General features: G+C 35.2%; 8 protein-coding genes and 1 long non-coding RNA gene across 15 annotated transcripts; 6 read left to right on the top strand and 3 right to left on the bottom strand.

Moving 5' to 3' along the window:
• Positions 1–2,323: 2,323 nt before the first annotated feature.
• On the top strand, positions 2,324–7,358 carry LOC128206000 (uncharacterized). Its single transcript, XM_052908119.1, has 6 exons — positions 2,324–2,381; positions 2,668–2,726; positions 3,953–4,090; positions 4,452–4,511; positions 5,998–6,124; positions 6,901–7,358. Exons 1-6 carry the CDS (start codon positions 2,360–2,362, stop codon positions 6,996–6,998), a joined length of 504 nt encoding a protein of 167 aa, XP_052764079.1. The 5' UTR covers positions 2,324–2,359; the 3' UTR covers positions 6,999–7,358.
• Positions 7,359–11,516: 4,158 nt separating this feature from the next.
• LOC128206001 (uncharacterized) lies at positions 11,517–14,023 on the top strand. Its single transcript, XR_008256370.1, has 4 exons — positions 11,517–11,620; positions 11,975–12,034; positions 13,030–13,156; positions 13,572–14,023. It is a non-coding gene; the product is annotated as an uncharacterized LOC128206001 (long non-coding RNA).
• Positions 14,024–16,681: 2,658 nt separating this feature from the next.
• LOC128204719 (putative nuclease HARBI1) lies at positions 16,682–18,076 on the top strand. Its single transcript, XM_052906123.1, has 2 exons — positions 16,682–16,995; positions 17,086–18,076. Exons 1-2 carry the CDS (start codon positions 16,682–16,684, stop codon positions 18,074–18,076), a joined length of 1,305 nt encoding a protein of 434 aa, XP_052762083.1.
• Positions 18,077–22,034: 3,958 nt separating this feature from the next.
• On the bottom strand, positions 22,035–22,862 carry LOC128204720 (uncharacterized). The gene is made up of 2 exons (XM_052906124.1): positions 22,644–22,862; positions 22,035–22,241 (listed from the first exon to the last, which is right to left on the bottom strand). The coding sequence occupies exons 1-2, from the start codon at positions 22,860–22,862 to the stop codon at positions 22,035–22,037; spliced, it is 426 nt and encodes a 141-aa protein (XP_052762084.1).
• Positions 22,863–39,513: 16,651 nt separating this feature from the next.
• Positions 39,514–42,949, top strand: LOC128206002 (uncharacterized). The gene is made up of 6 exons (XM_052908120.1): positions 39,514–39,591; positions 39,955–40,013; positions 40,801–40,938; positions 41,187–41,246; positions 41,981–42,116; positions 42,460–42,949. The coding sequence occupies exons 2-6, from the start codon at positions 39,957–39,959 to the stop codon at positions 42,555–42,557; spliced, it is 489 nt and encodes a 162-aa protein (XP_052764080.1). The 5' UTR covers positions 39,514–39,591; positions 39,955–39,956; the 3' UTR covers positions 42,558–42,949.
• Positions 42,950–45,115: 2,166 nt separating this feature from the next.
• LOC128206437 (60S ribosomal export protein NMD3-like) lies at positions 45,116–68,077 on the bottom strand. Its single transcript, XM_052908859.1, has 15 exons — positions 67,947–68,077; positions 66,597–66,731; positions 62,484–62,577; positions 60,616–60,696; positions 59,604–59,732; positions 58,637–58,727; positions 56,284–56,362; positions 50,064–50,160; positions 49,686–49,803; positions 48,886–49,031; positions 48,555–48,670; positions 47,893–47,965; positions 47,086–47,198; positions 46,303–46,373; positions 45,116–45,930 (listed from the first exon to the last, which is right to left on the bottom strand). Exons 1-15 carry the CDS (start codon positions 67,988–67,990, stop codon positions 45,794–45,796), a joined length of 1,524 nt encoding a protein of 507 aa, XP_052764819.1. The 5' UTR covers positions 67,991–68,077; the 3' UTR covers positions 45,116–45,793.
• A 1,267-nt stretch (positions 68,078–69,344) lies between these two features.
• Positions 69,345–84,134, bottom strand: LOC128206157 (methenyltetrahydrofolate synthase domain-containing protein-like). Its single transcript, XM_052908452.1, has 12 exons — positions 84,058–84,134; positions 83,716–83,776; positions 81,738–81,844; positions 80,794–80,907; positions 78,730–78,843; positions 77,670–77,760; positions 75,422–75,534; positions 74,702–74,842; positions 73,152–73,324; positions 72,440–72,622; positions 71,805–71,957; positions 69,345–71,402 (listed from the first exon to the last, which is right to left on the bottom strand). Exons 2-12 carry the CDS (start codon positions 83,759–83,761, stop codon positions 71,093–71,095), a joined length of 1,545 nt encoding a protein of 514 aa, XP_052764412.1. The 5' UTR covers positions 83,762–83,776; positions 84,058–84,134; the 3' UTR covers positions 69,345–71,092.
• A 3,557-nt stretch (positions 84,135–87,691) lies between these two features.
• Positions 87,692–92,969, top strand: LOC128205156 (uncharacterized). 2 transcript variants are annotated; one of them, XM_052906605.1, is made up of 5 exons: positions 87,692–87,802; positions 89,395–89,470; positions 89,873–90,023; positions 91,238–91,834; positions 92,343–92,969. In XM_052906605.1, exons 1-5 carry the CDS (start codon positions 87,774–87,776, stop codon positions 92,444–92,446), a joined length of 957 nt encoding a protein of 318 aa, XP_052762565.1. In that variant the 5' UTR covers positions 87,692–87,773; the 3' UTR covers positions 92,447–92,969. The 2 variants fall into 2 exon arrangements, with proteins under 2 accessions (XP_052762565.1, XP_052762566.1); XM_052906606.1 differs by lacking the exon at positions 87,692–87,802 and adding an exon at positions 88,934–88,960.
• Positions 92,970–96,669: 3,700 nt separating this feature from the next.
• On the top strand, positions 96,670–108,648 carry LOC128204051 (copine family protein 1-like). Of its 6 annotated transcripts, none has more exons than XM_052905381.1 (8): positions 96,671–96,910; positions 97,793–98,082; positions 99,976–100,083; positions 104,587–104,687; positions 105,968–106,084; positions 106,586–106,717; positions 107,215–107,320; positions 108,001–108,648. In XM_052905381.1, the coding sequence occupies exons 3-8, from the start codon at positions 99,978–99,980 to the stop codon at positions 108,204–108,206; spliced, it is 768 nt and encodes a 255-aa protein (XP_052761341.1). In that variant the 5' UTR covers positions 96,671–96,910; positions 97,793–98,082; positions 99,976–99,977; the 3' UTR covers positions 108,207–108,648. The 6 variants fall into 6 exon arrangements, with proteins under 6 accessions (XP_052761345.1, XP_052761341.1, XP_052761342.1 ...); XM_052905382.1 differs by having other exon boundaries at positions 97,896–98,082; XM_052905383.1 differs by having other exon boundaries at positions 97,990–98,082.
• Positions 108,649–144,179: the final 35,531 nt, after the last annotated feature.

The raw sequence follows: 144,179 nt of genomic DNA on the forward strand, positions 1-144,179 counted from the left end.
AAACATAGTTTCCTGTATTATAAACAACAGCGTTTTCATTGTTCCTGGTTTTGGCATACAAATAATGGATGCATACACAATTTCAAAATAATGGATGCATACTCAATTTCGAAAGGGGTCTAAGCTCTACCCTGTTTGGGAATGAATCCCTTATGCACCAGTCAATTGTAACCACGCCCCCAGGTCAGGGAATAGTCGTGTTTTTACCTTCCAGGTGGGCCCGCAGTTCCGGGTGAATGCAGTGGTTTTTTCCTCCCGCCAAATAGAGCGGGGTCGCCATGGGCCTTACCTAGGGTGCGGGGGGATTTTACAAGCAGTTCGTCCCCGCAGGTCGAGGATTTTACCCGGGCTTGGCTGGACCAAAAGTCAAAGTCCCCGGACCTGGGGGGCCGTAGTAACAATTGATTGGTGCATCATATTAAAACAGATCCCTAGCTATTTTACTGGATTGACAGTTATCAGCCGTTAGAACCCCTGTATAATAAAAAAATATTCTCGTGTAAAATAAACGGCGTTTTTCTTGTTCCTGGTTCTGTGCATACAAATAAGGCATGCATACATTGTTTGGATTGTTTTTAAAAAAAATCATGAGATTAAGTGTCAAATCATGCAAGCAATTAAATGACAGCTGGTTGTTCATCACGAGCCAGTGAAGTTAAATACCATTCAAATAACTGTCATTACATGTAATTGTTTCGTGAGGCTTTTACCCAATTAAAAACGTTTAGGAAGTCACGAGCGTTCTTATAAAAAAGATATAATTTATGGGCATTTAAAGAAAAATCTCAAGATTTATCACATTTCTACACTTACGGTCAAGCATCATTAACACCATTTTTTAAGTAGTAGAACTGAGCCGGTCATTGAAGTCTTTTCTTTACTTAAAATAAACAAGATCAACTACTTCCTTATTCAAATGGAAAAGTTTGTTGACATGGGTTTTTATAAGCTTGTCTGTTGTTTTTTGAACGGGGGCCCCTCAGGACCAACGATCATTATTAAGTAGGCATATCAGATCCTTACTTTAAAATCGTACACGGTAAAGCGGTCAAAATAGTACGCTCTGTAAATGCTTAAATACTCGTGAAATCTTTCAACAAAATCTGAAATAATGTATTTTAATATATAATTGAACTGGTACAGATTTGCATATTCTTGATAATGCAGCTATAGAATTCAGAAAATGACAATGTATACATAAACAGACGCACAGAAATGGCAGAAAACTATGAAACTTGTTAAAACGGTAAATCGGTTAACAAGTACTACATCTATAATGGATACATCGATGCTAAACAATTCTTAAATTTCCCGAAAAATGAATGGAAATGTAAACAATATTAAATTAAGTAAAGGGAAGAGGTATTGTGATAACTTTGTTGTTGTCGGCGCCGAACCGGAACTTCGCCATAAATCAAATATAGTTTGCTAAAGAAACGTTTGAAATGTGTCCATATGAACTTTAATTCACATGTTGGCCAACAAGAGAGTGCGAACATTTCACATTTCAAGCTTTAATACGGGTCGAGTTAAGTCCCTCTACGACTGAAAAGCAGTAATCAGTCTTGACTTAGATTGCATTGGTATACGTTACATTCTGACCAAGCGCCGTCAAGATTTATTGGATCAGACACGTGGCCTCCAACAGCCATGATGTTTAACGGTCTGAAATCAGAGACTAGACTATGACTCGGAAAAGCACTTTTTGTAAATCACAAGAATCCTCTTTATTCCATTCGTTTTACAATTTTATTTTGTAAAAAACAGTAAAAAGTCGAATCGTATTAAAAAACTATATTTTATTATCAATTCATAAAGAGAAGGTATAGTTACAATGAATAGAATATTAGCAGTTTTGCAACTTGAGTTTGAGCACAGACTGTAGACTGTTCGTAATCATGGCCCTAGAATTAACTACGTTCAAATTTTGCAGCAAAAAAGCCTACAAATACAAGAAGATCGTCAAATGAGTTTCCATTCAAGATATTTAAACATGGACACATATTCATGTACTTGTAATATCGTTTTAATGCAAATAAACCTGACAATATCAATTAGTGAATGTGTCCTCAATTGTTGTATATGAAAATTTATAACTTTGCTCACTTTGGGCTAACAAACGCATTCTGATTTTATGCAATAAGATGTAATTGTTTCGACATGTTATAAGAATGAAACATAAAAATGAATGGTACTTAAAACGACGTTAATTAATCCCTCGTTAGGAAGCTCAGTTACAGTTTAAGTATTTTCTAAAAAGGTAAGAGGAAGAATGCTGTACCATTGGCTAGCCATTCAAGTGGCGTTTAAAGAAATTTGTATTTAAGTGGATGCGTTGCCGTTTACCAGTTATTTACCAATGACGAACGTTGAGATAAACGGTAAGAAAAAATATTATTTCATAATTGCTAATTATACAATATATTGTTATTCATTATGAAGCAGTCGATGCTAAACAGCGCAAATTAATGATAATTGTACTCTTTAACTTGCTTTTTGTTCACTTAGATAATATATAAAATAAATGTATTTTCTTCGTCAAATTTAGTTTAACTTTCGACTACTGGACTTGTTTCTGTAGTTTTTCAAATAGTTATTGATACAGTTATACTATTAATCGAATGCCGGTTGCCTTCATAAATATTGTCACGTTGAAATTCATTGCAGCCATGATGATGAAGTTTGCACTGATTCTGTTTGCTGTCATTGGTGCGACCATTGCAACGGTATGGACGAGCTTTTACATTTATTTTTCGACTACATTATCATTTATTGGATTAATAAGCAAATATAAATACTAGATGAAAAGCCTGTCTCGTCTTATTTTAATGCAATGTTTATTCTATCGGTTGCAACATTTCTTCTGGCTGTGATTTAATACAACATGCAGCTAATGAGATAAATGGTTTAATAGCATTTTCTTAAAAATATTTTATCAGTAAGAATGCACGAAAAACTAGATATTAGAATTTATTTTTTAAGTTTTGTCATCATACGAACGGGTGAAAAAAGTGAAAGACCGTAAATTAAGGTACCTTGAATTTTAAAAATGAATACCATTTCCTTTTTAGTTTGTCCAAAATATTATAATCGACGAGAACAATTCTTAAAAACATAGTTTTGCCATTGGCCAACAAAACAAAAAATATTAATACATTTTTGTCCCCAAACAACGGAAAAACTATTCAAAGTGTTTGTAAATATTTATATCATGCAACTTTGTTACGATCGAGAACCTAATTATGTTAAGAACTTGATACTATTTTAATAGTATTCTTCTCTATTGACTATGTCTTTTGCTCTTCACGATGATTTGTTTCATATGTTTTGCATTCTGGCTATGCATGCCATAACATTTAATGCTGAATAAATGTTATGTTATTTATTTAAAACCTTGCACACATTGTGTGTTACTAATGTATATGTAGTTTATAATAGTGTCACACTTTGAGTGCCACAAAATTATTTGTTACAGCATGAAACTCTCATTTTTACTGTCAGTGATAATTTTTCGGCTTGAGGCGGTTCATATGCCTTATGAGACTCGCACTCACAGATGTTATATTGACAACGATTTTTTAAAAACTTTGTTGAAGTTGGGATATTTCACTTACCTTTATCAACTAACAGCGAACAACAAGTAGTAGATACTCATATCAACAGAATGTTTTTAATCCAAGCCTAAAATAGTTCAATTTGCGATAGAGTTACTCAGTTTTTTGGCAAGAAAAGCATTTTAAAGTCCCATTTTTCAAAAAATATTACACAGAGCCCAAATGTGACGATTCGATGATGTTTTAAATTGAAAGAAGATAACCCTGTTTTCGAAATCTGACCCAATAAAACGTGAACGATCAAGTCTCATTTAATGTGAAATATTTATGAATTTATGCATAACCTGAAGATCTTTACTTCAAGGCGATAACTCAGAAATTTTTTTTGCTGTTTTCAGCCATTTCTCCAACTGGGTGATGACGACGTCTTGGGTGATATTGACGTGGAGATCTCGGTGAGAGGAGGGAACAAGACGTTGACGTACAAAACTCCAAACGGCAACGTCCTTGACGTCACCCATGTTTTGAAAAGCGAGGTAGACTTTTTGGTCATAATCAGCGTGATTCAACAACATAATCAAGAGCGTTTGTAGACTCTGAGGGAAATCACGTTCTGGCTGTGCCTATAATAAGTTCGTTTTCAGCTCAGGCGTTTTCGTTTACTTAGAAAATAATATAAAAGTGAACTGAATTATTGTAATCAAAATATTTGAAAATAACACACATAACTTATTATTCTCAAACATATTTATCAATTTTCGACTCTTCGACCGAAACATTCGTGTTTTTTGCACTTTGTAGGTTTGCATTTTTTAACTGCATGTCAAAGCAAATAGTTTTGGTTATGATTGCCCTAGGGTGCCGAGGATGTTTTAACTCATTCCATTCTCTTTCTAGGGTGTCATCGTCAATATTCCCGGAGAGAATGAAGTGTGCAACGTCAGACAATTTCAACAGGTAATCATTTATTGCGTTATTTTGTCATAGTTGTACAGTGTATACCACGTGATAAATTACGTCATGTATGCTACGTCGCAAGGCAACAATTTGCTTAAAATAATGACTTAAATCAAAGATCTTTTTTCTTTTACTACACCTTTTTAAATAAAACAAAGGAAGTCTTTGCCGCTTAAAGAGCCCCGCGTTTTATTACCGAAGTTTGATAAGGAAATTAGTTTTTTCAAACACTTCGACAAACCTGTTTCCAAAACAATGTTTTGACAGTGCTCCGTCAGACGGCCGTATTGTGAAAAGGTTTGTCAAAGTGTTTTAAGAAACTAAACTCTCAATCAAACGCAAAGACCGAATGCGGGGCTCCGTAAGCGGCGTAGACTGCGCTATGTTTCATTTAAAATGGCAAAGAAATAGTAAAGTTATCTTTGTTTAAATTCTTCATTCGAAGCAAAATATTGCCTTCCAACGCAGCATTTATGACGCAGTTTTTCACGTGGTATACACACACTGTTGTGAAACGAACAGAAGCGTCGTGGCGCGAACACGAACGATTGGCTGTCTGTTGTATTGCAGTTGGCAATAGTCAAATGAAAGAAGAAAATATTTACTAGCTATTCATAGAAATGATGTCAATATAATATCCTTCCAAAGGATATTGTGTGAGAATGATTGTGAAAAGCTAAAACTCACAAGCAAATTCATATCCTTTGTATTTAAGATATTGCGAAACCCACCGGGCAATATAACCTAGAATTTAAAGATGAATAGTTCGGCTATAATTAGTTATGGGCAAGTGTATCTTTTGTTTTTTCATATCCAAATATAAGATGCTTAAACATCTGACCCACAAAACCTGGTTCGTTACGTGTTTATATCATAATTATATTATAATATAATGTCTACCTCTATTCACATGTATAATGTGTTGAGCGGTAATAAAAGAAAAAGAAATAAAGTTATTAAATGGGCACAAAATAGGTTGATACAAAAATGTTTTTTTTTCTTGATGATGACGACGCGGACGACGACATTTGGTGATGACTGTACCTGGCAAATCGTTGAAATTATTGTGGTTCAATTTGTCTATTAGGCTGGCAATCATTTACAAGGAGACAGTCGTGTTTTCAGAACGTTGTATTAACATCTAAATTATTTAATTTATAGGCTCGCAGTAGAACTGAAGTGTTCTGAGCGGGAAGTCTTGACGAATAAAGAGCTTTTTATGAGGCTAATGCTGAGAATTGCCAAGGAATGACGATGCATTTAGATTGGTGTATTTGTGAAATACGTTTGTATTTGCAAATATACCTTTTCTTTACTAGACCATCAATGACGTTGAGGGGAGTTTGACCTGCACAGAACGAGTAGCGATGACCAATGAAGAGCTGTTACCGAGGCTAGCGGTGAATTGCCAAGAAATTGTGATGCATTTAGATTGGTGTACTTGTGAAATACGTTTGTATTTGTATATATACTTTTTCTTTACTAGACCATCAATGACGTGGAAGGGAGTTTGACCTGCACAGAACGAGTAGCGATGACCGATGAAGAGCTGTCACCGAAGATTGCCGAGATTTGCCGAGGAAAGGCGGTGTTTGCCGAGAAATACGCGCCATGTAGGCTTGTTCATACTAATCTTGATAAGAACTGACCATAATGGTTGTAGATGGCATATACTTAAATGGAAAAGATAGCTGCAACAGCATATTGATATTATCTATTTCCTGGGGTAATGTTATTGGTCTCAGCTATTTCTAATAGATTCATAACCTATATGATACCCTGGCCAAATTGGCTAGGGAAACTTAGTATATCTTGACTATTCGTAAGCATTTTCCGACCAATGAAATAGTCGATAACAAAAAGGAAAGAATCTCCTTTGTGAGGAGCACCGGCATATTTAACAATATCCTGCTTAAACCGATTTGTAAGTCGTGATCTCATTTGATTATTTCGAACCGAAATTACATCCGTAACTTCTCGGCCATTTCCGCACCGCATGAGGTGTGTCTCATGCGACCAATCAAGCGCCCGGATTTCACCTTTTTAATAATTATGACTACGAGATTTTTACAGCTGATTTGCCCTGGGTATCATGTAGGTTATGATACGCTGGGGTGCCGAGGATGAATAGATTGTGCAAAGAATGTTTTTTCATACATTGTACATGTAACACTCCTACGTGTCTATTAAATAATATATGTTACTTTCAAGTATTATTTAACAAGCATACTGTTCGGAGATTAGCTGCAAAAATAAATGGTTATAATGAACGTTGAGGCGTTCGAAAATCAAACGAGTTAAATTTGGACATTCATTATGACGCAATATCAAAAAAGCTTGTACGTGTATAATGATATTAGTAAACACACTTGTTGAAAATTATTTTCAGGTCAGCCCCGAATTCGTCGAGAATATGCCTGCCGGCCAACTTGCTTTCCCTGTGGTGAAGGTACATGCTGTGGAGTCGAATGTTCATGGACTTTTTAAGATAACCTGTGCTGAATTTTGGATGAGTCGGACTTACTGTCCGGTACAGCCTTGATACAGTATAAAGTGCCAAGCTTGACCATCAGGATATTTATCGCCGTCTTTTGCAGCTTTGGAATATGTTCTGTGCTAATATTGCTTAACCCGTTTAATACATTTTATTTAGGTACTTACAATTTTATATCATTATTGTAAATTACTGACAACATGACTTTAACTCCATTAATTAAACATTAGAAATGAAATCCAAATATTAAAATATTAATATGATTATCCATATGCACGTTGTGTTCGCTTCTAGCCCATATGTCTTATTCATCTATCTTATTATGCATTGCTTGAATAAAACTTAAAAAAAGAGTTTATCATTTTGAGAAGGGGTTGAACAGTCTTGGGGTTGAAAAGTCCTTCTTCTGTCTTACCAACACGCCATGGGCGTACCATATTTAGAGAAGTCGTCCCATACTCATGTATATATAATATAATTTATATCATATATAATACATTTAAGTTGCATTATGGTGATGTAGTTCTCACAGCTGATAATTGTAAACCCTGAAAAATAGCCGGGTCAGCTTGAGTATGAGGGATTCATGACCAATGTAGGTGGAAATTGTTTCCAGTCATCTTTTTTCATTTCAACGTACTTTCTACTGTTTGAGATGGAAATGGCCGATGTAAAAATAGAACAATCATTACAACTGCACAATAATATGAAGTTCATTCCTGTCCGTAATAGTTTGATCAATGACAATTTTTCATAGTTTCAGCAACGAAGTGAAGTTTCTATGTATACTCCTTGTTCCAAAAACTTAAATACTTTATACTTTTTTACTTTCCTGACAGAAACCAGTTTTGTGTCCCCTTCAAAAGGCTTATTCAATAGAGAACATTCCCTCGGTGGGGTTTAACCCCACGGCCCCTTTAGTGAGAGGCGGATACATTTGCCACTTTACCAATCTTACCCTGATTCTTTCTTTCACTGCATTGACAGTTATCAGCCGTTATAACCCTTGTATAATACAATATATTCAGAGTCTCATGTAAAACAAACAGCAACGTATTCCTTGTTCCTGGTTCCGTGCATACAAATAATTCAGGGCTCAGGCAGATGTTTTATTTGGATCGTTTAAAAATGATTCTTCAGATTAAGTGTCAAATCATGTAAGCACTAAGATGACAGCTGGTTGTTCACTACGAACCCGTGAAGTTGAATCTCGTGCAAATAACTCATTTCATGTAATTGTTTCGTGAGACTTTTTCCCAAGCAAAAGCGTTAAGGAAGTCATTCATGAGCTTCTTATACTTAATATGAGCATTTGTGCATTTAAAGAAAATCTCAAGATTTATCACACTTCTATACTTACGGTGAAGCCTCATGAACAGCATTTTTATTAAGAGAAGCAGAATAGACGCAGTTTTACTCCCAAATAAGATTTAAAACATTTTATACAATCGTTTTCATATACCAAAATGGATGAATAATTATGGAAAACAATGGTTCTTATGGAGGGCACCGAGTTTAATTTAAAACAAATGTGCAGAAAACACGGTATATCTACCTTATGAGACAATAGAAGATCACAGTAAATCTTTGAGAATTCACAAATCATTTATTTTTTTGCGTTTTCAGCTATTAAGGATGCACTCTTACTCTCAAATAAGATTAACCACAAATTAAGCTCTTTTTAAAAAAAATACCAAAAAGGGTGAATAAATGACGAAAACAATGGTTCATATGAACGTTACCTAGTTTAATTTGAAAAAAAGGTGCAGAAAACACGGTCTTTCTACCTTATGACACGATAGTAGATCACAGTAAATCTTAAGCATTCACCAATCATTTAATATTTTTTGCGTTTTCAGCTATTAAATAAACGGTTACAATCTTGTAAGCAGTAATTTATATTTTTCATAAGTGCATTATTTAGTAAGTAGTTGAGGGTGTATCACTCAAAATTGATGTTTGTAACACATGTGTATGCATTGACTTTGAATAAGAGTGTCACTTAAAGTATACAAACTCACCTACTTCCTTTTTCAAATGGAAAAGCTGTGCTTATAGACTCCTAACGAGTTTCATTTTGACAAATGAAAATATATCATCTCATACTAAGGAGGAAAATTGTTGCCAAGATAATCCATGTAGCGTTTCATGGAGCAATTTGAAATTGACGTTTTCTGAAAAGTGTTCATAATTCATATATACTTCTTCGTCTAAATATAAGACGTTATTTAAAAACATTATTTAAAAATACAATATGACGTCAGCTGTAGCACGCACGGACCAGCGCGCTGTGATCAAACACTGTTTTCGCAGCGGGATGACTCCTACAAATACTTATACTCGTAAAAAACGTTTACTTAAGAAACGTTTGAAATGTATACATATGAACTTGTTGCCCAGGAGAGTGCGAACATTTCACATTTCAAGCTTTATTACTTATCCAGTTAGGTCACTCTTCAACTGATAAGAGTTGACTTAGATTGCATCGATATACGTTACGCTCTGACCAAGTGTCCTAAAGATTAATCGGATCTGACAGTTGACCTCGAAGAGCCATGATTTCGAACGGTCTCAACTCACAGACTAGACTTTGACTCAGAAAAGCAATTTGATAAATCACAAAGAATCATCTTTATTTCATTCGTTTTACACACAAAAAAATGTAAAAAACTGTAAAAAAAATGAATCTTAATAAAATACAGCATAGTTCTCTATCAATTCATAAGGAAAAGGTATAGTTACAGTGAATAGAGTATTTGAAGTTTTGTTACTTGCGTTTGAGCTCAGACGGTAAACTGCTCGTAATCGTGGCCACAGCCTGCAAAATACAAGAAGATCGTTAAATGAGTTTCAATTTAAGATATTTAAACATGGACACATATTCATGTACTTGTAATATCGTTTTAATGCAAATACAATAATCAATTAGTAAATGTGTCTCAATTGGTGTATATAAAACATTTATATCTTTGCGCACTTTGGGCTAACAGACGCATTCTGATTTTATGCAATAACGCGTATTTGTTCCGACGTAATAAGAATGAAACATAAAAATGAATGGTACTTCATCCCTCTTTAGGAATTTCAGCTACATTTTAAGTATTTCCAAAGAAGATAAGAGGAAGCATGTGTACCATTGGCTAGTCTTTAAGTGGTGTTTGGAAGAAACGCGCTGTTAAAGAATTATCCAGCGATTTACCAGTAACGAACGTCGGACGAACGGTAAGAAAAACAATTATTATTTTGCAATTATGCAATATATTGTTATTCATTCTGGAGCAGTCGATGCTACACAGCGCGAATACATGATACTCGTACTCTTTTTAACTTGCTTTTGGTTATCACAAAATATGAAACAAATATATTAATTTCGTCAAATTCAGTTTTATGTAAAATACTATTAACCAAATGTCTGTTACCCTCATAAATATTGCCACTTTGTTATCTCTTGCAGTCATGATGATGAAGGTAGCACTGATTCTGTTTGCAGTCGTTGTTGTGGCCACTGCAACGGTATACGCGAGCTTTATCATTATTTTTCGACCGCATTGTCATTTAGTGGATTAATGGGCAGAAATAATACTGGATGACTGTCTGTTTTGTCTTAATTCAAGGCAATGCTTATTCCAACGGCTACATTATTTCTTCTGGCTGTGATTTAGTAAATCATGCAGCTAATGAGAAATATGGTTTAATAGCATTTTCTTAAAATATTCCTTCAGAAAGAATGTACGGTATTTTTTGTAGCCATATATGTATCCCCGGAAAATGCATAAATCGCTACAGGCAAAATTATATATTTATAATTTTATTTCATTTTTTTAAATCGTCAAGTTTTGGCTTCACACAAACGTGTGGAAAAGGTAAACGACCGTAAAGGTACCTTAAATTTGATCGCCAGAACCTATCACACCTTGGATGCCGCTAATGTATATGTAGTATATTTATATTGTGACACCTTAGGTTCTGCTATTTTTATAACTTTATTATTATTTTATTTACAGCATGAAACTTTGTCATTTTTACTATCAGTGATACATTTTTCGGCTTGAGGCGGTTCAAATGCCTTCAAGGGATTTTCACTTACAGAGGTTATGTTGACAGCGATTTGTTTAAAGTGGATTATTTCACTTACTTTTATCAACTAACAGCAAACAAGAAGAAACATATACTAATTTAAACAGAATGTTTTTAATCCAAACCAAAACATATTTCATTTTTTAATAGCGTTATTCACCTTTTTCGGCAAAAGAGCGTTTTTAATCCAATTTTTAAAAGTTATTACCACAGAGCCCGAATGTATCTATTTCATGATGTTTTATTTTTGAAAAAAGATATTCATCACGAAATTACCTTTTTTGATAACCCAACAAAACGTGAACATGTCTTAGTAAATGTGAAATATTTATGAATGTATGCATAACCTGAAGATCTTTACTTCAAGGCGATAACTTCGTAAAATAAATATTGTTTTCAGCCGTTCCTCCAATTGGGTGATGACGACGTCTTGGGTGACGTTGACGTGGAAATCTCGGTGAGAGGAGGGCATAAGACGTTGACGTATAAAACTCCAAACGGCAACGTCCTTGACGTCACCCACGTTCTCTAAAGCGAGGTAGATTTTTTTGGCCATAATCAGTGTGATTCAACAACATAATCAAGAGCGTTTGTAGACTCTGAGGGAAATCACGTTCTGGCTGTGCCTATAAGTTCGTTTTCAGCTCAGACTTTTTCGTTTACTCAGAAAATAATATAAAAGTGAAATAAATTATTGTAATCAAAATATTTAAAAAACAACAACATATTATTCTTAAACATATCTATCAATTTTCGACTCTTCGACCGAAACATTCGTGTTACTTTGTACATTTTATAGCAGTGTTAACTCCTTCCTCGGCACCCCGGCGTATTCATAACCTATCCGCTTGGGTGCCGAGGATGTTTTAACTCATTCCATTCATTTTCCCAGGATGTCATCGTCAACATTCCCGGACAGAATGAAGTGTGCAACGTCAGACAACTTCAACAGGTAATATTGTTCGCGTTATTATTTCATAGTTGAAGAACAAACAAAGGCGTTGTGGCGTGAACGCCAACCGTGGATCGGCTGTCTATTGTAATGCAGTGGTCAAATATTTTGTCATAGTTGAAGAACAAACGAAGACATCGTGGCGTGAACGCCAACGATTAGCTGTCTGTTGTATTACAGTAGTCAATAGTGATTGAAGGGACACAAAATAGGTTGATACAAAACATGTTGCTATTTTGTTGATGATGACGACGCGGACGACGACAATTGGTCATGACTGTACCTGGCAAATTGTTGTTTTTGTCAGTATCAAAGGTATCTGGCTCATTGTTTGTGTCTAAAATATGATAAATGTTATTTTGGGTACAGTAAGACAGTCGAGTTTTCGGAAAGTTGTGTTAACATTTAAATTATTTTATTTACAGGCTCGCAGTAGAACTGAAGCATTCTGAACGGTTAGTCTTGACCAGTGTGTGTGTGTACCACGTGGCCACCATTTTAAATGAAATGTAGCGCAGTATATGCCGTTTAAAGAGCCCCTCCTTCGTTTTATTACCGAAGTTGATAAGGTGATTAGTTTCATCAAACAATTCAACAAACCTGTTTCCAAAATAATGTTCTGACAATGCTCCGACAGACGGTCGTATTGTGAAAAGGATTGTCGAAGTTTTTTAAGAAACTTAATTCTCAATCAAACTCTGGTAAAAGACCGAAAGCGGGGCTCTGTAAGCGGCGTAGACTGTGCTATGTTTCATTTAAAATAGTGAAGAAATAGTAGTTATCTTTGTTTAAAGTCTGCATTCAAAAGCAAAATGTTGCCTTCCGATGTAGCATTTATGACGCAATTTATAACGTGGTATACACACACTGTTGACGGGTGATGAGCAGTTACAGAGGCTAGCGGAGAAATGCCAAAGAATGGCGATGCATCTAGATTGGTGTATTTATGAAATACTGTTGTATTTGCATATACTAGTATTCGTTTTCGTTACTAGACCATCAATGACGTGGAAGGGAGTTTGACCTGCACAGAACGAGTAGCGATGACCGATGAAGAGCTGTCACCGAGGCTTGCCGAGATTTGCCGAGGAAAGGCGGTGTTTGCCGAGAAATACGCGCCTTGTAAGCTTGTCCAAACTAATCTTGATAAGAACTGACCATAATGGTTGTAGATGGCATGTATTTTAATGTAAAAAATGTCTGCAATAGCATATTGATATTATCTATTTCCTGAGGTTATGTTATTGGTTTCAGCTATTTCTAATAAATTGTGCTTTGGTAAAACTGCAAAGAACGTTTTTTCATGCTTTGTACATGTAACATTCATACTTGTCTATTAAATAATATATGTTACTTTCAAATATATTTTAACAAGCACACTGTTGGGAGATCAGTTAAAAAGTAAATGGTTATAATGAACGTTGAGGATTTCGAAAATAAATCGAGTTAAATTTGGACATTTATATGACGCAATATCAAAAAGGTTTTTACATTTACAATGATGTTAGTAAACACATTTGTTGATAACATTTTTTAGGTCAGCCCCGAACAGGTCAGCCCCAAACAGGTCAGCCCCGAATACGTCGAGATTATGTCTGCGAGCCAGTTTGCCGGCTGTGTTCTTCAGGTTTATGCTGTGAAATCCGCTGTACAGGGGAGGGCCGCCTGTGTTGAAGTTTGGGAGAGTCTGACTTGCAGTAAAACCTAAATAAAGGTCCCTTTGCCTAGCATAACCATTCGGATATTTTTCGCCGTCTGTAGGTTCGGTGCTTACATTGCTAAAAGCATCTGTTACATTTTGTTTGGTAATAACTGCCTTTGTTAAATCATCATAGTGATATCAAGGCTTTAACTTTCAATTCCATTAATTAAACATAAGAAATAAAATATATTCAACCGATAACTGTATATTGACTGGAATGTGTGGCATTTATTTTAAATATGCTTATCCATATGACGTTGTTTTCGCTTCTAGCCCATATTTCGTATTCATCGTTCTTATTATGCATTCATTGAATAAAACTTAGAAAAAGAATTACTTCATTTTGAGAAGGGGTTGAACAGTCTTGGGGTTGAAAAGTCCTATTCTCGTCCTACCAACACGCCATGGGCGTACCATATTTAGAGAAGTAGTCCCATACTCATATATATTATATTGTTTAGATCATACATATAATACATGTAATCTGCAATATGGTGATGTTGTTCTCACAGCTGATAATTGTTAACCCTGAAAAATCAGGCGCATTCACAAAAACATCGTCGTCTGTGTCGGTCGGGGTAATATCAGTCACAGAAGCTCTCATTTGTCTGTCTTTACACTAAACATTCTCTGATTCACTCGCACTAGTCTCATTTTCACTTAAAACGTCAACTCTTTTAGTCAGACTAATGCTCGACTCAACGGGAACGAACGACTTTCATGAAACTCGTTTTCGCTTTCGCATGCGCCTCGTTGTCTTTCTTGGTGAGCTGTCCTCCTTGACGTCTGACATGTCCAGTGAACTCAACGAAGTTTTGCTGAGATGTATAGACGTGCTCGCATTTGGCTGCCGGACACGTTTCGGTTCCGGTAAACATGGTTCCTTCCGTGAAACACATGAGACCGCGGAAAAAAGGTTTACCGTGTGGTATTGTCCAGGAACTGCAAAACTGGAATCCGTATCCGTGCCATAGTATATGACGCGCTGGATGATCTATTCCGGTTTCAGTTAAACTACCGTATTTAGGGATATATTGGTATAGTCATCGCGCCCGTTTACATATGCGTAGATTACCCGTATTGGTCGTTTTATGGCATCTGCCATCGTGAGAATTGCCCATGTACTGGATGCCGAACCAAGTTTCGCCGGTGAAAAACATAATGATTCGTACGAGCCGGAAAGGTCCCTTTTTCCAGCCATGGAATGGTTTTTAAAGAAATCCATTTCCACAACAAGATCAATACATGTGTGGTAGCGCAGATACACACTTACGGACTCGTCTTTCAGCAGGATGGACACGGCGTTGAACAAACAGTCCCCGTCCCCGGATGTCTTGTGTGGCAAGTTTGATACCAATGAATGTAGAACACTTTATGACTTGCTTAGGAGAAATGCATAAAAGCTGGGCCGGAAAGACTTTGGATCGTTTGGTACTTAAACATTTATAACTAGGTCGAATAAGGTCAAGTTTGCTTTATTTAACTCTTTACAGTAAATACGTGGATGAATGAGGTGATATATAATATATATTGTCAAACAATTTTTTTGTCATATAACAAAAAAATCTCTTAATATGTATGCAATACACTTGTACTCCTCTATGCAGTTCACTCGTTCGCATCTATGTGATATTTGTATTATGATATTTGAAAAGTAAATTGCCAAAAGACACTATCGCTCGCTGGACAGAAGCAATTCTTATATAAGACTGGAGTGGCAATAAATTACAAAGCCAATAGTACGTGTACAGGCAACATATCAACAAGCAGTGCGAAACAAAGAGGTGTAACACTAAAGTCACTCATGGACATAGCAGGCTGGAGTTCTGCTACATTATTTGCACGGTTTTATAATAAACGGGTACAATATTTTGATCAATCAAATGCTGCAAGCTTAATGAAATAGCTTTTAAAGAATTATAATTTACAAGTAGAAAACAATGCATTATTTTGCATTGTTGTTGTCATCTCCATTGTATTGTGTCTTAAAGATTGTGTAATCTTAATAAAATCCAAATAGTGTTATTTTGTTAACCATATAACTAAACTATATTATTTCACAAATTAAATACTCTAAAAAATCTGTGTATCCCATCCAGGAGTTATACGGGAGACAAAATTAAAAGGTTAAACGACACATACCGACGAAGGAGGGAAGTTGATGTTTAACCAGGATTTTGTTGACCGTAAACTCCTGGAGGAATTACACAACCTCCCACCCTCCCACCCTTCCATGTAGGTTAGGGTCAACACAATTTAGGGAAAAGACAACTCATTTTTAAATGATTTACATTTTTTAAATTTAGATAAAATGTCTACTTAAAACCATATAACTTATGGTCATAACACAGGTATGTGAATCTTACTGCAGAAGGGAAGAAAAACAGGGAAATAAATTGACTTTCGACCTCGATTTAAACAAACGTCGTTTTTTTGTGGACTTTCGTAAAGGAAATTAATACACGTTTTGCGTTTTGTTTTCCTAAATTTGAGTTTTAAGACAAAGATAAGCTTTCTACTGTAACACAATTTAGATGTCATTAATGGCCCAGTCACATAGACCGGCCGATGTCCGGCATCGGTAGAGCTCGGTGGATTATTTTGGTGCCTTCGAGCTCTCCTCATCGGAAGCAGAGCTCGGTGACGTGAACGGACTCCGTCCGGACATCTTCAGGCGACCGACCGAACACCGGCCGGTGACCGTACGGAGTCTGTCTCAAAATGGTAGTTTTTTCTTCCGATGTGGCAGCAACTACCGGCCGGAGGTCGGCCGGACATCGGAAGGAATACGGCCGGTACCCGAGCAGGTAACAGGACACCGTGCGATCGCCGGCCGGGTTGTTAACGGGCTTTGAACAATGACCGGCCGATGCTCGTCCGATGTAACACGGACTTGGGTGCCGATCTATTCCGTTCTCCCTACCTGACATTGTCAGTTCATCACTATGGCTGCACCAAGGAGACTTCGAATGGCACTGCTCGAACACGAACTGGCTCAAGCAAGGTTCCAGTACAACCTGGTCCTGGCGGCAATACAAGAAGCCGCCGAGAGGGAGCGACAGAGGGCCCGCAGAAGAGAAAGACGCTGGTGGGTGCGAGAGTGGATCCTACGCAGACCCCTTTTCGGCCAGTACGAGACTCTCATGAAGGAACTCGAGGCCGAGCACGCTGCCGACTTCAAAGCCTTCCTCCGCATGGAGCCACAGATGTACTATGAGTTGCTTAACCGAGTTGGCCCCCGCATTACCAAGAGTACAACGTAAGTAAATCCGTATTTTGCAAACAAAATTCCCTCCAAACATTATATTCTTGCTAAGGTTTAATCATATTTCATCCTCTTCTGTTGCAGGCATCGAACCCCCTTGGACCCTGAGCTGAAGCTGGCAATCACCTTGAGGTTTTTGGCGACCGGAAGCAGATACCACGATCTTGCGTTTGCGTTTCGTGTCCCACACAACACCATCGCCCTTTTCATCCCCGAGGTGTGTCAGGCCATCTACGACGTATACGAGGATGAGATGTGGGCCACTCCCCAGACAGAAGATGAATGGCGCCCGGTGGCCGAGGGATTCGGAGACAGGTGGAACTTCCCCCACTGTTGTGGCGCGATCGATGGGAAGCACGTCGCAATCAAGAAGCCCCCCAAGAGTGGCTCACTCTACTACAACTATAAAGGCTTCTTTTCTATCGTCATGCTTGCGGTGGTAGACTCGAACTACAAGTTCATCTGGGTGGATGTGGGGTCACCAGGGTTGTGTTCCGATGCCGGCATCTTTATCCGGTCGCGGCTAGAGCCAGGTCTTCGTGAGGGAACGATCGGACTCCCCCAACCGGATTCCCTGCCTAATGACGACCGGGACACACCCTACTACATGATCGGAGACGACGCCTTCCCCCTTCGGCAATACATGTTAAAGCCCTACCCTCATCGTCACCTGGCACGGGACGAGCGGATCTTCAATTACCGGTGTTCAAGGGCACGCCGTGTGGTTGAAAATGCGTTTGGTATACTTGCCAATCGCTTCAGATGTCTTCTAACAACCCTGGGAATGAGACCGTCGACAGTTACTAAGACCGTCATGGCCTGCATGACCCTACACAACCTCATGAGGACTCGTTACCCCAACATCCAGAATGCCGATCTCGACCGGGAAGATGAGCAGGGCCAGTTCATCGCGGGTGCATGGCGAGACCAAGCCGTGCTCGAAGATGTGCAAGCAGCAGGGAACGGACCAAGATTGACCGGACCAGGCAAAGAACTGCGCGCATACCTCAAGAATTACTTTTGCAGTCCTGCCGGGAGTGTGCCATGGCAAGATGTGGCAATAAACCAACAGTAACGTCTGTATTCTGTGTAACAATATGCATGTACTGGATGCAACCATAGACAGTTCTCAGGACTTAGTACATTGTCGTATATTACAGTCCATTATTCAGTATGTTGTTTGCAAAATTAAAACTGTTATTGGGTATTCTTAAAACATTGTCTTTATATTTTATGCCACCACTTGTAGATCAGGTAGGCATTTTGTTTTTGATCTGTCTGGTTGTCTGTTTGTCACCAAACTTTAATATTGGCTATAACTTTTGAATTACTGGTCAAAGAAACTTGAAACTTGGAATGGATGTGTTTCTCATGGAACAACACATTTGGATGACTTGCGCATTTTGACACTCGTCAGAGCAAAACTAGACAATTATCGACCAATCTATGCAATAAATGTATTATTTAATTCAAGATTAACGTTGTAGCTATTGATCAGGATCAACACTAGTGTGTATTGTCTGAAAGTCCCTTTTGGTGTGACGTCGACCAAATATCAAGATAAATGTACACCAGTACGAAAATGATGAGTTGTGGGTAAATAATACAACAACATAATGTTCATCGTGATTGATTTTAATAACTGTAATTATACGAGGCATACTGTAACTGTAATTATACGAGGCATACTGTAACTGTAATTATACGAGGCACACTGTTACTATGATTGTACGAGGCAAACTGTTACTGTGATTATACGAGGCACATTGTAACTGTGATTATACGAGGCACACTGTTACTATGATTGTACGAGGCAAACTGTTACTATGATTGTACGAGGCAAACTGTTACTGTGATTATACGAGGCACATTGTAACTGTGATTATACGAGGCACACTGTTACTATGATTGTACGAGGCAAACTGTTACTGTGATTGTACGAGGCAAACTGTTACTATGATTGTACGAGGCAAACTGTTACTGTGATTGTACGAGGCAAACTGTTACTGTGATTATACGAGGCAAACTGTTACTGTGATTATACGAGGCACATTGTAACTGTGATTATACGAGGCAAACTGTTACTGTGATTATACGAGGCACATTGTAACTGTGATTATACGAGGCACACTGTTACTATGATTGTACGAGGCAAACTGTTACTGTGATTGTACGAGGCAAACTGTTACTGTGATTGTACGAGGCAAACTGTTACTATGATTATACGAGGCACATTGTTACTATGATTGTACGAGGCAAACTGTTACTGTGATTGTACGAGGCAAACTGTTACTGTGATTGTACGAGGCACACTGTTACTATGATTGTACGAGGCAAACTGTTACTGTGATTATACGAGGCAAACTGTTACTATGATTGTACGAGGCAAACTGTTACTGTGATTATACGAGGCACATTGTAACTGTGATTATACGAGGCAAACTGTTACTATGATTGTACGAGGCAAACTGTTACTGTGATTATACGAGGCACACTGTTACTATGATTGTACGAGGCAAACTGTTACTGTGATTATACGAGGCACATTGTAACTGTGATTATACGAGGCACACTGTTACTATGATTGTACGAGGCAAACTGTTACTGTAATTATACGAGGCACACTGTTACTATGATTGTACGAGGCAAACTGTTACTGTGATTATACGAGGCAAACTGTTACTATGATTGTACGAGGCAAACTGTTACTGTGATTATACGAGGCACATTGTAACTGTGATTATACGAGGCAAACTGTTACTATGATTGTACGAGGCAAACTGTTACTGTGATTATACGAGGCACACTGTTACTATGATTGTACGAGGCAAACTGTTACTGTGATTATACGAGGCACACTGTTACTATGATTGTACGAGGCAAACTGTTACTGTGATTGTACGAGGCACACTGTTACTGTGATTATACGAGGCACATTGTTACTGTGATTGTACGAGGCACACTGTTACTGTAATTATACGAGGCAAACTGTTACTGTAATTATACGAGGCAAACTGTTACTATAATTATACGAGGCACACTGTTACTGTAATTATACGAGGCACACTGTTACTGTAATTATACGAGGCACACTGTTACTGTAATTATACGAGGCACACTGTTACTATAATTATACGAGGCAAACTGTTACTGTAATTATACGAGGCACACTGTTACTGTAATTATACGAGGCACACTGTTACTGTAATTATACGAGGCATACTGTTACTGTAATTATACGAGGCACATTGTTACTGTGATTGTACGAGGCACACTGTTACTGTAATTATACGAGGCAAACTGTTACTATGATTGTACGAGGCAAACTGTTACTGTGATTATACGAGGCACACTGTTACTGTAATTATACGAGGCACACTGTTACTATGATTGTACGAGGCAAACTGTTACTATGATTGTACGAGGCAAACTGTTACTATGATTGTACGAGGCACACTGTTACTATGATTGTACGAGGCAAACTGTTACTATGATTGTACGAGGCAAACTGTTACTATGATTGTACGAGGCAAACTGTTACTGTGATTATACGAGGCACACTGTTACTGTGATTGTACGAGGCACACTGTTACTGTGATTGTACGAGGCACACTGTTACTGTGATTATACGAGGCACACTGTTACTGTGATTGTACGAGGCAAACTGTTACTGTGATTATACGAGGCAAACTGTTACTATGATTGTACGAGGCACACTGTTACTGTGATTATACGAGGCACACTGTTACTATGATTGTACGAGGCACACTGTTACTGTGATTGTACGAGGCACACTGTTACTGTGATTATACGAGGCACACTGTTACTATGATTGTACGAGGCACACTGTTACTGTGATTGTACGAGGCACACTGTTACTGTGATTATACGAGGCACACTGTTACTGTAATTATACGAGGCACACTGTTACTATGATTGTACGAGGCACACTGTTACTATGATTGTACGAGGCAAACTGTTACTATGATTGTACGAGGCACACTGTTACTGTGATTGTACGAGGCACACTGTTACTGTGATTATACGAGGCACACTGTTACTATGATTGTACGAGGCACACTGTTACTGTGATTGTACGAGGCACACTGTTACTGTGATTATACGAGGCACACTGTTACTGTGATTGTACGAGGCAAACTGTTACTGTGATTATACGAGGCAAACTGTTACTATGATTGTACGAGGCACACTGTTACTGTGATTATACGAGGCACACTGTTACTGTGATTGTACGAGGCAAACTGTTACTATGATTGTACGAGGCACACTGTTACTATGATTGTACGAGGCACACTGTTACTATGATTGTACGAGGCAAACTGTTACTATGATTGTACGAGGCACACTGTTACTATGATTGTACGAGGCACACTGTTACTATGATTGTACGAGGCACACTGTTACTATGATTGTACGAGGCAAACTGTTACTGTGATTATACGAGGCACATTGTTACTGTGATTGTACGAGGCAAACTGTTACTATGATTGTACGAGGCACACTGTTACTATGATTGTACGAGGCACACTGTTACTATGATTGTACGAGGCACACTGTTACTATGATTGTACGAGGCACACTGTTACTATGATTGTACGAGGCACATTGTTACTATGATTGTACGAGGCAAACTGTTACTGTGATTATACGAGGCACACTGTTACTATGATTGTACGAGGCAAACTGTTACTATGATTGTGCGAGGCACACTGTTACTATGATTGTACGAGGCACACTGTTACTATGATTGTACGAGGCACACTGTTACTATGATTGTACGAGGCAAACTGTTACTGTGATTATACGAGGCACATTGTTACTATATTGTTCAAAACACACTGTCAGTACATACACTACAACTTTGGGCTTCTTGGCTGAGGTGGGTCTCTGTCAGATTGTGAAGAATTTCATGCCCTGTCTTTACTCCTACTCCTGCTCCTGTTCTGAGTTGTCGTCGTCACCACCGATTGTGTTATCACGTTCAATGCTAGCCAGCACTCTGCTGGTCGCATCTAGCACTTGTGAAAGACTATGCTATATTTTGGCCTCTGTGCAGGTGACTGCATGTTGAGGCCGATGTTGCCGGGTGATGAAAGCTGCCACGCAGCTTCAGCGATGTTGGATCCTTGGCTGGCTGTCAATGGAGACTGCAAAGCCAGCAAGGCTGAGAGGTCATAGGTCGCAGAAGTAACAGGTGGTGCAGAGACTGCCCTTGGAGACTGAAACATAGCAGAGGCATAACAATTGACGGTTTTGCAAGAAAACATAAGTGTTTGTATGGCGGGTCGTAAAAGGTCGCCCGTACTTCGTCCTCAGTGCAGTTATACTGTATATAGTTTCTGGTCTTTCGGGATCATTAAATGTAATTCGGTGAATTTGAAGATTGAATACCGCTTAAGCCGGTGCTAGGGGGCGTTGACAGTGTAGTACATTTCATTGCTGTCAATGAACAGTCTCAATAAAACCGAGACTGCAATTTTCTCTCTTCTGTTGCAAGTTTTGCTTCCAAGAGATCACCATAATTTAATTAAGGTTATGACATGCATTAAATCTGAATATTGGAAATTAATTTTATTATAATATGTACTGTTTAATATCACAATGGAAAAAAATAAACATACCTGGAACTGTTCATACTGCTGATCGGGCGGCTGCTGCTGCCGAACTGGAGCCGTAGCAAAGGGGATAAACAGCTGCGACTGTTGCTGTGGTTTCAGGGATAAGGACTGAAGATACATCGGCTGGTGGTGATAAGGATCTACCATCGGGATGGGTGGCTGTACGAACTGCGATGGGGGTTTTGGAGGCTGCTGTTGGGGGTGCTGCTGAGTCCCCGGCATGAGCGGGACGTATTTCATGAAGGTGGTGAAAGTCTCCTGCTGAAACTCTTTGTACCGAGGTGCTGGTACCTGGTTGTTCGCGCTTGTCATCCACTCAGCCCAGGCGTCACGCTCGGCCCGGAACGGATCTGCAGCTGCCGTCTGGGCTACACGCACCTGTAAACATAACAATTGTAAATACAGCTTTTAAAGAATGTACCCAGATACCACAATTACGCAGAAAACTAAAAACCCAGTCGAAACTTAACCCCCCATAATTAAAACTTAAAATTAACCAGTACATTGCAAAGAAAATAAGAATGAAAATAGGGGACCTCCTTGGTACGGGCAGTGGCTTAAACCGCTGGTGTTCTAGGAACCGCCAACTCACACATCTACCCTTCAATACACAAAAACTTGCATTTTGTATTGGGATGGAAGTAGCAGAAAATGGTTTATTTTGCATTTTGTCGAGTATTTACCTTTTCCGCTGCGTCCTGAGTGGCCTTGGTACTTGACTTGAGACACGCGATCAGCGTCCTGGACATGTCGCTGACGGATGCAGCCTTGTCCTTCTTGCTGGCAGCTCCTACACCCTGCGACGTGGCCGGCTCATACTCAGACGCTGCAGCATACTCCAACTCCGACGCCGAATCCTCGTCCTCACCAGCCAGCTGAAGCATTCAAACCATCAATAGTAAAATCGCAAGTAGAAAGAAGGGTGAGCAACTCACTGGCAAAGAAAAACATTAAGACAATTCTTTGATAACTTAGAAAATCTGCTTGCAGATGCTTACCCTCCCACAGGTCGATTTCAGCGTCCGTGATACGTGATGGGCGTCCAGAAACTCAAATTTCAAAAGCTGACAAGGTCTCACCAGAAAGCTCAAACTTGTCCAGAGTCCATTCCTTCAACTTCGTGTTTTTGTAGTTCTAATGCCCAACATCGTAGTACATAGAGTGTCCCTCGTAGAAATCTGCTATCTTTTGCATCTGGTCTTGGGTGATCTCCTCTATAGGCACACCAACGGCTCGCCACGACGCAGACGCCGACGAGGACTTTGACTTGGACTTGGACTTGGACTTGGACGAGGACGTGGGCTTGGACTGCGACGACTTTGACGCCTGGGACGCCTGGGACGCCCGGGACGCCATGGACTCAGCATCGGATACCTCTGATTGCTCCCCCTCCGTACCACTGGTACCTCCTTCTTCCTCTTGTATCCTCTTTCGGGGAGATTTTCTGGTCTTCACTGCTAGCATCTTTTGCTTCTTCTGGCCCTTCCCCTTGCTGCTAGCTGGCTGCTGCCTCTTATTGCCGCAATTCTTCTCATCTCCATCACTTTCCTTGACTAATTTTGGCATCCTTTTTATAAAGTCTGTCAAGAGTGAATCGTGTGGATACAACTTGCTGAATGCTGTACACAGACAGGAGCGAACAGTATATATACTAGCAGAGATATCCGGCCGGGTTACGGTCGAGTTCCGGTCGAGTTCCGGCCGAGCATCGGCCGGTGTCCCTTACATCGGTCAGCCACCGGTACTATACTTTCCAAGGCTCTGTCCCACATCGGCCGGAGCTCGGTCGGAGCTCGGCCGGTGTCCGTTAAAAAAAACCTCGTCCTCTGGTTGTCTCAGATGCACGGGACACCGGCCGATACTCGGCCGTGCACCGGCCGACGTGTTTTCCGACGTGGTTACGATGGGGCTGCGATGAGAGAGCTCGGTGAGAGCCCGGTGAAATTTAGCTCCGAAGTTAAAATTTCACCGAGCTGCCACCGATGCGGTTTTAAGCAACAAACGCCACGGATGTCCGGCCGGTGTCCGGCCGGTGTCCGGCCGGTGTTCGGTGAAAATCGCATCGCTGGCTCATCGGAACCTCATCGGCCGGGCTATGTGACTGAGTCATAAGAAATAAATTATTTTAAAGTTTAGACTTGAATCATACATTGCACTCAAATAATAATAATGAACTAATTGAATGATATACTTGCTTTAATTGTTACGTATTACCATCACGGATGCGAAACAGTGGCTCCAGGTTTTTTAGGAGCTGTTTATAAAAAGAGCCAATTATTATACAGCGTATAAGCTCACTTTCCACGCTTTGGCTCAAGCTCCCTGGATTTTGGCTCCAGCTCAACCCAGAAAGAGTATAAACATGCGTATCCATTCGGCAACGTCCTTGACGTCATCCACGTTTTAAAAAGCGAGGTAGACGTTATTGGGGATAATCCGTGTGATTCAGCCACATAATAAAGTGAGTGATATCGGATGTTGATGTTAACGTATCATTTCAGATATAACACTGCCTAAATTTATTGTGAAAGGCAGGCATCCATTTGCAAGGAGACAGTTGTGCTTTCCACATGTTGTATTAATACATGTATTTAAACTGTTTAATTTAAAGGACTAAGAGGTTGCCCGAAGAAGAACTAAAGCAGTCTGAGCGGGTAGCGTTGAGGGATAAAGAGCTGTTACCGAGGCTTGCCAATGAATAGCTGTGCAGTTAGCTTGGTCTATTTGTAAAATACTGTAAACATATACTAGTATTAATTACTAGACCAGGGATGGCGAAGACTAAGGCGAAGAGAGATTGACCTGTACAGAACTAGTAGCGATGACCGATGGAGATCTGCCACCGAGGTTTGCCGAAAATTGCCAAGGAAAGGCGGTGTTTGCCAAAAAATATGTGCCTTTTAAGAGCAAGTTTCAACAAACTAGACCTGATAAGAACTGAACGTAACATCTGTACATGCATTTGTACATGCATGCAATTCGGTGTAAAAGTTGTCTGCAAAATTAGATTGAAAATTATTTCCACTAAGTTAAGTGTTTTGTTGAAATTGCGAATAACATTTGCTTTGTGCATTGGACACATACGTGCCTATTAAATATACTGTAGGGCTGATCACTTGAAAGTTAATGGTTATAATGAGTGTTGGGGTAAAACAAATTTGGACATTCATTATGACGCAATATCAAAGTAGCTTAAACAATGATATAAAAAATACAACTTGTTGATAATTATATTCAGCTCAATCCAGAATTCGTCGTAGATGCAGGTCAACTTGCTGGTCCTGTCTTGGAGGGACCTGCTGTGGAATCCGATGTACATCGAAGTATTAAGGGATCCTGTGCTGAAGTTTGGGAGAGTCGGACTTACTGTCCGGTCGGTACAGCCTTGATACAGTATCAAGTGTCAAGCTTGACCATCTGGATATTTATCGTCGTCTTTTGGAGCTTTGGAATATGTTCTGTGCTGATATTGCTAACCTTGTTTGTTATATTTTTGTTTAGGTTCTTACTCATAGTTTTATATCATCATAACATTATTGTAAAATACTGACAACATGACTTTAACTCCATTTATTAAACATTAGAAATGAAAAACAAATTGAAAAAAAATATTCAACCGATAACTGTGTAGTGACTTGAATGTGTGACATTTATCAAATTTGAATAATTATGTTTATCCTTGTGCAAGTTTATTTGACCTCTAGTCCATCTATCTTATTCACCTGCTTCATTATGCATTCCTTGAATAAAACATATGATTGACTTCAATTTGAGAAGGGATTGTACTGTCTTGAGGTTGAAAAGTCCTGCCTCCGTCCTTACCAACACACCATGGTCGTACCATGTATGGAGAAGTCGTCCTATACTGTATATTATAGTGTTTATATTATATATATGTAATACATATTAGCTGCAGTACACGCGGTGGTTCTTACAGCTGATAATTGTTAACCCTGAAAATAGCTGGTGTCAGTTGACTATGAATGGTCGAAAGGGTAAAGGGGCTAAGACCTTGGTTTTGGAATTATTTCCAGTCTTTATTTTAATTTGAATGTACTTTCTGCTGAATTGGATGCCAATGTCGGCTACGCACAATGATCTTTATAACTGTACACAGGGTGAGGAATCACGTGACATAAACGGGGTTCTCACATGGGTCACCACGGTTAAAAACTGAGGTAAACAAGTAGGTTCGCGACATTAATTCCGAAATAACTTTTTTGAAAAAGAAATGAAAATATTTCTTAACCTATTTTTAAGAAGAATTTTTTGCTTCTACAAGTGTGAAATATTCCAGATGTGATTGTATTTTAACGACGCAATCCTTGGGCAAAATTTGAACTTCACGGAATGTTCTAGAACTATGCAACACTATGTGCGCCGTGATGCTTTGTTTTGTAAGCATTTTCTCAGTGATAAGTAATATTTAAGAAGTCAGACATGCGTTAAAACTAGTTTTGTTCATAGCTTTCATCAAACAAATTGTTCGTGAAAAGTATTTTAGTTGTTACAATAAATATCTTATTTCGAAGAAATGTTGTTCTAAACGTGAATTTTATATATATTGTTTTTAACGTGATTTTCTTCTCAGTTAAATAAAGCTAACTATGTTTAATTGTTATGCATTAAACACTGATCATAACATGCTTATTTTATTCTATTTCATTGTTAATGCATTAACATTTCATTGTGACGACAATGTTAACAACACCAAATTATTATTCCAAATGATCTTTCTTTCATCTTTGATCGATTTGATGTTAAATTTAGGTTCCATGTATGCCGCAATGGGGAGACTTCTAAATACTCATTGTTCCCCTGTAGTTTCAACAAATGTTCACAAAATATGGATAAATTTAGTGGATGAAGTATTAAATGCAATAAAATGGAAGATAAAACACATTCCAGCCAAACCCGATCCATGTGCAGTTCCAAGTAAAAGACATTTAACAGCAAAGAAACGATTACATTCAATAAGCAAATAGCCATTGAACAAAGTTACATATTATTTTCCTTTACTCCAGTTAAATCCCCTGCTCTTTTTTTTGCACGGTGAAATCATTCGCGTATAGATGATTTGTGGATGCCATAGATATGCACGCAGTGATTCATAATATGTTAATGCAAATCGTTCTTAAAAACATGTAGATATGAGGAGAGTGCAGCATTATTTCTTGAATGCAGCGTGAAAACATTTTTTGATTCCATTTGAAGCAAAAAATGATTTATTTAGATTTTGATAATGCCATAAGATAAGGTTTCCATGTCGTACTTCTGAACATTGGTTATACCCTGATGCTGTGCTTTTTTGACAGTTTGACTTCTGCCTACACTGCTTGTTACACTTACGTTGAGAAAAGCTTATTTGATATAACTAAGGCCAGACTAGAATGAAAGGGCGGTGATGCATTTTAATACCACAGACGTTTGAGAGATAAAAGTGTTCACTTACATATTACTGAGGACAATATAATTGGTATGCAAGTAACTCCTGGTCATTACTAGTCTAGAAAGAGACGTGTTATACGGTATTCTTCCAATCCCTTTCGTCTAACTGGGTTTTTGCAAAAACCGGGGGGGGGGGAAATATATTGAAAGTGTGTTTAATGTTTGAAATGGATAATAAAGGTTTATATATTATATTAATATTAACCTTTCCAATAAAACAGAACTTGACTGACACAGACAACAATTATATCAAGCATAAACACTCGAGCTTCGAGATAGACCTCCTCATAAAGACAATCGTAACGACCCGGCCATGGCCGAAGTGTTCCGATTGTTGTAAAACTGTGAACTACAGCCTTGTTGGTGCCCTTCATGTATATATCGTTATGTTTTGACAGAATGAAATGAAGAAAAACCCATCAAACTCATGATTATTCGTTGGATATTTATTTTTTGTATACGGAACTATTATAAAATAACATTATCTGATAATACTTCTTGCTTTTATGATATTTTATAGAGGCAATATGCTTTAACCCGGAATCCCAAACGGAATAACTACCCCGACTTTTGATACAAAACAATTTGTATGTGAAGGATTTGCCATATCAAAAATCGTAAAAAAAATCCGTCAACGTACAACTATTTGGACTAGGTAATTACATGTTCTTTTTTCAGGTTTATCTTCCTTGCACGAATCACTCCATAACTGTGTATAAAGAAATCATAGGTAAACTTTATGGAACTCGTACTCGCCTGAAGGTACACGTATCTTATTGGGATATTTCAATGCTAGATACTGTAACAGCAATGTTAACATTCATTCTCGAGATATACAACTCACAAACTTTGTTAAGGATTGCAACATTTTGCCGACTAATTTTTCTACTTTATGTGAAGACTCAAATGTTACATTTGTTTCATATGATGGTCGAGTTCATTCAGTTATAGACTTTATCTGTTTGCCATTTGAAATATTTGACTGTGTTGCAAATTGTGATAATCTTGATGAGGATTGCTTAAATATTTCACGTCACAGGCCAATATATGTAAAGTTATTGTTGCTTGACCTTGTTGATGATATTGTCTCAACTAATTTTACAAGTATTAAGTGGGACAATGTTGAGGCTGCGGATCTAGCCCGGTACGGGAATTTGCTAATGAATGATACAGACCTGGTTTCATTAAAATCGGTTAGCCTAGATCGTAAAGATATCGAGAATGCATATATGACTTCATCAAAACCCGTATTTCTGAATTTTCCACAAAAAGTTTTTCAGAAAGTATGCAAAAAATGAAACCATTCTACAATGTAATTCTGAAAACCCCGAATAAAAATATGAAACTCTTAAAATCTGTGTGGTGTGCGGACGAACGGCCGCGACAGGCGTCGTAATAGAAATAGCGTTAACCAGTACTTAATAAAAAAAAATATCAGGGCTGAATCCGGAAGGCCGAGGTAAATTCGAAATATTTTTGGAGCCTTGTGAAGAGGCGGAGAAGCTCTAAGAAGAATCTTGTGGGGGCGGGGCTGAACTTCGAAGGCACCGTTATCAGGGACCCACGTTTTATTACTGGCAAATGAGCTGAACACTTCAGGACTTATACACACCGATGACAGACGTACGATTCAATGATCCATGGAAAGGGACTGTTGAATCTAATTAACATGATACACTAATGAATGTCCAAGGTGATCCCTCAGCAACAGTTTCCACGGAGTGTGTTTCTCGATCATAGTTGACGCCCCTATGGGTAAGGCTGCTGGTAACGATCGAATTCTATACGAATATTTGAAATGCGCAAACGTATTATTGTCACCGATTCTTGCAAACAAAATTATTAACGCAGATGTTAAGACAAGGCTACATACCTGCATCAATGAAACGCGGTTTTATAATACCATTGCATAAAGGAGGTAACACAAGAAAAGACAATCCAGACTATGACTGGGCCGTCACACTAATATAAACTGTCTTTTAGCTGTTTCAACACGTATTATTGAAACGCAACCGTGACAACATTTTGTGTAATATTAATAAACAACAGGGTGGTTTTCAGGATGGTCTGGGGTGTAATGTGACATCATTTATCCTCAAAGAGAGTTTTTACTTCGCACGTAAACATGGCTCCAAAGTGTACGTGGCATTTCTCGACTGCCGGAAAGCATTTAATAAGGTGTGGCACTCAAACTATTTACAGAATGCTCGCTGGACCCTACTTCGCTCCTAGCACATGCTGAAATGTATTCGTGTGTGTCAAGCTGCGTTAGATATGGCCCCTACACCTCGGACTGGTTCCCAGTATGACAGGAAATCGACAGGGCGGAAAAGGTTCTTCGATTCTCTCTCTTCTCTCTATTAACCAGCTCATTAGTCTACCAGAGAATAATGGCTACGGCATCTGTATTTTCAATAACACGCTTCGCCCCCAAACGGGGGCGATGATATTCTTCTCATCTCATACCAGCATATGGACTTCAAGCTATATTGGACATTTGCGACGGATATTCAATGCGCTGGCGATACGAATATAACGCTTACATCCTGGTTTTCAATGATAATGTAAACCATGGCGATAAACGAAGATTCAATCTTAGAAATGAAATTGTACACATCGCTTTAAAGAAATATGTTCACCTTGTATTATAGTGTTACTCTTTCCTTTTGTGTTCTGCGAATGTTGACGAGTGTGTAAAAATGCGGGGCACCTTTTTAAAATATGCAATAGCGGGTAACACCCTGGTAAACTCAACCAGTTGACATCGCTGACTATATACATCTCCATTGTTATTCCAAAACGTCTGTATGACTGTGAATCTTAGACAATGTCAACAACCGACTTATTGAAAGGTCCCATATTTTCTGTATCAAAATAATTCAAGGCCTAAACAAATCTACAAATACAGACCTCGCATTAGATGCACTCGGTTCTGTATCTACTGAAACATTGATAAACGTGATGAAGTTCCAGCTCTTTGGGCAACTGTGTCGCCTGCCAAACAAATACATGGCTCAACATGTTTTAACAACAGACTTGTCAGCTATTGCAATTTAAATAACCAGTCAGGTGGGCCTGTGCCCATAATACATAGAATCTTAAAAAAAATAAAAACTTCAGGGGATACTATGGGACTATATCCACAATGGAAATTCTCCACCGAAATGAATGTGGAAGAAAATTATTGAACTCAACGTTATATATCCACCACGTAGTCAGCAGTTTCAACGATTGTCTTACATATAATAACGTCACATACAAATAAAATGGATCCAATCAGTAACACATGTCATTAAAGAATTATATAATTCAATAGTTTTAAGATAAGTTGTACAATAACATTAAAGTTATTTAAAGTAAATGTTTGTTCGAATGCATGTTCAATCTTTTCTTGACTGTTGACATTCCTATACTGGGGGATGTACTCATTACTCCATCAATTCAATCTACCCGCCTTTAGTTAACATTTGGTGGAATATACGTGGGCCAACTCCGTCTCTTAAAGAGGGACAATGAGTATTTGGGACGCATCCCCATGTCGGCCTATCTAGAACATAAATTTAACATTTTAAAATCGACCAAATTGATGAATATAAATTTATTTCATGAAAGAAGGATCATATAGAATTATAGTTTAATGTTTATGAATTATCGTCACAATGAAGAGACTAATTCAAACTATTAAGGAAAATATAATAAGCATGTTATAAAAAAAATATCAAGCATACACATTAAATATTAATCGCTTTATTCAGGTGATAATAATTCACGTTAACCACACCATATATAAAATTCACGTTTACAACAGCATTTCTTGAAATATCGATATTCATTGAAAGAACAAACAATTCGTTAAATGAAAATAATGAACAAAAAATAACTTTTTAACGCATGTCGGACTTCTTAAATATTACTAATTACTAAGAAATGTATACAAAACAAAGAATCACGACACACACACGCGATTTTTTTTTCTTTAATTTAGATAAAATATATCATATTATATAACTTATTATATATAAGGTCACAAAAAGTATATAAGTATAGATTCAACTCAATGTGAAACTTATTAATTGATCCTAACTATGATCAGTTTTAACTTATTTGTTGCTTGTTGGAACAGTTTTGCATTTCATTTAAAACGGATATTAATACACTGAGAGAAACATTAAGGTAGTTATATCAATCATTATATCAATAATTCAAAGGAAAAAAACAGCGAAATCCTTTCAGTTTCGATATTAAATGATTTAAACAATTTAAACAAACTTTGTTTTTTTTGTTGACTTTCGTTTAAGAAATTAATACACCTGTTGTTTACATACCGTTGAGTTGTTGTTGTTGTTGTTGTTGTTGTTGTTGTTGTTGTTGTTTTAAAAAGAAACTGACTTTCCACTCTAACAAAATTCCGATATTATAAAGAAATAAATTCTATATTGTATTGATATCATTACTGTTGAAGTTGTTAAAATTTAAATTATCTCTAATATCGTTGATAAAAAGAATAAACAAGAGTGGGGAAAGTTGTTCCCCTTGATTCGACCTAGTGATATATATCAAGGAAAATCGAATATGACATGTTGTCTATATCTTTCACACACGATTGAACATTCCCGTATATAGATTTTAACATAATAAGCATTTTACTACTAAAGCCTGATTGAACTACTTTAATCTAGCTTGCAAAAATAAAAAGCGATTAACATAATTTAAGTCAGAAGAAATAGAGGATATTTGTTTATTTCAGTGTAAGATCGTATTTTATTTCACGAGTGTCATAGAAAAACATATTTTCACGAGTGGCGAAGCCACGAGTGAAAATGTAGTTTTTTTATGATCACGAGTGAAATAAAATACGATCTTACACTGAAATAAACAAATTTTCTGTTTCTTTTATGCTTATTTTCGGAGTTTTATTTGTTTTTTTTTATTTATTTCTGAATTACCCCCTTCTTTGAAAAGGGTGGGCTTTACGCCGCTACCCGTGGGGCGCCCCTCATGCATAATTATAGCTGTCAACTTTTTTACTTTCGGTTTGCTGAGAAATAGTTCTCTGCTATTCATTCTTATAGCTTAATATTCGCTCGTTTTTTATTGCAAAGCTTTATGAACAGTAAAAAATGAAGTATTATTAGTGCACAAATGTTCTTAAAAATAATGAAAACACTTTTTATTTTAACCAATTACTACGCCGCTATTTATAGAATGAAAATTTGGAAGGTCAAATGTGTTAGCAAAACAAATGTGGATACTCATTGGATTTTAACCATTCTTCTTAGTTTAAGACTGCATATACGCGTGTTTTTATAGTAAGTTAATATACAGTCATCTTACTGTCAGAGACCAGTCTGTTACGCTTTAAAATGTTTGTTTTCCAGAAGAGTAAATGCCACGCTAGTTTGTTGACACATTTTGAGATGTGGGTGGGGTAAAAAAATATTGGATCTATCTGTAAATTGTTGTGTGAATTCTCCAAGAAGCTCATTTTACGTACTACAACGGTTAACAGTTCAAAATACATTTGATCGATGCTATAAAATTTAATTTATGTTCGAACAGTTGTTTTTGTCTGTAATTTGTTTGGAATGAAAGCAAATGTTCGAACATTCAGCTTCAAAGATCAGTAAAATGTTTGATAAACGGGATAACCGGTAATAAACGGTAAGTTGTTAATTTCCAATTATATATTTATTTAAATTTATAAAATATTTCTTTATGTAACAACAAAGGATTTTAAAAGTAGTTCTGAAAATTGATATTTTCACTCCTTATTTTGCAGTGAAAATATCAAATTGATATTTTCACTGTTGTTATTTCACTGTTAAAACCCCATATTTCATTGTAAAGCATGAAAGAAAATGTTCTCTTACAGCAATATAAACTATCTTGGCTATCTTACACTCAACGTTAAACCAGCTTGATTTTTGTGGTGACTGATTTTTTCTTCGCAGTAAATGTTGTTGCGATGTAATTACTTAGAAGTATCATGATTAATATCTGATTAGTTATCTATGGAAGCATTTTAATACGTTTCGTAATTCAACAATATCTGAATAATACTATCAAATATTATATTTTTGCAATTAATTTATCATTAAGATCAGTCTGCTTATTTTCTTCTCTGATTATTTTGTCAACCTTTTCAGGCTCTCTAGCACGCGATAGTTAATCAAAACTCAATTTAAATTCAACAAGACAACAGGCATCGTGTCTGAAAAAACATTAAAATTAGCTAACACATAACAAGGACAGTATTGTCAAGTACGTCCAAATTTCCTTTTTCATTGTTTGGGGTGAAAAACTTCCTCGATTCGATGAATATAAATATTGTTTTCTAAACACGATATTTGTTTAGAAACGACCTTATGCACCCAATGAAGAGCAATTGCTTGTATACGATTACGCTTGCTTTAGATAAAAAAAAATCATGTCTGTATTAAAATATCTCGTGAAAACAATGTAAGTTCATACTAGGCTTACCGATTCACTCTATGCACTTTATTTTTTTAAAAAGATAGGATCGCCAGGTATATGGAGATAAATCAGTACATTTAAGTAAATGCTTACTGATTAATCGTTATTTTAGTGTGCCATAAATCTACAAGATTTGGGATGAACCTGGGTTTTAAAAATATACAGAATGAACCTAAGTTATCATTTGCTTAATGTGCCGATTTATCCCTATGACTGGCGAACTGCACTCGGAAAAAATAATAACAATACCTTTCATTGACTAAAAAAGGTATCAGATCATATTTGCACAAAAGAAAACGGTTTAAAATGTTAGTTTATGAGAATAAAGTGCATTGAGTGAGTCGGTCTTGATCCATACTCGAAATTGACCCGCTTAAGACAATCATTTTAATAGGTAGAATACATTAACTTTCAAGTGCTTACTTTTAAGTGTTTTGTTTTATTTGAATGTGATATAGGTTTCGAGATCGGAAAGTTTGCAGAAAACAAAAGCCTGCATATATGTTAAAAATTTAATTTCAATTAAAAAAAATAAACAAGGACCCATACATGTATGCTTGTTATTCCGTGTTAATGCCACTATTTATAACGAAATTAATCAGTTTATCCTTACTTTACATAAAAGTGTAATAAATTCATATATATTTATCACTTTGTGCATTAATTGTGTGCAAGTATGTTCATTCTGTTTTGTTCTTTTTGCGACATTTCATAAATCAATAAAACGTATTTTTTTTATTTATTTCATTTAAGAAATAGTGTTTATGGTACTTCAAACGATGGTTATTACTACCTGGTTATATTTTAAGGTTGTTTTTTCTAAGATAGTTAGAGGAAGCATGTTGTACCATTGGCTAGCGATTCAGCCATTCAAATGCCGGTTGGAAGTGCTGGATGTGTATTTAAGGAGATGCTTTGCCGTTTGAATAATGAACCAGCTATCAACCAGTGACGAACATTGAGAAAAAAAGTAGGAACTAACAATTTATTTATAATTCTGATGGAAAATGCATTTTACGCTTTCTTTCTTTTCCAAACAATGTCATTTCACTTGACTCATTAATGTTTATATATTGACTTAATGTGATGTTATATTATATTGCTAATAATTTGCATGGTCGAATTATGAATATGGACGAAGTACTGTGTAGGAGTCTAAAGTAACTACTTATGTTGCAGAACTAATAAATGATTTTCGTACTCTATTTTATTCGAGTTAAACATTCACAGAACTTATATTTTGTGCTTGGCTTTACCAGCGTTTTTTATTCTAAAACTAAATATATTTACTTGGTTAAGTTCAGTTTAATTTCATACACTTATACTTTTAATCGCATGCCGTTAACCTCATACATATTGCCATTTCGGAATCCTTTGCAGCCATGATGATGAAGATCGCTCTGGTTCTGTTTACTGTCGTTGTTGCGGCCACTGCAACACTATGAACTTTTTTGTAGCTTTTTTATTTATTTTTCGTGTACATTGTAATGAAATTGAGTATTGAACAATGGAAATATTATACTCCATGACCGATTGTCGCGTCGCATTTGAATGCAAAGCTAATTCTAACAACATGAGCAAAGCGGTAAGACCACTTACTGTGACTTAGTAAAACCTGCCGTTAATGAGAGCGTAAGGGAATAACTTGTAAATACAACACTTACATTTAATGCATCTTCATCTGAATATTTAACATCAGCATGCGATAAAAAATACTTAAATTCTATTTTCATTGGACAAAACGATGATTTTAAGACGTCAGTTTTAGGTCGTCTTAATTGCAATAGAAATTATATCATTAGGATCCAACACTTCAGATCGAGTAATAGATACGGTTAATTACATAAAGAGGTCTGCGGTAAATTTCTAATTGATATAAAACATTACACAATAAAACATGAACGAGTCTCTTTAAATCTGACATATTTACGATTCAAGGCGATAACTCAGGAAAATAAATATTGTTTTCAGCCGTTCCTCCAATTAGGTGATGACGACGTCTTGGGTGATGTTGACGTCGAAATCTCCGTGAGAGGAGGGCAGAAGACTTTGACGTACACAACTCCAAACGGCAACGTCATTGACGTCACCCACATTTTATACGTTCTGCCTATGCCTATAATAAGTTCGTTTTCAGCTCAGACTTTTTGTATACTTATTAAATAATATAAAAGTGGAGTGAAATGAATCATCGTAAATAAAATAATACAAAAAAGAAAAAAAAAACTTTTGCAACATATTAACCAAAGTTCTACACTTCGATCGATAAATTCGTGTTTTTTGGCACTAGGAACGAAAACATTATTAAATCATTCCATTGTTTTTCCAGGGCATAATCGTTAATATTCCCGGAAAACAGGATGTGTGCAACGTCAAACAACTTCAACAGGTAATTTATTGTTGTGCTATTTTACCATAGTTGAAGTACAAACAAGAGCGCCGCAGAGCCAACGCGAACAGTACTCAACATTTACAAGTCAGAGGCAAATTAGGCGACTTTGCACACCGATGGCACCACGGTTATGACAATATCATGACGCTTTTTTCTTCATAAAGAGATTCGTTTATATGATTCTTTCGTAATTTGATGGCTGTTATTTTACAAGAATCGTTTTAAATCGCTTGAATTTGCCTCAAAGTATGGTCCGACACTGATAATTTCAGTATAGTATTAATCTATATATACTGTAAGGCATCCAGCGCCACCCCACTCCAAAATATTGTCCCAATAAACAAAGTTCAATATGGTATTCCCCTTATGTTGCCCACATGTTTTCGGGTTGTCTCCACACTAACAACGCGTTTAAAGCCTATATTTTTCTGTTCTGACGGGAGAAGCGCACGTTTTAAGTTGAGCCCCAAACGTTGCACCGCTCTTACGGCAATTCTGGATCAAATCTGATTAGTGCTCATATTTAAAAGAAAGTCATTATTTAATCATGACTTTAACATAACATTTCAGACGAAACACTGAGTTAAATGTTTGTGGTTCAATTTGTCTATTTGGCTGGCGGGCATTTATTAGGAGACAGTCGTGTTTCCTTAATAAACTGTATTATTATTTTAAAGATTTTGTTTGAAGGACAAAGAGGGTGCCGCTCAAGAACGAATTATTCTGAGCTACCCCGCGTTGACAGATAAAGAGTTGTTACCGAAGCTTGAAAAGAGGCTTAAAAAGATTGGCTGAGGAATAGCGGTGTTTATTGATTGGTGTTTCTGCGAAATACTTTTTTCATGTATACAATTTCGTTTCTAGACCATCAATGGCGTCGAAGAGAGTTTGACCTGTTTTAATTTCCATGCACAATCATAATTTCTTAATGATGTTATCAGATTTTTTTATATTCGTTTAATTGAAATTGTATAACAAGACGGCAGATCCCATTGTTTCGTTTATTTTCGTACAACCTAAGGCTTAACCCCACCATTAAGCATAAATTCCACCTTTAACGGAAAAATCGAACACGGCAATGGAGAGTACAAGACTCTGGTGTAGTAGAAGTGTCATTCTTTGTTTTCGCGTATGCTGCAATGGTTAGTTATGTAGCAGTCGACAATGCTTTTATTATCAAGATCATACCCATTTGAAAAACGAACATGGTCTCAACCGATGTACCATTCTCTACTCTAGCGATGATTGACACGTATGTGATTTGTCTAGGGTCATTGCGACCAGCTATAACCAGCTTTCGACTTATACTACCTTAACACGGCCGATAGAAGTATGCTTTATGAATGAGGTATTGTGAGTGGTTTGACCATGTCAAGGTGGTCACTGTAGAAAACTCATCACTGTCGAAAGTCTTTTCATGGTTTTATTTCCCTTAAAAATAAACAAACGGTTACTATGAAAGGTGTAGTTGTCATGGAAACTGTTGTATTTGTGATTTTGGCAGCAGTCCAAGCAGTTGAAATATTGAGTATAACATTGCAATACTTTAATGAAGACAACCGAACACATCTTATTCAACCCAAAATAAAAGATTTTTTTTTGCAATTAATTTATCATTGAGATCAGTCTGCTTATTTTCTTCCCAGATTATTTTGTCAACCTTTTCAGGATCTCTAGCATCCGATTGTTTATTGAAAGTCATTTTAAATTCAATAAGAAAACAGGCATGGTGTCTAACACTGAAAATACATTAAAAGCACCTGACACGTAACAAGGACAGTAATTCAGGTGCGTCCAGGTTTCCTATTTCATTGTTTGGGGTGAAAAACTTCCTCGATTCGATGAATATAAACATTGTTTTTTTTTATGTTAAAACGATATTTTTAGAAACGACCTTGTGCACCGAATGAAGAGCAATGGCTTGTTTACAATGATGCTTGTTTTAGATAAAAATCATGTCTGTGTCAAAATATCTCGTGAAAACAATGCACGTTCTTACTAAGCTTACCGACTCACTCAATGCCTTTTATTCTTCAAAACTACGATTTTATACCGTTTTCTTTCGTGCAAACCTCATCCGATACCTTGTTTTGGTCAATGAAAGGTATTGTTATTGTTTTCCGAGTGCAAATCGCCAGTTATAGAGAGAAATCGGCACATTAAGTAAATGCTTACTTGTTTATTATGTACATTTTTGTAAAATTAATTTCAATGAAAAGCAAAACAAGAACATGTATAGTTTTAATTCCGTTTAAATGCTAATGTGTATAACACAATTAATTGGTATATCTCTCATTCACATAAAAGTGTATATAAAAGTGTATATAAAAATATTTATTACTTTGCGCATAAATTTAGTGCTAATAGGTGCATTCTGATGTTTGCAAATTCCGACATTTCATATTTCAATGACACGGAAAAAAATATAATATCAATTTCTAAAATGTACTAATTATAAATGGTATTTCAAACGATGATAATAACTACCTGGTTTCATTTTATGTTTTTCAATGATAGTGAAGAGAAAGCATGCTGTACCATTGGCTGGCCATTCAGCCATTCAAGTGCCGGTCTGCAAATGTATTTAAGAAGATGCTTTGCTGTTTTTATAATGCATTGACGAATTTTGGGGAAAAGGTAAGAACTAACAATTATTTTATTATTTTAATTTAAAATGCATTTTATTTTTTCTTTCTTTTCCAAAAATAATGTTAAATCACTTGACACATGAATGTTTATATATTGATTTAATTTGATGATACATTGCATTGTTAATAATTATGTTTTTATGTATAGTGACGAAGTACTATGTACGAGTCTACAATAAACACTTATGTTGCAGCACTAGGTAATGATGTTCGTTCTCTTTTTTGTTCGAGTTGTACATCCACAGAGCTTATGTTATGTACTTGCCTTTACCAGCGTTTGTTTAACTTGATACAAATATACTATGAATGTCTGTAACCTTCATAAATATTGCCACGTTGAAATTCATTGCAGCAATGATGATGAAGGTAGCACTGATTCTGTCTGCTGTCGTTGTTGCGGCCACTGCAACGGTATGAACGAGCTTTTTTCAATCATTCTTCGTGTTTTTTTTCCTCTTCGTGTATATTTTTATTAAATGGATTACTGCGCAATGGAAATAAATGCTTGATGACAGATTGTCGCGTCTCATTTGTATGCAAAGCTATTTCTAACGACAAGCGCAGGCGGTGAGTTTATTGACTGTGACCTAGTTAAACGTGCAGTTAATGGCAGAGTAAGATAATAATTTGTTAAAAAATATCGTTGAATACATATTTATCTCGATATTTACTAATCGGGTTTATCGGCATGCGATAGTTAACCACTTATATTTTATTTTCAAAAGAAAAAACTATGATTTTAAAACTTCATCTTTATGGTCGATTTTCTCGAAATCTGGGTTACCTCATTTGGACCCAAAATCTGAGATCGCGTCAAAAATACGGTTTATGGTATAAAGAGATCTTTGCTAAAAACACCAAAATTTATATATATAAACAAAAGACATGCGCTACAAGCAAAAGGTCAATCCAAGCCCTAATTTATCCAATTTTCAATAGCGTTACTAATCTATAAGGGCAAAATAAAGCATTTCCGGTCCCATTTTTATATATCTATTGATATATAGAGCACCAATCTGACCATTCGATGATGTCTTATTATTTAAAACAATATTTTCTTCACATTTCACACCGAAATACCTTTATACGATATCTGACCCAATAAAACGTGAAAGAGTCAACATATTTATTACTGAATGTATCAGCTGTACATCTTAACTTCAAGGCGATAACTCAGGAAAATAAATAATGTTTTCAGCCGTTCCTCCAACTGGGTGATGACGATACCTTGGGTGACGTCGACGTCGAAATCTCCGTCAGAGGAGGGCAAAAGACGTTAACGTACAGAACTCCAACCGGCAACGTTCTTGACGTCACCCACGTTTTAAAAAGCGACGTAGACAAATCCACGTGATTCAGCGTGTTTTCAACTCTGATGGCGATAACGGTCTTTCTGTCCATATGATAAATTGGTTTTCATCTCAGACTTTTTCGTTTACTCATAAAATAGTATAAAAGTAGAGTGATCTATCGTATTCAAAATATTAAAAAAAAGAAATTCTAAAACAGAAATATCCGTTTTCGACACTTCGACCGACTAAGTCGTGTTTTTGGCACAATACAACTCATTCCATTCATTTTCAGGGTGTCATCGTCAATATTCCCGGAGATCAGGAAGTGTGCAACGTCAGACCACTTCAGAAGGTGATATATTGTTGTGCTATTTTATCATAATTGAAATAAAACAAGAGCGCCGGGAAGCGAACGCCAACTGTTGCGATCGTCTGTTCTTTAAGTACTTAGTACTTGCATTGTCCCTTACAACATATATGCCAAGTTTCATTTGAATTTCTACTGCTTTGGAGTTTGGTAAAAGGTTCAATTTTTGCACACCGATGAAGACGCGGACGACGCCACTTGGTTATCATAAAACCTTGACATTGTTCTCGAAAAATAAAGGAGCTTGCATAAGTCTTTCATGGTTATTTTACATCAAACATGTTCCTTTCAAATCACTGGACCTTGACTAAGAGTATGGTGCGACTCATACCATTGTAAGCCTATTGAAGTGTGTGTGTGTGGGGGGGGGGGGGGGGGGGGTTCAAAGGGTTCTGTCGAAAATCGTTGTTTTTGTCAGTATTGGATCATGACTTTAACATATCATTTCAGATGAAAAACTGCCTAAAATTCTTGGGTCAGGAAGGCGGCCATTTGTAAGGAGACACTTGTGTTTTCTGCAAGTTATATTAACATTTAAACTGTTCATTTTAAACAGAGGATGCCCGAAAAAGAAATGAAGCGTTCTGAGGGGCAGGCAACGTTGACGGATAAAGAGCTGTTACCGAGGCTTGCGGAGAACTGCCAAGGACTAGCGATGCATTTAGATGGGTTTATTTGTGAAATACTTTATGCATACATATATTCGATTTCGTTACTAGACCAGCGATGACGAAGACGAAGACGAAGATAGATCGACCTGCAAAGAACGAGAACCGATGACCGATGAAGATGTGCCACCGAGGATTGCCGAGATTTGCCGAGGAAAGGCGGTGTTTGCCGAGAAATACTCGCCTTGTAAGAGCAAGTTTATACAAACTAGTCTTGATAAGAACTGACCGTAACGGTTGTACATGGCATGTATTTACTTGTAAAAGATGTCTGCAACAATAGATTGATATTTATTTCTAATAAGGTGTGTGTTGTGTTGGAATTGCGAATAGCATTTGTTTAGTGCATTGGACACATAATACCCATACGTGCGTATAACATATACCGTAGGGCTGATCACATGAAAGTAAATGGTTACAATGAGTGTTGGGGTAAAAACAAGTCAAATTTGGACATTCACTATGACGCAATATCAAATTAGCTTAATCTATGATGTGAAAAAATATAACTTGTTGATAATTATATTCAGGTAAGTCCAGAGCTCGTCGAGGCTTTAGCTGCAGGCCAACTTGCCGCAGCTGTAATGGAGGCATATGCTGTGGAGTCGAATGTACATGGACTTTCTAAGGGATCATGTGCTCAAGTTTTGGAGAGTCTGACTTACTGTCCGGTTCAGCCTTGATAAAAGATCCAATACCAAGCTATTGTTCGCTGTCTTTTACAGCTTTGGAGTCCGTTCTGTGCTAATACTGCTACAAACGTCTGTTATATTTTGTTAAGGTACTCATAGTTCTACATCATCATAAACAGTCTTGTAAGTTTCTGACATCATCACTTTAACTTTCAACTCCATTAATTTCAGGTTAGAAACGAAATCCAATAACTGTGTAGTGACTGGAATGTGTGACATTTATTAATTTGGAATATGTTTATCCGTATGCACGTTTATTTGGCTACTAGTCCATCTTTCTTATTCATCTATCTCATTATGCATTGCTTGAATAAAACTTAGTTGAAAAGATTGACTTAATTTTGAGAAGGGGTTGAAAAGTCCTTCTCCTGTCCTACCAACACGCCATGGTCGTATTCCATATTTGGAGGAGTCGTACCATACTCATGTATATTATATCGTTTACATAGTTAGGTTTTAGAACTGAAAGACAATAGCACTGGTTTCGACATGTTGTCGGTAAGTATGGCCATAATCTAAAACAAGCAGGACAGGAATATGTGTTATGCACATAGCTTCAATGCGTAGTTAATTGTGCATAAGACAATGGTTGATATTAAACGACGAAATAGTAGAGGGGACATCAACAGTCTGACCTTAGAATCAAAGTGATCAACACCAGCGCCTATGCTTCATGCCGTTCATAATTTTATGCCATTAAAGCTTTCCATGCACAAGCGTACACATACAAGTTTGCTATAATACAGATGGTAACACGATGTCTTTATACTTATGTAGTCAAACAGTTTGAAAATCTACTTCCCCTAAACCGCATAGCCCAGGGGCCGTATTCAATAAGCATCTTAGTGAATATTTTCAACTTAGTGAGAATTTCGTAATTTTTGACAACGATTATTTTAAATACCCGCTACTTTTCATCAGATTTATTCATATGCATATATTGTTTAGACCATTTTCTTGCTTATTTTCATATTTTTGGTGTACAAACATTGTTCGTTTTCTTAAAATTCAAATTAGAAAAATGATCCTCCGTGTAATAGCGCATGCATGTTCACGCATTTTACTGAAAGCCACTCAAAATATGCAAAACTGTACACATCACAAGTTCGCAACTGGAACAATGTATGAAAATCCAGCAGTGTTAGAGAATTATAAGATAAACTGCTTTTCAAGTCCAAAATTTGTGGAGTGTAAATAATGAACAAATTTTACCAAAACAAAACTTGAGCTCAACTTGGTCCTGTTATAAGGGACTTAACGGCCGTCACTTCTTGAAACTTCTCAAGCTAAACTGGTTTTAGTAGCTTATTTCAATTAGCCAAAATACGTAGATATCCTTATCATAATTCCTATCCAGAGTCTTGTAACGTCTTATGCAGTAATTATTACGCAAATTACAGAAAAAAAATAGTGAGCTTCACTTCATAAACACAAACACAAGTAATGAGAAACTTATTCTGAAATTAGTGACTTTCATAAATTGTGGGCGTAAAATACGAACTAATTTGTTACCTTAATGATGTGTTGTTCTTGTTTTGTTGTTATTTTTTGTATTATGTTTGTTTCATAAAAATAAGACGTAAAACTATGCCATATGCTTATAAATTATCATTGATACTAGTATAATATTTGCTTTGATAATATGTTTCGATCCATGTTCTCCTTTAAATAGTAATTAGTATATATTTGATATGTTTGTAATGTATTCTTAATGTAATACTAAATGATACATTGACTATTGTTTATATGTATGATCATGTTGATGGATGATGAACTGTATGTTTAAATCCAAATAAACTATTCTGTTCTGTTCTTAATCCTATTGCAAGGCACTCAAAATTGGGGCCAGGTCAACACATGTATAATGTTTAAAACAGACATTGAAAAAGATGTAGTTAACACCGTTTTGACTTTTGGTGGGGACGTTTTGACCGTAGGACGTTTTAACCTGGGGACGTTTTGACCTGCAACCGTTAACACCAACACTTTGACCAACGTTAACGACACTAAGTCGATCACAATATCTTGACATTCAGCATTAACGACACCAAGTCGATCACAATATCTTGACATTCAGCATTAACGACACCAAGTCGATCACAATATCTTGACATTCAGCGCTAACGACACCAAGTCGATCACAATATCTTGACATTCAGCATTAACGACACCAAGTCGATCACAATATCTTGACATTCAGCGTTAATGACACCAAGTCTATCACAATATCTTGACATTCAGCGTTAAGGACACCTAGTCAATATATACAATATCTTGACATTCTGCTTTAACGACACCAAGTCGATAACAATATCTTGACATTCAGCGTTAATGACACCAAGTCAATCACAATATCTTGACATTCTGCGTTAACGACACCAAGTCGATCACAATTTCTTGACATTCAGTGTTAACAACACCAGTGACACCAAGTCGATGACAATATCTTGACATTCTTTTCAAATCCCGAGAACTAAATAAGAACAAATAAAAGTTCAAGTATTAGGAGTTTATTTACAGATGGTTCTTTTCCAAAACAAATCAATAATAACAAGATTCAAAAGTGCACAAAATTTCTATGAAGTTGATTTTTATAATCATAACAAATACATTTTCAGAAAAAAATAAATCACTTAAATATGCAACAATATGTTCAAATACCGAGATACAGTAAAGGTATGTTATTATATTCATTAGTATTTCTACTCAGAGAAGTTCTGTAACCACATCGATCCCTATTTCTTCCACACAGAGTACAGAAACATTTTCTCTCTATTTATTCATTTAATACAACAAATTGGCTAATGCAATGAACTTCAGTAACATAGCCGAGGCGACTCCTCCGGTGTTGCAACATCCTCTGATGTGAAGGTTTTGTTTGAATTTTTTTTTCATATTTAAGTTAAATTTTTTATGTTTAATGCATTTTTCTCAAACCGTTAGTAACGCTTTTAGCCATAAACATTAATTTTCGAATGGAAATATGAAAATCTGCAATCTGATCTTTTGTCAACTGTCTTATATCACTGGTTTGCAATTATTTACGAAAAAATTGACTCAATCCAAGACAAAAAATTGAAGTTGTCAAAACGGTAAATCTGTGAGAGTGCAGCTTTAAAGGCAAAAAATACATGTTTATACAAGGGTCATCAAAAAATGTTCAAAGCAAGTTCTAGTCGATCATGGCGGCCCCCTCCTCACCAGTCGCGTCATCTCCAATATGAAGGTCATCAAGCATCTCTTGGAGGCTGATCTGGGGAACCCCCTCATCATCCGTGTCATCTGTGTCAACTGGGACCTTGTCACTGTCTATAAATAGTAACAACGGAAAAATTGATTATTTGTACGAGTTGAAAATGTAGAAATTGATAATTGACATGATTCCTGAAAAGGGGTAGTGGTATAGGTTTGTAAATCAATCCATATTAAACTTCTTAAGCAGAATTTAGTTACATAATGAGTATGTTTTTTTAATTCAGTTTAATAATTATAAAAACATGAAAATAGATCTCAGCTGGTTTCGGAAATTAACAATAAAACCTTGGACCTGAGATAAGCTAAAACATGTAGATTTTCCAAACCATGCTGATTATCACAATATTTTTTATATCTTTACTTCTTAAGTACCAAACACAGTAGCATTGAATGAGGGGTTTCAGGACATTGAATTCCAGTACCAACCTTTATAGATGTTGACATGCTGTCGGATGGTCGGATCTTCCTCCAAGTCTTCCAGGAAGTCAGTGTAGTCACTGAAACATAGAAGGATGTATTAGTTTAAAAATTATTCATTTTACAACCATTGTGAATAAAGTTATTAGACGACTATATTAATCACCCTCATTGGCACGATGCTGCGCAAGAGTGTGGTCTTGTGTTGAAGGGACAAAAATTGGCAGAATGAAGCCCTGATATAGTTAATGATAGCAGTTAGTGGTGGATTTGTGGTCTATTTGTAAGACAATGAACTGTCCACCCAGGTGATGAAGGTATGATTCTCCACGGGGATCCTGTGTGCCAGTGCTGTACACTGGGGTATGTTAAAGGCCTAGTTTAAGGAATGTTTGGCATGACAATCCCCTGCTGTGCATCTCTTGTATATGCACTGGTGTCACAGTAGGGTCCAATTTCCTGTGTATTTGTTTATTGGCTCAGGGCAATTCAGAGTCCATTTCTATTATAAAACCTCCAAAACGGCACAGCAGGATACTCAGATCGGAGATCTGATAAGATGGCAGCAGGCAATTAGATCAGATCAATACACAGAAGTTGTGTACTATGGGGGGGCTTATTAGTCATGCCTCACTGATTCCATTCAGTTCAATGGCCAATTAATTTTACAGGATCAAAAGACTCAGATTCAACTCCTTAATTAAACTTAGGTTAGAACTAAGATGGTTATTAAATACATCACCAGGGTCGACCCCATATCATATTAGATTAGAGCTAAACATTGTAACTCACTTCATGGCAGTGTCAGTTTCTATCTGGTGAAGTTCGTCGTTCAGATGTTTCAGCTTCCAGCGACGGTGGCGATCACGCTTCTTCTTATCGCCAAAGACCTTCTTTACAATCACCTGCGAAAATATAAAGATGGCAATACAGTCTAGAAATCGCATTAAATTGTTGGTCTGTTAGCTTTACACCGCTGATATATTATAATTAAAACATAAGTTGTTAAACTGGATTTAAGATATAAAACGCACATTTCAAAACAAATCGTTGCTCATCTTAAAGAGTTGTGTTTCGTGGCACTTTTGAACTAAATCAATTTTTTCAAACCTTTTTAAAATAAGAATGGAGGCCTTATCAGGAAATGAGGGGATTCCCTTTCGGGGTTCTTGTGACAATTAAATGCTTGATCAGGAAACAAAGAGCCCAACAAGGGTAAGAGTAGTCTGGTGGTCTAGGTGTCCACCCCACACCTAAGATGTTACGGGTTCAATCCCCATCAGGGGTTATTTCTCATACCCTCTCAAAGAGCACCAGTACTGATTTCTACCATGGAAATGGACTCAAGAGTGATTCATATCAGCTTAAAGCTGTCTTCCAAATCGGGTGAAATTAAATCTGTTCAAACTTAAACGCCCATTTTACATAAACTTTAGGAAATTGATCCTGTACATAAGAATACATGTACCAAAGTTTAATGGTGTACTTGTATGCAAGCAGGATAGAGTAAAAATGATCATAAACATTTGTTATTAAAACCTTTCATTTCGAATTTTATCAAACAAAGTTTTATTAATAAAGAAAGCAAAGAAATCTTACAACATCCGGTAGATTTTCAGCCTTTAGTTTTTCAATGTGATCGTTGTTGAGGTTAGCATTACCCATGTCAAACCTGTAACATGGAATATGTTAAACTGTTACATGACATATGTAAAACCTGCAACATGGAATTTGCCTTATCTGCAATCTAGAACATATGACAAACCTGTAACATGGAATATGTCATATCTTAAACATGGAACATGTAAAACCTACTACATTGATTATGTCAAATTTATAGCATGGAACATATCAAACCTGTTACATGGAATGACTCAAACCTGTAATCTGTAACATGGAATGAATCAAACCTGTAACATGGAATATGTCATATCTTAAACATGGAACATGTAAAACCTACTACATTGATTATGCCAAACCTATAACATGGAACATATCAAACCTGTAACATGGAATGAATCAAACCTGTAACATTAAAAGATTAACATACTAAACAACGATAAAACATGTGTACTACAATCCCTTTACAGATAGCCATTTTTTCAGTCAATTGTTTAACATATTAGTTATCAGCAAGAAGTAACATTTTCACTAAAATTGTACATGAGGTCACCAAGCAACAAAATTTAACATCATAGCCAATGGCATGAGAAAAGTGTTTGTATATCAGGTATTTCAAATAAAACAAACAAAACACCTACCCCAGCACTGTGTCGCCTACATTCAGCAGGTGCCCGATGTGGGTCTTACAGAAGAACTGCTGGTCGTTCACTCCTAGGTCGCTCATGCGCGACACCCACAGGTCGGCTAGCACGTGCTGAAAATAAAGAAGGAATGAATTACATTTTCAATGTACTTAGTGGATGAAATATATACATAAATTAATCATGCTATGTGCTTTGATTGCTAAAAAACAACAACCAGAAAATATGTGTGTGCAAGTGACATAGAAAACATGCATAGACCATGCCTAATGCAGAAAATGGCAATTTTAGTTCCAACATGATTAAGTTTCTCAAATATAGCACCTACCTTTTGGGAGACCTGGCCCCTGATCACAGGTTTATCCCGATCATTCACATACTGAACGTCCATTACCATGTATTCAATCAGCTGACGAGGCGAACACAGACTCACGAACGGTGAACGCCAGTACACCGGACCACTCACCTCAGCAACTGCGAAATAAAAGAAATATGACTACTATATTTTACTCAGAACATTCATAATTTCATGAGTTTGGTAATATTTAGAAAAAAAAATCCCCTTAATATGTAATTTCGTATTTGTTTGATGATACTTCAAACTGCCATATTTTCATAACAGGATGGATACCAAAATATGGAAGAAAATATGAAACTAACAAATCTCCATCTTTCCAAATTACCAGTTTTCCCACTATTAAACAAATTCCCAAACAACAGCTTTCAAGTTAAAGCATTGCATTCATGATGGCAGAAGGGTGCCGTTGTTGGTCTCCATGAGGGCAGAAGCCAAGGGTGCTACCAAAAATGATAAATTTGAAAACATTAAAGTATACAGGAATCCCTTTTAGTCTGAGTTCAATATGGCAAAACTTAAGTTTATTGTACATTTCCTCCTAGCAAAGCATTAATGTGAAATTTGCTGAAATATATTATCATTTGAGTGTTGTACTATTATTTAAATATATTTTTTTGTAAAAGAAATGGAATTAATTTTTTTTTTGTTTTTTTTTTTTGTTCCTTCATAAAAAGCAGTTCTGAGTCTGAGTCTTAGACTTTAAACTGTTTGTAATCATAGCCCCAGATACCTTAAGCCAAGATTATAGGCCTTGAAATAGCTTGACCTACCTTGGAGTGTGTTTGGGTCAATCAGATGGACAGTCTGAGTGACCTTGAAGCAGACACATATCGGGTTGATATTGCCCAGTGATGAAGCTAGCTTCTTTGGGAGACATACTATGTTGTCCTGTAAAAAAATTCATGGCAAACTCATCAAAATAAATGATTCAACAAAATTATCATCTTCCTTATGAAGGTTAACATCAACTATCTAGAAGTGTTTTACATATCCATACCTTGCATAAGTTTTGCATATCCATATTTTGCCCAAGTTTTACATATCATTACCTTGCATCAGTTTTGCATATCCTTACATTACATGAGTACAACAGTTACGGAGAATGAGTGTAAATATTTAACATTAACTAGTGTTTTATATATCCATACCTTGCATATAGGTACAATCGTAACAGAGAAGGTGTGTTTATAGTTGAAGGTATTGTTGCGGACATCATGGGATATCAACTCCTGAGCACACACGTGTCTGGAAAATGATAAAATAGGAAGCAAATGAAAAATCAATCTTATAAATGCTGCTAGATAATCGAGTAACATAAGCTCTGAAGAACAAAAGATAAATTAAACAACCTTATTTCATTTGTGTTTAATTAAAAAAAATAATAGGCAAGTTAGTGTTAGAAATTTGAACACGTTATTTTCAAGATTTTTGGAAAAACTAACACCAGTTCTAGATAGATATTGACGAACCTCTGAGGGTAAGTATCAAAGCAGAAACCAATTAAAACTGAATCAAACCAGCGATCCAGAATCCAGTATGCTTACCACTCGGCCGTCACCCCGATTAATTGGTTTAATGTCATGATGGTACACGAGAGTTGGAGAATAACATTTATAAATCATCATACAACACTCAATAACATTAACATACCCTAGAAAAATGTCCTAAGAATATTTGTGCAGTCTGTTGAATGGGACTTGTGAAAAGATATAAATAACATCTGAGTACAACAACTGGGGTCAAATTTGTTCAATATATTTATTAATGCCCATACATATTTTACCAAGTTTTATTCAGACTGGATGAGATCTAGTTAGAGAGCAGACAAGGTGCATTTAGTCAAAATTATGTCCATAAACAATGTCATCAAATCTGGAAACGCTGTCACCAAGTTTCATCCTCAGTTGTAATACATACCGGTACTCCAAATGATACTATGCACAAGATGTTAGCCTACTACTATTGACTTATTAGTGGCATAACTCTGGGGTTTCCACAGCTATTGATTTCAACAGTCAAGTTCCACTGAGACATTAGGCCAACAAACATAGTCATCAAGTTTTATTATGATTAGATAAAAAAAATTTATTTAAGTAAGTGTCTGCAAGCATACTATTTTTTAATGTAAAAGGGGCATTTACTGTGGTTCTGTGACATAAATCATGATCACATACATTGTCACCAAGTTTCAACAGTAGTGAATAATAAATACTTCCATCATTGTCGGCACAAGGCTTCTGACGCTGCCGCAGCCAAAAGTAATTATCCCTTTTCAGGTCACACACACACAAAAAAACATGTGAATAAGCAATGCAATTTATCTTAAGATACTATTCTTTTCATGCTGGTTCATTAAACATCAAAAATTATTTTAATATCAGTTCCTTTTCTCCTTAAGAATACTTGAAATGGCTGAAATATCAATCTGTGTCAGTATAAATATCTATTGCAATAATATTAAAAATCATAACAGTAAATATTGCAACCTGATCTCTGAATGTGATAAAAAACAACAACGATTTCTGAATTTAATTATCCCCAAAACTTACCTTACACAAATCATTAGGATGTTGAATGAATAATGACAGGTAAAAAGACTTTCATTGTGTCACTTCTGATTGGGATATTTTTTCCAGATTGGGAAATATATCATATACTTAGCTAGGGGAATGGGTCCAATAGTCAGAACTGTGTTAACTATAGAAAAAGGCCTGAACATTGTTCTCTTTTTTTTTATAACATTTTTTTACCAAGATGTTAATGTCTATCAATATAAGAATTATGCTTGTAATAAACATGTTTTGTTAGATCTTTTTCTTCAATTTTATCAAAACTTTAACATGACAGAACAGACTTTAAACCATCTAATTTTCAGATAAAGCAATTAAATGAAAGGCAGCATTTCATATGTCACTGGTTGTATAAATCCTAAAATGAACAACTGAAATCCAAATAAATTTAAAAATAAAAAATTATAAAAATGCCAGGATGCGTCAGAGGTGTTCACAGGATTTGAACCTGCAGAAAATCCAATTGGCTTGCGATAACGAAGTAACCTCATGACTACGCTGACACTGGTATTACAGGCTTTATAATATTGGCTTTATACTAAACCACTAGAATATAGATCAGATAGATCAATATCAAATTCCAGTGGACATGCCATATCCCCCGGCGGGGGGAAAAATCCCCCTGAATTTCGATCCATCCCCGGGAGATAAAATTTCGATCCATCCCCGGGAGATAAAAATCCCCCGGAATTATAATTTTTTTTTTTTTTTTTTTTTTTTTTTTTTTAGAAATTTTACATCAGGCAATAATGACAAAGTAAGTGAAACCACAGTATGTGACTGAATGTAAAGAAACAACTCCACAAGGGTAAAATGCCAAAAGGAAACTTTTACAACAAATGATCAATTAATTTGTAGTAATTATCAAAGGCAAAGAAATATTACTATTTTGGAAGGAAGAAATTAATAATATTTATTCTATTCTCTTATTGTCTGAAAGTCATCAAGCTGATAGAATTAAGCACAGTTTTTTAAAAGACTTTGGAGGAAGGTAAATTTAATTTAATTTTCTCGAAAACATATTTTTCCAATGACATATTTTGTTCTGCAAGTACATTACAGTATGACATGACAGTGTAGCATAAGAATATGATAAATCATGACATAAAATAATTCTGCTAAAAAAATCCCCCTGAATACAACCAAAATCCCCCTGAATTTTCAGCCTTTTGAACAAATCCCCCTGAATGGTCTCCAGAAAATATGGCATGTATGAATTCCACTGGCTATATTTAGAGTTTAGCATTAGGTTACATACTATTAAAAAGTATTTCCAATAGATTTAATGTGCTTATATATACAATGAAGAGGGGAAGTGTGCATGATACAAAATTTGTTTGACGATAACATGCTGCTTACCTCAAATATTTGACACATCAATGAAATAACAATGCACAGGACAGAGACATTTTTGCTGCAACCAAAAGTAATCCCAATATGTCCCCTTTTCCAGTCACACAAAAGCCAAAAGTGTGAATAAGCAGGGAACGGACATTACAGACCATTATGGGCCAGACATAACGGATGATATTTCGGGACATTTAGGACCATCTTGAGAAACATAAAGGACCACAATACAATGTTATTAATGTCCATATTTCGAATAAGCAATGTTCTTTATCTTCAGGTACTATTATTTTCATGCTGGTTTATTGTCAGTGATCATTTTTTTTGTTTACATTATGTTCATGTCTATCAATGTAAGATTCATGCTTGTAATATTAAAACAAGTTTTGTAAGATCTCAAAGAAAACTCCTATATCTTTTCAATAACTTTTTCTTGCATTGACAACACTTTAGCTTGATAAAACAGACTTTAAACCTTTTTATTTCAGTTACAAATCAGACAAGCAGTCATTTATATGCCAGCAGTTGTATATGAATCCCAAAATGCAAAACAACTGAAGACAAAATACATTTTTTTTTTAAAAATGCCAGATTGCGTCAGAGGTGTTCACAGGATTTGAACCTGCAGTAAAACCGGCTAGGTGTTTGATAACGAAGTAACCTCACGACTACGCTGACACTGGTAATACAGGCTTTATAATATTGGCTTTATACTACCCACTACAGTATAAATATTAAAAGATCAATATCCAATTCCACTGTCTATATTTAGAGTTTAACAATAGGTTACATACTACTAAATAGTGTTTCCAAAAGATTTAACGTGTTTATATTTACATAAGTGGGGAAAAAGAAAAGTTTGCATGAAACAAAATTTGTTTGACAATAACATGCTGTTAACCTCAATTATTTAACACATCAATGAAATAAAGATACACAGGACAGAGATATAAGGAGAAAAACTGCCTGTTCCTTACAAATTGGAAAATAATTCTTTTCAGGGAAAATACAAAATTATGGCAAAAATAGTGAATAAACCTGTAAAAGCAAATAAACATGTCTGAGATTTTTTATGCATACTTTAACACTTAACTGTATTAGAGCTGATCTCATCAAGATCTTGTTTGTTCTCAAAGAATACATGTTTTTGTTGATCATGAAAATGAATTATACTGAATTGGGAAAATATTATGATTAATTGGGGAAAAACCCATTAGAAGGCAGTAAATTGCACCAAGAAAAGGAAGGAGTACAACAAATCATTTGACAAATTTCAGAATCAAGTAGATAAGACATCTTTAAAAAATGGTTGTGGAGTTATTATGAAATATAAATGTTTTTGAATGCACAGTCTGACCATTAAGTTTCATCAATATTGAATAATAAATACTTCTATAATTGTCTGAACAAGGAATTTGATGCTGCCGCAACCAAAAGTAATCCCCATATGTCCCTGTTTCCAGCCACACAAAACTAAAGATGTGAATAAGCAATGTTCTTTATTTTCAGGCACTATTCTTTTCATGTTGGTTTATTTTCAGTGTTCATTTTTTGTTTACATATGAGCCGCATCGCGCGATTTTGGGCATTCGGAAATATATATTTGCTTTTACAATGTTTTAAGGTATTTGAATGAAATTATATTTCAGGAAGATATTCTGATAATTTCATGATGATATTACTTAAATTTGCGTAAGATACGTGCTTACAAGTAAGACCATGTATTGCACATTTTGAATACTAAATTTTACGTTATTCAAATGATGTCGTTACGAAAGCACATTATTCAAATGACGTGCAAAATTAACGTATCAATATCACATTTAGTTTATAATTTAAATTATTTTCTTATCATAGAATCTTCAATGACCATATATGATAAAAATAATGAATCAGTTTTGTATTTTTAATACATTTGGCAGTTTTAAACACAGACTATTAATGCAGGCAAAATATGTCGGGACGAAATCCATGGTTGCTATGGAAATATGAGTAAACCAATGGTCATAAATTGTGGAGAAAATGACACACCAATGACAAACCTTCAAAAGAAAGAAGTTTGGAAGAAATTTATTAACAAAAAAAATTCATTATTTTTGGCATTTTTTATTAATGATTATTTCATTTGTAATATTTATGTCCGAAGGCCCAAAATCGCGCGATGCGGCTCATATGTTAATGTATATCAATGTAAGATTCATGCTTGTAATATTAAAACATAAACCGGTAGATCTCAAGGAAAACTTCTATAACTTTTCAATAACTTTTTCTCATATTGACAAAACATTGAAATGATAAAACAGACTTTAAACGTTTTTATTTACAGTTACAGTTTTTAAAAAAATGCCAGTTTGCGTCAGAGGTGTTCACAGGATTTGAACCTGCAGAAAATCCAGCAGGGAGAAGCTAGGTATTTGATAACGAAGTAACCTCACGACTAGGCTGACACTGGTAATACAGGCTTTAAAATATTGACTTTATACTAACCAGCTAGGCAGTACAATCCGGATATAAATAGATTGATCAATATCCACTACCACAGTCTATATTTAGAGTTTAGGTTACACACAACTCAACAGTATTTCTCATGTATCTAGTGTATTTATTATCTACTAACTAGTGTTTCTTATACATTATGTACAGAATAAAGACAATTGTGCTGAACATGAAATTAGTTTGATGAAAACATGCTGTTTATTCGAAACACATTGATGGAACTATATTACATGTACAAACTGGGAAAATGATGTTTATTATTGATTCTACATGTAGGTACAAAGGAGTATACTAGTATCAAATCATGTCTGGAGACATTATGATCTGGTATATTTTTGAATGCACATTTTGATTGTACCAGTATAAAACTGGTTGTGTTCAGGGTAATTTTTTCAGCCATTTCTACTATACAGCGCACACCACCATTTATTTTAAGAGAGTTTATAAGGGTTTTCTTTACTTAAAGGAAATAAAAAGGGATCTTATGTGATTTAAAAGTTTCCTCTCCCCCCAGAAAATGCTGAATAGGATGGAAAGGGGCATCACATGACCCATATTGGTCTGCCATAAAAAGCAAGTAAAAGAATGATTATATATATCACTCATTTACAGAGGGGAAGACACGGTTATGATAAACAGCCCCAAAATGTATTCCTTTTACACCAAAACTTTGTTTTTTTCATGCATACTAGTGAGTAAAGCCATGTAGTTGCATGTTACAATTTAAAACTCTTCAACTTTTAGAAGAAGATTCATGATATAATACAGTGGTTTTGTTACTAAATTTTGAAAAGAAAACACACCATTATTTCGGCACCAATGAAACTGCATTATTAGTTAATCATGGTTACGAAATCTTCCTAGAGTAATGCCGAGCGGTAATCAAAGGAAGCCGAGTATAAAAGTGTACCGGTACTTGGGTTATCAAACAATAGAAATCCTGGGAATCACTCACTTGCACGGCACAACGGAAGACAGGAACTCCACCATCTTCTTGGCACTGTCTTTCTTCTGGTAGAAAAAGTCCAGTCCATCTGTAAAGAAGAAATAAATGTTATAGACTTGTAACACAGATTGATTAAATACAAAGTCTGGAATCACCAAACCATCATTTCTTCAGACTTTGTTCCTGCTGGCACACAAATTCTTATTGGTCTTAAAAAAATGGGCTGTCTGAATGTTTATCTTGCCCTGTCTTAATTTTACATGTCAGATGCTTCAGGCAAGTGGGTTGTTTCATAGGAAAACCTTTTAAACTGATATACAATAATAATCTTTGGCCAAAGACAACACACTTATGTGGGTTTCTTTCAATTTAAGCAAAAGGCATAACTCATCAATTGTTCGACACAGAGTAAGAGGCCTTGTAATACGAGCGCATACTGACAACATCTGTACCATAACACATTTGAATATCTTGAACGCTTTTTCATGACGACGCCACAGTTATACCACTTAGTAACTAAAATTTCAATATTCACCCCTTACATGCAGGTTTTAGGTTGGCTGTTACTCTATTCCAGTGGGCCTTTTGTTTAAATCGGCTTAGGCTTCTGTACGTGTACATGGTTTTATGACCACAAGTGTATATCTACATAAAGTTTCATTCCAATGTGCCTTGGGTTCAAAGGCCTAGTTTAAAGAATGTTTGGCATGATAATCCCCTGCTGTGCATCTCCTGCTAATTGCACTTGTGTCACAGTAGGAGCCAATTTCCTGTGCATTCGTTTCTTGATTCAGGGCCATTTAGGGTCCATTTCTACAATAAAACTTCCAAAACTGCACAGCAGGATACTCAGATCGGAGATCTGATAAGAGGGATCAATGCAAGTAGATTGAGATCAATCAACAGAGCTTGTGTACTGTACACAGTTGTTGTGTTGTTGTTTTGTTTTTGTTTTTTTGTTGTTTTTTTTTTTGTTGTTTTTTTTTGGGGGGGTCACTTATAGAAGGCTTAAACTAGGCCTTTAAGATTAGCTTTTCTAGGCCCAACACCCTAATTTATACTTTGTACATGTACATGGTTTAATGACCACAAGTCAGGGTTTGAATTTAACTTTGAGGAGCTCTTGCAAGATTTTGCGAGTGCTTTTTGAGGCAACTGGCAAAAGGAAAAATCAACTTGCAATTTTATTATTTGCTTATGAATATTAAAAAGTATCAATCTTAAGTGACTCGACTGCTAGAACTTGTTGATGGCTTGTTGAGGGGTGAAAACTCGGCCTTTTCCGTATTTGTTCTATTTTTGAAAACTTACTAGAGCGTGACTCCCTACTGTCTTCTTTATACTGTTAGTGTAAACATGCCACTTATAGGCTGTTTACACTCGACTAAGAAGCGAGTTAGGTTCATGTTTATTCTACTTTCCTTTTTACATTTTGTGGTCTAGAAAAAGCCACTCGCAGAATTTTGCGAGCTTGAATAAAAGTCACTCGCAATTTGCAAATGTTGCCCTGACAAGTGTATCTCTACATGACATCATTCCAATGGGCCTTGTGTTTTAAGATCAGATTGTTTACGCTCAACACGCCAGATAACACAATGGTACATGCAGAGCTACAGATAACTTTTTTACTTAAAGTGTATTTTACACCCTTATGCAATCTAGTAAAGTGTATGATACACCTTTGGGTCATTCATTAAAGTGTAATGGCGATTTCCAAAGTGTACTGGTACATTTAATTGCAAATATAAATGACCCATTTTATTAAATAAACTTATAAAGCACATATATAAGAACTTACACAAAATTGAAATGTTGTTCAGCAAATTAAAAGTCCTATCTAATTTGCTGAGCAACATTTAAAGTTTGTGAAAGTTGATTTACACAGAATAGAATCGATAAAAAAACGCTCCGAAGCCGTTACGTCCCCTTACCCATTGCATGGGATAGTGATTCGATTTTTACAAACCGGTGTAACATTTAGTCAATACATCTAGCATAAAAACGGTCAAAAATACTCGGAAGAACGTTACGCCCAATTTATTTTATTTAATCGTACCGGTATGAACAGCTGTTTTGTTATAACGTCGTAATCGGCAATTTTTAAAGTGTATTTATGCCCATTACGACCCTTATCTGTAGCTCTGTACATGGTTTCATGACCACAAGTGTATCACTACATATTAAACCATAATTATACATTTCGCTGGCAAGATTGACATTGAATGTATTCATCCAGGCCTCATGATTAAAGACAAACTTTACAATACTTCTTGTCATTTATGATTTGTGCGCGTCAAAACCCAGGAGCTTTGGTCAATTAAAAGCCCTGTTGGCAAATTTATATCACTTCAAATATACCTACCACTGGCAGGCTTGATGTTGACTGTATTCCAGTGAGCCTTGTGCTTCAATATCAGCTGCTCCAGGTAGAAAAATGTCTTCTTGTGCTCTGTCTGAATTCATCACAAAAGAGTCTAGTATAAAAATCAAGGAGCATAAAATTCCAAATACTGATAACAAAATCAGTTGTCGATGGTAATCTTTTTTATCAATTTACTTTTATAATCAATCACTGGTATTAGGGTATCTGAAGTTGTAAACTGTGACATTCAGTACCCTGTGACATACAGTACCCTGTGACATTCAGTACACCATGACATACAGTTCACTATGACATGTCAGGCCTTTTTCTATAGTACCCACAGGTCCAGCTCTTAAACCCATTCCCGCAAAATATGATATACTTCCCAATCATCAGAATAAATTCCAATCAAAAGTAAAAAAACATACAAACAAAAAACAACTCTTTATTCTTTTTTATAAAAGTCTTTTAACTTGTACTGGTTCATTCAACATCCCAATGCATTATGTGATGTTGAGTTTTGGGGATAATTGAATTCAGGAATCATTAATTTTCATCACATTCAGAGATCAGTATGAAATAGTATTCATGATTAAAATTTAATCAATTGCACTAGATATTTATTTACACATCAAGGATTGGTATTTCAGCTGTTTCAGGTCTTTGGAAAGGGAAAAATAAATTATATTTTATAATTTCCTCTTTAGCAGGAAACTGTAAAATTTCCCAATTTCTGCATATTTTATGACGCAAATTTTCCCAAAATGTCTATCAAGTCTTTTTCCCAAAATGGGCAGAAAAGGCCCTGCATTCAGTAAACTGTGACATAAATACTGCATGATAAAAACATAATTTGAACCTACTAACTAAATGTGTCAAGATAAATACAAAATATTTTCAGATAAATATATGTTGAGATAAAAAAAAATATATTGAGATAAATACAAAGCATGTCGTGACAAAGCACCTTCTGTCTGATCTGTACACACGCCCTCCAGTAATCCTTGGCCTCCACCCTGTGACAGTCAGTGCACTGCTGGTTGTTTACCGTATACTCCACGATAAACACTTGCTGCATCACTGCACCATTCAGAACCTGAAACATGTGATCAACCAGAGTTATGGGCCTTGATATGCATGTGTGTCACTAGTTAAATGGGAATTTAGTATTATGAGTATATCTTTTAAGGATTTAAATTTCACTCCATGGCTATATCAGCCACATCGTGCTATTTTGGGCCTTCGGACATATATTTGCTATTATAATGTTTTAAGGTATTTGAATTAAATGATATTTCAGGAAGAAATTGTGAAAATTCCTTGATGATATCACTTAAACTGCGTAAGATACATGTTTACAAGTGAGACCATGTATTTCGACTAAATTTAACATCATTCATATGACTTTGGTACGAAAGCACATTATTCAAATGACGTGCAAAATTAAAGTATCAATATTTCAACTAGCTTATAATTTAAATTATTTTCTTAACTCAGAATCTTTAAGTAATTAAATTATTTTTTACATAAATTTGTATAAAATAATTAATCATTTTTGTATTTTATTACTTTTGGCCGTTTTAAACACAGACTATTAATGCAGTCTATGGAAACAAAAAACCAATGGTCATAAATCGTCGAAAAAATGATACACACCAAAGAGAGTTTGGAAGAAATTGATATACATAGAAAAAATCTTTAGTTTTCGCATTTTTTTTATTAGTGATTATTTCATTTGTAATAATTATGTCTGAAGGCCTAAAATGGGGCGATGGGGCTCATATTATGATCTTGAATGCACTAGGTGAAATGGCAATTCCCATGAAGCCGCTAGCGCTTCTTCTGTTAATTGCCAGTTTGATCTATGGTATTCAAGATCGCATAAATGCCACCAAAATGAATTTCAATCCATATAGTTATATTTCTCATTTATTTTAGAAAATAATTTTTTTGATATATAGGATATTAAGGAGCCTTACCTCTTTTTGTACTGTGAGTTTGACTTTTATTCTCATACTGTGAGGCTCTGTCCACACAAATCCTGCATCCACCAGCCGTACCTACAAGCGAACAATACATGATTGTTTTGATGATTTCACCACAAATTATACAATTAAAAGAACTAACCAGGTGGTCTCTCACAAGTGCTTGTAATAATAAAATTTCAACAAGCCTTCCTTTATAGTATCCAAAAATTTAAGCACGCCCGGAAAACATTTTACCAGTGCAGTGCTTGCAGGCTTGTGCAATATTCGACCACTGCTGCCATGTTAAACACAAGCCATCATCTACTACAGTGAAGTTTTCAGATCATAATCAAATAAATATACAGTATTTCCCTGCTTACAAGACGAGGAAATTGGGTCCTCATTTAACCTGAAAGTAGGGGGCTCATCTTAAAAGCGAGGCTATAAAAAATCCACAGGCTGGACCATTATATTGAAGATATATCAAGAAGTCTTGGTTATAACAATACTTCATTTTTGTTTGCAAAGACAAGCATTCATTATAATTTTCATAAGAAGATTACATTTTCTCCCAACTCAGATAAGTAGATACCAAAATTTAACCATGCTAGAAATTCTAATCTTGCCCACTGGCAAAGATAAAACAAGTACCCGTGTGGAACTCCTTTTTAATGGTTTTCACATCGTAATTACCTCCCAGAACTATTTCAAGTCCGATTTGACTATTAACATATAATCTGAATCACTGGGCGCATATCTATGACAACCACAAATTATCACATAACCATACGCATTTATTTTCACTATGCACAAAAGAGTTCCAGCAAAAAATACATTTCTACCTAATTTTGTTTAACTGAGTTGGTAGAAAAAGCATCCACCATAGTCGCTCATGTAAGATAGGTTAATCCCAACCCTCGCACAGGGTGTTTTGCCTCGTTTCCGCAAAACACTTTACGCTCTGGTCAGGATGAACCTATCTTACTCTCTTGGCCATGGAAGGGACTTATAATTTTATATGATGTTAAGCTATGTGAACAAAGCCTTGTAACCCTATATTACTTTGATATCCCTTGAAAAGGTTTTATGAGTCAAGATTGAAACAGAACAAATTATATCAAAAAAATATTACACACTAGATTGCTTTGCCTTGAAATATTTCAAAATGATTTTTTTTCATGCCTGATTTTAGTGGATAGAAAGAAAAAAATCATAAACTGTAATAACATTATGATATCAATAGTGTATTTTCAGTCAATTGTTTTACATACGGTAGTTATCAGCAAGCAATACCCTTTCAAATGGTAACAAAAATTACACAGAGTCATCATCCATCAAAATAGAGCATTATCGCCTAGTGTTTCTTTACCAGTTATGGGGAATTTTTTTAGCCCTTTTTGTGGAGATTTTTTTTTCGTTACTTCCGTTTGAGGGAAATTTTCTCAGGACTATTCCAGTAAAACATATAACTCCAGGGGGGAAGGCAGTTGGGTTTTTTTAGTATACGGGTGGGTGTCTTTCTTCAATAATTTTGAACACCAAAAGGGTAAATTTGCTTCTGTAGGGGGTTGGGAAAATTCATAAGTGCCTTCTCCCCGGGGGTAATATGTTTTAATGGAATAGCCCTGAGAGTACTTTTTCAAACATTTTGGGAATAAATGGAGTAAAATATCAACAAGAAGTAAATAATATAAAAAAATCAATTTTTTGAAAATTGGTATTTAAGAGGAAGGAAGTAGCAGGGTATTGACTACGGCAATGAATGGTAAAAAAGCACCATCGCCAATGGCTAGGTGAAATGAGATTGGGTATGTCATTAAGTTCTTGGCTGCCAAGCTTTTCCCTGAATTGTCTATCACATCATTATAAACAGCATTTACCTTGTTCAGTCCTTTAAGACGCTTGAGGCAGATGGAGAGCAGTTCCCGGGATTCCAGGGATGCAACAACCCAGTGCTCTGGGGGCTGAAGATACCTACACAAGACAGGAAATTTAAAAAATGCTTAATAATAATTGGAAATGTCTTTATGTTCTGAAGTTTGGAATTGACTATGAAAAATATAACATAAACAAGAGATGTTTGTCAAACATTATGCCCCCCTGAGCGTCATGTTGTCAGAATTATATGGACAATTGAATGAAATATGCATGAACCGAAATGACAGCTGGTTTGTCACTGACATTGGATGCCGTTGAGGCAGTTTTAAGATCATGACCATTCAAAGTGTGAGGAAAGAGTGTGTTATGACCATGACCTTTGACTTCAAAATCCACAAAAAATCTAAATGTCGAGTTTGAGGGCCAGGCTATGTCGAGTTATCACAAGAACAACCATTTACCATTCAAGATCACTGTGACCTTGACCCTTGGCCCAATGACCCCCAAAGCCATAGGGGTCATCTACTGGTCAGGCCCAACCTCCATGTCAAGTATGAGGGCCATGGGTCCAGGCATTGTCGAGTTATCACACGGACAACTTTTTACCATTCAAGGTCACTGTGACCTTGACCTTTGGCCCGATGACCCCCAAAATCAATAGGGGTCATCTAATGGTCAGGCCCAACCCCCATGTCAAGTATGAGGGCCATGGGTGCAGGCATTGTCAAGTTATCACTCGGACAACCTTTTACCATTCAAGGTCACTGTGACCTTGACCTTTGGCCCCCAAAACAATAGGGGTCATCTACTGGTCAGGCCCAACTTCCATATTAAGTTTGATGACCATAGGTCTAGGCATTGTTGAGTTATCACTCGGACAAGCTTTAAAATTATTTACCATTAAAGGTCACTGTGACCTTGACCTTTGACCCGATGAGCCCTTAAATCAATAGGGGTCATCTACTGGTCAGGCCCAACCTTCATGTCAAGTTTGATGACCGTACGTCCAGGAATTGTTGAGTTATCACTCGGACAAGCTTTGGTCTACCGACGGACCGACCGACCGACCGACATACCGACATGCCTGTGCAAAGCAATATACCCCTCTTCTTCGAAGGGGGGCATAATAAATAAAATCCATTTACAATGCTCCTAGAAACCTGTCATCAAAATTAAACATGTGGAAGAAAAGCCCAAATTCCATACTAGTGCTTCACTGCTTAAGGCATAAAAAATCTGCAAGTCCTGCTTTTTAAAATCCTGAATTTCAGCGGCTAATTTTGACCACTGAGAAACATGTACATGAATACAAATCTAAAATTATTTCCATACTTAACTAAATATTGGTATGAAAATAACACTTTACTTGTGTTCATTGCAACTATCATGATTTCATATACATCATAAAAATAGCCCAACATACTGCTTGACAAAAGAGAAAATTATAACTTTTTCATAGTACATCGATCTCATAGCACAACCTTGGATAAACAACGTTATTATAATTAATGACTCAAGTTAAAAACAATTGATATTTTATGTTGTTTATGTAATACAAAATCTGATACCATTTATTGATGATCGTTATCGATAATTGCCTATGTTGTGCATCCACTGAACATTATTCATTCACTGAAATAAGACTTTTGAATCTAAGCACATGAAACAAGTGCTTGGCATCAAAAATATTATTCTCTACTGGTTGAGAAGCAGTTTCCCACAGAAAGCAGTTTTTGACAAATAACTTTTTCGCGTACTTTCTTTAGATCTTCATAAAGAAGGTACTGCAATTCAACTATATGGTAACTAGGTAATCAAAAGTTGAAATTCTTACCGAGACACGTAAGTAACTTTTATTATTAGGCCAAAAAAAAAAAAATAGATGTGTTTCTGGTGGCCCGACCGACCGTATTTTTTTACCGCCGACCGTAATTTTTTTATGACCCTTCGACCCACGATATTAAAATTCGTAAATGTTAGACGGCGACGACACAAACTATTCGCCGATACTTTAGCTTAGCGTCAAAATGGCGGCGTTAACGGATGATAACAATAATATCTCATCTTTTTTGATCGCTATAGAGCTTGCGGCTTGCGAACACAAGCCGGGATCAAAACAAATCAAAAAAGTCCCAACAAATGCTACTATCCGATATATTTTTGAAGAAATCCATGGTCAAGAAAAAGGGAAAATCGACGCACAAGTTTCGGTAAGAAAAAAAACTAAAAGTATCTCAAGTCTTTGATGATTCAGTGAAACGTGAAAAGTAGTCTGCATTCTGAAGCAATGCAACTTGCAATTTGTGGGATGTTTTAGACACTCTCCTTTCATATGAACATATTATTATACATCAGCCAAGGGCATACTTAATTCAATTGGTTTGCAGTATCCCTGTGATTCCAGCAGGTGTGCAAGTTTTGATTTTACACCTCATATTTTATCTGGATGTATAAATGAGATGAAGAACCAAAATTTTCAGTCCTGTATGACGCCATATATTTATACCTACATATAGTGTTGGTTTGCTGTAACCCCCATGTAAATAAATATTAAAATAAACAATGTCTTCTAGTCAGAATATTTTAAAGTTTTTAAAGAATAAACTTGTTGTTAAAATACGTTGCTTGTTTAATATGGAGTTGATTGTCTTAGATATACCTATCACTCACAGCTCTACAATTGACTGATGTGTGTAGCTTCTTAAACACAATGGCCCAGTTGTCTGAAACATCACAGTCTGTTAAACCTAAAGTCTGTTAAATTTCAAGGTTGTATTTAATACAAGTGTTCTATGACGTAATGTCACTAAATTATACCAAAAGGAGAAAGATTATGTATAATTCTTCTCATTTAAAAGTATATTTCATAATTTTGTTTCATAAAAGAAAGTACCTTGTCTTGAAATTTAACAGACTGTTAGTTTAACAGACTGTTAAGTTTCGAACAACTGGGCCATTAACTATAGAGCAATCATAAGGGTGAAATCGTGGAATGTCTTCCTCTAAAACATGATATTTAGCGACAATGAATGTTTGATGTGTCGCTGAATACTGCTGTTTCCAACTGATTCACGAATGTCGATATCATAGAGCCATCACTCTGGTCAATAAAAAAGATAATATCACAATGATTTTCCATTTTTAATATTCAATATCAAAATAGTACATAAACACAACATACAACAAATACATGAACTGCAAACAAAATAAAATCTGTGCTTCAATATGGCAAAACATGACAAAATTGATAATTCAAACATTAACCCTGTATAGCAGTTGAAAAGATACTACTCGCTGATAGTTATGATCCGATAAAAGATTTAAAAAAAAAAAAAAAAAAAAAAAATCCCTACCTACCGACCCTCTTTTTTTGACCATGCCACCAGAAACACATCTAATTTTCTTTTGGCCTTATTTAATGTTTAATGTTTATTTTTCATTTTGTACACAAACTTGCACATAGGGGATCGGCACGCCCAGCGTATTGCGCATGGGTGTGAACCTTATTTGCATATCTATGAAAGCTACAAGGTTTACCTAAATTGACTTATAAAATACAAACGATGATCATTGTGTACATATTTGTGAACATTGGTGTCATGCTTGTTTCGCACCTGAATTCACTTAAATGTATACAAACACAAGTTTCTATCAGACATGAATCAAAATATCATTGATATTCAGTGTCTGCCTGATCTCGAGTATGAATTGACTGTCGTAAATTTTAAGGTTTAAATTCTTCGTAAATGCTGAAAAATTAAATAATATTTCTCTTATTACAGTCTTATGTTCAGTATATTAAATAAACGGATAATAAAAAACACAATAGGCACCTTAAATCTGCCCTGCATTCGATTTGTCGGAAACTGCTTCTCATCACAAGCTAATCAGAAAAGGGTAAGTACCCTCTTTGAGACCTCATTAGATACACCATATGTGACGTCACACAAGTGAAAAATATATCAACAATACAGCTTGAGCAGTTGTTATCTAAAATGTGAATAATTTTAGTAGGTATTTAATCACGTATAAATAATTCAATAAAAACGTATAAAAACTGTCGGAAACTGCTTCTCAACCAGTATAAATATAAATACATCTTTGTATATTCCTACCTTTCACACTTTCTGCAGAAGTAGAGGACTGCCTGTTTTGGAATGCCCTCTGAGATATCAACCTCTGACCTCAAACAGGCCACGCACATGTTTGATGGGTTGGGTTCGATCTGTACGCCGCATTGACAACACAGTCTGAAATAGGACATTTAATGTTACTTTCTGTCTTCATGTGTTTTCTAACTGCAAGTGGGTTAAAGCCACAGGCCACTAAACAAATAGGGCTTCAATCACAATGACTTTTTAAATACAAAGACAAAAATCAGATTTAATTCTGATCAGACTCATAGGTCTGATATTTGTCTGTGATCAGACTTTACAGAGACTGATAGAGAATAAATGAAAAATCTTTACTACACTAGAGCTTCTATGACACTTAGTTTAAAATAATAGACGTGTCATACCGGATTCTTCCAATCCCTAACATCTGAACGGGTTTGTGCAAAACAAGTGGGTGGTTGAAGAATATTGAAATTGTATTTAGTGAGTATTTTAGGGTTGAAATGGATAATAAAGGTTTATATTCATATTTTACCATGGAAGTGCAAAGCTAAAAACAAGACAAAACGAGACTTAATGCATTAAAACTCATTATTTACCTTTCCAATAAAACGAAATGTGACTGACACAGACAACAATTATGCCAAGCGGAACAACTCGACCGAATTGTAATAACTCGGCCACCTCCGACAAGCTTCGAGATAGACCTTGTAAATACAATCGTAACAACTCGGCCATGGCCGAAATGTTCCGATTGTTTAAAAATTGTGCCCTGAAGCCTTGCAGGTGCCCTTCATGTATATATTGCTAAGTTTTGACAGCGAGAAATGAAAAAAAACCACGTCAAACTCATAATTATTCGTAGGGTATGACATTTTTATGTATGGAACTGATATAAAATAACATAATCTGGGAATATTTCTTGTTTTTATGATATTTTTTAGATGTTAAATGCTTTAACCCGGAATCCTGATCGGAATAACTACCCACTTTTGATACTAAACAATTTGTACGTGAAGGATTTGCCATATCAAAAATCGTAAAAAAGTCCGTAAACGTACATTTATTTGGACAAGGGGTGCCTCCGTCGGCCTAAAAAGGCTAATATCGTGAAGTTTCAGTTTCTCTTTCAATAATTCATTAAGACAAATTTGATCTCTGACACACTTTTCAATATGACATGGACTAGTTTCTGTTATTAAATCATGAACACACTGATAAAGAAAATGTAAATAAACATTATGAAACATACCCCACCCACCAAGTTTACACCTGAATCGTAAAATTGGTACTGAAAATTGAGGAAACGGGGGCATATACCAAAAAGAGAGATATAAACAAAACTCTTACATGTAGTTTACTGCAGTCGACGGCTGTAATGGAGCCAGATCCATTTCACGTTTTATCGAAAATACAGACAGTTATCAGTTTGACAGTTGCGCAACCCACGTGTGGATTTATTTTAACGACTAGAGTCGTCGTTATCAATGTAGTCTGCTGACATCATCATCATCGCCGTCATAACAACCATCATCATCATCATCATCATCATCACGAGCAACATAAATATTATCAAAAAATCTTTTAATCATCATCATCATTATCATCATCATCATCATCATCATCATCTGGGACCAATAACAAATCCTACTCCCAGTCATCATCATCATCATCATCATCATCTTTTCATTATTAGCACCGTCATCAAATTCACCATGACCATTTTGATCACCATTATCATCTTTATCAATAACATCAACATCATTAATAACATCACAAATACTATTTTCACCATCACCACATGGTAACCATCAAATTTAGCTGTCAACATTAAAGCAGCAGCTAAACTGCTATTCTATCATCCTTATTCTATCATTGTTCATATGGTCTACCCAGCATCTACCTTATAATTATCTTCAATAACATTTACCCAATCAATAAGAATTTGAAACTGAAAGTATGAATTTCTGTACCATTGGAAGATTTTCACTGAAATGTGGAAGTATAAGTCTGAAATTTGTTCCACTATTTTTCAACTTTTATGTAAACAAAAATCAACTATCTTTCCAGCTTCACATTTTTTTATTGTAATAATTCATGCTACTTCAAGACTGATTGAAAATGTCACCATAGAAATAACATTAACAGCAGGTTTTGATATTTGGAACTTCAAATCCCTTAACTTTGCAAGTTCTACAATAAATTTAGGAAGTATTTTGTACTTCTAAAGCATCCAATTTAGCCCATTTCTAGGGAGTAATATACTTCCGAACTTCCTTTAATGTTAACCCTGCCCAACATCATAATCTTTCCGTCATCAACCTCATCACAATCATACTCGGTGTCATCATCTATCTCAGCATCATCATCAATGCTACATATGTCATCTGATTCACCATCATCTCTAGCATTGTGGTAGTTATGATCCATTCAAACACACATCACGCTGATATTCCTTTCCAGACAAACAGTTTCATAACTTAACCACGCTTCCATCTTTAAAAATCCCCACTCAACCTAAAAATTAGCAGGATGCTGGTTGTCATTCAAGCATTTCATTGAACAATGAAAAGGACCAAATGTCATCAATGAGTAATCAAATATTTTTGTAATCAAATATTGTTGTATAATTCAATGGATAATTTTGACCACCTCGTACAAGCAGGCAACCTCCGAAAAGTGCCTAGGCGGTGAGGCTTGCGTCATGTTAACACGCAGACTTGCACTGAGAAGAAATAACATGACAACTTATTCATGAAAATACTTTATTTTCTTATTTGTCAAAATACTTGTGACGGACATACGCTAATGAATAAAATGACAATGACTAGTTCTGAAAATATACATGAAACAAAAACCCACGATACATTATATAATATCATCCAGGCTGTTTCATTAAGAATTCTAGGAGCAGTCTTCATACCTAGGAGAGATTTAACACTGTTGAAAAACCTCTTCATGGTAAAAAAAAACACTCCTGGGATTCTTAATGAAATGCTCCCCATATGTAAAAGAACCAATACTAGATAAAAAAAATAAATATCCCTGGAATTCTAGAGAATCAAACCCTTATATTGTCAGAACTAGTCACACGAAAGAAATGATCTACAAAGTTGCATACGATCACACATAAATAAATTCATTCAACAAAAATCAGTAACCTTCGTAAACAGAATTGGAAATGAGCAGTAGCTTAAAATAAATGTGTTATAAATGTAACAAATTGTAAAAAGAGAAGTTATACCTAAAAACAAGAAGAAATTATTCTCTTTTTTTAATAAATACTGACAACGTTTAGGTTAAGGAATTGTTTTACAAACCTTAAAGAAATATAATTAAATGCATAAACATATAAAAAAAGTTTTAATACAGAAAACAAAAAAAAAATCACCAAAAAACGATTATGCATTTTTAAAGATATGTCATAAAATACATGCATTCTTAACAACAGAAATAGTACTTTAATAGATTAATATCAAGGACTATTATTGCATAGAATTCATATGAAAATGTAGAAACTCAACAATTTTGAAATGTTTTAAAATGTCAAAGCACACTTTTTATTGTCTATCTAGCAAACAATATAATATTGCTTTCTTTGGCAAGTTTCTTAAAAAGTCTTAAAAAATGTTGTTTTAATTTTCCTGCAGGCGGAATAATGTTAAATTATGTTAATGTTCAAACAACAACTGAGTTAAATGATACGAAAACAAAAGTCTTATGTTCAATGTTTAAGCACATTTTTGTGTCAAGTTACCTGTATAATTCAAAGTTCAAACATATTCAGTCATTCAATGCCAGTCATACTTCAGCACTTGATGAAGTATCAAACGTCTAAAACAATTTCTTAACACCTTAACTTTAAAACAAGCGGGAACTAGATCGCAAACAATTCTTAAATACTTAAAACCTTGAACAATACTAAAATAAGTGAACACATGAAATCGAATATAAATCACTGAGTTGGAACAAGAATTATCATTATATCTATATTTTTGCTGCCTTCGAATCACTTTTTTCAATTATTGCAATTTCAAACACCACTTAAGGCAGTTATTTTTCAGGCCAAAAGTATAGCCCCTGGCAATAAGCATATGCTACTAAGCACATGAAAAAAGGCTATGATACATCATATCAATGTCATTATGTTACAACAGTGCCCTACTTGGGCAAATGTGTTAAGACCTTTAACACTCTGCAGAATAAAGCTAACATGGGGAGGGGTTAATATTTTCCGCAATAATAAAACGTGAAAAAAATGACATAAACACAAGTTGTCATATACGATCAGTCACAAGTTTCAATTATCCGCTATGGTACACCCTTAAACCGTATGAATTACAATAGGCTCAATTACTATCAGTCGACTACAGCAAAAACGACGCTTATGTAACATTATACTGTAAATGAATATACAATGCCTACAGTGGCATATATGGGGCCGTCTTGACAAATCAAGCTAAACAAGCTATACGGCCAAACTGCTCATTTGCTGCTTAGTCAACATTAGCCCTCTGCTCAGTAGCTTCCCCCATATCTTCCGATTGGCGAGTGTCACGTCCCTTAGCCTCCTCGACGCGGAGTTTTTTGCCGTTGATGTTCAGGTCGCCCAACGCAGACAAAGCGGATTCCATGAGCTCGCTGTTCTCAAACTGTAGGAAAGCATGGCCGTTCCCGCCGTGCCAGATGACGCGCAGTGGATCAACCTCGCGGCCGCGCACTTCTGTCTTGAATGTGCTCACGCGCAGTGAACGAGGCAGACCACCGACAAACAGGGCTGGCTGGCGTCCACGTCTTGGCCTGAACCTACAATAACGAGAGAAAGGCAGAAACTAAAGAACTGCACACAGAAAATATCTTATTCGGGATGCTCATAAGATATATGTTTCTTAGGGCTATACTATCACAATACGCTTTATTAGCCCCGTTGTGAAGACAACTGAAAACAGATTTGCATCACCCCAAGTGCGTTTCCAGAGTAGAATCCAGAAGTGTCTGTTCTGAAAGAACATAAGAAAAGTACCACTGATGTGCATCAAACCCACAACCTCTTGGGTGATGGGTAGACACCTATACCACTCAAACCATAAATTTGACCCCAAAATTCCAAACCCTTAAGGAAGAGCCCAAAAGCACTCCATAAACATGCTCAACTGTTAGTGGGATATATAAGCTTATAAAAAGGAATTTACATTGTACAACATATACCTTCTCTGAGTTCTGCGCTGGTCACGCCCCTCCCCCTCACTCTCGGTCCTCTCACGCCTTTCTCTCCTCTCTCCGCCATCCCCACTCCCATCAGCCTCTCCCTCAGAGTCCTTGGACCTGCGCTGGTTTGGGCGACGCCTGTACCTCCTTGGCCTGAAACAAGTTTGTTATTTTTAATAGCCGCAATAATCACCACTTTGCACATATCTAAATTCAAACTGTATGTTGGTTGTATTTTCCACCCAAAATTGTTAAATTACCTTATAGCCTGAAAATAGCACCTTCTTAGGTCACCCTCTGCCCTCAGACTCTGTGCAATCCCTTTCCCAACTGTTATGTTCCATCTCCCATCCCTCCCATTTTAAACATGAGATATCACTCCCATCTACCTCTTTTGTGTCTTGTGATCAGCAATGCCCTCCAGACTGCCTTTCCCCCCATCTGCCTTGGTTCATAATCCATCTCCCTGCTGTTTTGCCCCCACCCATCCTAATTTTAACCCCAGAGATCTTCCCCTTTTACCTCCTTTATGACTTTTTAGAGCTACTATCCCCCATCACTGTTGTCCCCTCCTTCAGATTCTGCGATCCCTCTACCTTCTGATTTACCCCAACCCAGACATAACATTAGCCTACCTCCTGCGTTGCTTGCGTTCAGTGCTGCCCTCTCCAGCTCCCTTCTCCCCATCTGTGTTTTCTCCGCCCTCAGACTCTGTACGATCCCTATCCCCACTGGTGGGCCTCCCACCCCGGCCTCCTCTGCCCCTGCCGCGCCCACGTCCTCGCCCGCCAAATCCTCCGCCATACCTACGACGGTACCTAAAAATGCAATAAAATGTTTTCTTAAAAACATACAAGTAAAACTAGTATTTACTATAGATAAGGCAACAATAGTTCGTTTAGTTTCCCTCGACCATTTCACACAAAGGAACAGTTACCAAAAAGTTGTTCAAGACTCTTCATGGTCATCATTTTCATTACTAAATAAAGGGGTCAGGAAGTAAAAAAAAACAAAACAAAAACACCTACTTTCCCATCCCAAATAATGTTGGTAGTAAACAAACAAGTGACGTTAATTTCTAAATAACTTTTTTGACAAAAAAGATATGAGAATATTTCTTTGCCTATAAAAGACTGCTATTTTCTGCTTTCACACTTGTGAAATATTTTAGATTTGCTTGTATTTTATGATGCAATCCTTGGCCAAAATTGCGAATTGACAGAAATTTGTACAACTATGCAGCGCTGAGATTCCTCGCCCTTGTACCAGTATGTAAGTGACTCAATATGGTTTCCTACTACATTGTGCATAAAGGACATTAAACTACAAACAAATGGTCTAAACTACCTTCTGCGCCCTCCCTCTTGGTCACCGCCCTCCTGTTGGCGCCTTTCCTCACGCTCAGCATCTTCTTTCTCAGCTGCCTCAAGATCAAACTCTGCACCGTCCTTCAGTGTTACGTCAACACCGGCATCTTTCTCCGTCTGCCACAGCTTGCGCAGAATCGGCACACGCTTCAGCTGAAAATAAAATAATCATACCATACTTTGCCCAACTTCTGTCTAAACATTGTTGGAAAAAAAAAACCTTTGTGCAAGGGGAAGTACTTCCAAATGAAACAATTTTGTTCCTCTTTTTTGGTATAAATTTCATCATGCAAAGCATATTTATTTTACTACTTTTCATGCTTAATCGTTTCTTTTTGTCCATGATTGTTACTTTTATTCGATGCCTGATGCATTTGATGTGAGCAAGTAGTAAACTACAGTTGAACACCGCTATTCAGAACATCGTTTATCCAAAATGATCACTATTTTGAAATTATTTTTTCGGTCCCGATTTTATTCCTTCTCTGTTTAAAACTAACTTTTTAATCTTTCATCCGAAATCGCTAGTCTGAAATAAACGCTATTCTGAAGTAAAAATTACAGAACTAATATGGTATTTCATACCTATTTATCAATCCTTAACTCAAACACAATCATCTCATAGTTTTACACACCATAATGTGAAAGCACTCCATCGGCTTAAGGTGACAATGGAGCACATTTAGCGCTTGTGAAAAAATAACAATGACCATGTGTTTGTTACAAACATCAATGTCTAGGACTTCATTAACAAACTGGACAGATAAGTGACTAAGAAACACAAACGGAATCAACTGAGCGACATCACATCATTAAGTTAACCAAACAATACTGAGTAAACAAAGTGCTATTTATACATGCTTTTTATAAACTGTGCTATGTTTCGAATGCATACATGTGCTGTCATTTTGTTCTAAATGTTTAATGTCGTTTTAATAAAGTAGTATAATAACGGATTATTTGTCATTTATTTAACAATAATTCAACAAACATGTATACGAAAAATCACTCAAACCGAACATATCTTATTGGTAACATGTAACCGACACTGCAATCTTCACCACATAATAGTTCACACCTATAATTCGCGAACGCTGTCACTTTCTGAAATTTGTTAATCCGAAATATTGCTATTTCAAAATAAACTTATGGATATCTTGGATTTTGGATTTACGGTGTTCAACTGTACCATACTTTTGGTGACTCCAGCTTGAACCAGATAATGCTGGTAATCTTGCTCTGTGTACAATAACATTTCATGATCTCATTAGCTCGAACAGTGTAGGGATATCAAAACAATTTTACATGCAGCATGATAATGTCAGATTTCTTTTGTGACTTCAGCTTGGACCAGATGATGCTGAACCGGTTGCTCTGTATACAGTTACATCTGATGATTTCCATAGCAGGGGCTAAGTAGGAAACATGCTGGTCTGCTTGCTCTGTGTACAATATCATTTTATGATCTCTAGCTCCAACAGTGTAGGGATATGTAAACTATGTCATGTGCAGCATGTTAATGTCACATACCTTCAGTGGTTCCAGCTTCGACCAGATGATGCCTGACGGCTTGCTGCGTGTACGGTTACACTTGATGATCTCCTGTGGGGTGACAATGTAGTCAACGGTCAGGTCATGGTCCTCGATCAGGCTGTCAGGGATGTCCACAATCTACAGGCACAAAATAAAAATGTTTTTACACCTAGCAACCTTGTTAAGCTGTTAACAAATTATGTTTTGGCTAGTCTGCACATTCAAATGATTTGATTGGTTAATATGGATAAGCATTGGTCAATCAATAATCATTTTGGTAAACTTTAACCACACCAAAGCTTTAACCTGTTTTATACAATTAATCAGGAAAATACCTAAGTTGTTTCCCTATCTTGAGCTCAACTAATATCTACAAAAACAGTATGGCATGAATCAAAATTATTAATAACGGTAGTTTCACAGTTAGATGTAGTTTTTTGATAAACATCATTCCTCAATTTTCTGACTCAACTATATTTTATGCATAGTCTATGTCATTATCAACTTATCATTGTACTTAATTATATTTCACTTCACTATAATCATCATTTTAAAAAAATCATCCTTTAATTTTCAGTTTCAATGCCAAATATATATTATGTATTACTATCTGAAATACTGGTTAAACCAAGACTTTGGCATTTTTGTGACATTTGTACCAGAACTTTTTTTCGTCCAAGAACATATGAGCATCACTTGTTTGATCATATCACATACCTGACAGTCATTGACAGTGGTGATGACCACAGTGTCTGTGTTCACAGCTTTCATAGAGGACATCATGGCCCACTCCAGGTCAGCGAAGCCTTCTCCTTTTCCAATGCGCAGACCTGCACAGAATGGCAAATTATGCATTATACATTCATGAGATAACTGCATCTGAATTTAACTGATAGTCTCTTTCAATGATGTCAAATTAAATGTAATGTTCTTAAATGTGTATAGAATCAGAGTTACGAAAATTGTACATTTTATTTTTGACAAAAAGACAAGCCAGATAACAACAAGCTATTATTAACTTGCTTTGCAACAAACAAAAATATCAATGAAAGTAGCAAATTTTAAATTGTAAGTGTACTGAGAAAATATAACAGACGATTATAAAAAAAGAAAATTGTTGTATTTCTTCAAAAACCTTCAGTTGCATAATATACATTTTTCTACAAACGTAATAAAACATTTAAAAAAGTTGTTGAATTTAAGGAAAAGAAACTATTTTAACTTAAAAATTCCGACCCATAAATAAACTAGTTCTTTCATAACCATTCTGTAGAATGCTGACGACAGGTAACCTCATATAATTTTAGTACCATTTGAATTTCTATTACCGTAATCAATAAAATATATGAGCAAAATTCATTGAACACCAAGTTTTAACAGTTTTCATGTTTGCCCTTTATGTCAACTGAAATCAGACGTTAAATAACCTCTTTTGCAATCTTTTAAGGCCAAGAAATATTTTCACTGATACCAAAATAATATGGGGTCACCAGGCATACAAAATTAGCAGATATGTGAGTTGGATACCTTAAGGTGCTTTCAAGTTTTATAAATTCCATTAGGTTATACAGGTAGCTCCAGGGATTTCAGTAAAAGCATGAAGCAACAGTGTACTAGTGTAGTTCAAATTTCTATCATAAATCATCAGAGAAAGGTATTATCTTTTTACAGTAGGCAGAAAAACAATTTTGAGGGCTGAATATAAATTACAAGCATTTACCAGGAAAAGAAAAAGTTTTTAGCAATTTAGAATTACTCCTATTAAAACAACAAGAGATTTTTTAAGTTTGTTAAAAAAAATCCTTTTTCATTATATTATTTAGCCCTCAATATGAAGTCGAATAAAATTCATTCATTGATTATTTTGAACAACCCTAACCTGTTTTTGACACAGCAACAGAGCCAATGACAACCATGTCAACAGTGATTTTATCATATAAGCCAACTGGCTTGGAATAGTCCTTGATTCCCTGCCAAAACAATTAGAGCATAGTTATAACATATAGTCTGTTAGGCAGAGAACATTGCAAATACAGTAGGTCATCATTTGCCATACTTGTCCTTAAAGAAGTGCATGCATATTCATACCTGACATTCATCTTGTATATCTAGCCATTGTTTATATTAATATCAAGCTCTGATTGGAATCGAGCGACATTAAACCAAAGTTATGTGACGTTATAAATATCAGCTTTTCTTTTATACAAACATTTTATGCTGGTAACCTTTCTTTAACAAAAAATAGCCAATTGCAGCGCGCTTGATGGAGTTTGCTTGTTAGCCCTCCTGCATTCTTACAGCTTAATCCTTAATCATGTAGGGGGTCTTTTGTGGGTATTTGTCCGATTCAGCTACTGAAAAGTTTTTTATGCGGTAAACATACTGGTCACCATTTTGTTTTGAGCACACCTACTGACATATTGAATTTAACCCACTACCCTATCCACTGCACTATGGAGGTAACACAAAAAAACATATATTATAATTATTACAATATATTTCAGGTAATCAGGTTCATAATAAGCTTGCAGGGGGTAAATTTGGCTCTGCACATCTTTTAGAACAAGTACCGTACATGGCCTACAAGTACATGTATTTGCAATGCAAAGCATGAAGAAGAAATTATAAGCTGGAAAAAGCTGCTCTCAGCAATGCATGCAAGACTCAATTAATAAAAATAAATATACTTAACAACAAAAAAATTCATTAATTTAGTCTTGAAAGTATTTTCTTTTTTCATAGAATTTATATCCATATAGAATTTGGACAAAAAAATAATTTCAGAAGTCATTGACATAAGACTTTTGAATGAAAAAGCCTGGATTCTAACTCTTGCTGATATAAGGCAAAAAAGGCAGCTTTTTCCTGAGCAAAATGTTTTCTTCAAACAAAGCCAGGTAGAACACAAGCACAAAGCTGTAGCAAAGAAGACAACACAATGCCTGGTGTGAGCATCGTTCAATACCTGAGCGAGACACGGCCACGGAGCCGATGATGACCAGGTCAACTTTCAGCTTTTCATCCAAGCTCATGGTGCTGCTGTACTCCCGCACTCCCTGTAGGTAGTCAGTTACATTGCAGATGGGGCCAAAACATAAACAAATAGTTACCCATTTCACTGCTTTTTTTATTTAAAGATAAATGGGTCTGGGTCTTATTTTTTAGATTCAGCTGTGTCTAGAGAACAATTTCACACTTTAAAACTGTCCAAATTTAGAGTGGGTCAAAGTGATCTATAAAGAAGATTTAAGATTCTTTCTGCTGCATTTAACTTCCCAAAAGGAGATAAAAATGACAGTCACTAAAAAGATCCAGAAGCATAAAAAACAATTACGGGTAGGTTAACAATTTAGCGTAGGTCAAGGAAACTGGAAACAAATATTTTTTCTTGCCTTATACTGTATCATTATTATCTATTGTGTAATCTCATCAAATAGCACACAGCAAAGTTTCATAAGGTCAAGAGTTTCAGTCACATGTGAAACTAGTGTCACACACTAGATTGAACAATTTACTTGCAAAATAAAACAAAAACTATTGCCTAAACCGATTGATAGAGGGAAGGTTTGAAACATTTATCCAAACTACTCAAACTGTTACCATACAACAAACAAGTCTGGTGATAAAATGGTTCTTATGTCTATGCAGTTTGAAAAAATGAAATTATACTGTGCAAATATAGGAATTTTAAGAAAATGTTTACTATTTTTTTACCAGTTAAATTATTTAATGTTTATAATCTAAATTGATATTTCAAAGTACAACCATATCAAGATATGCAGGGGTTTCAATATAACTGTATTACCAGAAGGAAGTGCATATGACATATATGTGTTTCATGTATCGCAGGTCACAATTGCTTCTACATTGCCGGCGTCTATAAATTTTCCTTCTTTTTATTTCCATACAGGCATTTGCTGATAGGGATAGTTTCAAAATTAAAATCTTTTGCAAATATCTTTGCTTAAAATAAGCTGGTGAATCCGTGTGTAATTATTTCTCAAATGTTTATCACCCCACATTACCTGGGAGGTGGCGCAGATCCTCAGAATGTCCTTGGTGGCCCCAGCAGGTGGGGCAATCTTGTTGAACAGCCCGCTTCTTAGGCGTGGGGTTGGCACTAGCAATGTCTTCCCAGCCTGAATATCAACATATCAATAATGTACCACTAATTTGCTATATTCAAACTTAATAATTTGACTTCAAAATGAAGCCAGATTAAACTCTTCCTTGGACAGTTTAGCCATTTGGTCAATATTTTCTAATTGTCAGGGTTAGACACTAACATTTTTCACAAGGTAGTCCCTCGGACTACTGGATCTAAAATCCAGGAAGTCCAGCAAAAATTCTGATAGTCCAAAAAAAATTGCAAGCCTGCAATGGATTCCTTCAGTGTTTTGTTAGACTTCTCCTTAAAAACATTGTCAGTATAACCCTTTGATTGATCATGTTTCTGAACTGTCTCAATCTTAAAACTTCCACATTCTTCAAAACAATGTTTGGCCTTCAATTTTAAAACCTTAAAAAGTCTAAAAACCATGCTAAAATACCCCAGAATAAAAATCTAAAAACCATGCTAAAATACCCCATAATCTGCCACTTTCAGGAAAATGTTGCAATAAATCAATTGACACCTCGACCGAGATCGTTGCTAAGTTACGGCACAAATGACAGACATCCTACTGGTCAGCACTATTTGATAATTGATATTGGCATCCTACTATTCAGTAGTCTTTGTTATTCTATTAAAACGACATACAATAATGCTTTAAAAATATAATGAAATTAATTCCCAAAATGTTATTAATTAATTGGGAGTTGATAAGAATTGTTATTGGCCCTAACTTCAATGTATAAAATGTTATGACATTTTGGCGCGAAAATTAACGCACACAATTACACTGAATTAGACATTTATGAGCAATGAGCAGTATGATTATTTTTTAAGCTGCTCTTTTAAAAGCCATTTAAAATATTTCACAAGCCATACATAATGTTCCTTCTGTCAAAACACCGACATTTGACAATACTCTAAACGATAAATAAATAACCATGACGTATTTTCAGAAAATCTAAAAATAGTAACAACCATCAAGTTTTTGCTAACATCGTATCTATCATTGTTTCTGACTGAAAATGCAAGGGATCTAGAAATTCTACCTCATTTTAAACCCAAATCTACCTCGCTGACACTGGCAGACTTTCACGTGTCTGACGATTAAAACACACTAACAGGGCAAAATGGTTTTTCCCATTCTAAATAAAGACATTCTACAGACTGGTTTAAATATTGATCGAAAGGCTATACGAATTGCGCGCGAAACTCGCTTAACAGTCCAGGTTGTCCGGAACTGCTCGGCCATCTTCGGCAAACTTTAGAATGAGTATTTACCGGTGATACTCGGCTTTTTTAAAATTTTAACAACACGTTTAACGCAACCCTGATTGTGTACTGGTCACTTATACGTCACTCCTCACTCTTTATTTGACATTTGTTTGTTCATATTCGATACATCGACATGACTATGCTTATCTTAGACATAGGCATCTGTTTGTTGTTGGGTTATCAAATTCTGAAACTTATATTTACAAGAGAGGATTGGAAGACAGTTTGCAAAAAAACAGTGAGCTCTGTTTAACTGTTTTTGACCTTCACATGGTCTTTATCAGGCTTCACAAATCAAATACAAAACAGTTTATACTGAACTATTACATGATTTGATCAAATTCCAATCCCAATGACACTGAGGGGTATGACCCTTACAGTATAACCTTGACAGTTTGTCTGGGTCATACCCCTAAGTCTCTATGGGTATCGGAAATTGATCAGTATTCTGAACAACAGGATTAAGAGCTTAAAAGTGAGTTAATGCCAAGTCAGGTCATTTGCTTTATAAACAGAAAATATCTTGAAATGGATATATTATAAATACTTCATCAAAACTTGGTATTGGGCACAGTTAAATTATGTAAAATTATAATGTCCAGCAAAAAAACACCTAAACTTTATTGAAAGATCTAAATCCTATTTTCATTAATAATACTGAATATTGTCCTCTACAATGTTAAGAAACTATGGTAATACTCACATCGAGGGTCAAGAATCGGGCCTGTTCCTGAGGCTTGTCTGGGTTAATCTTGACCACTTGGGCCTTCTTGAATTCCTGCATGGTAGGTATTAGCTCTGCCGCTGTGGCAGCACCCTATAAAAAAAAAAGTTATAACATCATATAAATCTCACTAACCTAAATTCTCAAGACAATGATTGACTCCTCTGTGTTTAAAAATTGAATAATATATTGTGATGAACTGCAAGCCAGAACACAAAATCAGGGTAAGACATTAATGTTATTCACCAGATAGTCAGACTCCTGGATCTTAAATACAGATAGTCCAAATTTACAAACAATATATCTTATTGTATTTTTGTTTCCAGAAATTCGCAACCAAAACACTGGAAAAGGAAGAAAATAACTTTTTAACAATCCATCCTGACTCTTCAGAACAGGAATTATCCACACAAAATTTTCACCAGCTTTTTAGCAGTCATGAAAGAATAACATTATGTTTATTCTTTTAAGTCCCACTTTCACTTTCATTTCAAGTTCAAATTTTACCGCAAGTAAACAATGGCTATGTGAAAACACCAGCTATTATCGACTACTTTTGAATTTGATGGATCAAGTTTGGCACTTTGGCATAAGCGGTGTTTTGGGATTATGTTAATTTTTTATTGTGTATTGGGCAGAATTTTTGGCTACCAGACTACCATAAGTGTCAAATCCCCCAGAATGCCTTTCATGGTTGTATTGTTTTGACTAACTTTGGAAAATTCCCATTAATCATTAATAGAAAAAAAACTCTTAAAGAGATAAATGCAGTAAAAGACTGTAATAAGATTTTTTCTTTAAAGAAAACATCATCTTTCCTACATTTTTTTTTTTTTAAATTTTCGTAAGAAATTTGGGCAATGGCTTCAAAATGTACGGAAACTTAAATCACTGTTAAAACGTTGAAATATATAGTCTCAAACCTTCACGTTGGGTATCCTCCTGTTAACCGGCCTGGGAAAGTCAGCCAGGTCGTTCTCCTCGATGTACTTCCAAACCGCATTACGAATGGCAGGCTTGGTGACATCATCTGAAATAACCATTTAGATGAAATGTTTTACATGTTCTGCAGGGTTATTTTCTTGGAAATTTGGGGAAATAACATCTACCCATGGAATTGGGAGTTTTCACATTGTTTTTCACCACACCAAGAATTGTTTATAAATAATTATGTCAGTGGAATATACTAAATAAGCCACATATAAAGATTTTGGGCCATTGATGGACATTTCAGAAAGCAATGCTGAAAAATTCATGGCCGGTAATTATATAACATCCTAAGTCATTATGAATACCACCTCAGAACAATATTACTAAAATTGCTTAAGATATGTGTTTACATGTTTTTACAAGCAAAAACCATGCATTTCGCATTTTTAATGGTAAATTTTATGTCACACACACCTCCTCATAACGAAAATATAATAGTAAAATAGTGCTGTAAGTATCATTAACATATCAATTGTTCTTTGTTGCCCTAACATGGAATCTTTATGGAAAGACCAAACACTATGAATGCAGTCAAACTAAGCTGGGATGAAATATGTGGTTGCTATGGAAACACAAGTAAAGTAATTTTGATAAAATTACAAGGAAATATGCCCCAATGACAATCCTTCTGAAAAAAAGATTTGAACTAGGAAATTAAAAGACATTGAAAAAAACTCATTTTTATAGTTGATTTCTGATAAACCAAAATCGCACGATGCATCTTAAAAACTCTTAAAACAAATTAACCATTCATTTGTGGACTTTTAAAACTTCAACAATAATCCACTTCAATGTTGAACTGTTTCAAACAGTACTTCAATTGAAAGAGAAAAGTGAAGTGGGTTTTTTTAAATGTCGGATTATAGTTTTTATTCAACATTTTGAAAAAAATATGAGAGCAAAACCAAATATCAGTTATTAAAATGGCCAATATAAGACTGAATTCGCTTCGCTAAAAAACAAGTATAGGTCCTTTGGGAAAGGTGACCAGCTAGTTGCAGTTGGGTTTAAAACAATTGCCGCAGTATGCTTCAGCTTACTGAAAATGTTGATATTGAGTCTTAGTCAATTTAAGCAAGAATTCAGACTTGTTAATTCAAATTCAAGCTCATCATTTCAATGGCTATAGAATGTGTTGCTTGCTCTGACTGTTAGGAATAGCAAAACCACTCGCCCCCAAGCCTTTTCACAGGCCTAAATATTAAAATTGTATTTAGAACATTAAGACTAAGTATACCTAGGCCATATGTTTATTTGTTCAGGTGTAGCTTTCATTTTCTGGATTTGTATCTTATACAAATATTTAATCATTAACTCATGTGTGGTAAGAGCTCACTTTATTACGATGAACCGCTTTCATTCACTATAAACCACTTTGACCATAACCATTTCAAAAACCAGACTGAGAACTAAATGCATTGAAGTCATTGTTCTACACCAAATGTCACAGGGTGAGAAAAATGTGAAGCTAGACTGAGGCTCAAACCCGGGACCCCTCGCTGACAGGGCGAATGCTCTATGGGAGTAATGTGTGATTATCTTGGCAATGATTTTTGTATCAATTGGTTCTAGGCAATTCGTTCTGAACTATTGTGCTGACAAAAATGTTAACCTGAACAGACTGTCATCTAGGCAATTCCAATAGCCAAAACAACTATCCTTGGGCTAGAATGTAATAATTAAATAAGCTTAACTTTTTTTAAAGAAGTGGAAAAGCATGGTAACCAATTTAACCATTTTTACAAATGATGGGCATGTGGCTTCAATGTGCATTTTCTGACCAATTCTTCATAATGGCCGAGTCTATTAATACAAATTATGCGCCTTGACATGCAGTGTATTGATGATGAAATGACAGGCAAAGACAAGTGACTGAGGGAGCATGTGAGGTCACAATTTAATTATTTTTACCTGGTCCCATTTCTTTCACAGATTCTGCAGGCAACTTCTGTGACATGGTGGGATTTCTGTCCTGCAAGATACAAAATGTCAAAAAATGAGCTTTTATCCCAAAAACACACTTAAATTTTATTTTTTGTTGTTTTGTTTTTTTACTTTTGTTTTGGAACGCGCACGAATTCTACTTAAAAAGGCATGGAAATCGCGTGCCGACATTCTCCAATTTAGAGAAGAAAAATTACATATATTTGACGCGGGCAGGTATTTACAGACAGTACAGTTTATAAGACACGTTTCGAACATCGTTTTCCGCATGGAATAAATAGTTATAACAGAGTATTAAATGTTACAAACTAGTAAAAAGTGTGAAGAAAAATCGCAAACGCAAGGCGAGGTGTCAGTCGTGACTCTTTGTACCTCTATGGAGAAGAGTATTTATTTTATTTTTTTTGTCGTTATCATCCAGATTGCTAATTCCCGTACCGTTTCCTGTTAGTTCGAAAACTTGAGAACCTGTTCTCATTATGAATTGTTACTACTTGCTGTCACAATTTTACCGATAAAGATCAACGGCAGAGCCAGGGTTTGAAGGTAAGGGCAGTAACAAAATGACGGGCTTCCACGTCTGTTATCACGAGTTGGTAGAACGCGTACATACGTCGCCTTCCAGACAACATGAAAACAGACTTGGGGATTGCGACATACCCTCCAACAGAACCGAAAACTATGCTCTTTTTTTCAAAATTGAAAGCAATATCTGGCAAGGTTGTCCGGTTAGCGCAGTGGCTTGCGCATTCGCTTCGCACCTAGGCGACCCGGGTTCGAATCCTGGCCTGGGCCGCGGCATGTGACGGTTTGGTGAGAGGTCACCAAGCCGGACAACTGGGTTTTCTACGGGTACTCCGGTTTTCCCCACAACACAAGACCACACTCTCGCGCAACATCGTGCCAACGAGAGTGATTAATAAAAGTTGCAAAAACTTGTTTCACAATCGTTGTAAAATTAAATTAGTTTAAATTAACTAATATCTGGCAATTAAAGGAAACCATGTCGGTTGGCATTAGCCACGATGAACACTGCAATATTCGTTTCTGACAAAGGCATGGAGCCAGACGGGCGTTTATTCATAAACCACGAGAAAACAAAACGCATGGAAAACGTTTCATAAGTCTGAACAAAATCTGAAGATTGCTTGAATACGGTGACTAATAACCAACAAATAGCTAGCCAGCTATAGGCTAATCGCTAACGAAAGCACGTACGAACGTCGGTTATCACGAGAAGCATAGTAGAATACGACGGCATACACGAATGTCGGTTATATTAATTATAACGTGAAGCATAGTAGAAAACGACAGCATACATGAACGTCGGTTATCACGAGAAGCATAGTAGAAAACGACGGCATACACGAACGTCGGTTATCACGTGAAGCATCTATAGTAGAAAACGACGGCATACACGAACGTCGGTTATCACGTGAAGCATAGTAGAAAACGACGGCATACACGAATGTCGGTTATTACGTGAAGCATAGTAGAAAACGACGGCATACACGAACGTAAGTTATCACGTGAAGCATAGTTGAAAACGACGGCATACACGAATGTCTGTTATCACGAAAAGTATATTAGAAAACGACGGCACACACGAACGTCGGTTATCACAAAAAGTATAGTAGAAAACGACGGCACACACAAACGTCGGTTATCACAAGAAGCATAGAAGGAATCAACGTCGTACATGGACGTCGGATATCACAAGCCTAATAGGAAACGGCGGCATGAATACGCACGCAGGTAATTACGGCGTAGTATATATACTTAGTTGGACGCCGGTTATCACGAAAGGCAAAGTCAGTTGCAACGCCATTAATACAGACATCAGAGATTACCAGGAAGCGTTATCTACAACAACAACAACATACATTTGGTACGGACATCCGAAATCGTGAGAATCGCGTGAATTCGAGTGTAAATAATTGGAATCATTGTCTGTGACGACAGCATGTACGGCAGTCGGTTGTCATGCATGCATTCAGAACTCCTCGGCCATTTTTATCGAAAACAACCTCGGATGTATGCCGGACATTACAGCTCAGGACTTTTGTAGCCAGTGTTTAATGCTTCAGTGTTATAGTGTGCTTGACATTGTCTTGACATTGTTCCTTTTCCGGTTGCTCGTCATCACTCAATAAACTGCTCGTCTGGTATTGCATGTACATGTGTTGTTGTTTAAGTGAAGGAAAACAAAGACATTTGAATTCAAATCAATCATTTTAGAAAATTATTGATTATATTTGAATAATAATGTCTTCTATGATGACTTTTTCACTTAAAATAAAAGATACATGTAAATGATACTAAACTATTTTCAAATTCAGCAAATGATTCCTGACATTGTGATTCGAAATCTAATTGGAATGGTCTTAATCAAGAAGTAGTATTATGACAGAATTTTGCCGGTATTTTAGCAAAATTTATTTTGTTTGAACTTAATAAATGTTAAAATGTTGTGGGTTTTTTTCGTTCGGTTAACTTTTCGATGCCTTAAGACCTATTATATCATGATCTCATTTGTTTGGAAGCACTCGCCTAAGTATTGAGGTAGGTCCAAATGTCAACTGGTTATACACTACATGAGAGATGCAACCACTATCTATTTTAAAGGGAAGTTGTCGCAGTTTAAGAAGCCGTACCGTTCTGAAAAAACGCTCTGCACATACATGCAACCTTAAAGTTGCACCCTCACAGATATACCGATTTTACACCTTTTTGTCTTGGAAAGAGCGATTTTTCGCGTATATATCTGCAAACCAATGATGAAAGATTGCTGACCAGGATCGCAATTTTTCATATTTCCGTTTAAAAACTTATGTTTTATGGCTTAAACCGTTACTGACGGTTCAAAAAAATTGCATAAACATCAATTTTTGAACTTGAATATAAAAATCTGCGATCTATTTTTTTTGTCAGCAGACTTATATAATTGGTTTCCATGCATTGTCGCAAAAATGGCGCGTGTCAGGACAAAAAATAAAAAGTGGACAAAACGTTCAATCTGTGAGAGTGCAGCTTTAAAACTACATTAATAGTGTCTCCCCTTCAACTCTTTATTCTCCTAATGCTTCTTCTTCTTTAACTTGATTCAAACTTAGATAAGTGCCAATGACATCATATGATGTGCCTCTTGCAAGAATTATAAATGTGGCACTTTTTGGTAAAGTTATCTCCCCTTGTTTATTTTTTGATAATAAAACCTTTGCCAGACACTTACCCGAAGAACTGATATATAGTGATACATATATTAAGAAAAATGATGAAGTATATAACACATATCACATGGAATTGCAGTCAAATAAAGAATCTGTTTCATATCCTAGCATAAATATAAAGAAAATGAAATAAAGGTCTATCAGATCTCCGAGGTCTAGCCAGTGTGCAATACTCAAGGTTTTATTAAGAAATGAAAAAAAGAGTATTGAAATTATCATAACAATCTTTTAAGATTAAAATAACAGAAATGTTATATTTTATACATAATAACCCAGTCATATGATTGATGTTTTACAATTTCAATAAATGCATGATATTATTACAATCTGGGATCAATAATAACCCCAGTTACAATTAAGAAAACAATTAAGCTAAACATAATACGTTGTGGACATTTTTTTTATTTATTTTGTCAATCGCATTTCTTTTTATTCCAACCATTCATAAATTATGAAACACTTTTTTGTATGAGTTTGCACTAAGCATTTTTTTTACAACTTTATCACTTATCTCGAAAAATTAAACATACGAGGTACAACAGGAAAATAAGTAATGAAATGTTCTTACAAAACAGCGATCTTTTCTGATAACCATTACTTCAATAGGCAATAAAAACAGGAGATGTTCCCGGGCATTATCATTGATTCTACATCACACCATTTAACCCAAGGTAAAACTTAATTACTTCCCTTGTTTACAAATATTTCATTGCTGTTTAAACAACAGGCAAACAATAAGTGTACACTTATAATATATTACAATAAGGTATTTTGCATGCGAAATAAGAATAAAAAATGAATACAGTTAACAGTCAACTATACAGGTAAGTTATTAGCTAGTTATTATCACTGAATAATGTACGATTTCGATTGTCGGAGGAGGCCGAGTTATTACGATTGTATCGAGTTGTTCCCCTTCGCATAATTATTTTCTGTGTCACACAACTTTCGTTTTATTGGAAAGGTAAAAAACTTGTTTTAATGCATTAAATGCTTGTTTAGTGCAAAATAACATTTCACCTACATGGTAAAATATAAATATAACTCTTTATGATCAATTTCAACCATAAAATACTTCACTTAAAACAATTTCAATATTTTTAAAACACCCCTGTTTTTTGCACATTCCCGTTTAGACGTTAGGGATTGGAAGAATCCCGTATAACACGTCTATTATTTTAGACTATATTCTGTCCAGCTACCAATTCGGCCTGGATCATTTTGGCCTATCCATAATAATTAATGTGCGCGAGGGGAACTTTTTAAATATTTGAACATTCTTTATGTAGCCCCTAATTGCCCCCCTAAAAAGACAATGTCAAAAGTCTCTGTTAGCAGCTGTTTATTTGACTTAGGTTAGCCTAGTAAGTGAGTTGATATTTGTTGCATAATTACGGGAGGGTAGTCTAAAATAATAGACATGTTATACGGGATTCTTCTCATCCCTATCGTGAAGGATTTGCCATATTAAAAATCGTAAAAAAATCGTACAATTACTTGGACTTACTGGACGGGTGTTTCCGGTCATGTGACCAGTGCTAGAAAACCTGTCTAACACCCCGATGTAAGATGAGTCATGTGCAACAACGTGCCACTTCTTATTTCTTTTATTGTATGGTTTATGAAAAGTATATCATGTCATTTCAATAAAGCGCAATCAAATATATAAGTATGCAAGCTTTTTAATTAAAGTTGAAAATAGGTAATTGTAAAAACACGGTATTTCGAGGAACTATTTGATGTTTATAGTGATTTAAAATTACTGGCTTTATGACGTCAGTAAACAACTTCACGCACGCTTTTTGGTGAAATGTTTACAAGTGTTTTCTAAGTCAAATGTTCCACAAATTGATAGTTTTAGATATGCAAGAAAACAATATCAATCATGTTTTTCCAGTCCGGATCCAAATATTTGACCCTCGGGCCGCTGCTTGGCTGGTAACTCGGCAAGCCTTGTAACTGGCTTATGCGTGAGCCATCGGGTCTGATTTTTCTATCCGTATCAGAAACACATGATAGATTATATTCCGTTACAGCCCAATTTTAGTATTACATGTATGAACTGTAGTAATAGATTTCGATCATATGAATAACTTGTGATAACATATTTAATGGTGACAATATTCATAATTTATATTTTTAAGTAAGCTCTTGCTTTTCTTCCATCATATGTTCAGGCGATCATACTGACTTTTATTGTATGTTTACATTACTTTTAGTTTGTGATGGCTTTTGGTTTTTTGCATCGTTGAAGTAATGGGGCCGGTACCTTTTTGATTGGGAAAAATGCTTCATTTGTACATGTACTAAAATTGGAAGTTCAAACTTTACCTAGAAGACTGCTTATCAGTAAGTTGGCTTCTTGACAATTAGATTATACTCCTCGGAAACTCCTGTGTAATTATTACATTTTCAGCAACTCCTGGCAGGAGACATTGAATATTCAGAAGTCACTGTTGCGATGGGACATAAAGAGGTCCATGAAAAATCTGGTATGTAACATGATTATTGAATAACTTAGGCAGACAGCCTGTCATAATTGACATGGTCCTCAGTTGTAATTAGAAAGAAGGCCAAAGGCCAATTTTATATTTTTGTTTACATATTTTAAAATCTGTATCTGAATTTTAAAGCCAAAAATTGCTCTCTTTTTTCAAAGAGAGGAAGATTTTGTCGGTATAGCGGTAGGGGATGGTCTCAAAAGTGGTAGATTCTACCTACCAATGATAGAGTTCACATTTCCGTGTATGTTTAAAAAAAAAAAACGAGTCATAAAAATTAAATGTGACAAACCTTTGGGTACAAAGGCTTATAGAAAATTTAATTTTATTGCTGTTATTATCAATTTTTCATCAAACTATTCAAAGGGTTTTATCTTTATTGTTCATTTGCAGTGCACAAAGCTATCAGAGCTTGGGGAAGAATGTTTTGTTGTGACAGTGAACGCAACTAATGGATGGACGGGAAATATTGGAACAGACAGAGGGGATGAGTTTGTACAGTCAAACTCACACTTGCTGTATGATTTCCTGAGCTTCTGTCAAGGTATGTTTAGTACCAGCAGCAACCAATGGATTTACAGGACATATACAATCACCGACAGAGGAAATTGGGCTAGAACTTACCTTTTTTGCCATCTTTTAAGGCCAAAAAAGCTTGTTAGTTTGAATTATGTAAGTGTTCTACATATTCTTTCTCTACTCATATATAACTCTATTAAATTCTACTAAATTGATATGGGGTTAACCAGGCATCCAAAATTCACATTGTTGCGCCTTGAGATATCCAACGATGATTGATATCAAATGCCAGGAACAGATTCATGTCAACCATCCTAGCATACATACACTACTATGATATGGTAATCCCAAGTAGTAATTTACTTATATGGAAACAAACTGACTGGTCACTCAACACACAGCTAGTTTGAATTTGCAAGTGACACAATTCAATAAGTGACAGAGTTGCCACTGTCAGGGAAAAGTCAGGGAAATAACTTTTTTCAAGGTCAGGGAAAAGACAGGGAATTTTGAATTTGTCAGGGTAACTTCAGAAATGGGAAAAAGTCTTGAGAATCTTGGGGATCGAGGGCCATGGAAAATAGCAGAAAGAAGGAAATAAGGCTAAGATTGCAGGATGACGCTAGTTCCAAAGCTTTAAAGTTACTGATAGTATGGTCAGGGAAAATTGAGCTTTGGCGAGGGAAGGGTCAGGGAAATATGTTTTTTATAATTTGTGGGAACCCTGAGTGGCCTTAATCCAACCTTCAACTAAAACTCTTTATCTTACAATATTTCATTTTGTTGGACCGAAGTTGATATGACAGCACTTTAGAGCATGTTTATCTTCTTAAATGGTAGCTCAATGCTTGGTTCTGTTTGATATGACTGAACAGAATGTATTAGAAATTGTTTTTTCTAAACAGTCATTATTGTAAAAATTAAAGTGTTTGTTTTTTAACCGATTGAATATGAGGGCCAGTCTTCATAAAACATCTTAAAAGTGGCTTCTAAACTCTAACTAAGTCACCATCTTAAAATGTTTATTGTCATATCAAACAAAAAATATATGGTTTTTAAATTTTTTTATTTTTTTTTTCTATACAATCAATAAAAAAAAGTATTTCAGATAATTTTAAGTTAAAATATCACTTGAAAGTATGATACTTGACTTAGGAAAATGACTTGAGTAAGGAAGAGACATAAGATGTTTCATAAATACCAGCCAACCACTGTCCTGTATTTATTTTCATTATGCAGTTCACGAAGAAAACAATCCGGATTACAACTATAACACAGACTCTTCTGAAGAAGACGTTAACAAAACAAGAGCTGATAAGACAAGCTTCATGATACAGAGACCTAAATACATAAACGAAGCTATTAGTGAATCTGGTCAAGATAGAAAATGGACAAATCCTGACATTGACAATTTTCCTGAGTATGAAGATGAAAGACGACTTGTGTTCGAACGTTTTGAAAGAGCTGAAGAGGATACTGAACTTCATTGGGATACAGAAATAAGAAACACTAGTAATCCAAAAGGTAGGGTAATCAGTCAAGAAGTGTTTATCAAAGATCCAATAGGAAAAAGAGTGAAGTTAGATTTTGCTGTACCTGCAGAACTAAAAACTACAGCTGATCAGGAAGATGCTGTGAATAGTGTGTTAGATCAGAGTAAAGACCAGGTAAATGATAAAGTTGAAGGTGAAAAGAGGGCCATTAAAAAGGTGAAGAGGAGGAAGCCTGAGAGACCGCGTCGACGGAGGAGTTGGAGAAGGAGTCGAGTGAGTGACAATGACGAGGGGGCAGGGGCATCTGACACGGAGGAAGATATGGATGACGAATACGGGGAAAGTATGTTCCCTTTAACCACAGAAACTTATTAATGTTCACTGTGTGCTTTATAGTTTTGATGGTTGGTGTAGCGTGGGATTTTTTCAGACTAATTGTAATATCTGGACATCAGAGACTGTATTGTTATCAGCGTTAAGAATAAGTGGTATTGAAACCAAAAACAATATGTCAACAGTGCAAACTTAATTGCTTTCATTACATGATTAGCAGTGGTCGAAATTAACTCAGGCCGGCAAGCTCTGCACTGGTAAAATGTCATCCGGGCTTGCTCAAATTCTAAATTTTTATAGCACTGCTTGTTAAAAATTTTGATGCAGAGCAAAAGTATAAGAACTCGGGCATGTTCATCCAAAAGTCTTAATTTTGCTGACTGGATAATATTATATTCTTTGTTTCTTTGAAAAATATGACAATAACTGTGTTTTTGTGGGAGTTCTCTACCATATATTCATTACAATTTTATCATTACATGTATATCTTTTGTCATAAATGTTCTCTTTATTTACAGAGAGCATGGACAAGAGGGACTTCATTTTGACACACTTCATCCCAGATAGAACAGAACCAATACGGACCCGCTCAAGACAGCAGCCAGCACCAGATGAGACTTAATCTAGATACAAATCACCGCCAAGACAGCAGCCAGCACCAGATGAGACTTAATCTAGATACAAACCGCCGCCAGACTAGATTTAGACAGTTTGTCGCCCAGAATCTTCATGAACACACTGCTATGAGACTAGAATTAGTCAGACTGTTGCCAAGAACCTTTATCAACAAGCTGCCAGACTACAATGTAGTTATAGCCACAGTTCAAGTGTTATGTGTATATGAAGATCATTCAAAAATTGACAAGACATAGCACAGACCATTCCTGGCCTGGGCCTACGTGAATTTTGTTGGTGGTTACCAAGTTGGACAATTAAAGCTTCCTTCACATTTGTTGTGAATTAAGTTTGAGCTAAGCTGCATGTTATAGATGTGAATAATAATCATCAAACGGTAAGTAGGGGAAATAATTTCAATTTTAAATGTAAGTTATATTGTGTTCATTTGTATATAATACTGGCTGCTTTAAGCTTACATTTATTGGTGTTTTTTGGTATGTCTCTATAATAAAGTTTTATGACTTCTAGTTATTTCTGACCAGTATCAATTTAGCTTATTTTTGGGTAAGAAGACCTTATCATTCTATTTTATGTATTGATCCATATTGAAGAAAAGATCGCCTTGATCAAAAGATTTTTGACCTGGCAAAATGAGTGAGTGAAATGTCATTAAAATTCAATTTAATGTGATTGCAATATTATATTTTTCTAGAATGGAGGCTTCTCAATTGGGGCCATATATCCCATGAGGAGACATTTTAATGCTACTGCTTCAAATGCATGTTGTCTGATGTTTGAAGCATATTTGTACATGTACAGGGGCGTAGCTTTGCTGAAAATAGAGTGTAGTCCGTGTTCTAGGGGTCATGTGCCTGCCACCACCAGATTTTTTCAGATAGATTGTGGGAGAAATTTCATAGTTGGTGTCATTAAATTATATATTTCAAGAACTTCACTATTAAATAATATATTTTACCATAACTAAAGGAGACTGTTGACAACAATTAAACGCTGTCATTTTTTTTGAATTTCTATTTTTGCAAGATTTATTTTTACACTCCTTTTTAGAAACTAAACCCCTTTGTATAATGTTGTTGTTTTTTAACTTGGGTATTGTAATTTGAAATGGTAACTTAAACGTAACCAACAGGTCATTAAACTGTTATGGTTAATGTCTTTTAGTTAAAGATTGTTTCTAATCATCAAAACCTGAGGACACCTATCAAGATACAGGCAAGGCTTAAAATATCGACTGTAGGACTAAGCATACTCTATTTACCAATCGGACAAGCTTTTCGTGTCCAAAGTCGTCGCGACCATGATCTACTGACCTCAAAATGAATAGGGGTCATCTGCTGGCCATGAGCAACCTCCCAAGTTTGTGAAACGTAGGATCAAGCATAATCTAGTTATGAATCGGACAGGCTTTATTTAAAATTCCAAGTTCATGACTTACAACAACCATGACCTTTCACATTTACTGAATTCAAAATGAATAGGAGTCATATCCCTCCCGTCAAGTCTGAGGACCGTAGGGTGAAGCAAACTCTTGATTATCAACCAAACAAGCATTTTGTGTCATGATCAACCTACCTACCAAGTTTAAGCCCTTAGGTCGATGACTACCCTATCAGTCGTTTGGCCTATAAACCGATCGACGGAACGTTATGTGCAAAGCAACATACACTCACTTCTTCAAAGGGGGCGTACAGTTAGTAGCCAACATCATGATTCGATGTATTTGGTTTTCTGTTAATATTGATAATTTGTACCAAATCAAAACATTCTTGACAACCCTTGTTGTTGAACAGATTAAGTTATACATCGTCAGTTGGGGAAGAGGGTAACTGGTAACCCAATGCCATTTTGGTACCATTTGAAAAAAAGATATTGCTAGCTGATTACAAATATGTAAATATGAATTTATTTTCTAAAAGGTTCTTTTTGATTTTACACACCGATATTAAAAAATCATAATTGTTTCATATACCCCCCCCCCCTCAAAGAAGTGGGTAATTTTGCTTTTCACTTGTCGGTCCGTCGCTCTACCTGTCCGTCAGTCGGCCGGTAGGCCAAACCTTGTCCGATTGAAGACTAGAGTAGGCTTGAACATAAGATCTCAAACTAAGCAGGCAGATTGGTCATGGCCATCAGATAAACCCTATGTATTATGAGGTCAGTTGGTCACGTGCGCGGTAACCTTGGACACACAAAGCTTGTCCGATTGATAATTAGAGTATACTTGGTAAACCGGTAATCAAACTTGGCATGGGGTTGCTTATGATCAGCAGATAACCCCGTTTGATAACAAGAGAAACAAAAAATATTGTATGGTGAATAACTAGAGTATGTTTGCCCTTGCGGTCCTCAAACTTAGGTCATGACCAGCAAATGACGCGTATCAATTTCAGGTCAGTAGGTCATACATGTATGTCATAGTCGGGGCGACACTGGACACAAAAAGCAGTCTGATTGGTATCTTAAGTTTGCTTTTCATACAGTCCTCAAACTTGGTATTGACGTTGGTCATTACAAGCAGATGGCCCCTTTTTATTTTAATCTCAGAAGGTCAAAGATCACGGCAGCAGGACCTCAAACACAAAAAAGCTTGCCCGATTGATAACTAGAGAATGATTGGTTATACAGTCCTCGAATGTTATGGAGGTTGGTCTTGACCAGAAGATGAACCCTGTTTATATTTATATCAAAGGTCATGGTCGCGATGGTCTTGGATACAAAGTGCTTGTCTGATTGGTAACTATAATATGCTTAGGCCTACGACCCACAAAATTGGTATGGTTCTTGGCCAAGACCTTTTGGTGACCCGTATAAATTGTGTAGTCAGCAGGTAAAAAGCAAGGGCCACTGTGTCTTTAAGCACAAAAACCTTGGCCTATCAATGTAAAAAGAGCGCTTGGATCCAGGGTCCCCAAACCTGGTGGAGGGGCTGGTTATGTATGGCCTTATAAGTATATATCGTGTGTTTCCGGTATGGATAGAAAACTCCGAAGCGCGTACATCTCACAAATGACAATTTGGCTGCCGCGGGGGGGGGGGGGTGCATAGATGTTTTACAAAAAAAAATTTGCTCTCATACTGGCTATACGTCCGACAAGGCGACGACTAGGTAAAGCGTTTTTAAACTTGGCTTGCTCGTTGGGCATGGTCGATTAAGTTATGGCCAAAAGGTCAATGGTAAATGTCATTTAACTAGAAACATTACGGGCTCTTCAATACCTATTGAGTTTTCAAACTTGGTAGGCATATTGATCATGGTCAGAAGATGACCCCCTTTTTATTTCGAGGCCAAAAGATCAATTGTCAAAATGACCTTAACTTGCAAAGATATGGTGTCTCCCGACATACGACACAACTGGATATAGCTATGTTCGTTAGTTATGTTGGACATTGTTAAATAATAAATTATGTTATGGTGAGTGGCATATAGATGAATAAGTTTAAGTACTTGATAGCTTCTTAATAACTCACTTAATAAACACATAATGAATTTTTAAGCGGTTGTTTTTGTAATTTGTGTGGTTAATCTGCTCAATGGACGTTTGGTTGTCAGAACTCTTCTTAATGATTACATCTGAATTTGAGCCTGCATAATATAACTAGTAGAAAACCATAACAATTAGGACTGCATTACTAATTTAGTTGTTAGAATACCAAACAATAATTAAGTTACCATAAAATATAGAAATATACCATATGCGAAACGTGTACACAGTAATAATTCTCACTGTAATACGATATTAGTCTTCCTTTAACAAGGCACACTACATACATGTATGTATAAGATACAGGTAACTGACCGAATAAACAATCCATGGAGATATCGTCGGCGACAATATTTTTACAAACACTCTTTAATAAGTATCTTAAAGGGACTCGTGCAGATATACATTTATGTCGGCGATAACATTTTATAAACAAACTTTAGAGTAACTTAAAGGGATTCTTGCTGGTAGTATGTCAGCCACAATATTGTTTTATAAACAAACGCCAACCAGCATTCAATTTTATCATTACAAGCGGCTAAATGGGATGAAATAGAACTCTTATTTAAAATTTTGATGATATTTCATTATTGTAACAAGCATTTTGTAAACATTTAACATCATATTATTTGTTTCGATGTCTGACCTTATGAAACGTGAACGCGTCCCTTTAAGTATCGATGTTTGCTTTTATTTGCATTGAAGGACAAAGTTAAGTCGTATAGATGCGAGTGCTATACTGCACTTAATTCATAATATGAGTGTGTTATCAAAGTTTTAATTGTGACACAGTTGAACATCTAGGATGAGTATGGTATGAACTACCGTACCAAAACGTACTTTTCAGTTTAAGGATAATACTATTTATGAGTAGAAAGTGTGAACTTAACCTGTTGACCATATATTCGATGAATGTGATTGCATTTTGTCATTCACATAGTGGAAAATCAACGGAATAGATAAAAGTATGTTTATTTAATTCTACGTAATTTCTACATGTAGATCTAAGTGAAAGTTGTTATCAAGTTGTATGAACTTAAATTTACCTGTGAATATATTTTATAAAAGGTAGGCCATGATAAACTTTTATTTAATATTTATGTTAATAAGATAATATGTTTTCACTGGAAAAAAAACTTGTTTATTGAATAAAGTATTAACTTTATACTAATAAGAGTTTTTGAAGTTTACTTGAGAGTGTATTTCATATATAGGGTCGTGGTAAACACACCTGTATATGATAGTTTATTATAACTTGAGGTATCCGGTGTACACAATGTTAATTGTTAATTGTTGATGCCTGCTAACACATCATTTTATTTAGGTATCATTTGAAATGGTTTAATGTTTAGAGGAAGAATATGTGAATAGTATACATGTACTGCGACTTTGATTTTGAAAGATTGAACAATCGGTTAGTTCACTTCCGATTTCAGTTGAAATAAAGCACACAAATATAAATTGCGATGGCCTTGACTGAAGTATGAGTCTGATCATTAAGTGTATATATTAGTAACCAGGGGCGTAGCTAGCCCTCTATTCATGTGGATTCATAATTGTGCTAGGGGGGTCCGGGGGCATGCCCCCCTCGGAAAATTTTGAAAACCATTGTGCAATCTGGTGCCCTCTGGGCGTTCTGGTGTGCTTTATTTAGTACTGGAAAATGGACAGTTTTAGGATCATGTAGTCAATTACGCATACTGCAACTTTGGTTGATTTTTTTGTCAAAATAATGTGGGTTCAGCCGCGTACATGCGTAAAGGCAGCTACGCGCCTGGTAACCTTCAAGTTAATGCTTTTCAAATGATATCGACATGGTCACTGGGCATCATGATTTAACATTTAAGGCCAATGGCTTAATGAAGAAATGTGTCTTAAGATGAACAGTATTCACTGCAAAAAGCTTGATCGTCATTGATTTTATCTTCATGGATTATATTACCCAATCAGGAAGCAAGTGAATGCATGTTGACATTACGTTTCAAGTGATGGGATGTGTGTATAAAAGACTGAACACGGCCAATATATTCTCGTATTTATCTAGTGTGCTCAGGAGCAGGGAAATAAACATAATTGACATTGCTTACTGTGCTGAGTGTCTGCATTTTGGATAATTGGATTAAAATCTAGGGAAAAGGTTGGTTCTTTAAAATGATATTTACTACTATTATTGTTTTTTTATTACTATAATTGGCTACCTGGGCCCATGATAAGGAACATTCTCAAGTCAAGTCTCAAGTCAAGACCATTAGCTGATTTTGAGAGGAGGGGCGCGCACCCTGCGCCCGCCCCCTCTAGAAATCGTCTAAGTTTACTTTTTATTTTAATATGGGAGAAAAAAATGCACCATTTCCGACTACAAATTGATAAACAAAATGAGGGAGTAACCTCATCCCACCATGCAAATAGTTTCTGCCATATACTTTTGGTTCTAGGGTAGGGGCGTATGCCAGGAGGTTGCGCCCCCTCTAACGTCAATTCCTGGAGCCCCTGTAGACTCCACCTTAACAAAGACTTTAAAGTTTTCTTAAATTACCAAAACAATATTCTAAATAAACAAATAAATGTAATTAATTGTACAATTCAAATAGATGTAAAATCAGCAGGTTTTCATCATCAATACTCAACAGGAAGTAAAAGTTACATTTGTAGTATTGCCTCTTAAAATATCATATAGCTAAAGGTCACAAAACGTTTATACATATAGATAAAAAACATCCTCGTAAATGACGCAAATCAATGTATTTATAATGACTATGATCACTTCTAACTCCTACGTGTATTTTCCTTACTGGAACAGTTTCGCATTTCATTTAATACGGATATTAATTCATTCAATTTGAGAGAAAGATTACGCCAGTAACGGTTACCGTAGTTATATCAATAATAACAATTCACTAAACTTGTATAAAAGTTGATTTGGAGAAAGGAGGAACGGCAGCAAAATCCATTTGATCTAAATAAACATCAGCAATAAATTGACTTTCGTGAAGGAAATTAATACATGTTTTGTTTCCCTAGATATGCGGTTTACAATAAAGACTGCCTTTCTACTGAAACAAAATTCCGATGATTTTTAGAAATTAATTATTTCAAGTTTAGACATTAAATTATTTTTACCTGAATTTAGCATTGAATTTAACTTCTTATAATAATTAACTAATTTAATGTTAAACTAGCTTTTATTGCTATGTTTTACCATGTTCCATGCATTTTTTTTCTGATTGTCAGGTATAAATTCCGTATAATTATCGTCTGCTTCTGTGTTCATGTCGGGGCCCCCCTACTGAGGGGTCACGTGACACTGTAGGCGTAGCCTTATCGTAATCGGCGTGGAGTCAATTCTGTTGGATACTGGCCGTAGTGTTCCGATTGCACATGTATCTTTTTTTTCTAAAACAAGGTTAAATTGATAGGTCAAGGTCACAGTACTCATCTATGCCGTAGCCCGCCTACGTCCTAAAGGGCCAGACCGCCCACCCCCATCCCAGAAGCCTTTGAAATTCCCCATTTTTATTGGATGTGTATTTCACGATGTTTATTGGTAATATATTTACTGCTTCACTGACATTTTACTCCATTTTCCCCCCGAATGTTTGAAAAATGACTAAGAATTTAACACAACTAACATAAACATGATAAAACTGGGTTCATATGCCTTCAACATGGCCGGGCCTTACAACGAGAGGATGATTTATTTACGCCTGCACAGGAGGAATATATGGATAATTTCAGTGGGTAATTTTTATACATGTATCTTATACCAAAATTCCACAAAACTTCACTCTATGTAGGCGTAATCGAGCCATTATTTTATTGTAAACCTTGAGTGGAATAGTACGTTTTAAAACCTTCAGTTTTTGTGGTTGCGTTACCGTCAGATTGTTACCAGTTATGGCACACACATAAATATTTGCGACATGCCTTTAAAGATTACTATTTTATTTTTTTTAGTCGTACAAGTCGTATCTGTTCTTTATTTTCTTCATTCTGTTGTATATTTTGTTTGTCTCATAATTAATCATTCCAGGTATGGCATCCCGGAAGTTCCGTGCGTACGCGGACCGCTTCTCGACGCTCACGGAAGTCGCGGAAGCCATCAGAGAGGAGGGACTTGGAAAATGTGGACTCATTTTTGGTGAGAATTTATTATATTTTTTCCAAAGAAAAACTATCGAGTTATTGTTATATGCTCTTTGTTGTCGGTGGTGATGCCGTTGTGCATAGAAACACTTTCGCAGTGGTCATAGTTCAAATAAGGGCCACCATTTATTACAATCGGATCACCGAGGCCATTTCCCATCGAAAACAACCTTGGATGTATACTGGTACATCAGTTAAATAGTTCGTAAAATAATTATAATAATTTTAAATAATCTAAGTGTTTGACGTGTTTTTTTATAACAAAGTTCCTAGTGATGTGTATTAATGCCAAAAAAATAAGAATACTAAGAGTGAAGTACTAAGGTTTAACTGCTAATGTAATTACTTCGCAATCTGCTTGCAGCGTTCTTAAATGTTAAATATTTTGACATTGAGGTTGCTTTTGATGAAAAATGGCCGGTGTGTTCCGTCTTGTATTCGATGCTCGATGCTTGCGCTTAAGAAAACAACCGCCATTAGAATATAACCCCCATTTTCAGCCAATAGCAGATTTGCAATCATTCGGTACTAGACTTAATCAGTGATCTGAAACACAATCCCTGCGTCATTGACAATGTGTCAGCCAATGAGATTGTATTCTAAGTCAGTTAGATGACCTGAAGTTGTATCTTAATTATTAAGAAGGGCTCATTCGCAACGCTAACTCCGCCCATCTTAATCATTAAGATTTTACTCATGTCAACTAACTGACTTATACTACATTGTCTAATGGTATTTGCATAATGTCCGAATAGAGATTTAGATAATTATATTGTTAACGTCGAGTCATTCCGAAAATGACGTCACTGATTCACCGCAAGGTGATTGTACGCGCATAAGTTTGATTTAAACAGCAAAACGGGTCATTTTTTCAAAACAGTGATTGGTATAAAAAATGTTAGTTCACTTTTTTGAAACAAAGGGACATAAATAATAGGTCACTGAGGAATTCTTATGAACCACCGAAATAATAAAAATAGGAAAGCTGATAATAACTCATCGATTACCTGACAAAAAAGTGTTTAAACGTAGAATACAGTCGAGCCCATTGGCTGGAACTTCCAGGGACCAGATAATACATCGAGCCTCGAAAATTTCGAGGCAATCGGGATTTTTTACCTTAAAAGAAATCGGTCCATTACATCCAGCTCGAGCCAACGAGGCATTCGAGCCAAGCGAGCTCGAGCCAACGGGGTCGACTGTTTCTTAATTTTAACAGATCGTTGCCTTATTTGAAACAACCAGTAACGCGTTGTATAATACAATATATTTATTTTTTAAAACAACATATCACAAACAGTTAATAATTTATTATGTGCAGTAATTTTAAAAAAGGGTGGGGTTTGTCGCCATAGCCCCATGGTTGTCGTGTCTGTCAATCATCCATGGCGTTGGTGAAGAGTGTGGGCGGTGCATGGTAGGGTGGTGATTCATTATCCGAATATATATCGAAATGGACCTCCGCGAAGCATTGCGTATCTCTCTCTATCAGACATTTCCACGCACCTAGTCAGAAACATAACGAATAAACAGTGAATAGTGAATGAACGAACGCACAAACGGATGAATTAAATAAGTGCGTAAATGAATGTATAAGCGAACAAAATAGGGGAATGATTGAGGGAGGGAGGGAGGGAGGGAGGGAGGGAGAGAGGGCGTTTACAAAACGCTCGCAAACGTTTTGTTTTGTATCCCTGTTGCAACACAGCGCATACACGTTAAGCGGGAAACCAAACAGCGAACGTTCGCCACAAACATCTTTACTGAACGCACTGACGGTTTCCTAGAAAAAGTACCATGTTTACCAATGTTTAGATAATTGGTAATTTACATGATGATTTGATTGCAGAAATGCATCGCAAAATGTGCAATTAATTACTCCCAGGCCATAAAACATAAAGCGGTTCGTGTTGCCCATGCCAAGATATTTTCGGAAATTTATTTATATTTATGCGAAAAGCTACAGAAACAAGCCCAGCAGCAAAAAGTTTAAACATTAACCCGGTTTAATGGCACTGGGTAAACGGCAAAGACATAGAACATAAAAACAAAAAATCACCAACAGGACATAGAACATAAAAAAACAAAAATCACCAACAGGACATAGAACATAAAAACAAAAAATCACCAACAGGACATAGAACATAAAAAACAAAAAATCACCAACAGGACATAGAACATAAAAACAAAAAATCACCAACAGGACATAGAACATAAAAAACAAAAAATCACCAACAGGACATATAACACAAAAACAAAAAATCACCAACAGGACATAGAACATATAAACAAAAAATCACCAACAAGACATAGAACATATAAACAAAAAATCACCAACAAGACATAGAACATATAAACAAAAAATCACCAACAAGAAACATGGAAGAACAGCACAAAACTCTACAAACAGCACAGTGCATTCATACTATATATATATATATATATAAATGGGTATGTTTATCAAGGATTGTTAGGTACCGCCTTGGAACGGTCAGTAAAATGTAAATTTTCTGGCGGTTTTAACCAGTTTGTGTGCACAACCTCACTCTTATCCCAACATTCCAGAATAAAGTAAAAACGTAAAAGGTAAATCTGATCAAAATATGCGTAAACTTGAGAAATCATGTTTCACAATTACTTCCTAATTTTATTATGGTGTTACGGTTGCTGTTGATGCAAACAACATTTATTTCTTTGCAGACTGAAAAGATTATACGATGAACAGTTGAGGGCAGGGTATCATGGTTCTATTTAGATAAATAAATGTATTTTGTAGGAATACATTACACGATGAACAACACAGATTAGGGCAGGGTATCATGGTTCTATTTAGATAAATAAATGTATTTTGTAGGAATATATTACACGATGAACAACACAGTTGAGGGCAGGGTATCACGGCTCTATATTGAAAAATAAATGTATTTTGTAGGAATATATTATACGATGAACAACACAGATTAGGGCAGGGTATCACGGCTCTATATTGAAAAATAAATGTATTTTGTAGGAATATATTACACGATGAACAACACAGATTAGGGCAGGGTATCATGGTTCTATTTAGATAAATAAATGTATTTTGTAGGAATATATTACACGATGAACAACACAGTTTAGGGCAGGGTATCACGGCTCTATATAGATAAATAAATGTATTTTGTAGGAATATATTACACGATGAGCAACACAGTTGAGGGCAGGGTATCACGGCTCTATATAGATTAAATGAATGTATTTTGAAGGAATATATTACACGATGAGCAACACAGTTGAGGGCAGGGAATCACGGCTCTATATAGATAAACGGCCGCACATTGAAGGAATAAATTACACGATCAGCAACACAATTGAGGGCAGGGAATCACGGCTCTATATAGATTAAATGAATGTGTTTTGAAGGAATATATTACACGATGAGCAACACAGTTGAGGGCAGGTAATCACGGCTCTATATAGATTAAATGAATGTATTTTGAAGAAATAGATTACACGATGAGCAACACAGTTGAGGGCAGGTAATCACGGCTCTATATAGATTAAATGAATGTATTTTGAAGAAATAGATTACACGATGAAGAACACAGTTGAGGGCAGAGTACCATGGCTCTATATAGATAAATGAATGTATTTTGAAGGAATAGATTACACGATGAGCAACACAGTTGAGGGCAGGGTATCATGGCTCTATATGGATAAATGAATGTATTTTGCAGGAATTGATTACACGATGAGCAACATAGTTGAGGGCAGGGTACCATGGCTCTATATAGATAAATGAATGCATTTTGAAGGAATAGATTACACGATGAGCAACACAGTTGAGGGCAGGATATCATGGCTCTATATAGATAAATGAATGTATTTTGCAGGAATAGATTACACGATGAGCAACACAGTTTAGGGCAGCGAATCACGGCTCTATATAGATAAATGAATGCATTTTGCAGGAATAGATTACACGATGAGCAACACAGTTGAGGGCAGAGTACCATGGTTCTATATAGATAAATGAATGTATTTCTCAGGAATAGATTACACGATGAGCAACACAGTTGAGGGCAGAGTAACATGGTTCTATATAGATAAATGAATGTATTTCACAGGAATAGATTACACGATGAGCAACACAGTTGAGGGCAAGGTATCATGGCTCTACATAGATAAATGAATGTATTTTGTAGGAATAGATTACACGATGAGCAACACAGTTGAGGGCAGGATATCATGGTTCTATATAGATAAATGAATGTATTTTGCAGGAATAGATTACACGATGAGCAACACAGTTGAGGGCAAGGTATCATGGCTCTACATAGATAAATGAATGTATTTTTTGTAGGAATAGATTACACGATGAGCAACACAGTTGAGGGCAGGGTATCACGGCTCTATATAGAAAAATAAATGTATTTTGTAGGAATATATTACACGATGAGCAACACAGTTGAGGGCAGGGTATCATGGCTCTATATAGATAAATGAATGCATTTTGCAGGAATAGATTACACGATGAGCAACAAAGTGCAGGGAGAGAAGACGTTTCATGGGAAGAGTTTACATGAAATATGCGAGGACAGACTCAACCCGTACCAAGAGGTTTGTGAAATTATATACCTTATTTCTTCTCATTCTTTCTTATATTTTCATATCATATGTTATCATAGGCTTAACTATCTTATCCTTCAGGGACGGATTAAGGATTTAGTCTTAGATGGGGTGTACTGTTTAGGGGCGTAGCCTTTTGACTTGCTCCCCACCATCAAAACCAATATTAGTTCGGTTAAATTGTTGAGAAATTGCTCCCCTAATTTTTTCTATCAATTTCTAGTCCGAAATAGTGCATATTGAGCATTTTCACGGCAATGTATCTAGAAGCACTTATTATATCATTATGTTACTCTATGATATCGAACTTGCAGAAACCTTTAAATGACATGTATGTATGTATGTATATCATATATCTGTAATGTTTAAAGCAATACATTATATAAATGATTTATATGTTCAAGTGTGTGTTAAAGATATCTTTAGCTAGTTTAACAGATTTTACGACAAACGACAAATATGAGCTCCTGCCATCAAGTCACTGTTGTTTAAAAAATATATGAGATTTGTTTCATTGTGAGTTTATAACACAACACGATTTGTATAAAGATATAAAATACATATTGGCGATTTTCGGCGCCTTTAAAGTGTGAAATTAATGGCCACGTAGATAGATATTAACAATTTTTATATAATATATAAAGGCTAATATGTCTTATCATATTTTGTTTTGTTTTTTATTATTAAAGTTAAATTATTTAAACATGATAACGCATTTAACTTAAAAGAAAATGATTCAACGTATAGTGTGCCCGTTTATGATATTCAAAAAACAAGGATGTCATTTTGGGATGCAAAGTGAGTGGTGACCCAATATCGATTAGGTTTTGTTTAAAAGGGTTTAAACTGAAGACAACGTTTTTGTACAGTTTTACGGAACAAAGTATTACAAACAAGCTTTTCTGACCATGCCGAATTACATCATAGACAAACACTGCAAGAACTTCCTCATTTGAAGTGGATGTTTACACAGTTTTCTTACATAGCAGTGATATTCATGTAACAATTCCCTTTTAAACGATGCAACACTGATATGTGGTCACTAGCAGGGGCGTAGCTAGCCATCTATTAATGTAGATTCATAATTGTGGAACAATCGTAACAATTCGGCCATCTCCGGCAAGCTTCGGGATAGACAAGTATGTTATATATTTGCCGAGTTGTTCCGATTGCATTTGTACATGGGATTCATTAAGCATCGATTTAGGATTTCATTTAAATTTATTTCAGGTTATCCAGATTTTAGGCCAATTCATTTAAATTTATTTCAGGTTATCCAGATTTTAGGCCAAACACTAGAGTACTTTGACGACGATAACTACATCCCTTCTTACGGTTTTGGTGACATCACAACAAAGGATCAGGGCATATTTGCTCTCAAAAAAGGGGTCCGTGCTCTAATTTGCTTACCTACCTTGTTATGTTACATAATAAAGAAATAGAAGACAGATTTTGGTTTAAATACGATATATTTTTTCAAATACTGGTAAAATATACCACGCTCCTTGGTGTTTTCAAATATGTTTGATTAAAAGCAAACACATCTGTAAAATTAACTTGAAGGGGCTCGCTCATGTTTTGTAAAATGCATTTTTTTCTGACTAAAATTAATAGTGGTTTATCATTATTTTGAACAGTGTTAGTAACGGTTTTCAACAAAAGGCTTACTAGGTTATTTATCAACCAACTTTTGTAAGAGTCCTTGTGGGCGAGCGGTTTAGTTGTTAATATTTTCTCCAAAAAATGACTTAACTGGCGAGAGTTCGTTCCCCACTACAACCAGTTTTGTATACTTAAATTGTTGTTTTCTGCAATTTCGAAATCAATAAAGAAAAAAACTATTATTAACATGACCGATTGCCTTTAACGTTAACTGGTTTTGATTTCAGGGTGACTGTAAGGGATTCAAGGAAGTCCTTGACGCCTACAACCGCATTACCCCGTCGGTAAAGCTACATCGCCCCACAAATTTTGCCCCTCTGATTTACAAAGCCATTAGTATAGTCCAAGCGACAAAAAAGGTAAGCTTATTTTACTTGTGAATGGCACAGTTAGACGCGGGTATAGATGAGCGATACAGGACACCGCTAGTCTTCTTGTCTAGTGTCGGTCGCCTTTCGGTTTCTAATTAAGTAACGGTGTAATATGCTAATTTATGATTTAGTAGAGCGGATTATAACCGTGATTAACCTGAGACTAAGGCCAACACTCAAACTAGTCGGAGACAGTCACATACCTCGCCGAGGATAGGTAACACTGTCGAATAACAAATATATGCAGAATATGTTACAATTTTGGCAATCATAACAACTAGGCTAAAATCATTGTGGAGTTACGTGCCTTGATTAAACTAAGAAGTACAAACCCATTTGCAGTGCTCTATATATAAGATGAACTGTTCTAGTTATACAGTTAGCCACCATTTCAGACAAAATCTCAAGTTCCAGTATCCTCCGTTTGCCTTCCATATTTGCCTATTTTGACATGTTACTGATTTCGATTTCCGGTGCATGCGCAGTACCACATCCTTGTCATTGTAGCGGACGGACAGGTAACAGCGGAAGACGAAACCAAACACGCGATCGTGGCCGCATCACATCACCCACTTTCAATTATCGTGATAGGTAGTAACTTTAAATTCTTCGGATTTTTTTACTGTTTTTAGCTGGTCTTTTTTTCGGAGACAAAAACATCGTCATAGACATAGCGGTGTCGGTGCGATTTTTTTTAGAATAAGCAATTACTAAAAGAGCGTTTAACATACTTGGAAATATGGGGTCATGTTTACGACAAGTCTCAAATCGGAGTTCAGTCAAAATTGGCAAAACTGCAAATATTTCATTGATTTTAAATTAAAGTTATGATGATGAAATTTGCTGAAATTTTATTAGTGTTGAAATGTTTAATGTTCAAATTTATATTTGTAAAACGAATGGAATAATTTGGATATTGCCTAAGATTATTGAATTTACAAAGGCAGAGAACATCGAACAATATATTATAGCTTTTATTTCTGAGTTGTCAGAATACAATAAACACTTCTGTTTATTTAAAATCGAGTCATTATATGGGGCAATATCTTAAAAGTGAGGACACTGACATTTCGGCCATTTAGATCTGGGACGGTATTTAATATAGGTCTTTATTGAACCTAAGAACGATGTAACTAATCGGATTTTTCGATATAAATAACCGACCTACACAATAAAAATCAATGGTGTATGCCAATAAGATTGACTTAGTTGAATATTGAATATCAGAACAAATTGTGATTGTTAAATTAACACTCGTTTATTTTAACCAGGAGTCGGGGACGGTCCCTGGGGGATAATGAAAGAGTTTGATGACCGACTTCCGACGCGCAACTTTGACAACTTCCAATTTGTAGACTTTGCTGAAGTGATGAGTAGCTCTTCGCACCCGGCCGCTGCATTCGCTCTCGCCTGCCTCATGGAAATCCCCGACCAATACCGCGCCATTAGGCAACTGGGGTATCTGGAGGAGGATTGATCGTGTAAATTGTGGTTAGGTGGAATACGCTGTGACCACGCCCCAACAGTGGAATCGTATACATATACATGTACATAAGGCTTTATTGTGACATGCTCTTCTGTGTCAGTATGTGCTAAATATAGACTGTGACACTGTGTAGGGGAAACACATAATCGTGGTATTGTACATATACGGGGAAGTTTCACTTTCCATCAGTTGCAAAGATTTTGCCAAGGATAATAAGTGTCTAGAATCATATTCGACACATTAAATCATATTCGTGTGCATGTATTTTTTGGCCGGGAGGCGTCTGGATTCACCCTGACTTAGTGTGAAAATCTAAGGAATGAACGGAATAAAACATTAGATTTTCATTTGTCATTATAAACCTTTTTTTTTTAGAAATTACGTTGGACTTTGTTAAATAAGTCAAATAAAATAAAGGTTAATCGGAAACGAGCTCTTTGGATCTCTGATTTTTCAAAACTTAAGGAATTTTATTTTTCCCACCTCAGATAAGTAGATCCCAAACTTTAACCATGCTAGAAATTCTTATCTTGCCCACGGGCAAAGATAAAACGCCCGCATGGAACTCCTTTTTAATGGTCATCACATTGTAATTACCTCCCTTGTCGAAGAGCGTCGTCTGTAGCATCATAAAATCCATGCCTTGTGGCAATATTTAGAATGCTTATTAATGATTTCTCGCTTTAAATGTCACCATAAAAAAGTTTTCACGCACCTTTCAAGAAATAATGCTTCACTCTCCTCAGAACTATTAAAATACCGATTTCACTTTTAACATAATCTGATTCACTGCGCGCATGTCCATGACAACCACAAATTATCACATATATCCATACGCATTTATTTTCACTACGCGCAAAAGAGTTCTAACCGCTCGTGTAAGATACTCGGTAAACCTCGTTTCCGAAAAACACCCTACGCTCGGGTCGGGATGAACCTATCTTACACTCTTGGCCATGGAAGATACTTATATTCTTCACAGTAACTGTTAACCGGTGCATGTAGGTCTTAACCTTTGACCTAAACAGCACCTGGTGAATGTGCCAGTGTCTTATCCACTAGACTACCCAGAATGGCCAGATCATTCCCATTAAAGTTGTAATAACATTCATTCTTGCATAACGGACGTGTATTTCCGGTCATGTGACTAGTGCTGGAAAAACTCGTTTCACACCCCCATGTAAGATGAGTCACGGGAAACAATGCGCCACTTCTTATTTCTTTTATTGTATGGTTTATGAAAAGTACTATGACATTTCAATAAAGCGCAATCAAAAATATAAGTATGCAATAGTTTAAATTAAAATTGAAAAAAATAATAATTCTTAAAACCGCGATTTTTAGAGGAACTATTTGACGTCAATACTGGTCAAAACGGTACTTACAGTGTGTGGCAGTACGAAAATATCCACGATGGGTATATGAGAATTTAATATGGGCAGTTCACGTGAGGTATAATAATACACAATGTCGCACGCGCTTTTTGGTGAAATGTACAAAAGTTCATTTTCTACTTCATTTTTCCACAAATTCATAAATTAAGATATGCAAGAAAAAATATCAATAGTGTGATTTTGGTCCCGATCGAAAAATACGACCCTCGGGCACGCTGGGTGCAGTTTTTCTATCAATATCGGAAACATATGATATACACTTATACAATTACCAGTTTACCATGAATAGTATAAGGCATATTTGCGCTTAACCATAAAAATTGTTATGGACAGACAGTGTATGCTGGTTTGCAGAAAAAAACGGTGAATTGCAAATCAGACATAATCCTTAACGTTGATGTAGATGTAGATAAGATTTCATGATGTTAATCTATGCCAACTCTGGAAAAAATATTCTATGGATGCATTATTTGGACTTGACTACATGAATAGAATCACGGACATAACAGACCATGGCCATTACGGACCAGACAAATTATTAAATCCCTCCATTTCTACTTGTACTGTATACATAAAGAATGCAACATTTTAAGAATAAAAATACATAAAAACGATCACTTACTAGACAGTATTAATGCATGTATAATCTACTCTCTTTACAGTATACACACAAAGTTTTCTATGGAAATCGATCGTTTATCCGAATTATTTTATTCTTAAATCCGAATACTACATGTAAATTGAAAACAAATGTTGAGACTGCGTTTTATTTATAGAATGTCAAGTCAATTTTGTTGTTGATTTCATAACTTGTACATACGATATACCAGAGTTTTACATTAACTAGACAGTGTCAATTCAAAGCGAAATATGTTAAATTGTCTTTTTCTTTTGCCTCAATTAACCACAATAACTTCCAGCAGAACTCGTTCACCAGTATATGTCAACAAATAAAGTCTCACAGGTAAATCTGTTTTAGTGACATCACATTGCGGAGTCCATTTACTATTTAACTTGAAAACCGTTCTGTATTTTCGACGAAAGTACTTTATTCTTCAGCGATAATTTATCTATGTTCTTCCTATAGATCATCTTGTCCAGAAATGAGGAGAAGGTGTTCTGTGACCTCTTGGTGCTGTATTCCAGTTATGTTGTAGAGGTTAGAGAACTTTATTTCCCTTTCAGCACTGAAGAGATTGCAGTCAATCAGGTAATGAGAAACGGTTTCAGGTTTACGACATATACACCAGGGTGTTTCTTTAACTCCAATTGTGTGAAGGTGATCATTCAATTTGCAGTGCCCACTCTGGAGCTGTAGAAGAATGCTTTGGTGTGGAAGGAAGTTGAATGAAATTTTCTTCTGTTTAACACAGGTGCATCCTCGTCACCCCAGTAACCAAGCATGGTATAGGTTATGATACAGTGGGGTGCCGAGGATGCAGAGGTGCGGTTGGAATGTAGTCTTCTTGCCTTTTCTGAAATGTCACATCTTCTTGCCCATTTGATATGAAGCACGTTTCTTGCTACTAAGTTGATGTCACCTTGGGAAACTACTGTCATAAGACCCTCATTCAGCAGCTTAGCCTCTTTTGCAGCTTTTTTGGCCAGCATATCAGATACCTCATTTCCTTGAATGTCAGCATGGCCAGGAAATTTTAACATGCATGTTTGATTGTTCACAAGATTGCAGAAGGTTTCGAATTTCAGTGATCAAGCTTTTGTAAGAAAAGAAGGACCATCCTAAAGTGAGAAATCCAGCTGAGGTTTAACTGTCTGTTAGTATCCTTACATTTCGTATTTGCTTCTTATTTCCCTCATCAATAATTCACTGTAAAGTCATTTTTATTGCCACCAATTCTCCAACTAGTATTGAAGCACTCTTGGCAATTGGCTGGCTCAGGTCTACTCTTTCCTGATTATTAAAGTATATGCAGGCTCCTGATCCACATGGCCCTGGATTGCCTAAGTATGATCCATCTGTGAATGCAATTGTGGAGTTCTTTTCCTGAATTCCTCTACTGTATACAGGTGATGATTTCAAATGTGAGAATTTTACCAAATTAAACGACGGCCCTAGTACTCCTCGGCCCAAAACAGCGGTCCATTTTTATATATAAAAAAAAAATACCGGACCAATTTATCAGTGTTTATGTGTGTACTTTACTACAGGGAAAAAGCACTACTTGCGTTATAATCCTCACTGCACCGTTTCAGATAAGTAATATTGTTGACACTTTGCCAACTGACATCCAAATTTATTTACGTATGCATAGGAAATAGACGGACGCAGGTTGATAGAGGAGATGTCGAATATTTCTGTGTATTTGTCAAGTAAAAATATTTACTCTTGACTTACCTTAGCCGTCACAGAGATTTGATGATTGTAATGTAGGCCTGATTCGGCCACCGTTTTTTGCGCTATTTATTAGCCATTCTCAAACAATATTCTTGTAAGTGAAGTGTATTCTGATTGGCCAATTATATCGTGCGCACGACTTAATTATCTCGTATCTCGTGTGCACTCTGACTTAGTTTGTCGCATATACACATGTCACCTCTGTGCCATCGTATCGGAGAGCCAATTGATAATACACATAATGTCTCCACAACGGTTGCTTTGGCAGGTCTTTTGTATGACTTGGCCAATTTGATTGATTATACGACTAAACCCCCAGCAGAGCTATTGAAAAAGTGTCTTCTAACGGTTGTAAGTCGACCGTACACGAGAATTTCGAGTACTCCCACGTGCCGATACATTGTATTTAGAAAAGCACTGATTATGTTTATCTTTCGGAAAAATATTTCTAGTTATCTTTTTATAAATCTGTATTTATTTATTGATTAATGCATTTATTTGCTCACTAATATATGCAATAAACTTATCGCCGTTAAAGTCAGATACAGTTACTCGTGTATCATTCAAAAGTGATATATTTCTTACAGACGTAAGAAACCGTTTCGCTAGGACGAACACCAATTTTATATTTTGTATCGATTATATAACTGATACTAACACTGTACTCTCATTCAGGTGAATATATATATAATGAGTTCACTAATATATCCAAAGAAGTAAACCAAATGACTCCACACTGATTATACAGTGCTCTATAAGGTCGTTCGACTGATTGCATATATCAGGGATATTGGAACGACTTCAAGAAGATTCGCTAAAATCATATCAATAACTTATAATTTCAAGAATGGCGTAGTGAGAACTCTTTAAATGATGTTTTCTGCGTCATATGATTATTATATTTCAAAATTCCACCTGTCAGGTTCCATGCGCTGTCTCAAGTCCCCCAGATGTCCACGTTTCTCACATTGGGTTGAACGTTGATAAGTGTAATCTCTTGTATGTTTTTCCATGCTTTGGTAGACACAGTTACTTTAAAGATGCACTCTTACTCCCAAATAAGATTTACCACAATTAATAGAATTGTTTTAATATACCCAAAACGATGAATAAATGTCGAAAAGAATGGTTCTCATAATGGATACCGAGTTTAAATGAAAAGAAAGGTGCAGAAGACACGGTATTTCTACCTTATGAGACCACAGTAGATCACGGTAGATCTTTTAGCACTCACCAATCTTTTTTTTGGCGTTTTCACCTATTAAATGAACGGTTACAATCTTATCAGTTATTAATATAGTTTCCATAAATGCATTATTTAGTAAGTAGTTAAAGGTTTATCAGTCAAATTAATGATGGTTATACATGTGTTTTTATTTTAATAAGAATGCCACAACAAGGTCCATGTAGGTTTTCTTAATACGAGGTAATTTTCCTTGCTAGATAGTGGTTGCACGCAAACACCTCTCCTGTAGGGTAACCAATTAACATTTGGACCTTATTCAATACCTTTTTGGGTATTCCCAAACAACTGAAATATTAGTTCATCAAAGAATTAAACATAACGAAAAAATAATTTTAATATTTATTAAGTTCAAACAAAATCAATATAGTTTGATACAATACAATACTACAGGGGCAAGTTTTCGATATTTATTTTGTCACATGTTGGAGCAGTGTGTCACACACAAATGCATACAAACAATGTCCTTATAATGCAAATTCTCTACACAAATACTTTAACAACACTGAAAAGCTCGAGCATACTGTTCCATTCTGTCTAAATGTTGCCGGCCCCTCCGGCACATGCCCTGATCAAACCTGTATACTACCAGTCGTCAAAAATAAATAATTACAAAGTTTCAAAGAGTCTTAATTGCGCCTCTTAATTCTTACTAACGGTGATACAGATTTGATCATATATCCTTCATAGGAATGACAGCCGCCCACGAAAAACACCCGGAGGATGAAACGTGTTTACCGTAGCGATGCACGTAGGGCTTAACTAAAACAGATAACCCCTAATTCATTCCTCAGAATATAGGAACTACGGAATCCATCCGGACATGCATGCATGTATTAACACATATCAAAAATATGTATACAAACATCCTTTTTTCGAATTTGAATGAAATCGATGTTCGCTGTTAGAAGTCAAGACTACAACTGATTTGCCCGCCAATATAACCAACTACCCTTGCTCGAATATCACGGGACCTTCACGCTCAAATGACCCGCGCATCGATATAAGAATGTCACATCAATATGAGAACGCCACATCGTTATAAGAATGTCACATCAACACCTTAATGTCACATCAATATAAGAATGTCACATCCATATACTAATGTCACATAAACATCGAAATGTCATAGCAATATAAGAATTCACATAACATTAGAATGTCACATCAACACAATAATGTCAAATCAACATATGAAAGTGACTTCAGTAAAAGAATGTAACATAACATAATGTCACAACAATATAAGATTGTCACATAAATGTAAAAGTCTTATCGATCAACACAAGGCCCTAAAATAGAGCGTCAATGTATTGGATATTTTATTTTCCATTGCGTTTCCCGTGAAAAGCCGGATACAGGTTAGCAACCAAGCCATTGTGTCACCAGTGAGGTGTAACCCATTGTGTTATCACTGAGTTGTCACACAGAGCCACAAGTGCTTCATGGAAGACTGGTCAATCATATCTAGGTATCTTGGCGCCAAAATCATTATCCTTGAACATAACAAGATCAGCATCATCACAACAGCACCACAATTATCGTTTTAACCATCTTCATTATAATTTTAATCATTAACTTTAATATCAGTTAAAGTTTATATTTGTGTTGTACGAATGACATTGATATTCCCATTAAATATTATCTTTTTTTAAGTTGTAAAATTCAATCAGGCAATGCTATGATCAATCTGTACCATTGCAAATGCCACTGATGGAGCATCGTTCAGATTGTAAGAGGTATCACTTCGGGTTGCAAGGTGGGACTTTCCGGTTCTCTGGACACTGAAATATTGAACCACATATAGGTCTAGTGAGGGTAAAGTTAAAAACCGTCATCATGATTAAAAATAATGTCGATCAAGGGTAATAATTTGTATTTAGGATAATATGGAATTTTGTAATCTTATTCTTAGATGGCCGTGTACAACTTTTAAAAATGAAATCCATTTAATGAACGTCATTTCATATCTTAGTAAAAAACCCAAAAGTTCGTTGTCGATAACATGGAGGTATGTAACGTTATTGTTTAATGTCCGTAAACAGTTGTATCAAGTCAACAGAAAGAAGAGTATAAACATTATTTGTGAAAATCCCAACTTCCCTTCAAACTTAACAAGAAAACACTGTACCCACAACATAAACCCAAGGTTAAACTATAGTCTATCAGGGGTCATAACTTGTATTTAGTAAGGTAAGATATGAAGGTACGTAATATAATTGTGTGATGGTACTGAACAATGCTGTAAAGTATGCACGCTGACAACAATGCTTAAACGATAAATATAGCCCTCCCTTTTTTCGAAAGGTCAAACTAGAAAAATACAATCATTTTGCAAGACCGAATTGACAATCAAAAACACTAGTATCCCCTGTACAGTGACTGTAAGCATTTTTCATCAAAATTACAATTGACCGTGTGTAACCGAATCGTTGTTTTATCATTTCTTTCAAACTCAAGTTTTATATACAATGCTCACCTGCTCCTGTCCAAGTACAATACGTGATATGTCATCCAAAGCTTAATGCATGGAGCATTGCTTCCAACCCGTATGGTGGGACACACGCTGAAACATTGAACAAACGAAGTCACTTATATTAAAAAAACAACAACGTTAAGTATATAATAAAATCAAGTTTCACCATCAAATAAACAAATGTTAACGGTATGAATTGAAAAGCTAATAAACAAATATCAAACCAAGCCCCTCAAATGTGAAACATTTTATTTAAAAATACTATATTTTGACATACACGAAAATGAAATAGACATTTTCTGCTACCTGTGTTCGGTTAAAGAAATCTTGGGAAAGAATACTGGCACCTTTTAGCATTTTCACTGTAAGATTTCTAAAACCAACAGAAAATGCCTTCTCAATTTTCGTGTATTTGGAAAAAATAAATCATAAATTCGAAGTATCATTGATATGTTTAATAAAATAAATGATTTAATAAGAACATTTAAAAATGTTGTCCACATACTTTAATTAATTCATAATAAGACTATGAAATATAAAGTGACCTACTTAGTGAAAACATTCTTTCAAGATGAATTGTTTAAAAACAACAATGCTGGGCCAAACAATGTAAACAAAAAATAAACAAGAAAGTGACCAAAATAATACATATCTTTGTTGATGAAGTTGTCCACATAACCTTACGCAAACCTGACTGCAACTGTAGCCGCATAACGCCTCTTCGCCAACTCCACTGCAGAGGGCATCTCTTCTGGTTGGATGGCTGGCCACTTCAGGTACCCTGGACGCTGTAACATCTATATTTATATAAAACATCGATGCAGTAACTTATTTCAATTAGCAGTTTATATATAAAATAAGCAAGTGTCATAATTAGACATACAATTGTTAAACATGTGAATTAAAGCAGGTATAAACTAATGTCATTCGAATTCAATTAAATTATGTTCATTCAACAAATATTTTCATATGAATTAAATCAGTTTTATATTATTTTGCACTCTCATTTGATGAGCCTTTCCTACTTGTTTAATTATAAACCACGTTTAGATTTATACAAATGAAGCCCCTCCAATGTGAAACATTCTTTTTTTAAATATTAAATTTATTTCATACACGAAAATGAAATAAACATTTTTTGCTACTTGGGTTCGATTAAAGAAATCTTGGGAAAGGATGCTGGCACCTTTTAGCATTTTCACTGTAAGATTTCTAAAACCAACAGAAAATGCCTTCTCAATTTTCGTGTATTTGGAAAAAATGAATCATAAATTCGAAGTATCATTAATATGTTTAATAAAATAATGGATTTAATAAGAACCTTTAAAAATGTTGTCCACATACTTTAATTAATTCATAATAAGGCTATGAAATATAAAGTGACCTACTTAGTGAAAACATTCTTTCAAGATGAATTGTTTAAAAAACAACAATGCTGGGCCAAACAATGTAAACAAAATATAAACAAGAAAGTGACCAAAATAATACATATCTTTGTTGATGAAGTTGTCCACATAACCTTACGCAAACCTGACTGCAACTGTAGCCGCATAACGCCTCTTCGCCAACTCCACTGCAGAGGGCATCTCTTCTGGTTGGATGGCTGGCCACTTCAGGTACCCTGGACGCTGTAACATTTATATTTATATAAAACATCGATGCAGTAACTTATTTCAATTAGCAGTTTATATATAAAATAAGCAAGTGTCATAATTAGACATACAATTGTTAAACATGTGAATTAAAGCAGGTATAAACTAATGTCATTCGAATTCAATTAAATTATGTTCATTAAACAAATATTTTCATATGAATTAAATCAGTTTTATATTGTTTTGCACTCTCATTTCATGAGCCTTTCCTACTTGTTTAATTATAAACCACGTTTAGACTTATACAAATGAAGCCCCTCCAATGTGAAACATTCTTTTTTTAAATATTAAATTTATTTCATACACGGAAATGAAATAAACATTTTTTGCTACTTGGGTTCGGTTAAAGAAATCTTGGGAAAGGATGCTGGCACCTTTTAGCATTTTCACTGTAAGATTTCTAAAACCAACAGAAAATGCCTTCTCAATTTTCGTGTATTTGGAAAAAAATGAATCATAAATTCGAAGTATCATTAATATGTTTAATAAAATAATGGATTTAATAAGAACCTATAAAAATGTTGTCCACATACTTTAATTAATTCATAATAAGGCTATGAAATATAAAGTGACCTACTTAGTGAAAACATTCTTTCAAGATGAATTGTTTAAAAAAACAACAATGCTGAGCCAAATAGTGCAAACAAAAAATAAACAAGAAAGTGACCAAAATAATACATATCTTTGTTGATGGAGTTGTCCACATAACCTTACGCAAACCTGACTGCAACTGTAGCCGCATTACGCCTCTTCGCCAACTCCACTGCAGAGGGCATCTCTTCCGGTTGGATGGCTGGCCACTTCAGGTACCCTGGACGCTGTAACATTTATATTTATATAAAACACCGATGCAGGAACTTATTTCAATAAGCAGTTTATATATAAAATAATCAAGTGTCATTATTAGATATACAATTGTTAAACATGTGGATTAAAGTAGGTATAAACTAATGTCTTTCGAATTCAATTAAATTATGTTCATTAAACACATATTTTCATATGAATTAAATCAGTTTTATATTGTTTTGCACTCTCATTTCACGAGCCTTTCCTACTAGCTTAATTATAAAACATATAAGTGAAGCCCCTCCAATGTGAAACATTTCATGTTTTTAAATATTAAATTTATTACATACACGAAAATGAAATAAACATTTTCTGCTACTTGGGTTCGGTTAAATAAATCTTGGGAAAGGATGCTGGCACCTTTAAGCATTTTCACTGTAAGATTTCTAAAACCAACAGAAAATGCCTTCTCAATTTTCGTGTTTTTGGAAAAAAAGAATCATAAATTCGAAGTATCATTAATATGTTTAATAAAATAATGAAATTAATAAGAACATTTAAAAATGTTGTCCACATATTTTAATTAATTCATAATAAGACTATGAAATATAAAGTGACCTACTTAGTGAAAACATTCTTTCAAGATGAATTGTTTAAAAAACAACAATGCTGGGCCAAACAATGTAAACAAAAAATAAACAAGAAAGTGACCAAAATAATACATATCTTTGTTGATGAAGTTGTCCACATAACCTTACGCAAACCTGACTGCAACTGTAGCCGCATAAAGCCTCTTCGCCAACTCCACTGCAGAGGGCATCTCTTCTGGTTGGATGGCTGGCCACTTCAGGTACCCTGGACGCTGTAACATTTATATTTATATAAAACATCGATGCAGTAACTTATTTCAATTAGCAGTTTATATATAAAATAAGCAAGTGTCATAATTAGACATACAATTGTTAAACATGTGAATTAAAGCAGGTATAAACTAATGTCATTCGAATTCAATTAAATTATGTTCATTAAACAAATATTTTCATATGAATTAAATCAGTTTTATATTGTTTTGCACTCTCATTTCATGAGCCTTCCCTACTTGTTTAATTATAAACCACGTTTAGACTTATACAAATGAAGCCCCTCCAATGTGAAACATTCTTTTTTTAAATATTAAATTTATTTCATACACGAAAATGAAATAAACATTTTTTGCTACTTGGGTTCGGTTAAAGAAATCTTGGGAAAGGATGCTGGCACCTTTTAGCATTTTCACTGTAAGATTTCTAAAACCAACAGAAAATGCCTTCTCAATTTTCGTGTATTTGGAAAAAATGAATCATAAATTCGAAGTATCATTAATATGTTTAATAAAATAATGAAATTAATAAGAACCTTTAAAAATGTTGTCCACATACTTTAATTAATTCATAATAAGACTATGAAATATAAAGTGACCTACTTAGTGAAAACATTCTTTCAAGATGAATTGTTTAAAAAACAACAATGCTGGGCCAAACAATGTAAACAAAAAATAAACAAGAAAGTGACCAAAATAATACATATCTTTGTTGATGAAGTTGTCCACATAACCTTACGCAAACCTGACTGCAACTGTAGCCGCATAACGCCTCTTCGCCAACTCCACTGCAGAGGGCATCTCTTCTGGCTGGATGGCTGGCCACTTCAGGTACCCTGGACGCTGTAACATTTATATTTATATAAAACACCGATGCAGTAACTTACTTCAATTAGCAGTTTATATATAAAATAGGAAAGTGTCATAATTAGACATACAATTGTTAAACATGTGAATTAAAGCAGGTATAAACTAATGTCATTCGAATTCAATTAAATTATGTTCATTAAACAAATATTTTCATATGAATTAAATCAGTTTTATATTGTTTTGCACTCTCATTTCATGAGCCTTTCCTACTTGTTTAATTATAAACCACGTTTAGACTTATACAAATGAAGCCCCTCCAATGTGAAACATTCTTTTTTTAAATATTAAATTTATTTCATACACGAAAATGAAATAAACATTTTTTGCTACTTGGGTTCGGTTAAAGAAATCTTGGGAAAGGATGCTGGCACCTTTTAGCATTTTCACTGTAAGATTTCTAAAACCAACAGAAAATGCCTTCTCAATTTTCGTGTATTTGGAAAAAATGAATCTTAAATTCGAAGTATCATTAATATGTTTAATAAAATAATGGATTTAATAAGAACCTTTAAAAATGTTGTCCACATACTTTAATTAATTCATAATAAGGCTATGAAATATAAAGTGACCTACTTAGTGAAAACATTCTTTCAAGATGAATTGTTTAAAAAAACAACAATGCTGGGCCAAACAATGTAAACAAAAAATAAACAAGAAAGTGACCAAAATAATACATATCTTTGTTGATGAAGTTGTCCACATAACCTTACGCAAACCTGACTGCAACTGTAGCCGCATAACGCCTCTTCGCCAACTCCACTGCAGAGGGCATCTCTTCTGGTTGGATGGCTGGCCACTTCAGGTACCCTGGACGCTGTAGCATTTATATTTATATAAAACATCGATGCAGTAACTTATTTCAATTAGCAGTTTATATATAAAATAAGAAAGTGTCATAATTAGACATACAATTGTTAAACATGTGAATTAAAGCAGGTATAAACTAATGTCATTCGAATTCAATTAAATTATGTTCATTAAACAAATATTTTCATATGAATTAAATCAGTTTTATATTGTTTTGCACTCTCATTTCATGAGCCTTCCCTACTTGTTTAATTATAAACCACGTTTAGACTTATACAAATGAAGCCCCTCCAATGTGAAACATTCTTTTTTTAAATATTAAATTTATTTCATACACGAAAATGAAATAAACATTTTTTGCTACTTGGGTTCGGTTAAAGAAATCTTGGGAAAGGATGCTGGCACCTTTTAGCATTTTCACTGTAAGATTTCTAAAACCAACAGAAAATGCCTTCTCAATTTTCGTGTATTTGGAAAAAATGAATCATAAATTCGAAGTATCATTAATATGTTTAATAAAATAATGAAATTAATAAGAACATTTAAAAATGTTGTCCACATACTTTAATTAATTCATAATAAGGCTATGAAATATAAAGTGACCTACTTAGTGAAAACATTCTTTCAAGATGAATTGTTTAAAAAACAACAATGCTGGGCCAAACAATGTAAACAAAAAATAAACAAGAAAGTGACCAAAATAATACATATCTTTGTTGATGAAGTTGTCCACATAACCTTACGCAAACCTGACTGCAACTGTAGCCGCATAACGCCTCTTCGCCAACTCCACTGCAGAGGGCATCTCTTCTGGTTGGATGGCTGGCCACTTCAGGTACCCTGGACGCTGTAACATTTATATTTATATAAAACATCGATGCAGTACCTTATTTCAATTAGCAGTTTATATATAAAATAAGCAAGTGTCATAATTAGAGATACAATTGTTAACATGTGAATTAAAGCAGGTATAAACTAATGTCATTCGAATTCAATTAAATTATGTTCATTAAACAAATATTTTCATAGGAATTAAATCAGTTTTATATTGTTTTGCACTCTCATTTCATGAGCCTTTCCTACTTGTTTAATTATAAACCACGTTTAGACTTATACAAATGAAGCCCCTCCAATGTGAAACATTCTTTTTTTAAATATTAAGTTTATTTCATACACGAAAATGAAATAAACATTTTTTGCTACTTGGGTTCGGTTAAAGAAATCTTGGGAAAGGATGCTGGCACCTTTTAGCATTTTCACTGTAAGATTTCTAAAACCAACAGAAAATGCCTTCTCAATTTTCGTGTATTTGGAAAAAATGAATCATAAATTCGAAGTATCATTAATATGTTTAATAAAATAATGGATTTAATAAGAACCTTTAAAAATGTTGTCCACATACTTTAATTAATTCATAATAAGGCTATGAAATATAAAGTGACCTACTTAGTGAAAACATTCTTTCAAGATGAATTGTTTAAAAAACAACAATGCTGGGCCAAACAATGTAAACAAAAAATAAACAAGAAAGTGACCAAAATAATAATATCTTTGTTGATGAAGTTGTCCACATAACCTTACGCAAACCTGACTGCAACTGTAGCCGCATAACGCCTCTTCGCCAACTCCACTGCAGAGGGCATCTCTTCTGGTTGGATGGCTGGCCACTTCAGGTACCCTGGACGCTGTAGCATTTATATTTATATAAAACATCGATGCAGTAACTTATTTCAATTAGCAGTTTATATATAAAATAAGCAAGTGTCATAATTAGACATACAATTGTTAAACATGTGAATTAAAGCAGGTATAAACTAATGTCATTCGAATTCAATTAAATTATGTTCATTAAACAAATATTTTCATATGAATTAAATCAGTTTTATATTGTTTTGCACTCTCATTTCATGAGCCTTTCCCACTTGTTTAATTATAAACCACGTTTAGACTTATACAAATGAAGCCCCTCCAATGTGAAACATTCTTTTTTTAAATATTAAATTTATTTCATACACGAAAATGAAATAAACATTTTTTGCTACTTGGGTTCGGTTAAAGAAATCTTGGGAAAGGATACTGGCACCTTTTAGCATTTTCACTGTAAGATTTCTAAAACCAACAGAAAATGCCTTCTCAATTTTCGTGTATTTGGAAAAAATGAATCATAAATTCGAAGTATCATTAATATGTTTAATAAAATAATGGATTTAATAAGAACCTTTAAAAATGTTGTCCACATACTTTAATTAATTCATAATAAGGCTATGAAATATAAAGTGACCTACTTAGTGAAAACATTCTTTCAAGATGAATTGTGTAAAAAACAACAATGCTGGGCCAAACAATGTAAACAAAAAATAAACAAGAAAGTGACCAAAATAATACATATCTTTGTTGATGAAGTTGTCCACATAACCTTACGCAAACCTGACTGCAACTGTAGCCGCATTACGCCTCTTCGCCAACTCCACTGCAGAGGGCATCTCTTCCGGTTGGATGGCTGGCCACTTCAGGTACCCTGGACGCTGTAACATTTATATTTATATAAAACATCGATGCAGTAACTTATTTCAATTAGCAGTTTATATATAAAATAAGCAAGTGTCATAATTAGATATACAATTGTTAAACATGTGAATTAAAGCAGGTATAAACTAATGTCATTCGAATTCAATTAAATTATGTTCATTAAACAAATATTTTCATATGAATTAAATCAGTTTTATATTGTTTTGCACTCTCATTTCATGAGCCTTTCCTACTTGTTTAATTATAGACCACGTTTAGACTTATACAAATGAAGCCCCTCCAATGTGAAACATTCTTTTTTTAAATATTAAATTTATTTCATACACGAAAATGAAATAAACATTTTTTGCTACTTGGGTTCGGTTAAAGAAATCTTGGGAAAGGATGCTGGCACCTTTTAGCATTTTCACTGTAAGATTTCTAAAACCAACAGAAAATGCCTTCTCAATTTTCGTGTATTTGGAAAAAATGAATCATAAATTCGAAGTATCATTAATATGTTTAATAAAATAATGGATTTAATAAGAACCTTTAAAAATGTTGTCCACATACTTTAATTAATTCATAATAAGGCTATGAAATATAAAGTGACCTACTTAGTGAAAACATTCTTTCAAGATGAATTGTTTAAAAAACAACAATGCTGGGCCAAACAATGTAAACAAAAAATAAACAAGAAAGTGACCAAAATAATACATATCTTTGTTGATGAAGTTGTCCACATAACCTTACGCAAACCTGACTGCAACTGTAGCCGCATAACGCCTCTTCGCCAACTCCACTGCAGAGGGCATCTCTTCTGGTTGGATGGCTGGCCACTTCAGGTACCCTGGACGCTGTAACATTTATATTTATATAAAACATCGATGCAGTAACTTATTTCAATTAGCAGTTTATATATAAAATAAGCAAGTGTCATAATTAGACATACAATTGTTAAACATGTGAATTAAAGCAGGTATAAACTAATGTCATTCGAATTCAATTAAATTATGTTCATTAAACAAATATTTTCATATGAATTAAATCAGTTTTATATTGTTTTGCACTCTCATTTCATGAGCCTTTCCTACTTGTTTAATTATAAACCACGTTTAGACTTATACAAATGAAGCCCCTCCAATGTGAAACATTCTTTTTTTAAATATTAAATTTATTTCATACACGAAAATGAAATAAACATTTTTTGCTACTTGGGTTCGGTTAAAGAAATCTTGGGAAAGGATGCTGGCACCTTTTAGCATTTTCACTGTAAGATTTCTAAAACCAACAGAAAATGCCTTCTCAATTTTCGTGTATTTGGAAAAAATGAATCATAAATTCGAAGTATCATTAATATGTTTAATAAAATAATGGATTTAATAAGAACCTTTAAAAATGTTGTCCACATATTTTAATTAATTCATAATAAGACTATGAAATATAAAGTGACCTACTTAGTGAAAACATTCTTTCAAGATGAATTGTTTAAAAAACAACAATGCTGGGCCAAACAATGTAAACAAAAAATAAACAAGAAAGTGACCAAAATAATACATATCTTTGTTGATGAAGTTGTCCACATAACCTTACGCAAACCTGACTGCAACTGTAGCCGCATAACGCCTCTTCGCCAACTCCACTGCAGAGGGCATCTCTTCTGGCTGGATGGCTGGCCACTTCAGGTACCCTGGACGCTGTAGCATTTATATTTATATAAAACACCGATGCAGTAACTTACTTCAATTAGCAGTTTATATATAAAATAGGAAAGTGTCATTATTAGACATACAATTGTTAAACATGTGAATTAAAGCAGGTATAAACTAATGTCATTCGAATTCAATTAAATTATGTTCATTAAACAAATATTTTCATAGGAATTAAATCAGTTTTATATTGTTTTGCACTCTCATTTCATGAGCCTTTCCTACTTGTTTAATTATAAACCACGTTTAGACTTATACAAATGAAGCCCCTCCAATGTGAAACATTCTTTTTTTAAATATTAAATTTATTACATACACGAAAATGAAATAAACATTTTCTGCTACTTGGGTTCGGTTAAAGAAATCTTGGGAAAGGATGCTGGCACCTTTAAGCATTTTCACTGTAAGATTTCTAAAACCAACAGAAAATGCCTTCTCAATTTTCGTGTTTTTGGAAAAAAAGAATCATAAATTCGAAGTATCATTAATATGTTTAATAAAATAATGAAATTAATAAGAACATTTAAAAATGTTGTCCACATATTTTAATTAATTCATAATAAGACTATGAAATATAAAGTGACCTACTTAGTGAAAACATTCTTTCAAGATGAATTGTTTAAAAAACAACAATGCTGGGCCAAACAATGTAAACAAAAAATAAACAAGAAAGTGACCAAAATAATACATATCTTTGTTGATGAAGTTGTCCACATAACCTTACGCAAACCTGACTGCAACTGTAGCCGCATAACGCCTCTTCGCCAACTCCACTGCAGAGGGCATCTCTTCTGGTTGGATGGCTGGCCACTTCAGGTACCCTGGACGCTGTAACATTTATATTTATATAAAACATCGATGCAGTAACTTATTTCAATTAGCAGTTTATATATAAAATAAGCAAGTGTCATAATTAGACATACAATTGTTAAACATGTGAATTAAAGCAGGTATAAACTAATGTCATTCGAATTCAATTAAATTATGTTCATTAAACAAATATTTTCATATGAATTAAATCAGTTTTATATTGTTTGCACTCTCATTTCATGAGCCTTTCCTACTTGTTTAATTATAAACCACGTTTAGACTTATACAAATGAAGCCCCTCCAATGTGAAACATTCTTTTTTTAAATATTAAGTTTATTTCATACACGAAAATGAAATAAACATTTTTTGCTACTTGGGTTCGGTTAAAGAAATCTTGGGAAAGGATGCTGGCACCTTTTAGCATTTTCACTGTAAGATTTCTAAAACCAACAGAAAATGCCTTCTCAATTTTCGTGTATTTGGAAAAAATGAATCATAAATTCGAAGTATCATTAATATGTTTAATAAAATAATGGATTTAATAAGAACCTTTAAAAATGTTGTCCACATACTTTAATTAATTCATAATAAGGCTATGAAATATAAAGTGACCTACTTAGTGAAAACATTCTTTCAAGATGAATTGTTTAAAAAACAACAATGCTGGGCCAAACAATGTAAACAAAAAATAAACAAGAAAGTGACCAAAATAATACATATCTTTGTTGATGAAGTTGTCCACATAACCTTACGCAAACCTGACTGCAACTGTAGCCGCATAACGCCTCTTCGCCAACTCCACTGCAGAGGGCATCTCTTCTGGTTGGATGGCTGGCCACTTCAGGTACCCTGGACGCTGTAGCATTTATATTTATATAAAACATCGATGCAGTAACTTATTTCAATTAGCAGTTTATATATAAAATAAGCAAGTGTCATAATTAGACATACAATTGTTAAACATGTGAATTAAAGCAGGTATAAACTAATGTCATTCGAATTCAATTAAATTATGTTCATTAAACAAATATTTTCATATGAATTAAATCAGTTTTATATTGTTTTGCACTCTCATTTCATGAGCCTTCCCTACTTGTTTAATTATAAACCACGTTTAGACTTATACAAATGAAGCCCCTCCAATGTGAAACATTCTTTTTTTAAATATTAAATTTATTTCATACACGAAAATGAAATAAACATTTTTTGCTACTTGGGTTCGGTTAAAGAAATCTTGGGAAAGGATGCTGGCACCTTTTAGCATTTTCACTGTAAGATTTCTAAAACCAACAGAAAATGCCTTCTCAATTTTCGTGTATTTGGAAAAAATGAATCATAAATTCGAAGTATCATTAATATGTTTAATAAAATAATGGATTTAATAAGAACCTTTAAAAATGTTGTCCACATACTTTAATTAATTCATAATAAGGCTATGAAATATAAAGTGACCTACTTAGTGAAAACATTCTTTCAAGATGAATTGTTTAAAAAAACAACAATGCTGAGCCAAATAGTGCAAACAAAAAATAAACAAGAAAGTGACCAAAATAATACATATCTTTGTTGATGGAGTTGTCCACATAACCTTACGCAAACCTGACTGCAACTGTAGCCGCATTACGCCTCTTCGCCAACTCCACTGCAGAGGGCATCTCTTCCGGTTGGATGGCTGGCCACTTCAGGTACCCTGGACGCTGTAACATTTATATTTATATAAAACACCGATGCAGGAACTTATTTCAATAAGCAGTTTATATATAAAATAATCAAGTGTCATTATTAGATATACAATTGTTAAACATGTGGATTAAAGTAGGTATAAACTAATGTCTTTCGAATTCAATTAAATTATGTTCATTAAACACATATTTTCATATGAATTAAATCAGTTTTATATTGTTTTGCACTCTCATTTCACGAGCCTTTCCTACTAGCTTAATTATAAAACATATAAGTGAAGCCCCTCCAATGTGAAACATTTCATGTTTTTAAATATTAAATTTATTACATACACGAAAATGAAATAAACATTTTCTGCTACTTGGGTTCGGTTAAATAAATCTTTGGAAAGGATGCTGGCACCTTTAAGCATTTTCACTGTAAGATTTCTTAAACCAACAGAAAATGCCTTCTCAATTTTCGTGTTTTTGGAAAAAAAGAATCATAAATTCGAAGTATCATTAATATGTTTAATAAAATAATGAAATTAATAAGAACATTTAAAAATGTTGTCCACATATTTTAATTAATTCATAATAAGACTATGAAATATAAAGTGACCTACTTAGTGAAAACATTCTTTCAAGATGAATTGTTTAAAAAACAACAATGCTGGGCCAAACAATGTAAACAAAAAATAAACAAGAAAGTGACCAAAATAATACATATCTTTGTTGATGAAGTTGTCCACATAACCTTACGCAAACCTGACTGCAACTGTAGCCGCATAACGCCTCTTCGCCAACTCCACTGCAGAGGGCATCTCTTCTGGTTGGATGGCTGGCCACTTCAGGTACCCTGGACGCTGTAACATTTATATTTATATAAAACATCGATGCAGTAACTTATTTCAATTAGCAGTTTATATATAAAATAAGCAAGTGTCATAATTAGACATACAATTGTTAAACATGTGAATTAAAGCAGGTATAAACTAATGTCATTCGAATTCAATTAAATTATGTTCATTAAACAAATATTTTCATATGAATTAAATCAGTTTTATATTGTTTTGCACTCTCATTTCATGAGCCTTTCCTACTTGTTTAATTATAAACCACGTTTAGACTTATACAAATGAAGCCCCTCCAATGTGAAACATTCTTTTTTTAAATATTAAGTTTATTTCATACACGAAAATGAAATAAACATTTTTTGCTACTTGGGTTCGGTTAAAGAAATCTTGGGAAAGGATGCTGGCACCTTTTAGCATTTTCACTGTAAGATTTCTAAAACCAACAGAAAATGCCTTCTCAATTTTCGTGTATTTGGAAAAAATGAATCATAAATTCGAAGTATCATTAATATGTTTAATAAAATAATGGATTTAATAAGAACCTTTAAAAATGTTGTCCACATACTTTAATTAATTCATAATAAGGCTATGAAATATAAAGTGACCTACTTAGTGAAAACATTCTTTCAAGATGAATTGTTTAAAAAACAACAATGCTGGGCCAAACAATGTAAACAAAAAATAAACAAGAAAGTGACCAAAATAATACATATCTTTGTTGATGAAGTTGTCCACATAACCTTACGCAAACCTGACTGCAACTGTAGCCGCATAACGCCTCTTCGCCAACTCCACTGCAGAGGGCATCTCTTCTGGTTGGATGGCTGGCCACTTCAGGTACCCTGGACGCTGTAGCATTTATATTTATATAAAACATCGATGCAGTAACTTATTTCAATTAGCAGTTTATATATAAAATAAGCAAGTGTCATAATTAGACATACAATTGTTAAACATGTGAATTAAAGCAGGTATAAACTAATGTCATTCGAATTCAATTAAATTATGTTCATTAAACAAATATTTTCATATGAATTAAATCAGTTTTATATTGTTTTGCACTCTCATTTCATGAGCCTTTCCTACTTGTTTAATTATAAACCACGTTTAGACTTAAACAAATGAAGCCCCTCCAATGTGAAACATTCTTTTTTTAAATATTAAATTTATTTCATACACGAAAATGAAATAAACATTTTTTGCTACTTGGGTTCGGTTAAAGAAATCTTGGGAAAGGATGCTGGCACCTTTTAGCATTTTCACTGTAAGATTTCTAAAACCAACAGAAAATGCCTTCTCAATTTTCGTGTATTTGGAAAAAATGAATCATAAATTCGAAGTATCATTAATATGTTTAATAAAATAATGGATTTAATAAGAACCTTTAAAAATGTTGTCCACATACTTTAATTAATTCATAATAAGGCTATGAAATATAAAGTGACCTACTTAGTGAAAACATTCTTTCAAGATGAATTGTGTAAAAAACAACAATGCTGGGCCAAACAATGTAAACAAAAAATAAACAAGAAAGTGACCAAAATAATACATATCTTTGTTGATGAAGTTGTCCACATAACCTTACGCAAACCTGACTGCAACTGTAGCCGCATTACGCCTCTTCGCCAACTCCACTGCAGAGGGCATCTCTTCCGGTTGGATGGCTGGCCACTTCAGGTACCCTGGACGCTGTAACATTTATATTTATATAAAACATCGATGCAGTAACTTATTTCAATTAGCAGTTTATATATAAAATAAGCAAGTGTCATAATTAGACATACAATTGTTAAACATGTGAATTAAAGCAGGTATAAACTAATGTCATTCGAATTCAATTAAATTATGTTCATTAAACAAATATTTTCATATGAATTAAATCAGTTTTATATTGTTTTGCACTCTCATTTCATGAGCCTTCCCTACTTGTTTAATTATAAACCACGTTTAGACTTATACAAATGAAGCCCCTCCAATGTGAAACATTCTTTTTTTAAATATTAAATTTATTTCATACACGAACATGAAATAAACATTTTTTGCTACTTGGGTTCGGTTAAAGAAATCTTGGGAAAGGATGCTGGCACCTTTTAGCATTTTCACTGTAAGATTTCTAAAACCAACAGAAAATGCCTTCTCAATTTTCGTGTATTTGGAAAAAATGAATCATAAATTCGAAGTATCATTAATATGTTTAATAAAATAATGAAATTAATAAGAACATTTAAAAATGTTGTCCACATACTTTAATTAATTCATAATAAGGCTAAGAAATATAAAGTGACCTACTTAGTGAAAACATTCTTTCAAGATGAATTGTTTAAAAAACAACAATGCTGGGCCAAACAATGTAAACAAAAAATAAACAAGAAAGTGACCAAAATAATACATATCTTTGTTGATGAAGTTGTCCACATAACCTTACGCAAACCTGACTGCAACTGTAGCCGCATTACGCCTCTTCGCCAACTCCACTGCAGAGGGCATCTCTTCCGGTTGGATGGCTGGCCACTTCAGGTACCCTGGACGCTGTAATATTTATATTTATATAAAACATCGATGCAGTAACTTATTTCAATTAGCAGTTTATATATAAAATAAGCAAGTGTCATAATTAGACATACAATTGTTAAACATGTGAATTAAAGCAGGTATAAACTAATGTCATTCGAATTCAATTAAATTATGTTCATTAAACAAATATTTTCATATGAATTAAATCAGTTTTATATTGTTTTGCACTCTCATTTCATGAGCCTTCCCTACTTGTTTAATTATAAACCACGTTTAGACTTATACAAATGAAGCCCCTCCAATGTGAAACATTCTTTTTTTAAATATTAAATTTATTTCATACACGAACATGAAATAAACATTTTTTGCTACTTGGGTTCGGTTAAAGAAATCTTGGGAAAGGATGCTGGCACCTTTTAGCATTTTCACTGTAAGATTTCTAAAACCAACAGAAAATGCCTTCTCAATTTTCGTGTATTTGGAAAAAATGAATCATAAATTCGAAGTATCATTAATATGTTTAATAAAATAATGAAATTAATAAGAACATTTAAAAATGTTGTCCACATACTTTAATTAATTCATAATAAGGCTAAGAAATATAAAGTGACCTACTTAGTGAAAACATTCTTTCAAGATGAATTGTTTAAAAAACAACAATGCTGGGCCAAACAATGTAAACAAAAAATAAACAAGAAAGTGACCAAAATAATACATATCTTTGTTGATGAAGTTGTCCACATAACCTTACGCAAACCTGACTGCAACTGTAGCCGCATAACGCCTCTTCGCCAACTCCACTGCAGAGGGCATCTCTTCTGGTTGGATGGCTGGCCACTTCAGGTACCCTGGACGCTGTAATATTTATATTTATATAAAACATCGATGCAGTAACTTATTTCAATTAGCAGTTTATATATAAAATAAGCAAGTGTCATAATTAGACATACAATTGTTAAACATGTGAATTAAAGCAGGTATAAACTAATGTCATTCGAATTCAATTAAATTATGTTCATTAAACAAATATTTTCATATGAATTAAATCAGTTTTATATTGTTTTGCACTCTCATTTCATGAGCCTTCCCTACTTGTTTAATTATAAACCACGTTTAGACTTATACAAATGAAGCCCCTCCAATGTGAAACATTCTTTTTTTAAATATTAAATTTATTTCATACACGAAAATGAAATAAACATTTTTTGCTACTTGGGTTCGGTTAAAGAAATCTTGGGAAAGGATGCTGGCACCTTTTAGCATTTTCACTGTAAGATTTCTAAAACCAACAGAAAATGCCTTCTCAATTTTCGTGTATTTGGAAAAAATGAATCATAAATTCGAAGTATCATTAATATATTTAATAAAATAATGAAATTAATAAGAACATTTAAAAATGTTGTCCACATACTTTAATTAATTCATAATAAGGCTATGAAATATAAAGTGACCTACTTAGTGAAAACATTCTTTCAAGATGAATTGTTTAAAAAACAACAATGCTGGGCCAAACAATGTAAACAAAAAATAAACAAGAAAGTGACCAAAATAATACATATCTTTGTTGATGAAGTTGTCCACATAACCTTACGCAAACCTGACTGCAACTGTAGCCGCATAACGCCTCTTCGCCAACTCCACTGCAGAGGGCATCTCTTCTGGTTGGATGGCTGGCCACTTCAGGTACCCTGGACGCTGTAATATTTATATTTATATAAAACATCGATGCAGTAACTTATTTCAATTAGCAGTTTATATATAAAATAAGCAAGTGTCATAATTAGACATACAATTGTTAAACATGTGAATTAAAGCAGGTATAAACTAATGTCATTCGAATTCAATTAAATTATGTTCATTAAACAAATATTTTCATATGAATTAAATCAGTTTTATATTGTTTTGCACTCTCATTTCATGAGCCTTCCCTACTTGTTTAATTATAAACCACGTTTAGACTTATACAAATGAAGCCCCTCCAATGTGAAACATTCTTTTTTTAAATATTAAATTTATTTCATACACGAAAATGAAATAAACATTTTTTGCTACTTGGGTTCGGTTAAAGAAATCTTGGGAAAGGATGCTGGCACCTTTTAGCATTTTCACTGTAAGATTTCTAAAACCAACAGAAAATGCCTTCTCAATTTTCGTGTATTTGGAAAAAATGAATCATAAATTCGAAGTATCATTAATATGTTTAATAAAATAATGGATTTAATAAGAACCTTTAAAAATGTTGTCCACATACTTTAATTAATTCATAATAAGGCTATGAAATATAAAGTGACCTACTTAGTGAAAACATTCTTTCAAGATGAATTGTTTAAAAAAACAACAATGCTGAGCCAAATAGTGCAAACAAAAAATAAACAAGAAAGTGACCAAAATAATACATATCTTTGTTGATGGAGTTGTCCACATAACCTTACGCAAACCTGACTGCAACTGTAGCCGCATTAGGCCTCTTCGCCAACTCCACTGCAGAGGGCATCTCTTCCGGTTGGATGGCTGGCCACTTCAGGTACCCTGGACGCTGTAACATTTATATTTATATAAAACACCGATGCCGGAACTTATTTCAATAAGCAGTTTATATATAAAATAATCAAGTGTCATTATTAGATATACAATTGTTAAACATGTGGATTAAAGTAGGTATAAACTAATGTCTTTCGAATTCAATTAAATTATATACATTAAACAAATATTTTCATATGAATTAAATCAGTTTTATATTGTTTTGCACTCTCATTTCATGAGCCTTTCCTACTAGTTTAATTATAAAACATATAAGTGAAGCCCCTCCAATGTGAAACATTTCATGTTTTTAAATATTATATTTATTACATACACGAAAATGAAATAAACATTTTCTGCTACTTGGGTTCGGTTAAAAAAATCTTTGGAAAGGATGCTGGCACCTTTTAGCATTTTCACTGTAAGATTTCTAAAACCAACAGAAAATGCCTTCTCAATTTTCGTGTATTTGGAAAAAATGAATCATAAATTCGAAGTATCATTAATATGTTTAATAAAATAATGGATTTAATAAGAACCTTTAAAAATGTTGTCCACATACTTTAATTAATTCATAATAAGGCTATGAAATATAAAGTGACCTACTTAGTGAAAACATTCTTTCAAGATGAATTGTTTAAAAAAACAACAATGCTGAGCCAAATAGTGCAAACAAAAAATAAACAAGAAAGTGACCAAAATAATACATATCTTTGTTGATGGAGTTGTCCACATAACCTTACGCAAACCTGACTGCAACTGTAGCCGCATTAGGCCTCTTCGCCAACTCCACTGCAGAGGGCATCTCTTCCGGTTGGATGGCTGGCCACTTCAGGTACCCTGGACGCTGTAACATTTATATTTATATAAAACACCGATGCCGGAACTTATTTCAATAAGCAGTTTATATATAAAATAATCAAGTGTCATTATTAGATATACAATTGTTAAACATGTGGATTAAAGTAGGTATAAACTAATGTCTTTCGAATTCAATTAAATTATATACATTAAACAAATATTTTCATATGAATTAAATCAGTTTTATATTGTTTTGCACTCTCATTTCATGAGCCTTTCCTACTAGTTTAATTATAAAACATATAAGTGAAGCCCCTCCAATGTGAAACATTTCATGTTTTTAAATATTATATTTATTACATACACGAAAATGAAATAAACATTTTCTGCTACTTGGGTTCGGTTAAAAAAATCTTTGGAAAGGATGCTGGCACCTTTTAGCATTTTCACTGTAAGATTTCTAAAACCAACAGAAAATGCCTTCTCAATTTTCGTGTATTTGGAAAAAAAGAATCATAAATTCGAAGTATCATTGATATGTTTAATAAAATAATGGTTTTAATAAGAACCTTTAAAAATGTTATCCACATACTTTAATTAATTCATAATAAGGCTATGAAATATAAAGTGACCTACTTAGTGAAAACATTCTTTCAAGATGAATTGTTTAAAAAACAACAATGCTGAGTCCAATAATGCAAACAAAAATTAAACAAGAAAGTGACCAAAATAATACATATCTTTGTTGATGATGTTGTCCACATAACCTTACGCAAACCTGACTGCAACTGTAGCCGCATAACGCCTCTTCGCCAACTCCACTGCTGAGATAATCTCTTCCGGTTGGATGGCTGGCCACTTCAGGTACCCTGGATGCTGTAACATTTATATTTATATAAAACATCGATGCAGTAACTTATTTCAACTAGCAGTTTATATATAAAATAAGCAAGTGTCATAAATAGACATACAATTGTTAAACATGTGAATTAAAGTAGGTATAAACAATTATCATTCGAATTCAATTAAATTATGTTCATTCAACAAATATTTTCATATGAATTAAATCAGTTTTATATTTTTGCACTCTCATTTCATGAGCCTTTCCTACTAGTTTAATTATAAACCACGTTTAGACTTATACAAATGAAGCTCCTCCAATGTGAAAACTTTTTTTTTAAATATTAAATTTATTACATGCACGAATATGAAATAAACATTTTTTGCTACTTGGGTTCGGTTAAAGAAATCTTGGGAAAGGATGCTGGCACCTTTTAGCATTTTCACTGTAAGATTTCTAAAACCAACAGAAAATGCATTCTCAATTTTCGTGTATTTGGAAAAAAGAATCATAAATTCGAAATATCATTGATATGTTTAATAAAAAAATGGATTTAATAAGAACCTTTAAAAATGTTGTCCACATACTTTAATTAATTCATAATAAGGCTATGAAATATAAAGTGACCTACTTAGTGAAAACATTCTTTCAAGATGAATTATTTAAAAAAACCCAATGCTGAGCCAAATAGTGCAAACAAAAAATAAACAAGAAAGTGACCAAAATAATACATATCTTTGTTGATGGAGTTGTCCACATAACCTTACGCAAACCTGACTGCAACTGTAGCCGCATTACGCCTCTTCACCAACTCCACTGCAGAGGGCATCTCTTCCGGTTGGATGGCTGGCCACTTCAGGTACCCTGGACGCTGTAACATTTATATTTATATAAAACACCGATGCAGGAACTTATTTCAATAAGCAGTTTATATATAAAATAATCAAGTGTCATTATTAGATATACAATTGTTAAACATGTGAATTAAAGTAGGTATAAAGAAATGACATTCGAATTCAATTAAATTATGTTCATTAAACAAATATTTTCATATGAATTAAATCAGTTTTATATTGTTTTGCACTCTCATTTCATGAGCCTTTCCTACCAGTTTAATTATAAACCACGTTTAGACTTATACAAATGAAGCCCCTCCAATGTGAAACATTTTATTTTTTAAATATTATATTTATTACATACACGAAAATGAAATAAACATTTTCTGCTACTTGGGTTCGGTTAAAGAAATCTTGGGTAAGGATGCTGGCACCTTTTAGCATTTTCACTGTAAGATTTCTAAAACCAACAGAAAATGCATTCTCAATTTTCGTGTATTTGGAAAAAAAGAATCATTAATTCGAAGTATCATTGATATGTTTAATACAATAATGGATTTAATAAGGACCTTTAAAAATGTTGTCCACATACTTTAATTAATTCATAATAAGGCTATGAAATATAAAGTGACCTACTTAGTGAAAACATTCTTTCAAGATGAATTGTTTAAAAAACAACAATGCTGAGCCCAATAATGCAAACAAAAATTAAACAAGAAAGTAACCAAAATAATACATATCTTTGTTGATGAAGTTGTCCACATAACCTTACGCAAACCTGACTGTAACTGTAGCCGCATTACGCCTCTTCGCCAACTCCACTGCAGAGGGCATCTCTTCCGGTTGGATGGCTGGCCACTACAGGGACCCTGGACGCTGTAACATTTATATAAAACGACCCTTACTTTAGTTATTCAATACTGACCATTTTTCTATGAATAGTACCTTTGACCTTGACCCTGATCCTAGGGGCCTCAAACGCAATCCCATGAAAGGTCTCCATAAACTCTTCCTATATACCAAGTCTGGTCACTATATGTCAAACCTAGATGAAATTATTCGATACATAAGGTGACTTTTACGCTGCTATCCCAGAAGCCTGCCCAAACAATGACGCATGTCATTCTAATAAATAGTTTTCCCTTTGTGAACACCTGGTTATGATTATAAAAGTATGCCCGTCAAAAAATAAATAAAAAAAGTCACTCATGTGCAATACTTTGTGTTTTGGTTTAAAAAGGTGTTATGTAACCATGTTGTAAGATGGTCGTCAATAATTCTGCGAAGCATCAAGTCGATATAAGGTATGGAGTTTTTTTTTAATTAAAATCCCAACTTTTACCTGCCCTTAAACTTTAGCCTTAGTCAATCAGGGGTCATAACTTGTACCAAGGACAATATGGAGTTATGTAACCTCATAATGTGATGGTCCTGAACAACTGTGTGAAGTATTTAGTCAATTGAATGAAAGATATTAAGTTATTAATAAATATCCCTACCTGCGCTAAAACTTTAACCTAAGTTCCATTGTCAATCGGGGGCCATAATTTGTATAAAGGATATTTTGTAGTTATCTAACCTTATTATGTGATGGACCTGAACAACTGTGTTAAGTATTAAGTGAATTAAATGAATAGTATTGGAGTTATAAGTTTACAACCTAACTTGCCCAAAAACTTTAACCAGCTGAACCATTGAACTAATTCAGTCACTTATTCAATAAAAAGTTTACTAAAACAAATAGCAAAACTATAATGATTTTTTTCTTGATGTTTTTTCTTAAAACAACAGAAAAAGCCTGTTTGGAATTCTTGAAATTTTTAAATTTCAATATTTTTTATTAATTATTAATTCGTAGATTATTTTTGTCTCTCACACAGCTATTGATTTCATTGTAAACATAAGAGAACATCATTTATTTTTTCCCATTTTGTTGTAGTTCAAGAATGATGAGCTTTTGAAATAATTATAAAGTGACCTATTTAGAGAAAACAGTTTAACCTTGACCTTTCATGGGGAACGATCCAAATAGTGCAAATAGTGCCATAGCTAAACTGTAAAAGAGTTGTTTTGGGTTTAAACTCATTCTAATACACATGGACAGAGCAAAATTAAACTTGCCTTACGTTGATGTTTCCATGGCAGCTGCATGGGGCGAAGGTAGATACGTCGTGGGTGTTCGTCAGTGAGTCCTGGAGAGACGTCAGCGACTATTTGAACTAAATAAAACTGATTTTAAATGCTTCCGGACAGAGCACTCGTATATAAAATCGTTCAACAGAAAAAATAGATAAAGCTGACATTCTTGTAAATATGTCGCTATTGAACTGTTTAGCTGGTTCCATTTAATGATCCAATGTCCTGCACGATTTGTTTCACAACCAGCAAATGAAAGAAAAGCGAAAACTCAATGGAAACAGTTACGCACAGTCCAACACAATATTATATCCAAGCACAACCCAAAAGAAATACCTGGAAACAGACAAGATTTCCCTTATGGCAGCCACTATAAGAATTTCTTTTTTGTTTGCTTTTACACTTCAACTGACAAAAGTATAGCTAACACATGTATATATTTGCAAGGTTGACCGCATATGACTCCGTTCACTCAAACCTAATTGTACACATGTCCACGGGCTAGAATTCATTGTTTGAATACAATAAATTATAATCCTTCCACCGTCTATTTTGTTTGGATATTTAAAATTTAGAGCTGTTGCTGTCCTGGCATTGATTAGATGAATCATAGCGTGTACTGTCCTGGTGGGCGAAGTTAAAGTATGCATTTACTTCGTTTAAAACAGGTCACAAGTTTTTACTGGCCAATCAGCAGTTTGCCTTTGGCTGATTACACAAAATAAATATCGATATGACCAAGACACAAACGCACATGAGCAAAAACTTCATAGCATCTGATATAAATTATTAAATTCAACTAAGCTAGGCCAGTTTGATCTAATTCAATGTTTTCTACGTATATCACTCTAAGGGGAACAACATAGTAGAATTTTGTGGACATATTTTACATTTACGTTCTACCCTTATTTTGTTGAAGACTTATACGACTATAAGTGTATAGCATAATTTTTATATTAGTGAGGAGATAAATACATTAATGAATAAAAACAGATTTATGAATTGATAAATAGAAATATTTTTTTCCGAAAGAGAAACATAAGATTATTTTTATAGCCTATTTAAATACATTGTATCGGCCTGTGGTATTATTCGAAATTCACATGCACGATCCGCTTACACGCGTTAGAAGACACTTTTACAGTAGCTCTGCTGGGGGTATAGTCGTATAACTGCAGAAATTAGCTATCATTTTATATCCCTAATATACATATACTAAAAAGGAAAAGAATCAACTGTCAAAACAAAATGTCTGATTTTTTTATTGTTGCGCGTGACTCATCTTATATGGGGGTGTAAGACGCGGTTTTCCAGCACTGGTCACATGACCGGAAACACACGTCCGGTATGCAAGAAACTTATATTCCGCCGGGTATTCCGGTTTCCACCACAACACTCTCGCGTAAAATCTTGCCAACGAGAGTGATTTATATACATTCGGAGCTCCTCGGCCATTTTTATCGAAAACAACCTCGGATGTATTTGGACGGTTTACATACTTAAAAAGAGGTACGTTTAAGTCCGCTGCAAGAAGATCGCGTAATGATCTTATTTAGCAGTTAAACTTAATGACTTTACTCTTGGAAATCTTAATTATGTTTGCAATAATATACTTCAGTGGCAATCAATTTAAACTAAGATCAATAAATACAATTCTAAAACACTACATTTCATAAATGATATAATTGAAAAGTTTACGAACTACTTCAACTGATGTACCGGCATACATCCGAGGATGTTTTCGATGAAAATGGCCGAGGAGTTCCGAATGATTTATATAATGTTGTAATAACTTGTTTCACAATCGTTGTAAAATAAATAACGTTAAACTGAAACCTACATTTTCAGCCAATGGCTTAATCATTAAGAATTTCAACTATCGCGGGTGTTTAAAGGTCCGTCCACTGCCACTCATCCGATTCACAATCCGTGCGTCAGATTTTGCGTTGACAATGCGAAAGCGTTGTCTATGTCAGTTAGATGACATGAAGTAACAGTTTAATGATGAAGAAAGGCTCTTTCGGTTTGCTTATTCCGCCAATTCTTAATCATTAAACTGTTCCTTCATATCATCTTATTATTACATATAACTTTTCCGTCTTTCCTCGGGTTTTCCGAGTTGATTTCTGGGGAATAAAACCATCGGGGGCACTCGTTACAGCAATATTCCCTTAAAAACGTTTGCCTGTGTCAATGTTTGCCTATCCGTCGACCATATTATGTTCGTGGAAATGATGTTAGGGATGCGCGTGCTAATCTGCGTCAGGCAATTACTAGTATTTAAGCAGGTGCCGTGATACTCTCACGGGTGGAGACAATACTCATTTTTGCGGGAAGGAATTTCTAAAGCAAAATGTTACTATGTATAGTAACATGTGTATTATTTACAGAATAATAAGTATATTTCTTGTGGTGCCAGACCGAAAAGAAAATTTCGCCTCGAGGGCACTCGCGTAAGCCGGTAACGTAGCTTGCCGCATAATCGGCCACGTAGCGTACCCAGGGCCTTTGAAGGATCGGTGTTTTCCATCCGGACCGGCAACATGATTGCTATTTCTTTTTGTATCAATTTGTAGGTGAAATAACTAGGGAATCACTCCAAAAGGCGCGTGCGACGTTGTTTACTTATGACGTTGTTTACTTATTGCATGAAGCGTAGTAATTTTTGAACACAGTCTCATTTTTGACGTCAAATATTTCCTCTTCAAATCGCATTTTTGATGATTTGTTTATTTCAATTTTATTTTAAAAATCCCGCATACTCATATATTTGATTTCGCTTTATTGAAATGGTATAATGTACTCCTCATAAAAACCGTACAACAAAAGAAATATGGAGTGGCGCGTTGTTGCACGTGACTCATCTTACATGGGGTGTAAGACGGGTTTTTTCAGCACTGGTCAGATGACCGGAAACACTGGGCCTCGTGACCGGCTTACGCTCGTGGACATTTGCAAAGTTTTCGATAATTGCTCTAACAAAAACTGGATTTATAGCTCTCATTTAAACAGAGCATAGACATATTATATATCAAAATATGTGGATTTATATGTGTTAAACAATGACATGGCTATTACTTAAAAATACGGATGTATGTTAGAGTTATTAATGAAAATGCGATAAACAATAGACATTTGGAATTATTGTGTTCACTACGTGCGACGGACACTATACGTGATTTTCGCTCACTACAATGGCCAACTACATGGATTTACTCCTGAGCCCCTCACAGCCAAGTGGTCCCCAGGCCACACAGGTGTCACTGATATCTGATGACCAGGACATCGATAGCTCGCCCGATTTGACGGCTTTAACCAGTGTACCCCTTTTGCCTAGCGAGGTGACTCTAAAGTCCTCTCTTGATTGCAACTACGGATTTGATGACTCGTTTTCGCAATACACAAATACGGAGTCAATAGATCACGCAACTAATGATCACGACGGGTCAAGCCAGCCAAGATGTAATCAGGAGTACTACACGCTCCTTGATAATATACTCACAAGATTACCCAAGTCACTGTATATTTACAAACTAATCCAAATGTGTAATGAAAATGATGATGACATTTGTCTGTATCGCAGCATTTTGCATAAAAGAGCACAGGAAAAACAAAACTGTCCTCAAGGTACCCTTATGAATCGACGTACAACAGAAAACGAGAAAAGTTTGTCAAAATACGCAAAAGACTGTCACGCCCTTCAAAATTTTATAAACAACGGAGACCCTAAATGTCTGTCTGATACGTTTACCAAAAACAAACTGTATACAAAGACCAGGGACACAACCGCAAAAGAAGCCAGATTGACACTGATGCAAAATGAATTAGCGACAGTAATGACCAGAACAAGTCTCCTCACCCAAAAACTCTCTGAGCTTGAAACGAAAACCGCCTCTCAAGCAGACACTATATGCAAATTAAATACAGACTTAGCGGAAATGAAAAGCTATTGCGCTGATCTCGCGCAGGCGACCAATCGAACAGTGAATTATCATATGCACTTTATACAACATTTAAAGAGTGAAGTAGATACACTGAAGAAAAATGCGTCAGCTCAAAGCTCAGTAAGACAAACGAATATGAATGAACAAGAAAAAGTCCCGCAATTCGAACATAAACCGCCAAACAAGGTAACGCAAATAGAATCGCAAGAACAAACTCAAACTAGAATTGTGGATAAAACACAGGAATTGTTGTATGCTACTGCTCTGAAAAAGTCAGTGCCAGCTGAAAAAGTCACAGCCAAACAAATAGCAGTTCGGGTCACACAACGTTCCCCAAATCAAACCGCCGAACTACAACACAAAAGTGTAGAACCGAAATCTACGCAACAGGAAATACACAGAACATCATATGAAACAACTTTGTCCGAAAACACCAAGACAAAACACACTTCACGGCGTTCGGACAAAACTCATTACGAACAGAGTACAGATACTGAACCAGTTTTTGAAAGTGTACAATCGGGTCGCACAAGAAGGTATTATGTGGGAGGCATTTATCCAATCGCTCCGGAGTGTTGAAGTTTTTTACGGACTGTGGGATTTAACCTACTGGTGTACGGTTAATTGACACTAAACGTGGCAGCCTCGCTGCTAAGGTAACCCTTTTCCAAAAAGACTGGCATAAGGTTGAAAGTAAACAGTTCTGGCCGCGTAAAATGTACTGTCGACGCTGGTACTCTGAAAATGAATGGGATTCTCTTTTCTACACCACGGCCGAAAGGGAAAATGAACAAAAAGAGAAATTAGATTAATGTTGGCAGTTACAATGAAGTGTTTGATTCCTATCCTTATATTAACAATGTCAATTAATGAATCAAAATCAGCGGTATGTAACATTCTTAATTGGAACGTAAGAGGTGCTATGTCCTCGGCTGCTAGCCTAAGTTATCTTCTAGATAAATATTCGATCGATTTAGCAGTCGTTACAGAACATAAATTGATGGAAAAATCAAAAACATTTTTCAACTCAGTTCATAACGGCTACACAGCAGTGACAGTTTGCGAAAATGTTATGAACGCTCAAGCTAAAGCGGAAAAGGCGGAGTTAGTATCTTGTATAAAAAGTCGCTCTCATTTGCATCAAAACAAATAATATTACCAGAATGTAGCAGAATTGTTGGATTGAAATTATTCTCAGAAAACAGATTACCTATATTTATATTTGCAGTGTATATGCCCTCTGTAAACTATGACATTCAAGACTATATAGATTGCCTAGACCATATGCAAGGTCTGTTTAACAGATACACAGCTGAAGGTGTCGTCATCTTCGCAGGTGACATGAATGCTGACGTCACAATAGGACCTCTTCATGAAAATTCACGTGCACGGGAACTTAAACGGTTTCTAAACAAAAACAACATGTCACGAGTATTATGCAAAGACAATTCTGCATACACCTTCAGACCAACGCTCCGAACCCTCGACTACTTCCTCACCGGGTTATGGCAGTTGGACCTATTTCAAACGTGTGACGTCATCTGTGACGAATGTTGTAGCGTCTCCGACCACCTCCCATTACGGACAGTGTTAAAAATACCGGTGACACATTTCGAAATAAGTGATGTCAATCTGATTGCTTGGAACAAATGCTCAGATAGTCAGCTAATAAACTATTCAGATTTGCTTGACGCATACCTAAAATGTTTAGATGTAACGAATCTTATCGCCGATGAAAATAATATTGAAATAATATACAAACATATAATTAAATCGATCGAACGCGCATCTCATGCATTACCACGAAGCAAGTTTAATAAACATGCGAAACCATATTGGAATAACGAAGTAAAAGAAGCACATTGCAATCAACGAAAAGCAAGGAAAGAACTTATATCGAATGGCAATATACGCACAAAAGGCAACGTGTATTTTGAACATTACAAAGACTCTAAACGCATGTTTCGACAAACACAGAAACGCGCAATCGCATCATGCAACGAAAAGTTTTACAATGAACTTAATAACGCGGCTTCTTGCGACATGCGGCTTTTCTGGCGAATGATACGCCTTAAGCAAAACAAGGAAAAAGAAACGATAAATGAAATAGCATCAGGAAACAAAACAGCACGTAACCCTATAGACATTTCCACGGCGTTTGGCAGCTACTTCGAGAACGTGTTCACTCTTAAAAGTTCTCAAACTTTTAACACAGACTTCCATGCAGATCTAGACAATAGAGTGCAGACCTTCTTATACTCAGCTGACCGTAGCACTGATAACATTCTAGATCGTGACGTCACCCATGATGAAATAAATACTCTTTTTCGAAATCTCAAAAAGCGTAAAGCGGGCGGCCATGACAGACTTGTCAATGAACATC

Source organism: Mya arenaria, chromosome 10 (genome assembly GCF_026914265.1).
Source record: "Mya arenaria isolate MELC-2E11 chromosome 10, ASM2691426v1".
NCBI lineage: Eukaryota > Metazoa > Mollusca > Bivalvia > Myida > Myidae > Mya > Mya arenaria.

Coding starts and splice junctions, on each gene's coding strand:
- LOC128204720 (XM_052906124.1), bottom strand. CDS start 22,862: ATGCCGGGGACTCAGCAGCACCCCCAACAGCAGCCTCCAAAACCCCCA. Junction 22,242..22,643: donor AGCAGTATGAACAGTTCCAG/GTATGTTTATTT, acceptor GCTATGTTTCAG/TCTCCAAGGGCAGTCTCTGC.
- LOC128205156 (XM_052906605.1), top strand. CDS start 87,774: ATGAATACAGTTAACAGTCAACTATACAG. Junction 87,803..89,394: donor GTTAACAGTCAACTATACAG/GTAAGTTATTAG, acceptor TTACATTTTCAG/CAACTCCTGGCAGGAGACAT. Junction 91,835..92,342: donor GGATGACGAATACGGGGAAA/GTATGTTCCCTT, acceptor CTTTATTTACAG/AGAGCATGGACAAGAGGGAC.
- LOC128206000 (XM_052908119.1), top strand. CDS start 2,360: ATGACGAACGTTGAGATAAACG. Junction 4,091..4,451: donor CCCATGTTTTGAAAAGCGAG/GTAGACTTTTTG, acceptor TTCTCTTTCTAG/GGTGTCATCGTCAATATTCC. Junction 4,512..5,997: donor ACGTCAGACAATTTCAACAG/GTAATCATTTAT, acceptor TTTCTTTACTAG/ACCATCAATGACGTGGAAGG.
- LOC128206002 (XM_052908120.1), top strand. CDS start 39,957: ATGATGATGAAGGTAGCACTGATTCTGTCTGCTGTCGTTGTTGCGGCC. Junction 40,939..41,186: donor CCCACGTTTTAAAAAGCGAC/GTAGACAAATCC, acceptor ATTCATTTTCAG/GGTGTCATCGTCAATATTCC. Junction 42,117..42,459: donor TGCCGAGAAATACTCGCCTT/GTAAGAGCAAGT, acceptor AATTATATTCAG/GTAAGTCCAGAGCTCGTCGA.
- LOC128204051 (XM_052905385.1), top strand. CDS start 99,978: ATGGCATCCCGGAAGTTCCGTGCGTACGCGGACCGCTTCTCGACGCTC. Junction 100,084..104,586: donor AAAATGTGGACTCATTTTTG/GTGAGAATTTAT, acceptor TGCATTTTGCAG/GAATAGATTACACGATGAGC. Junction 107,321..108,000: donor ACTTTCAATTATCGTGATAG/GTAGTAACTTTA, acceptor TATTTTAACCAG/GAGTCGGGGACGGTCCCTGG.
- LOC128206437 (XM_052908859.1), bottom strand. CDS start 67,990: ATGGATCTGGCTCCATTACAGCCGTCGACTGCAGTAAACTACAT. Junction 50,161..56,283: donor TCTTCCGTTGTGCCGTGCAA/GTGAGTGATTCC, acceptor ATCATTTTCCAG/ACACGTGTGTGCTCAGGAGT. Junction 47,966..48,554: donor GTAGGCGACACAGTGCTGGG/GTAGGTGTTTTG, acceptor TCCATGTTACAG/GTTTGACATGGGTAATGCTA.
- LOC128204719 (XM_052906123.1), top strand. CDS start 16,682: ATGGCTGCACCAAGGAGACTTCGAATGGCACTGCTCGAACACGAACTG. Junction 16,996..17,085: donor CGCATTACCAAGAGTACAAC/GTAAGTAAATCC, acceptor CTTCTGTTGCAG/GCATCGAACCCCCTTGGACC.
- LOC128206157 (XM_052908452.1), bottom strand. CDS start 83,761: ATGTCACAGAAGTTGCCTGCAGAATCTGTGAAAGAAATGGGACCAG. Junction 81,845..83,715: donor TGTGAAAGAAATGGGACCAG/GTAAAAATAATT, acceptor TGGTTATTTCAG/ATGATGTCACCAAGCCTGCC. Junction 73,325..74,701: donor CGAAGCTGGAACCACTGAAG/GTATGTGACATT, acceptor TTTTATTTTCAG/CTGAAGCGTGTGCCGATTCT.